At 38.7% G+C, this 106497-nt stretch overlaps 3 protein-coding genes across 6 annotated transcripts; 1 reads left to right on the top strand and 2 right to left on the bottom strand.

The window, feature by feature from the left end:
* Window positions 1–5223: 5223 nt before the first annotated feature.
* Window positions 5224–7164, bottom strand: LOC136700516 (natterin-3-like). The gene is made up of 2 exons (XM_066675902.1): window positions 6925–7164; window positions 5224–6550 (listed from the first exon to the last, which is right to left on the bottom strand). Exons 1-2 carry the CDS (start codon window positions 7019–7021, stop codon window positions 5328–5330), a joined length of 1320 nt encoding a protein of 439 aa, XP_066531999.1. The 5' UTR covers window positions 7022–7164; the 3' UTR covers window positions 5224–5327.
* A 4043-nt stretch (window positions 7165–11207) lies between these two features.
* dync1li1 (dynein, cytoplasmic 1, light intermediate chain 1) lies at window positions 11208–28937 on the bottom strand. Of its 3 annotated transcripts, XM_066674592.1 has the most exons (14): window positions 28540–28937; window positions 28283–28356; window positions 26368–26484; window positions 22455–22685; window positions 21838–21998; window positions 21435–21528; window positions 20660–20795; window positions 19908–20019; window positions 19752–19811; window positions 19100–19144; window positions 18817–18937; window positions 17148–17279; window positions 16105–16123; window positions 13256–13360 (listed from the first exon to the last, which is right to left on the bottom strand). In XM_066674592.1, exons 1-13 carry the CDS (start codon window positions 28641–28643, stop codon window positions 16116–16118), a joined length of 1395 nt encoding a protein of 464 aa, XP_066530689.1. In that variant the 5' UTR covers window positions 28644–28937; the 3' UTR covers window positions 13256–13360; window positions 16105–16115. The 3 variants fall into 3 exon arrangements, with proteins under 3 accessions (XP_066530688.1, XP_066530687.1, XP_066530689.1); XM_066674591.1 differs by lacking the exon at window positions 16105–16123 and having other exon boundaries at window positions 11208–13360; window positions 18847–18937; window positions 28540–28936; XM_066674590.1 differs by lacking the exon at window positions 16105–16123 and having other exon boundaries at window positions 11208–13360; window positions 28540–28935.
* Window positions 28938–31369: 2432 nt separating this feature from the next.
* On the top strand, window positions 31370–102344 carry cpne4b (copine IVb). Of its 2 annotated transcripts, none has more exons than XM_066673777.1 (16): window positions 31370–31611; window positions 35018–35205; window positions 47407–47586; window positions 49793–49864; window positions 49973–50047; window positions 50585–50668; window positions 50756–50845; window positions 68598–68696; window positions 78843–78929; window positions 79142–79201; window positions 80190–80323; window positions 82875–82929; window positions 86695–86746; window positions 87848–87981; window positions 89332–89568; window positions 100194–102344. In XM_066673777.1, exons 2-16 carry the CDS (start codon window positions 35035–35037, stop codon window positions 100323–100325), a joined length of 1662 nt encoding a protein of 553 aa, XP_066529874.1. In that variant the 5' UTR covers window positions 31370–31611; window positions 35018–35034; the 3' UTR covers window positions 100326–102344. The 2 variants fall into 2 exon arrangements, with proteins under 2 accessions (XP_066529874.1, XP_066529875.1); XM_066673778.1 differs by lacking the exon at window positions 31370–31611 and adding an exon at window positions 33039–33145.
* The last annotated feature ends 4153 nt before the right edge of the window (window positions 102345–106497 follow it).

Genomic DNA, 106497 nt, shown 5'->3' with positions numbered 1-106497 from the left:
TTCAGCTGACAGATTATTATTTAAGGAACAGCCCACTCTTCATATTAAGGAGGATCATCTGGTCACAACACCCTGCTGACTATCAACCCAACATTCCACAACTGAGTCACTGTAATACGCTTGATAAGGACAGGGGACATTAAATCCTTAAGGATAACGAAAGCCTTTAGGCTTAAGATCTTAGAAATTTTATAAAGAAAAAGAAAACAAAAATGTCTTGGATACAAATGAGAGTAGAATAATCAAGAACATTTAAAGTGTCCTTTGAGACCATTTTCAAAATATGAACAATGGTAAGATTGGTACTGCTGTAAAAATTACAATTTTATATATGAAGTGTTAATTTACAAATTAAAAAATTAATAATAATAATTTGCTACTTATGAAACAGAAATGGGCTCAACAGTGAGCCTTGAGGAATTCAATTATACCCAGATTAAACTGACATCTGTACCTCTTTTGAGCACAGCTTAGTGATGAAACAACACAAGTGCATCCTGTTGAATGTTTTAGGATCAATAAATATATAGAACAGTGCTTCCAAGTGTTACTGCCATTTACAGTTTCAGAAGTTATACTGCTATGGGTTAGCCACATTTCTGGAAATGATTGAAGCAGCGAAGCTGGGGGTTTTGTAAAGGCACAAAGACATAAGCTCTGGACCTGTGTATCTAACATTTAAGTTTTTTGGTGCATTTCCTCTAAAGTGAATGATGCACAATTTTCCTGTGAGACAGCATTTGTAGCTCTGTGACACAAGAAAAACTGCAAAGCCACCAAAAGTTTAACCTTTCTCATGAATTCTGATGCAGTTAAAGTGGAGTTTAGGAGAAATCCTTTGTTTGACAAGTCATTAAATGAGTGAAATCAAGGGTCTGAGAAAAGAAGCATGCTAACATACAGGTACAGCTTGTGTAAAATCCATAGCGAACCATGAAATGAAATGGGATGCCATTCAGTAGCCTTACATTAGCTTTACATTTTTACAGCCTTGACAGTATCGAAGTAAATGTAATTCGTTACCTACTGTGCTTAAGTACTTTTTTCGTGTATCTGTACTTAAGTGTTCCCATTCTGGGCAACATTTTACTTTAACTTCACTAGTTTTCAAAGTCAAATATTGTACTTTTTACGCCACTACATTGGTTTATGTGTGAACAAAACCGTAACGTGTCTGAACACATCTCAACATAGCTCTCCACATGATACAGAGTGGCTCCGTTGCTAGGAGATGAACGAATACAGTCGTTGGTAAAACACGTGAAAAAGTTTCCCCGCCTAAAACCAATAATACCAAAGGCAAGCTTTGTTGTGCAAATTTGATATTGTAAGTCGTCACTTTCAGTTCTTAGAACCGTTATGATTTTAGCAAAATGATTTGCACTGTCATCAGTAACTACTATTCATTAACGATTTACGTATCTGTAGATGTCACAAATCACTCACCGAGGGTGAGAGTCAGTTAGAGGTTTATTAAACACAACACCAGAAGCGAGGTCAAAACCAGAAGAAATATTCCAAAACCCAAAAAATCAGTACAGAGAGAGATAGTCCAAATGACAAAACCAAATATCAGACAAGAAGTCAGGAAAACAAAACCGCAGCCTATAAAAAAAACCCAAAAAAAAAAAACAGGTGTTTCAGAATTGCAGAAATCACTCAGATTATACTCTGCAACTATGTCGATAAAACAGGGAGCTTAAAGGAACACTGTGTAATATTTTTACCTTAAAATTATAGCTTCAAAATCATTGTGATGTGTCACATCATACATTAGAGAGAATAGAGCCTTTGTCATTGCTACTTGGTTCTCAGCACTGCAGAAACTGCACTATGTAACTTTTGGACCCTTTTGTAAATATGTAACCCTTTTCTTCTCCTCCCAATTTCAGTACAGTGCTGTAAAAGTAAACTGAACAAGGGAGAGCCCCAATAGCAGGAGGAAAACAACGGAAATCTTCTCTAGTGTTCCTAAATGAGTAAAAACTCAAGTGTTATTCTCAAGTGTCCTATACCATTGTGAAAGTTTACACTTGTGCATTTGCGTCTTCGGCCCTCGGCAGTTATACCGCCAAACCACTAGGGCTGAATTTCAAAAATCTTCAACCCTATGTAGTACACAATGTAGTGGTGTAGTGGTATTAGTTTTACACATCTTTAAAATGCACTATTTAGGGAGTGTATTGTAAAGGAATTAATATTCCTGGACTTTTTGATTTGAGCAACTTCAATTGTGTTCAACTGACTGCAGACCAATCACAGTCGTTGTGGTCTGTGTAGACGTGATGGTGCACATCAGACCCCACTGATTAAGGCATAGGTTCATCACAGAAGCATATATTGTGCTTAAAACTCTGGAGACAGCGACCTCTGTTGGTTTGGAGGGGCAGCACCTTGGGTGTATGTAATAGTAATGCGTCATGGTACTTTTAATTTCAATAATTAAAACTCACCTTTTATTTCAGTAAAAATATTGGGCAAAATTATGAAATATCAAAAATTAATGTAAGAATATTTTTATTGTCAGTTGTACATTTAATGGTCAAACGAGTGTTTTTTATTGTTTTGTTTTTTTACCTTGGAGAGTGGACTCTAGGTAGTTGTAGTGCGCCCTGCAGTGGGCATTTAATAGAACTACAATTCTTATCACTTCGCCTGTTGTGTATTTTGTTCATTTGTCTTTGTTAGTTTGCTTTGTTTTTATGCTTGTTTGTTTTAAGGACCCTTTTACTTTTACAGTATTGATTGTGGGTATATTGATTCAAGTAAAAACACATTATGAAACTGCATCATGTGAGTGATATGGAACTAAATAGATACAGTTAAAACAGTAGCCTACCTCAGGATTATCAGATCCCCAGACTTCACCACAAAAGAAAATTCCTCATGCAAACACAACGTATCTTGGTTGTACTCGCACACCATCGTCAGGCAACCAATCAGGATTCAGTGTGATCGACTGACATGCCAAAATACCAATCTTATATTAAGATTTTATTAAGTCGAGGAGAAGTAAACAATGCGATAGAAAAGAGAAACAAACCACACGGGCTTTCGTATTATGTTATGATATTATGTTTTAATGTGAAGGTTACAGTTAATGAAATTTTGACTTTAAATGTGCTTGGAGCAGTGGGGCGTCTGGGTTTGCCATGTGGAAAAGGTGGCAGCTGTGAAGTAATGGAATTGCATTGTCTGGATCAAAGCTGTGTGCTATCATTTCCTCAAAGCAATTTTCCAGCATCTAGATCAAAGTGTTTCTAGAAGAGCTGAAGCTTTTCCCGCAGAAAAGTGAGACTAACACACAATGAACGCTTTTGGATTTCAGAAGAACTGTTGGATGAGTATTTAATAAACTTAGCTCCATGGATTTTACTGGATTAATCCTCTAGTTTCAGACATGTTCCCCAGTATTTAAAGGAATAAAATGGATGGGGTGGGGGTGGTTGTTAGTCGAATGTTAGCAATGTTTGATTTCCATTTTTTCATTGAGAATCTGTTAAAACTGAGAGAAAGGACATTTTTAAAAATACTTATGTTTGGCAGTTTGAAATGGAATTTAAGGTTGAACTTTATTGGAATGAAGCTGTGTTTAAGGTAATACAACATGGGGCCTCCTGAGTGGTGCACGCCTCTAAGCCTTGACCTTATCGCCAGGAGCTTGCTGGTTCAGTTCTCAGTGATGCTTCAGCCATTTGAGGCTGGCGATCCTAAGAGAGCACAATTATATATCATATATATAGTTTTTATGAAAAGAATAACGTGGTTCTTCAAAGCCTACAATGGTCTGCTCCCTACTCAGCTCACTCTCAAGACTGAGACATTTTAAACTTTTTAAATGTTTTTTAAACTGCTGATCTTTCTGAAGCTGTATTTAAATATTTTCCACTCATTCCCTTTGGAATGTTTGTTTTTCATGCTCCTGGCGTGCCATAATATACTCCTCCTGCTCAACTGAGGGTAATATAATATACTCCATGGCCAAATATATGTGGACCTCTGAGCATAACACCTTTAAGAGCAAAACCATTGGAATTTATAAGGAATAGCCCGCCATTTTCCAACTATATTAGTTCCCTGTTTTTCTGTGAAGTCTTCCCACACGGTTTTGGAGTGTGTCTGTGGGAATTAGTACCCATTCATTCCAAAGAGCATTTGGGATTATAAAAGAAGGCCTGGCTTGTAGTCAAAATTAAACTGCATCCCAGAGCTGTTCAGTGGCTTGAGGTCAGGGCTCTGCGCAAGCCACTGGAGTTTCTCCACACCAAACTTGTCCAGAGAAATGCATGAAACTGAACAGGACGCTCTACAGCAGCTCCACATGAGACTAAAGTCACCATGTCCAATGCCATTAATCTACAGTAGACCTGGCTTTGTGTGCGGTGGGCACAAGCTCATGTCACAAAGTTAGATGCATATGAATGTCTACTCCACATTACGCTTCACAAGAATAGTGCAAACCCTAAAAAAAAAAAAAAAAAGTACCAGACCATTAGTCTTCCTCCACCAACTTTTATTGTTATTGCTCTGCCTTCCAGTATGAAGTTTTCCTGGCATCCACCAAACTCAGACCTTCCCATCAGAGCATGTTTACACTGCTCCAAAGTCTAGTGGCAGTGTGCTTTACAACACTCCATCCAGTGCTTGAGACTGTGCACACTGCATAGGCGTGTGTGCCGTTTCCTTGTCGTGGAAGGGAATGCTTCTGATGCACAGCCCTTGGGCTGATTTAGCTTCCAGAGGCAGTGAGAAACTCTATAGTGAGTAATGGAAAAGGGAAGATAGACACAGCAGCCCCACTATTGTTTCATGGCTGAACAATTAATGGTGCTTCTATTTCATAACAATAGCACTTACAATAGACCAGGGCAGATCTAACAAGCCATGCATTTCACTAACTGACTGTAAATCCTGTGATAGCGCCAAAGTGACTGAACAGTTCAGTATGACCTGTTTTATTGTTACTTTTTGGAAATTGCATGGCTATGTGCTTAGGCTTTTTGTATTCTTATTTACAGAGCAGAATAAACATCCTCTCATCCTCCCATCTCAATTGTTTACTGTTTTAATTATTAATGAAAAGCAAATAAATGTAAGTTCTATCTTCAATAATTCCATTACTTTTCTTGATGTTTTAGGTTTTTGCCACGGTATCGTATCAGTATCGGTATCACGATATTTAGACAGGTATTGTATCAGAGTCATCATTGTGGTATGTGGTAAGTTTAATTGTAAAAAAGACATTTTTATTTCTGTATAATGAACATATAATGAATATATATATATATATATTAAAAATAAACAACAACAAAAAAATGAGGGTACACTTAAGAGTTATGGCAGGGCTCTGGGTCATTAATGGGCTGACAGCGTTCAGCAATGGCATTTATTTCACCCACTTGTGCCCCTTGGTAGACGCCTGGGACCTTCAGCGTCTCTTCCTCACCATTTTCATAAACTCTGCGGACTGTGGCTGTGTAGGGAATATTGACCTTGTACCCTCTGCCCACCATATTCACACGGCAGGTGTGGTTAGGGGGTACTTCAACTTCTACAGTCAAAGCATGCATAATGGTCTGTGTGACAGATCTGCTCTCTTTGTTAGTAAATGTTCTTTCAAACGTGAAGGTCTCTTCTAATCCGAGATTTAAAGATGGTAGTATTGGAATTTTCACAGAAAGGCTGACCTTGGTCGCAGAGCCGAATAAGTCCGACTGTGTTGTCTCCCATGTGTTCTGTCGTTGGGTGCTTTCACTCAAACGCATGGTTTTCTTCACTGTGACGCAGTTGTTGTTGGTGACTAAGGTTAACCCAATGTTAACAGTAGGTTCGGTGTCTCTGACCATCCCATCAAAGTCGTATATGACATCGAAGATCCGCTCTGTGAATTCGCCCACGATCACAAGTACTTCATAACCAGTCACAAGGACCAACTCCTTACCTTTCCATGGAACATAAAACTGGGAGAAGGGCAGGTAAACCGTCCCAAGTCCATGCTGACTTCTGCCAATTGCGTTTGATTCCCAAACACGTACTGCATTCGGATGACTCCACGCACTGCTGCCTGCCCTCCACACCAAGCTCACTAAATTGTCCTTGTTGACCAACAAGTCAAACCTTGAGCTCTTTTGCTCTTCACCATGGCATGGACTGTAGCAGTAGGGTCCTCTTTCAGGATTGTAAAAACCCGAAGCCCAGTAGCATCCAGTTAAGGGAGCGCAGATGTAATCAGATCGATTTTCTCTAGTGTTCAACACTCTGACAGTGAACCTTGGCAACAACCCAGAAAACCTGAGCCACACAAGGCTGGGATAGTCTGGGTGGACTGGCCTCCTCCTAGAGGAACGACGCATGAGGCATGGCCCATTCTCCCTTTGTGGGATACTGTTGTTTTGGCTTAAATTGGTATTGACTGGGAGGGACTTTAGAGTGGTGTTTGCTACGTCTATCTTTTTGTTCGCAGGAGTCAGAGGGGATGTGGTTGGATCAGTGAGGTTAGATTCTGGTTCAGATGTGTTTTCAAAGAGAGATTTAAGAGAAATGGGAGAACCTGGAATTCAACAGACAAAGACAAACAAGTGCTGTGAACTTTTTCCAATCACACAAACATTATAACAAATGTAATACTTTATTTTACATTTCTTTAGGATATTGCGGTTAACCTCTTGAAACCTATGCCTTCAATCTGTGGTCTAGGCTTTGTAACACTTAATAAAACACATGAAGCTACTTAATTCCTAGTAGCGCCCCTTGTGGGAAATCTTTGTCCTGATAAATTTGTTTGAGTGAGTGAATTACAATCAATTATACATTCTATTATGTTTAATATTATTAATAAATGTAGCAGAAGCTACTCTGAAGCTTTAATTTTGCCCAAAATAGACCTTTGTGATATGCCCAGAAAAGAAGCAACATTCCACTCACCCTGTGTATCTTCATTCTGATTCTCATTTTGGGCCTCAGTGGGAGCTGCAATAACCCCAGAGATCAGGAGCAACACAGAAAGGCATAGAGAATCCATCAGGCCTATAAAGAATACATACAATGTACATTAAGACACAAAACACATTAAACAATGATATTAAATATCTATGTGTTCATGTGCATCTATAAAATGATCGTAACATGATGCCAATATTTTAAAGCTTTGAACGTATTTGTAGGAACCCGTAAAAATGGAAAACTTTGTGATGATTAATGCAGCTCCAAAACTCCAGTGAAAAAGCAAAGCGTCTTTTCTAATATTTTGACCATATGAACTGCATATTTCTGTCTGGAAGTGCGTAGGATACACTTCTAGAGAGGCTTTTTCAGTGTACTATATAATATTTATAAGAATAGTCTTTTTTGATGGATTACACATAATCATATCTTACATAAAGATAAAAAAAAAGTACTTACGCAAAAAGTTGACTTACTCAATGCAAATAAACAGATTGAAAATGACTTGATGTTATGCTGAGCTCCTTCAAATCTGCCAGATGTGATGCATCACTTTCCTTTAACCAGCAGTGTTCCTCTTTTATCCTCTCCAGAGGTTAATTATTGATGCTATCGTACTGAAACGAAACTAACTTTACTCACATTGATAAAAAAAAACACATTGTTTTCATTGGCCTTGTGAAATGCAAGTCACGTTTCTTTGTAGTTAATGTTTGTCAAAGATAAAAATGACTTGGGTCCTTCTTTATTCTATTAATTTACATCCAAAAATATCTTAATTCTTGTTTTCATAATATCACCAATATCACCAGAAACCCAGAGTCTGACAAACTCTGTGATTTAAAAAGAAAACAGATACAAATACAGAGACTGGGAGGTGCAGAGTTTAAAGGGAAATTTATCAGGGTCCACTTAGGACAGTGAGGAACCTCCAGGGCAGTCAAAGAAGGTCTGAAAAGAAAGTTTGATCTGTTCTCCATGTGTCTACATGAGCTTCCTCCAGGTGATTTTCCACAATCCAAATTTACCATTACCCAGTTTACTATATCCATATAACAGGTTATGACATAATGCAGCTTCATCAAGTGAGCCAGATCTTTTGAGCATCAAGTTCTACATAATCCAGATTTTATGTGGTGACTACACACAGGGAGCATATTATTATAACATTTCATGTTCATTTAAATCATTTTACAGTTTATGTAAATAGCAGCTAATATGCTAACTTCAGCAGACTAGCACAAATCAAAAGTTGTAAAGATAACAGTATATATATATATTGTTGTTGCTGCCCAATGAAAAATATGTATCTTTGTTTTTTTATCCAAATATTTAATTTACCACATTATTTGAAGACGGCAGTTGTCATTTACATTGTGTGAAAATTTCATGAAAGGACCAAGGAAACATGCTCCAAAATCTTTTTAAATTGACTTCCATTGAAAGTTGATAAGATTTTTTCCTTCTCCTGTAAAGTTGTTATTTTGGAGTTATATGTTGTTCATTCAGTGATGATATTCTATTAGGAAGCAATATTATGCAATATTTTCAATGAATCAAACCAAGCAACAAAACTGGTGAAGTTACAGAGAGGCATTATTTTCACCTGAGATTTCTCTCACTGCCGTTCTTCCATTAACCACTAAAGGGTCAGCACTAAAATACCCTGCAGCATTATTCAACCCACATAAAAATAATCTTTTTGTCACTTTGACTCCGTTAACCCTTGTATGGTATTTGGGTCAAATTGAACATTTCTAATTTTTACAAGAAGAAAACTGGTACAAGTAATTTTTATTTCTTCCTGAATCTCATTGGCCTTAGCTGGTTTTCTGTGATTAACTTTTACAAACAAAAAAAATAAATAATTGAGCACACATGCTACTATACCCAACACATTTACATCCTTCATATGGTCTATGGGTCAGTTTGGGACAAAAGTGATAAATACTAAATCACACTAAAGAATCCTTTGTTCAGTTGTTCATCAGCATTTCATTAGATAAAAGTGGCAGGGGCAGCCGTGGCCTAAAGGTCTGAGGACTTGGTACTGGAAGGTTGCAGGTTTGATCCCCAAGACCAGTAGGAACATCCATGGCTGAAGAGCCCTTGAGCAAACCCTGAGAATGGAGCTGAGAATACTGCCCCTAATCACTAGTGTGAGTGCCACAGATGGCTTAAATGCAGAGATCAAATTTCATTATACAGTTGTACAATGATCATATGAAGCTTTTCCACAATATGGAACCTACACGACTCAAATCGGCTTTTTTGCCTTTCCAATGGCCAAATCTTGTCCTGGTCCCTGGCACCAGGTACTTTTTCAGTCCCTGCTCGCTTAGTTCCAACCGAGCCGAGTAGGTACTAAACCGTGACGTGTAAACCCTGCAGAGCCCGGATTGTCCAGAGGCATAAATCAATCACCACGACATGTAGAGCTTGTAAACTTGCCACTTGTCAAATCTCTGAAGTTACAACAGCTTTCACATTTCTTTTTATCCGACTCACAACAGCAGCCCGTAACTTTACCTCAAGGTGTTTTGATGAGGTTTAAGTGCTCCTTGGGCTGATGAGTGACAAAAATTTCCAGCAAAAGCCGAACGTGTGACACCACCTGGACCCACCGCGACCCTGAAGTGGATAAGCGTTTACAGGCAATGAATGAATGAATGACACCCAAGTCTTGAGTATAGTGGATTTTTAACATAATTCATTCATTCATTATCTGTAACCGTTTATCCAGTTCAGGGTCGCGGTGGGTCCAAGGCGGGTGGGTCAATGGGTGCAAGGCGGGAATACACCCTGGAGGGGGCGCCAGCCCTACACAGCGCAACACACGCACTCGGACACTTTTGAGTTGCTAATCCATCTACCAATGTGTGTTTTTGGACTGTGGGAGGAAACCCACACAGACACAGGGAGAACACACCAAACTCCTCACAGACAGTCACCCGGAGCAGGAATCAAACCCACAACCTCCAGGTCCCTGGAGCTGTGTGACTGCGACACTACCTGCTGCACCACCGTGTCACCATTTTTAACATTAGTAATAACCTAATGACAATCATCGAAAATATATGTTATCTCTATTGTTTAAAATTGAGATAAAGAAAATATATGTTAATGGTTTGTGAAGTAATATCAGAATTTTCCCGGGTCAAAAAACCCAAGGGATACCAGAGCATCCCAAAAGTGAAGACAATACAAGGGTTAAAATATGCTTATGTGTTTGGCAAGTATAACATTTTCTGTCAGTGAACTCCACCTATAAGTGCTGCTGAATACTTCCTCATTTTCTGAATTGTTTATCATCACTTATTTTTTAATCACTTTTTGCTAGTGCACACTTACAATGATAACATTTACCAAGGCATCTGCATTAGTTTGTTCAGGGTGTGTGGTTGTGTATTTACATTGTGATAGCAATTTGTGTCCTGTTTTGCTCAGCAGTCAACAAATATGGTTTTGCTACATTAATTTCCTTGTATGTGTGTGAGAATGATACTGCAGTTAGTTTGAAATGGCATGAGGTAAAACGTTAAGGTAAGTCTATGACAAGAAATACAAATCTTAAACAATCAACTATAATTATAATTATAATTTTAAAAAATAAAGATTGATGGATGCCCAAGAAATTAGTGAATGAAAATATTTTTTCACCTAAGACTTTGTGACAATGCTCAGTTCCTGCACACACAAAATATACCATCAAAAGAATAATCAGGTTTAAAGAGTCTATTAACATTGTTTGCATAACGTTTATGTCATTTTTAAATATACATTATGCAATATAGTGCAGTTTTTACCTGAAAATTCAGTGTGATCCCCATATAGCATTTGTTTATTCAAGTTAATACGGAACTAAACGAACAATAAACTTATATTCTTGTTTTGGATTTGGTTGTATAACTGATCATGATGAGGTTGCTTTCCCTCAGTGACACTTTTGTTGCTCTCACTGGACTTTGTTATAACGTGATAAAATTGACTTTATCAGGGGCAATACCTACCTATTTATATTAACATTCCTCCCCCTTGTGTAATGTTTCTGATGTAATGCTTCTAACAATTATTACTGTTGCTGTTATAAACTCAGTAAATTTCCCTATTATGGGATTAATAATTGATTATCTCACACTGTTGGATCTATCACGCTTTATTGCCCAGGATACAATTAGTCAGTCAATCTAGACAAGGTATTTCCAAAGCTATTTGTTTTTGGTCCCAGGCGTAAATGTGACGAAATTCTTCTGTAGGCTCAACTTTGGCAGCATTCATTCCCTGTGAAGAACAATCAATTTGACACCATTGATTTTGTTATTTGATTAAATGAGTGTCGTCCTTTTTTCCCCATAAGAATAAACAATGGAGAAGAGTCAGCAGCCATTCCCAATAAATACAACTTTAATAGAATGCTTACAGACCTGATCCAGAGAAACATCACTACATCTTGTGAAATTACAGGACCTTGTTATTGTAATTTTTTTTCCCATTTTTCATTTTTTCCCCCTCCTTTAGCTCCCCCGCCCACCCAGAAGTTTAACATGAATGACTGTACATTCTCACAGGAGAGGGTGACCTTTGACCTCACGTGCCCTGCCACATCTACCTCCTTCTCCCCGCCCACTTCTGACTTCAGTAACTTTCTCAAGCCTATACACTCTACGGAAAATGCCATCAAACTCTAGACTACATACCTCCTCTTTCTTTACCCATCCAGCTCTCTCTCTCTCTCTCTCTCACACACACACACACACACACACGTTGGGCAGACAGCCACACTTCAGGGCTAGTGTACAGAGAGTAATACTGATCATGTTTGCATGATTTGTAGTGCATCTGTCAATAGGGCTGAAGCCTAACAAGAGACTGAAACACGCATTATGCACTTATCAAAGCTTAATAAAAAATATAAAACAGAAAAAGTCCTTTTGTACAAGAAACAAATTTGCCAGTCCTAAAATAATGTGCAATACAAGTCATCCATGGTTTGTAGAGTATCTTCATAAGGTAGGCACTCCCTCTGCCGTGCCACAGTGGAACTGCACCATATTAGTCTAGTATAGTCTAAAGTTTGCCTTGAATATAGTTAGCATTTGTAGTCACTCCAGGTGTACTGGCCAGAGGTCTAACACTCAATTGTAGTGCAAAATTACTCAAGAAATCAAAGGTATGCAATTTCAGGGGTAAATAAGTAGTGTGCTCAGTTGAGTTGAGCTGCAAATATTAGGAGGTATGTTCTGATCCACACATCTAGACATAGCATTAGATTCAAGAACCAATAGGCAATCACTTGTGGCAATGTGTTCAGATGATGTAACGGCTATGGTTACCATAGTACTGTAAACACCACAATCAAAACACTCAAACTGTCCAATGACTGGATCATAAATTTGCTCAGAGCCCTTGCGGCATTAAATGTAATCTTCCTGAAAAACTGAATACTCATGTAAACACAAGGCTAGCTTCAGTTAAAAAAAAACATTTTGGGTATAGCATATTCAAAGCGCCACATAAAGGCTTACCAACAGCTCCATGAAACTGTTCTGTTTTAACAACTTAAATAAAAGGAAGCTCAATAATGAGTTGTGTCTGCACAAACATGTAGTGTACTAGTGACAACAACAGAATATGGTGACCCCACCCAGTGCTTTGTGATGGCATAAAAGAATCAAGTTGGGCCACACCACTATCTGCTTCTCTGGCAAACACGATGCTTCCCTTTTTTTTGTCCTGATGAAATGGTTCAGTAAGAACTCTATTTTAAAAAATGTGCGTTCATATGATAAGGGTCAACAATCAACAAAAGACAGATTAACTCTGCCAGTCAAAATAAGACATTAATGTTCAAACAAGGATAGGGGGAGACAAAAAAAAAACAAAAAACAAAAAAACAAACCCTACCTCACATTCATGACAAGCACGCAAACCCTTCCCTTCTACAGTTCACACATCGCCAAGTCTATGTTTCTCCCTTTTAACCCAATAACTTCCATTGTTTTGCTTCATATTTGAGAAACTTCCCCCCCATTAAGCCAACAGCTCCACTCTTAATCTCTCTCTTCGTTACATGAGCATTGTGTGTGCACGCGTGTATACAAAAACAGACATAACAAGGCATTCCGCCCAACATGCAGCCTGGATTCACTGGCCTTAAGAGGGAATGTGTCATTTCCCTTTCAAGGAGTGGTGGTGAGATGGACAGGGGAGAGGTCAAGAAAAGAGGACAGTTGGAAGAAGGGAGGCAGATTAAGAAGGGGCGGAGAGTAGAGGGGCAGGGCATGACAGTGAGTAATCCTGCTTCTTGTTCAGGATTCGTCGTTTTCAGCAGGTGGTGTGGTTGCGGAGGAATCCAGGTCCGATTTGTTGGAAATTCGGTCCAGCTCCGCCTGGACATCAGTCAACCCCAACTTAGAGCCTACAAACAGAAAAACATTATTCTACTGTTAATGTGACTAAGATACAAATGCAGGCTTTAGGTCTCTTTATGCTTCTGCAAATTAAAACCTTTTTAAAAAGTTTTAAAATAAAAATAAGCAGCTGCTTTACCACAGGATATTCAAGTGTTAACATCACCAAATATCTAATTAAATATTACTCCATATACTTCAAGCAGGCTGTAAACATTCCTAATGTATCCTGACACACATTCTCATAGTAGTGACCCTTCTGGGTGCACCCACTGCTGAGATAGATGTTCAGTAATGCACAGCCTTTATGATCTTCATACCAAAGCACGGGCCAGCAGAATGGAACGTTCATGACCTTGACTCCATATAATAACCATGCTTTGACTAAGTCTAAGTAGGCAAAAAAATATTTCTTTGCTCAGCGGCTACAGTGTTAGTTCAATCAGGCAGGGCTGAAATAATCAAACAATACATACTTTCCGTCACTGGTAGAGTTTCAAAAATATGGCTTATGGACGCTAAAGGCTAGAAAAACCTTTCAGAAGGGGCTCATGATTTTGCAGTGGTCTAAGCTTTGACCCCATCATCTGGAGTGGGGGCTTGTTCCCCGTGCTGCTTCAGCATCACCCAGAGAAAACATGACTGACCTCACTCTCTAACAAGGGGAATTGGCAATGACAAAATTGGAGGAGAAAGCTGCTAAAGAGTAGAAACAAAACAAAAACTTCTAATTTGCAAGAAGCATAAAGGCTTTATCTGTCAAGGTCACACGTATGATTATAAATGTATTAGTACTAGTAAATCAGCAAAAGAACCTAGTGCCATTCAGATAACTTCCAAGTTAGGGAGCAGCATAAACCATCTGAAAGCTTTTAGGCTACTGCATCTACCTTGCTTTGTTAAGCAGCCATCTTACAAGTAAATTAGGAAAATGAATTCTGATAAAAGTGCTAAAGTAACAGAAACCAAAATAAAGCGATGGACAGTGGAGTAAAACATGAATAATGAAGTGACAATATATATTCAACATTATATAGTCTTCAAATAGAGATGTCTCTAGAACAAAAAGGACATGCGGACAATACAATCAATACATACACTAGCATACAATTAGCAGCCATTAATTCTAATCTAAGGATGGATACTGTGACATTGTGGATATTGTGGACATTGTGTTAGTTCAAGCATAAAAGGTTAAACTCATCAGCATGCAGCGTTCATGCACAACATAACCCAACTCAGCATACGAAATATTTTTAACAATAACATATATGAAAGGATCCAAAAATAAAGCTCTGATGGAGAAACTATAGAAAAAAATACAGAGAAAAATACACCATGCCAAATTCATACCACCAAAGCTGAAGCCATACACATAAAAGTGAGTGCGCAGGTCAGGGGGTGGTTACACTCACTGGCCACTTTATTAGGTACTAATAAAAGTTACTAATGTTTGATAAACTGTATTTTTTGTAGGGCATTTAGGGGTCAATTTTAAAATCTTAAGAACTACAAAAATCAGAGAGTCTATGATATACGAAAGAAATGTATTGGGTCTTCAACTTTCATTTTTTCCCCACAGAGCAATAAACTTAGACCCAGAAGTCCTAACATCTGCAATGGTTACAAAACTGCAGATGTCAGAGCACTGCAGGGGTCCAGACCATTGAACAAATTATGCAGAGAAACGGTGGAACAGACGGACTACAATGTCTAGTTGGCCTGCAAAATGGAAAATGAGAGTAGATACAAGAAACACTAATACAGTGGCCAATCAGTGTATGTGTGTGCACATACTTGTATATCTATACTTGTGGAAACCAAAAGGTGCTCACATTTCTAATTTCTTTCACTTTGTATTTTTGAAAGGAAAAAAAAATTTATTTGTGCTAGAACCAAATCATAGGCATAGAGATCAATTGCTTCTGATTATGGTTAGGGCTGTGGTAATAGGTAAAGATTAGATTATGTTTAGGTTAATGATGAGGCACAGGTGTTCAGATGCAACATTTCATCAGTAGTTTTCTGAAGTATAGTTCACAAGCGTGCAACTATTTTGTGTTTTGTTCGTGCTGAAAGTTTTAATTGTTAGTATAGGTATGGAAGGTTGTTTGAAGCTCCATATGCACAAAACTCCTATGAACACACACCTTAACGTGGCCAACATCCCCTGGCTAACACACATGATGAAAGACATTGTTAAACAGGTTAACAATATGAGTTAATGAGGAAAGAGTTAATGATTTACAAATGAACACACATTATTCACATTTAAATGGACGCTGACATATACATGGACACAAACAAATCATTAGGTAAGTAGGGGTCCAAAGGTAAATGGAGGGTACTGTGGGACACATGTACTTTACCTTTAGACAATTCCAATTAAAAATCAAGCTGCAGTTACAGGATTAAACATGAAGTGGCCAAGAAAAAAAACACATGAAATGGCATGTCTAAAATTGGCTAGTCCTGGCAAGTGAATGCTTGGTGTTAGTTGTAACATTGGTTAGTTAATCTGCACATGGTCTTGTGCAGCACATTATGCAGAATGGAAATTTGATTAATTTACTCCAAACACTTAGTATAATTGTCATTCAGTCCACATTACTAAACTGCAGAGTAAATAATCTTAAAAACACTGTAATTATAATCATAAACCAGTGTGGACACTGACGATTAGAACATGTGACTGGATGAAAGGATAAGTTAAACATGCAGTAAGGATATGTTTTTATTGTACTTCTTTTACCGTTGCTGATGTCAGAGATCTGGAACGGAAGGACCGATGAGGACAAAGGATGATGGAAAGAGGTGGGATAAGGAAAAGGAAGTGTAAAAATAAAAACATAAAAGGGAGAACAAAGGGCAAACTTCAATGATGTTGAACATGATAAAAAAAAACAAAACAAAAGAAATGCAAATAATGGAAGTGAAATTGAAAGGTCAATGAATATTCCAATATTTTTAAAAGTGTTTAAATCTATGCCCAATGTAAGTCCCAATACAGCCAACACCGTTCAGATAGCTACAATCCATAACATCAATGGTACAACAGTATAAAAACTGAGACGAAGAAATACAATAATAAAATGAGTATGTATAGAAGAAAAAAAAAGAGGCATGCTTTAAATAATGTGGCACAATGACGACATACTATCCTAAAGAATAGTTGATTGGTCCAGTATACAGGCCATACTGTGGAGTTTTTTTAATTTGAATTCCACAAATTCTCAGATTCTCCAGTGATTTTTGCTGCGTCACATTACAAGGTCACTTTGGGATAAAAGAAGCAGACTTCTGTAGACCTTTAAAGCTCCCGTTAATTCATCAATATTCAAAATATGTGACTGATGACTTTGACTTATTCAGTTTGTAGAGGTTGAGGGCTTACTTTATGCAGAGATCCTCTCAGCTTAAGGCACCCTTCCATCTTCCTCTCACAAAGTCACAAGGTGATTCAACTATTTTTGGCAAAAGAGTGGCTGCAGAATGTTTAATAAAGCCTTCCAAGCTTTTCCAAGTTTGGCTTAAGACAAATCTGATCTACAGTGTTTTTTGATTCAGATGATTGTTAATTAATTAATTAAATAATCAATTAATCAAGCAATCAAAAGATCTGGCACAAAAACACTTATTATGCAAAGAAAATAAGCAAATTAATGAAAGGGTATAAGCTCAAACTAAATAGCTAATCTACTTAAATACTTAATAATGTACTTACATCTTTAATCTGTGAGAAGCTACAGAGAAACTGGGTATATTTCATTACGGATGTGATGTTATGGCTCTTACCTGACTTGCGGACTGTTCCAGGAGTGTTGCTCCCTCCACCTGTGGGCTGGCCACCGGGGCCAGGAGAACCTGCTTTCTTGGTCAGGAGACTGTTGAAGAAGTTAGCCAGCACACCCTCGCTTGTCTGACCACCTGCCAACACGGAGAGACATACTAAATTAGCATCATGTATTTTACAATCTTTCTATTTACTAGCTTAAGTCTGCAATTTTGTACTTATTCTAGTCGTTATTCTCATCTCCTGACGCAACATTGTTTCACTTCATTATATACCTATATACACAGCTTAGATAACTCAAACTCTACTCTCTAATTGAGGACAACAGACAATTCTCTCATACAGAGATTCAAGAAAAGCCCCTCATATAAAGTATTCACTATGCTAAAAAACTGGAGTCAGATTGGAGTAAAATGACAGTTTCTACCTTCACGCAGGCAAGGTTAGGAAAATAAAAACAGGAAAAAGATTAAAAACAGATGAATACAATGTACACATGAATCAAAGGTACTTCAGAGAAGAAGACAGAGGAAAGGAATAATACTGTCTGCATTTTCCTAATCCCCCACCCCAAGAAGCAAATCCTGCCCTGTGGTCTAAATACTTGAGCCAAGCATTTCTTATAAAAAAATAAATAAAATCTGATGAAACCTCTGTACATTAAACCATTTCCAAGCCTGAAGGGCAATCATCAGCCATGACTGATGTGGTCTTCACTTTTGTCTGGCTGGGAATGAGAATGTGGAATGGGTGGGGTTTTCTAAGGACTAGTATGGGAACCAGTAGCTTTAAATATTAATTAATTAAAAAAAAAAATTGTATATTATATAGTCCATTACCGTGAGTAATAATGTTGACACATTGCTCTGTATTAAGAATATAAAGGCTGAAAACACATTTATAATACAAGCTGACAGGCTGAAAGGCACTTTGAGTTATGTGAATAATAAATTAAACAAGTGGCTTCCATCTTAAAAATTTAAAGTAAACAGGAGGTATTTGGAATTTTGTCTGTCTACATTATGCACAACTTTTAAGTGGATGTGTTTTAAGGAAACATTTTGGTTTCTAGGTTTTCCTGAATTACATGTCCAACCAAATAACAAATAAGAAACCTTCCTGGTTAAAATGTACACCTAAAGCAAATTAAAATATAATACATTTTACTCTCAGAATCCAGTGCAGGTGTTCTTATTAAATATTACAAAGCTAGAAGAGAAACAACTTACACAGCTTTTACAAATACATTTCAATGAAGAATAGGGTTTGTTATAATTATGTTTTGAATAAACAGGTTCCCTGTTCTTATTCTGAATATAGAGAAGTGCATCAAAATTATTACACGTGATAATCAAAAAACTTGATACCAATGCAGCAAAATTGTAAGTGTAGTTTTCCTTTCATTCTATCTACAGTTTCAAACGAGAATGAGCGAAAACTCTGGAGAAGGCAATAGAAGAGTTAGAAGCTTGAGAGAGAGCAGCTAGAAAGCGGTTAAGTTAGAGTTCTAGTTTAAAGGAAGGCATGATCCCAGGAGCATTGGTCCAGACATTCGGTGCAGAACAGATGGAGCCAAGGGAGCGGAAAAGGACAGAGAGGAAATAAAGGAGAGAGCGGCAGCAAGATAGCAGTAGAGAGCATGCATCCTGAATGGACGGCTCTCATACACACCTTTCATGTTGGGATCAATCTTCTTGGTACCTGATTGCATGGGCATAACGTTGGCCACATTAGCAGCTGCTGAGCGGTTAGTTGTCCTTGGAGAGCCGGTGGGAGCCCGGTTTGAGGTGTCCTAATAAACAAACACGCAAAAACACACACAAAAAAAGTTAGAACAGAACATAAAACGTATAATTACTAATAGAACAAATTTGTAAAGCCAAATGCTTCATGCAACTATGAGAACATTAGAAAAAATTTTTGAAGGGAGAAAAAAAAAACAAAAAAAACTTACCACTGGCCTTCCTGCTGTGACTGGAGGCTGTTTGGATAACAGAGCCTGCAACACAAATTAGGACAGAAAAGAGATATTCAATATTTTCTTGATACTGTATATTCCCAGAGTTACACAGATGCAGCCCAGGAGAGATCCTATACCAGCAGCCTGTGAGCATGTTGAGGTTTAAAACCTACACACTAAAAATGTTTACACTGAACATGGTTGTCTAGTTTTAATATTTTAAAAGCAGTAGTACTCATTAAAAATCTCAAGACTTCTTGTTTCTGTATTAATATAACCTGCATAATTTAAGGAATTAATATTAATATGTGATTGAATATGGCTCACAAGCCTATGCTGACATGACATACTAGCCCGAGCTATATTGACTGAAATTCTCAGACTTACTAAACAATCAAGTTATTTATGTCACACAAGTAATGTGTGACTTTCAATGTAATGCAGTTTAGATGCAGAGAAAGGGAAGGTCTGTATATGTTTGTTTGAAACTACTGTTATATCCCCAGGAACTTATTTGCAGCAATTCAAGCAATCTGAATGAGAAGTCATGAAGCTTTAAGGACATTTAAAATGACACAGCAAAATGACAGCAATCCAGTTGTGTTGAAAAAGGCTTTGACAATGGCAGGCTTCGAAAACCCATTACCTGCAACTTCACAAGAAACACTTGGTCATCCTCTGCTTGAATTTCCTTCTCATGGACAAACTGGAATGAGGAAATAAACAATATTTAAATACAGAGCCGGGACAAAAAAAAAATGTCCAACCAGTAAGTGTGTGGGAAAACCCCCATGTGCCTCACCTTTCTAACGGGTGGCTTCACTATTACATCTTCAAAGTTATCATCTGCTTTTACTGTCTGGAAATTTTCATGTAAGATAGCGATCTTTTTTTCGTTATCCCATCCCGACGGACTAAAAAGAAACCATCAAAAGGTCACTTAAGGCCATAAACACCACTCTGCAGTCAAACCGCCCCCAGAAACCTTACTGACATACAGGAGCATAAAATGTGTTTGTTAGTAGCAGCTTATATTTCAGATAACATTTTTTCAGGAGAACATGCAAAACATTCATTAGTGACCTGAATTCATTAAATTAAATGAAAACATAATTAAACCAAACATCTATTCAATAATACTATTACTGTGCAAATGTAAACACACAATTGATTTATAACTGATTAACTAAATAAAACAGTTTAGAAAATTCTAAAATGTCATCAAAACTTGACAGTTCTAGTGTCTGAAATGTTTTTAGGAAATTTAAAAAACAATAGAGTGTCAAGTGTCAAGGCAAAGAAAACTTTCAGATAGAACTATTCATTCCCGAGTCGCAAGACCAAAGCAAACCCCCAATATAAAAGAAAAGGACTTGTGGAATATTTACAAGACACAGGATTAGACAAGGAGTAGAATTGCAAAGAAAACCTTGCCAGACAGCTCTGTTACACTTATACAAATTATACTGACCAACCAATCTGTGCATAAACGTACATTTACTAATCAAATACAGTCTGAATAATTATTCCTAATTTATAAAAGAATGCACTTACATAAAAACGGAGTCCTTCTCCACCACCTGGGCGGGGAAGTTGAATGGAAAGCCGTATAACCTATGCACGAGGTATTTATATAACAAGTCTAAATTTTTATTCTCCTTCATTGATGTGTAGAGTAGTGCTGCCCCATCTTTCGGTGATGTGTCAAGGAGCAGAACAAACCATAATTAGAAGAGACATTTATGACAGTTTAACTTTTATCACAAGGCTAGCAGTAATTTCAGTAATTTACTGGCCGTTGCCATCCTGTCTCATTGCATTATGTTACCACCTGGAACACTACACCAACGCTTAAGGAAAGAATTTAATAGTCAAAATTTGTCTGTTGCACTGAGACTACAACATGAGCCAGAGAACACATCTGGCAATCACTGTCTGTTCCTAAGAATAAAGCAATTGTAACACAGGATGTAATGATCAATGTTCCAATGAATATAAGTTCACTTTTACCATTTAATGTATCCTGTGGTTATATTAGGCTGAGGCGACAGATCATTTTAAAATAACTTTCTCACATGGCAACTTTGGGTAGAAATGAGTATTTGAGAAAGGAGGTGAAATCCCAACTGAAAATCCCCACTGTAAATACCAGCAACACTGTAGCACAACTTGCTTTGAAAGCAGGCCAGTAGGAGCATGCAATGATTTGACCTATAAAACTCCAACTGCTCTACATAAGCCTACAAGTAAGCATCGTGGTTACAGGATCCATGTCCTAGTTGCCACTGTAGCTCTAAAGTGTTGAGGAGTGTGCAGATGTGAAGGATACACTGCAGACAGAAGCCCCTGATGTGTGACTGAATGAAGTCTAAGTGCTCATCTTTATAATCGTGTTCCTTCTCCAGAGTGCTGATAGCATCACACTAGTGCAGAGAAAGAGAGAGAGGGTTTAATTTAATTACATCTGCACCATTATTACGATATTGCATTAACAGCTAAAGATCTGTTCTCTCTATACATGATACATCATGTTTCACAGCAAAACACTGGACTAACCGCCCAAACCACTGCCATGTAGCGAGTAAATAGAAAAAATAAAACTACAATCCCTATACAAAAAAACTGACACTTAAGCCATCTTTTTAAAAAACTGCATTACAATTTTACACAGGTTCATTTGACAACAGACAGCACTAATTCAGAAACTGACCTGTTGAAAAGCCATGACATACCTTAGTGCAGACCACCACTATAGGAATGCCCAAGTTGTGTGTGAGTGTGTTTTCTCCAAGGGGCAGAACGATACTCTCCTCCTCCGACTCAGGATTTCTCCTCTGGGGCACAGCTTCCAGATCACTGCCTGGTTCCACGTACTCTTGGAACTGCTTTACCACTAAACAACCACACAAACCCGTGAAATAAATGATAGTACATTACATACAAAAGGTAGCTAGAAATACTGATGGACAATACCACAGTATGTAAAAGATGTCACTCACATTCTGCTATTTATTATGACACAACACAATGTCCAACTACAAAATTTTCCAAATCTATTTTATATTCTGGCCAATGAATGATCCTCAGGTGGCCTGCTGGTCAGAGAACATTCAACTTCAAACTAAAATGGTGAAATAATGGCAATAATCATTTTTAAAAGAGTTGGCTATTTCACGATAATATATTTATCTATAAGGTTTATGTGAATGTAAAATATCAGCACGTGTTGCACACATTTATGAATCTGTAAAGTAGATTTTTTGAAGATAATCAAATGTAAAGTTTTTTTTTTAATTAATTATACCATACACATGCTCTGTATAATAAGCATACAACTAAACACACTTACATCTGTGCTCCAGCTCTCTCATAGTCTCAGGAGGCACTCGCAGTTTGTCCAAGTAATCCCTCACTACGCTGGCCCATTTCTGCAGAGAGTCCAGGGCCAGCCAGGGCCGAGAGAGATCCACCACAAACAAGGCCAAAGAGTCAGCCAGGTTATCCACAGAAAGAGCAAACTTCTGCAGACCTTTATGATACAGATCTCCATCTAGCACCCATGCATTACACCGTGCATTGTCTGTAAAATAAACATTAATTGTCAAAATTATGAATAGAATGTATAGAACACTTTCTTCTGTATAGAATATTTCTAACACAATATAACATCAGACATTATCATGGAGTGCATTTGGGGAGATTAAACTGATGTCAACAAAAGTAACAGAAGATGTGTGCATGTGAAATGTTACATTATTAATAAAGTACCTTTACGACACTGACAGAAATAGTTGGCAGAAAACCTAAATGTTTAAAATATTAACAAATTCGAGGAGTTGTGCTAAGGACATGTCATTATTTAAAAACAGTTAATGCACAATTTGGGTGAAGAAAATGTGGATAAACAGATCAAAATTCAAAACCATTTCCGGACCACGATTTACACACAAAAAAGAATAAATAATAAATATTTCTGTCTGTCAAAATTTAGTGCAGATGTAAAACTGCGGCTATTCTTAATAATTTGAAACCTGTTTATGCACTGTAGCATCTCCTTATACTTATGAGTTATATATATATATAAATCACAAGTACATGAAATGTAAAGACAAAGATTCACAAAAATGTAGTTGTTCCACTGCAGATGATTCTTACTGCATGTCTGAATGAGTTTACAAGATGTGGGTCATAATGTATACGCTACACTATAGAACTACCATCAGACAAGGCCAAAGTGATGTAATTACGGACAAATCGGCCACGCATAGAGGTTGCAGTCAATGGAGCATACTACTTGAAAAAATGAAATGCGCTCATTGTCCCTAGTGCACCAGTAAGAGTGTGTGTATGTTTATGTTCAATTCTGGGAAGAAAGAGAAAAAGAAAACATGAGAGAAGTGAGAAAAAGAAGAGAGAGTGAGTTAGGAGGAGAGGTGAATGGTCACGATGGAGAAAGAAGGAGCTAAGTGGTAGAAAATAATGAGGGAAAGAGAAAAAGAAAACATGTAGATAAGTGAGAGAGATTTTAAAAAATATATTAGAGGGAGGGAGAGAGATCAGTGTTAACACTGGGGTCTGTTTCCTTTGTTCCTCGCATCTTCGGTTAAAAGTATGCAGTCGCCACTGACACTGGCGCAAGAAGTATGCTGTGTCTGCAGTAGGTATGAACTAGCTTCAACTGCACTAGTGAATGAGAATGGAGAACACTGCACCTGTCCAGCAGATTTCGTGTTTCTTTCTCTTATAAACTCTGCAGTAGTCTCTCCATCTATATATTAGGAAGTAACATTCACGCATGAAGAAAACATGTCACATAATGCCCTAATATTTACCCAGTTTTATGCATAGCAAAGGCAAACTACAGGTCTAGGGCATGCTTGTCTTATTTAATTTTAATTCAACTTTAATTTGTCTAAAGCCTTCTACAACAAAACAAATGACCTGATTAAGGCTGTTAATTTGTATTTGTTATTTTTATGATACAGTTAAGTTTATAATGGCTTTCATTCACTTTATAAAGTTTTAAAAGATACTTCTGCAGTCAAGAGAAGTGTTGCAGTAATAAAATGGGAAATGGTGCAGTATTGATTGTGAGTGCCCCAGTCTCTCCCTGCAGCTGAGCCATCCTTAAAACCTACCCACTACAGAAGGGGTAACATCATAGCTTGCTAAAATAATGGTTTAAAAAATTCAGAAGATGAATTGAAAATGTCCATTTAGTTTGCAACAGGGGTGGGCAATATGATAATGTGTTATCATTACCAGGATAAAAGACTTAATGATATGCTTCTCTGAGAATTATATTCTTTTTATATTTATTCATAATAAAACTATGATATATCTATAAAAGACATAACTGGACTTACATAATGAAGAAATAACAGCTGATCATAAACACCAAACCTATATTAAAATTCTATCCGATCTGTATACTACATCCTAAATGGTATTTTGCAAAGTCAATGACTAAATATAGAACACTGAATGCATAAATGTTTCTTTTCATAGGTAAATAGTTCTTATCTTTGATGAAAAATCTATTGAATAGAGTTGGTTGTAAAAAAAAAAAAAAACACTGCAAAATACTTAAAATAGATATAGTCAAAAATACAAACTGGCAATTCATCCTGTGTTCTTTGGATAGTATTTATCTGTTGAAGAGAGTAATGTCTCCCCAACAGAAAAATCTGGATAGCGTTAGGTTTAAAATCACATGCTGTGACATCAACTTGTCCAAGGGACACAACTAAAAAAAACCTGCCTTTGGCTTGCAGTCATTAAATATATCCATAACTGCCCCATCTGCAGTCATTTAATGTATATGTGACTGCCCTGTCTGTGATTACTTTACAGCAACAGGTGGAAATTAACCCACGGCAAAGGAAGGAGTGGAGCTAAAAGCTGTGGTTATTGTTTTTTTTTAAGTTTTCTATCCAACATTTTAAACATTAGTATAGCAGAAAACAACTAATTCCTATATAGTGCTGCAAAAGTGCCCTGAGCAGAGAATTAAGTCACATAGCATAGAACATTAAGGGGGATGAGGCTTTCCAAATATTCCACCACTGAAAAAAATAATAATGTTCTTCAGCTAAAAAGGCCTCTTACAAACATGAATCAATATTGGACTAGCTTTTCTAAAATGGAGAACACTAAGAGCATGTTCACACGGGAAAATCTGGACCAGGTCCGAAACAAATAAGTTTGCGGTTTTGTTACATTGTATATGTTGTTAAACATTTATTTTACCAGCTTCTTATTCGCATTTTCAATTCCACCATAAATGTTGCACACTGTACCGTAATGCTGTGTCCTAAATCACATCGAGCTGCACTGGACAATATTTTCACACCCTATGTAGTTCAGGAGTGTGTGAGGTTTAGCTGAAGTAAGGCAGGGAAAAACACAATTGTTAAAACCTATTTATGTTTACTACAGTAACACCCAATATAAAAACCAAGAGGTGTTGCATGTAATTCTCCCTCATGGTTACAACTGTGAAAAACTGTGTAAAAAACAAAGAACACTGAAAAAAGTTTATATCAAATGATGTTTGCTGTTCATGGACAATGCACTGTTTTCACTTAAGGCAGCATGGAATGGCATGGTTATGGCAATGTATTTACAGTTGAATTAAAAGGTTTTTTTTCAATGTCCCTTTTTTTTGGAGTGAAGGCAGTAGATAAATCACCTGGTCATGTACAACTCTGTCTTTTATATAACAATTTCAGTAATTGATCAGAACATCCCAACCATCCAAGAAAATATTCTAACACCGCACACAAACCAAACCAAACAGTGACAACCTCTTTTGGTCTGACCCAATTTTAAAGTGAGAAAGTTTGAAAGCACTCTAAGACCTGGCGATCCTTCTCCAATATAGTAACATGATGGCTAAATAAAATTCCATGCCTCTTTTCATGAGTGACTGGCTGGAGTAAGCATGACTTGATGAGAATATTATGAGCTCAGCTGTTCCTGTCTGTTCAATGTGGGGGTGACGTGGCTGGAGGAAAGTACGTGTTTTGGTTTGAGATGATGCTGCTCTAGTGCAACATCTACTGGCAGAAAGTCCATTGTAGAACCTTTAAAAATACTCCTGTGGAATATCATAAAATTCTTCCGGTACTGTTACAAGCCAAATTACATTTCTGTGTTTCTGAGTTTAGGCTCCAACTAATATCAGCCACCAAAAACTTACACTGTGTACTTGAGTACAAGACAGTGTCGTTTACCATTTGAAAATTCTATGGGGCTCTTACCATCTACGTCCTCGTCGTGTACGTTGAAGTACAGATACTCCAAACCCCGACCCTTCATGTATTCTTCCACACCTTGCAGTTTGGCCAACATGGTTGTTTTACCAGATCCCACTTCACCTGTATGCACATTTACACATAATGCGTTTAAGGACAAAGACAGCTGTATGCAGATATAAAAACAGTCCTGATAAAATTACAGATTTTCTTGAAGTGGAGATAATTTAACATAACCATGACAGGGATCAGACTTAAAGAATGCAGTTTTCTCTTATCCTGAATCCTCCATGTCGATTTATTCAATAATACTTATTAATAAATTAATAATATAGAACACTGGGGGAGGCATAAAAACCTTTTGCACAGGACATATATTCTGGTGCTTTGTTTTTAAGTATTTAAGTCAATGTTACAATTTTCAGCAATAAAGAGAAATGGGGGTTAAATGTGGGTTGTTCCCTATAGAGACTGTGCGGTTAAATGTTCTCTTAAGCCGATTTCACATATGAACTCAGGTCTGGAAATTTTCCAGAGTAGCCTTTCCAGACATGTAGAATACAGGCTGAGATTATCTGTGTCAGACACATTTTCAATACAGGAAATCCATGTGGCTTAGGCCTGTGTTATGCATGCAGTAGGCATGGAGTTAATTCGCTGTGAATTCTCTAGAAAATTACCAGCTACATTCACACATGGGCTCATTTAGGCATTACCTAGATATTAAAAAAGGGGGATGGAAGTATAAAGTCCAGTTAATGTCTGGTACAAATTATTCCACTTAATATCTGTCATTACAGTTCTCTATAAGTCTAAACGACTTGGGTAAAAATCTTGAGCTCTCTTACAAACATTCTCTAAAAATCAAGATCTGGCTTTAAAGGATGAATGTGAAGCGAAGGACTGTGATTTAGCTGTTGTCATTTAACCAGCACAGTACAGTGTTGGGCTGCCTCTGGTTGACCTAAGTTATATGTCCTCATTTAAAACTTAGGACATTGGTTTTGATGATGTACATGGAAATTGAGGCTTTCACATTGCAACTTGGATTTAAAACCACACATCTTTCAGTACTGTTTCTAATTATCCATTTTTGTGAAAAACACAGCGCTTGACACATACATGCTACAATCTCATAACACAATAAAAACATCAATAACAATAACTGCAATATAAACACTAAAAGTATTGCAATGATAACGATGACCATTATTTTCATTGACAATATCATCAATGTCATTATCATCATCATTATTACTACCACGGTTATTACTGTTGTTGTTATCATTATTATTATTATATTTATTGTTTTTATTATTATCATCATGTTAACACTTCAGAAAATATTAACCTGGGAAAGCAAAAACTGCAGAAACGTAAATGCTGCTGTGTCCAGTTTGCTCTTGTGGAGAGTGTTATGAGGAACTGGGCCGCTACCAGCGCCCTGAGAAGAGGCTAATGGTCAAGTCTTCTGGTGCGGATTATCTGTCTGGCTGCAAGGGGCCAGAAACTGAAGGCAGTAATCCTGGGCCAGTTATTTAATAATCATCTGTAATTGAGAGCCTGCTCTGAAGACGCTCTGGTCTTTCCTCTCTCTTGGACTCGGGGCAGAAGCGCTGTTGTCAATGGAGACGCAGATCCGTTCAGACAATGATGTGCACACTAGCATAGCGGCTAACGAGCAGCAATAACACTGCACTGTTAGCGGAGTGGCTACACCTTCAGTGAAACGTGAAAAGACAACAGTTTCACTGACCATCGCCTCGGTTAGACATGGATCAATCTAAAGCAATGCATGTGGTACATTACTTCTGAACTGTCAGCGATCACAATAAGGGGGCACCGGGAGCGTTAGCCCCTGTAGACATGAAACACAGCAAAAAGAATAACAACGGAGGAGAAAGAAAAGACAGATACCCACCCATGACCACCACATTTTTCCCCAAGGGCAGTTTGGACCGTGAACGCGTTGAGACTTCACTCAGTATCGAAGACCTGAGTAGAGAAAGCGAAACGGGCGTTGGCAAAAAAAAATCTGTCTTTAAACAAAACACACTGAGGCTGGATGAATCTGATCGAGTGGGGGCACCTGTCTGTCTCACTGTCTGTATGCATCTCTGTCGGTGTTGGACCGACTAACCACCTCACTGCAACCGTTAACACCTCGGTTACACTTACCACAAATTCTGTCCATCGTCCTCCTCCAGGTTTTGGCTTTCAGCTGCGCTGCTATTTCCACTTAAGCTAGCGGATAGTAGTGTAGCCCTCCCTGCAGTCGCCATCTTCGCAGGCTTGTGACACCCCGTATAGAGCCCGGATGTAACGGCTCGACTGGGCGTCGACCTGCAATCACAGTCCGAGAGAAAAATCTCCCCTCTCTCCTCTCAGGACATTACCTCAGCTAAACTATTCTCTACGCGCAGACAGTGTGCCCACACTACAGAATTCGGGTTTTAACCACGATATATAAAACAAACACCTAAATGAGCAGGAAAAAGAAGCTCCTTCCCACACAGATTTTGTAGGTCACGTCATCTGACCACAAACTTCTGCCGGACCACTGCCCACTGACAGAAAGTAGCTCAAAATAAATAAATAAACAAGTACTGTGACTTTGGTGAAACATTGATGCAAAACAAGAATTAAAACAGTGCATAACTTATAATTTGAAGGAAAAAATATATTCCAAGTAATTGTAGAGCACTACCAGTCCATTAATCAGAAAAGTTTCTTATAAATTGCAAACCCAATTTTCAGACAAGTTGGGCATTCTGTAATATGTAATAATGTTGTCTTTGTTTTTGACTGGTAAAAAATTAAAAGGATTTGTTTTCAATAACCAGCATGATAGTATTTTGTAAATAAAAACATATAAGATTGGAGCAAAATAGGATTGAAATGTTTACACTAGCTGTTTACACTAGCTGAAACATTCCTCTAAAACGTGAATATGAAAAAAGAACACTCGTCCAATGCTCTATATATATGATCTGGAAAGGCTTGAAACCACTTGAATATACATGATTTTAAGCCCAAATATACAACATAACAAAGTATGCCACTGCAGAAAGAAACAAACTGAAACCTTTTTATGCAAGGAGCAACCCAAACATCAATTTTAAGCTGAAGCACTGCCAAGATTTCTGAACTCAGAGTGAAAATGAGTGTGAAGAAATTAGCCTTAATTCACACAGAACAACAGAGGTAAAATGAGAACACAGTAAAAGAACAGTGAAGTATTAGAACACAGTGAAAATGGTGAAAATGAGAGTAAGAATAAGAGAACTGAGCCAAAATGTATGAGTGAATATGTAAGTGTTTGTTTTCCTGTGATGGAATGGCACCCTGGGTGTGTTCCTGCCTCACACCTAATGACTCCATGTAGGCTCAGGACCCACTGTGACCCTAAACATGATAAAGAGGTTGCAGAAAATCAATTAATAAATTGTATTATTCACTGTCAAGCTGACTCTGATTCCTGGCAACTATATGAAGAAAAGTTTTACAGAATATACTCTCTATTTTTGTTTCTTCCTCTTATTATTCCCGTCCATGTTTTTGCTCACTGTGTTCATCTTTGTTAATTGTTCCAAATGCTGTTGTATTTTTCAGTAAATTTCTTCTCCTTGGTCTAGTATAAGAGGGCTTCATTTTCAGTGCTACTAGTGACAAATGTGACTTGAACTGGTCATTTATTTATTTATTTATTTATTTTCTTTATTCACCAACACATGCTTCACCAACACCGGCTCAAATGTATCAGTATTTATCCTGTTCTAAGGTTTAGCGTTGAGCTTTCACGACTGCAAAGAGAATAGAACAACCTGGACTGTCCTGATCAGTCTTTGTACATACACACCATTACATTTGGTGGTTATTTTGAATAAGTAGTCCATACAACCTACACATATCAATTCTGTGTTTGTCATACTATGTACCTATGAAATATGAAGTGATTTTACTTTATAGTTTTTAAAATCTCTTCATATTTTATAGGTGCATAGTATGGCAAACACAGAACTGATATCTGTTGGTTGTATGGACTACTTATTCAAAATAACCATTTTTTAAAGCAGTACTTTCCAGTCATTTACTCAAAGACTATAGAGTAAAATCACTTCATGTTTTATAGGTACATAGTATGGCAAACACAGAACTGATATCTGTTGGTTGTGTGGACAATTAGAAATAACAATTTTATGGAGCATGGAACTTGAATAACCATTAAAAATATTTTAATATACGGAGATTTTGGATGCAATTTACCCAAAAACTATGCAGTAAAATCACTTCATATTTTATAGATATATAGTATGGCAAACACAGAACTGATATCTGTTGGTTGTATGGACTACTTTTTCAAAATAACCATTTTATAAAGCAGTAAACTTGAGTCATCATTAAAAACTATGAACAATTATTGGGAAATTCAGTGTCATTTACTAAAACACTATACAGTAAAATCGCTTTATATTTCAAAGGTGTATAGTATGGTAAAAACTGAACTGATATCTGTTGGTTGTATGGACTACTTATTAAAAAATTACTATTTTATAAAGCAGCAAACTCAAAAAAATTGAAAAATATTGGGGTTGGAGTTTGAATGCTATTAACTCAAAAACTATACAGTAAAATCACTTCATATTTTATAGGTACATAGTATGGAAAACACTGAACTTTTATCTGTTGGTTGTATGAAGTACTTATTACAAATGACCAATTTATAAACCGCTTAATTGGGGTTACTTTCAGGTCTTCACGCGCATTGAGTACCGCTCAGTCACTAGTATAAGCGCACTAGGATCTGACGTGCGGCCAGTTTAGCCGTTTTTTCTCAAACGGCAGCAGTACGGCTGTCTTAACCGCAGTGTCTCGGAAGGTTTTTAATTTAGGGCTTTGCTGGTGTTCAGTCAGGTTTAACCAAGTCTTCTTCTCCACCAGGGTGCAGTATTGCGCTGTGGTCGCTGGCTGTGGGACAGGTTTCCATGAGCAGACGATAAAAAGTCAAGTTAAGTGGTGTTTTTTTTTCAGCCTGTGCTGAGAGGCAAGGCAGCAGTCAGGAGCAGGAGACTGAGTCTCATGGAGCAGTTTCCTCCGCCGCTGTAGCCTCAGTCAGTGTCGGGCTCTAGGGGAATGGACGGACTGCTCTCCGCGGAACATGAACCCAATGCGCAAATCGCTCTCAGCACCATTTCACCACTGAAGAAGTTTTCTGCCGTCGTTTGGGAATATTTGCACAGGCTGACAGCGGTGAGTTTTGCTTCTGCGTTCTTTGAACGCCAACAAAAATTAGAGAAAATAACTGGATAATTATTTTGAATAAAAAGATGGACTGTTTTTGGTCTTGCAGGATGCTGAGGGTCCTTACCCATCTTGTGTCTGTGCATCTGTAGTCATGAGACGCTTGTGTTTTCTCAGGGTATAAATATAGGTCGTATAAACGAGGACATATTGATCTGACCCTGCTGAGAATAATTGGGGTTACCATTAGAGATCATTATCTTTACTTTAGGGCACAGACTTTCAAATAAGAAGTAATTAAATGCAAAGAGACACAGTCACAGGTCACTTGTTAAGCCATTACAATAATGTAAATAGCGATATAAAGCCACGAAAAAAACTATAGGCTACTACCAAAAGAAACACAAAATATCCAGCTCTGGCTATTGAATGTCTTCAGGAACCAACAGAAAAAAAGTTTTAAGTGTTTCACTGATGTTTTATTTTGACCTGAACAGAAACGGTGAGCTTTATACCATTGTGGATTTATCGATGTCAGAAACTAATGGCCTTCAAGTCATTTCCAGTGTTAACATTTTGTGTTAGAAGCACAGCCAAGTTCAAGATGAATTAACCCCTACAGTGAATATACCAAGGTGTGAACACGGTGTTTTACACTCGTCTGTGTTTTACTTTCATAACTGAGTTCATTACTGAAGAATGTCAAGAGCGCCACTCGGTCTCTGAAGTGAAAAGTGATGTAGTCTTTAGCTTCCATTACCACACTCTGTCTCTGAGTGCATCCCTCACTCTCAACACCTGGCTGGGGCTTCGTGTTCACGCGCTTCATTTTTTCCCGCCTGTTTTCCGATAATCCCCGCCTCCTGTGCTGCTATTGGCTACTAGTCCGTTTTCGCCGTTGGATAAGGAGCGTCAAACAATCACAGCGCAGGGTTAAAGTAACACTAGCCACAGGGAACTCGAGGGGGGCAGGACTTGTCGAAAAACGGGTAGGAAAAAAATAACGTGCGTGACACCTTCGATTAGTATTGAGTGGGGGAGAGCGCGAGCGAGTGAGCGCTAGATACGTGAAATGAACGCAAACGAGGCGAGGACCTCTACTCCCTAAATGAGGAGGGCTCGATAGTGGCTATGTGGCAAAACCGAGAGGGGCACTTCATCTAACATCTAAAAATAACCAAAAAAGTTCAGCCTTCCCTCTCAAGAGCGTGGGGAAGGCATGAATAATTGAGCGGCGCGTAGAGATACACATTCGCTGCTGGTGTATTCGGGTCAGGTCTTGGAGCTATGTTCCCGGGAAACGGGCTCCACCGGGACCGCTCTGCGCTCATTCCACATGCCGCCTCCACAGTCTGGAGACCGGCTGTGTACAGAGGGGGAGCTCACTACATTGACGTGGATTTGCCATTTAAACGTGAACACCAGTCTAATAGTATTACACTTTCAGTGGACATGCAGTCTGTAAGTTTTCGTTTTAGTCAGACCACCAGGCTCCGGTGTTTCCAAAGCACTGACACTAAGCTAGGGACGTGGAGGGTTCGAGGTAAACGCACAACACGTTAGATCTTAATGTTCTCTTATCAATACTTATGAAGTATTCTGGTATCTTTTGTTCTCATAAACTGACCCAAAGCCTGTTATTCGTGGAATTATTTTTGAGAAAGACTCTTCTACCCTACACTGATACCAAACTAAAAGACTGGCTGACTTAGTGTGACTAATTAAACTACAAATTTCCTTTGGGAGTGTAACACGTGATAAATAATCTGCTGAATACAAAACTAAAATAAGAGGTAAACGTTTATTAATTCATTGACATTTGGTGTAGCCCATTTCAAGAGTTGACTCCTGTAAAAAGTGAGAAAATGATGTGCTGAATTTGAATCAGAAAATATGCACATTAATTTGTCATTAAAAAAATAATTAATTCACAGTCGTGTTATTTGTCTGTATGTCTCGCTGTTTGTTCTTAGTACTACCCAGCAGTGTGGGGTGGCTGGTCAAAATTCAATACTGATATATTTTGGTGGTGGTCCCAGTAATTATTTTAGCATATAACATATAAAATACAGCACTGTGCAAAGAATACAACTCATTCATTGTATTTCATTTCCAGTATAAAAAAAAACAGGCAGTTATATTCAAGCTAGTAATGTTTCAGCGCCAGGAAAAACCATAAGACAAGGTCCACAGATAATGAATCATAAGCCTAAAAAACATCTGACCTAATCTGACTTTGCCTTGATTACAGATGCTTTTCTTTTGAGATAACTCTCAGTGTTTCAGGTTTATTGGTGTACAAGGTCTTCCAAGGCTGTTAAGTGTAAAATTATCTTTTAATTCAGCTTTGGGCATTCCATTTGATTGTCTTAGGCAGTTGGCTTATTTTATATATAACCTCCACAAAAATATGTTGAGTATGAATAAGGTGGGGCGGCTTTGTGCGCAGCAGGTAGTGTCACAGTCACACAGCTCCAGGGACCTGGAGTTTGTGGGTTCGATTCCCGCTCCGGGTGACTGTCTGTGAGGAGGTGTGTTCTCCCTGTGTCTGCGTGGGTTTCCTCCGGGTGCTCCGGTTTCCTCCCACAGTCCAAAAACACACGTTGGTAGGTGGATTGGCGACTCAAAAGTGTCCGTAGGTGTGAGTGTGTGAGTGAATGTGTGTGTGTGTGTGTCTGTGTTGCCCTGTGAAGGATTGGCGCCTACTCCAGGGTGTATTCCCGCCTTGCGCCCAATGATTCCAGGTAGCCTCTGGACCCACCGCGACCCTGAACTGTATAAGCGGTTACAGATAATGAATGAATGAATGAATGAATAAAGTGTCTGGCATGATGCTGCAGGTAGTGTTGCTGCCACAGCTTCTGGATCTCAGGGTCCTGTGTTCAATCCCTGCTTCTGGTCACTCTCTGGGAGCAGTTTGGTCTGTTCTACCTGTGTCTGTGTGGGTTTCCTCCGGGAGCTCCTACACAGTAGGTAGAATGGCTAATGAAAAGTGGCCATTTGTGTGAGCGAGTGTGTGATGACCTGTTATGGACTGGTGCCCTGTCCAGGATGTGTCCCTGTATTGTACCAAAAGCAGTATAAAGCATTGACAGTATGTGACTAAATAACTTCTCCTGGACAGGGAAATTAATCGAATATAGTCTGCTCTCAGACTTTTGTACTGTAATATTTATGGCTAAAAATGACTCACAGTGTCACGGATGCAAACAATTAACAGCATCCCTGAATTGCCTTGTAATAAAGGTCAGTACATTAGAGAGTGAGTGAGTTAAAAGCCAGTTTTATGTGATACTCATCTAAAGAGAGGATAACTAAATCTGAGAGAAATCTGAATGGATGGCATTGCTCAGGTTGTAAGCCCTTGTTTGACTCATACAGCCTTGTTCCTAATGTTTTGCTCTCCATTTCCCAGGTTGAGCACAGCTAAAAATGAGTAACATCTACGAGTCAGCGGCCACCACGTTGGGCCTATTCAACAGCCCCTGTCTGACTAAAGTGGAGCTGCGTGTGGCCTGCAAAGGAATCTCTGACAGGGATGCGCTGTCCAAACCAGACCCCTGTGTGGTCCTCAAGATGCAGTCCCATGGACAATGGTTTGAGGTAGGTTTTACTACTTTCTGACTATTCAGGTTATATGACCTATGTGTCATTCCTCTGGACTCATACATTTTCTCTCCTTCAGCCCCCCACTCCCTTTCCATTCCATCTCTCCATTTCTCTTGCTCTCACATTAAGTGCTAATACTGGCTGAGGACCTCTCCAACACATTTTCACATATATCCCTCCCCATCACAAGACCACACAAGCTGCTATCTTGTTACATTGAATGATAAAGCTGGTCTGCTATAGCTAAGGTATTTTGAAACCTGGTCCGGATATGTTTTAGTGTCAAATAATACAGAAATCAATAGACGTCTATTCAGTCTGTATGCTAAGTATGAGTTACAGGAGTCAAAAACAGAGGTCAAATGCATGAACATCGTTTGGGTTGAGCAGGACAAAAAGATGCAAATGTAGAATTTGTTGAAAAATTATATCTGCACCAATTATTGAATTTTTTTAATTGTATTCAATCTCTAGTGATATATCAGCTACCCATTATTTGGAATTAAAAGGAGAACAAATAGCCTCAATTTTCCTGTGGGGTAGGGTGCCTCTCAATCTCACCCTTCACCTAATATGACACTAGTCAATGCAAATGCATATTAGATAACATAAAACACCTGGGGATTTTGTAGTTGTGGAACTGTTCACTGATATCATGCTTGCAGTGTTTTGAAAAGAAACAGTGGCTTCAGAGTATGTTCTGTGGGACCCCCTGCAACTTGGTGGAACCTTGTGATTAGGAGAATCCTACCTAATGGACGGAATGGTGAATGACTAAAGCTCTGGGAGAAAAAGCAAAATCACACACTGTTTCACAAGACTAAACTTAATCTGTATCCAATCTGTATTGTCCCCCAAGACCTGGATTACCCAGAGTGCTAGCATAACGTGTGGGGATACGTGATTGGTCAGTACCTACATGGCAAAACTTATTTCAAGCTACACCAGAGCTCAAAGCTGATTTGAGTAATAATTAATAAATTACGCTAGACACCAGATATTAATTCAAGATGTTTCATTTTGGCTCACCCAAAAAAAATATTAAATTATGAATAATACAGGTAAGGTAATGTGAGTCATTCTAGATGTTATTTTTAAACTTCACCTGTAATATTTTACAGATTTCTCAACATTAAAAAGTGATCCAAAGCTACGAGTTCCATTTCTTAACAGCTTCCTACCAATTAGTTTAAACATATGCACCTGCAGAATTGTTCATTCATTCATTCATTATCTGTAACCACTTATCCAATTCAGGGTCGCGGTGGGTCCAGAGCCTAACTGGAATCATTGGGTGCAAGGCGGGAACACACCCTGGAGGGGGCGCCAGTCCTTCACAGGGCAACACAGACACACACACACACATTCACTCACACCTACGGACACTTTTGAGTCGCCAGTCCACCTACCAACGTGTGTTTTTGGACCGTGGGAGGAAACCGGAGCACCCGGAGGAAACCCACACGGACACGGGGAGAACACACCAACTCCTCACAGACAGTCACCCGGAGCGGGAATCGAACCCACAACCTCCAGTTCCCTGGAGCTGCGTGACTGTGACACTACCTGCACCACCGTGCCACCCCCTGCAGAATTGTAACGTCATAAAATAATTATTTAATTAAAAAGTATAATATTTTATTCAAAACCATGATTCCAAATTTTGAACACCAGTGTATTTTAATGCAGCATTATTTGTCAACAAATGAATGCAGAGTGAACCTTAAAATCTTGTTTGATCTGAAAAATTGTTTCAAGGCATGTCCTCTCATGAGACAGTTTAAATAATGAATGGTTTAAAGGTGCTTTCTTTTTCTCTTAAATTCAGCTGCTTTATGGTAAACCCACTGCTGATACAGGTGTTCAATCTCAATAGAAGGGCATTGCTAATAGAAAGGCTAACTAGAGCACCTACACGTGAATTTAAAGTCTCCAAACTCAATGACAAGGATAAGCTAGAGGTTTATAAACACCCAGTTTAGGTTGTGATATAGTGGAACTTCATTTGCTGAAGTGATAGAGGTCCATCCAATGCTTTTGGGAAGAGATGAAGTGGCGTTCCAGAACTAATCATTCAAGACCATTCTTATATCCCTGATGTTTATGTGAGAGAATACAATCCAAAATACAGCAATTGTTGCCATATAGATAGATAGATAAATAGTTATTAATTTCAGGGTACAGGTGTTAGGCAGCAAAATATAAAATCTGCTAAAAATGCACAATGTGGAATAGTGCAAAGATAAATAAATGTCATTCACTGACAATGTTTGAGAAGATAAATACCAGGTATGAATACAAATCACTTGCAAACATACAAGAAATCCTCCAGGAATCTCGTCTCAGACTGTGAATGACTGACAGCTCAGTCATCCGTATCTCATAAAAACAAAGTTAATTTGTGACGCATATCCTGTTTGATTCTTACTGAACACCATCAGCAGAGCCAAGCACAATGGATAGTGAATACAAACTAGATCAGAAGAAAAGTACCTTCTGACCAGGTATCTTCAGTACACATGTGCATCACTGGAAGACCTCTCAGTACGGTACAGGTCATAAAAATACTCCAGGTAGACCAGCTGTTTATTTGAACTTAAAATGACCTCAACCCTCCAAGTACCAAACCCAGTTATATTTTCCTGACACTGAAGTAAATAAATAATTTCTGAGTTTGACCTAAGCCAAGAACCTAGAAAACTGAATGTCTGAAAAAGTGGATTGAAAATCAGTGAAAATCAAGCAGCCTGTTCATGTGCGAATATACATGGGCTTTTTATAAATTAATTTATATTGAAGCAATCTTAGAAGAAGCTTTAGAACGGACTGGTGCTTTTGTGAGCTATAAAGTTCAAGTTTCCCTGTCGGATGAGTGTCTAATTGCTGTCTGTATTTTTTGTTTTATTATCTGTGATGTACACTATGTAGGGAGTATGACACTACGTTGGAAGGTGGCCCGATCTCCTCTACTGGCTGACATGTTGTGCATTATAAAGAGTATCAATTGACTGTAGTCCATCAGTCATAAGCCTATATTACACATATATTATTAATTCAGGACAACCTAGGTTTCTATAAAGACAATCACTGTTTGGCACAAATTTCTTTATTAATTTCACTATGGAAAGAGCTATGACAACTATGGTTTGGTTGCACAAACCTTTATAAGTGTTCAGATAGGTGTAGGTCAGTTGTCTTGAAAGGATCATGTAGGTGTCATGTAGCTTTATGAATAATTGACCTACATTAAAGTGATATCAAAATAGTAATGTTTACATCCCTGTAGTTTTTTGGGAACCACAACTTTCTTTATTTGTATTCTCAATTAAAGTGTATCCATACACACGTAATCACATAAGAACAGATGAGTGACCTTGTTGTCAGTCAAACTAACAGCTTCAGATCCAGGCTGCTACAGCCCTGCTGCAGTATGCTACAGGAGTTTTTCTCCACCTGCTCCACTATCAGACTGTATATCTCCACACAGTGCAGGAGGAGGAATTAGTGCAGTTTCTAATCTTGCATTAGTACAAATGTAGTGCTCTACTCAGGGAGTGAAATACTGCAATTGATTTGTTTACTTGCACTGCACTTCATGTTGCAGCACACTTTATTTAAAGAGGTATAAAGTGCTTGTGCTGGGTAATAGACATTTTATTGGATGCTATGCTTGTCAGGGTGTTCTATCTTTTCACTCATGCAGTGTAAAATGTAGAAAGTGCAATAAACCACACAGCAGTATGAGTTTCTCAGCATTAAAATTTCTCTGAAGTGTTTTTCATATGCAACATGCGTGAGTTTTATTTCCCTGGGGCAGTGGCCAACATTTCTTCAGAAATGCAATTAATTCATTCTCATTCTCAGCACTGCAGTGACACTGACATAGTGTGTGTTGTGCTGGTACAAGTGGATCATACACGAGAAGTGCGACTGCAGTTTTGACCCCACCGTGTTTAGGGGTCCTGATGACATCCAATAAAAATGGTGCAGCAAAAAATCAGCTACTGTCTTTGGCTTTACATATACAAGTGGACCAATAAAGTAGGTGTTTAAAATAGAGTGGTCACAGTGTTTAAAAACTCCAGCAGCACTGCTGTGTCTGATCCACTCATACCTGAACAACACACACTAACACACCACCACCACTTCAGAATGAAAATGAATACCTTTCATTTCTGAATACGGGTAGAATGCCAGGCCAAGTGTCTGAATGCCATGTGACCTGTATGTGACAGTAAATATCATATGTCTTCTCGTGCAGTGGATCCCAACCCTGGTCATGGAGTACCTTATGAATTGCATATTTTCGGGGTTCTCCCTGCTCACAACTTACCTCACCCAGCTAAGCAGCTCATAAACAAGCCCTTAGCTAACCTAAAGTAGGCATACTCAAGCTAATAAATAAGATAGAAAACGTCATTGCACACACTTGCATAGCCTCAGGTCAGAACACTGATGCCAGGGGTAAACTGTAAGAAGTTGTTGGCTAAGAACCATGAAGAATAAAAAACTTGTGCAGGGTCCCAAATTGCAGATACTGTTTGAAAATATGACACCAGTCTTACTAGTAGCACTGTTTTTATGCTTCCTTACCTCTGGCTTCAAAGAAACGCTGAGGTACCAGATGTAGACACCAGAGAGAATGCACCTGCAGGCCTAAGGAGGTGGAGGGGCACTGAATCCACTATACACTGTGATAAAACAAGCAGAGATAAGAATTTGCTCAGGGCAAAAGCACAGCGCCTGAAGCGATGCATCAAGGAATATTTCAGAAAGCTGACCTTGCATATAAAATTTAGAACAAAAGAGTCAGCGTGACTAGCAGTGAGCAGAGAAGTCCACTCTGAGCTTTAAGCTTAATACAGGGCCATAGGTCTTCACTACATTCTTCATTCCTACATTGTGCTCTAAGGTAGCTCAGGTCAGTACAATCCCTGGGGAAACCTCAATGAAAGCATTTAAGAGTTTGCAGAGAGCTTGCTTTCCAGGACGTTACAAGGTCCTGTCAAAGTCACTAGCACTCTAGCCACTTCATCTGGTCATAGCACAACCAACAGACCACTGGTAGGAAAACACGTTTAAGACAAAGGTTAAAAAGAGAAAGACATGCCCTGTTCAGACGGGATTAGTTTTATCTGAGGAACTTGGGTAAAGTAATTATTACCAGATTATCTCCGTTTTAATTCTGTCAAAACAGAGCATTTTAGTCATTTTTGTTCGTCCTTAAGTAGTGTAAATGTAACAGCAAATGTTTTACCAATGGAACAGGAATAGAGTAACATCTTCATTTCTTATTATGCTTTTCATTGTTCTAAGGTCTCCAACATCCAAACGCATACAGATGCCTTTTCTCAGCCATGGCTGAGCTGGCAATGAAGGGAGAGAATGCCTGAGCCAGTTCTGACTGAGACATTTCATTTGTTTCCCTTTTACTGAGCCAGGGCTGTCTACAAGCACCAGGCATTTTTCCAGTGTGCAAATGTACCAGAGGGCTAACAATTGGCAAGGAAATCTTCTTTGCATTTTATAGAAAAATGTGTATTGGATTAAAATCAGTTAGTTATCAATTCATCAAAACCTCAGGTGCTGAATTATGCTCAAAGACTCAAATCTATAGTATGAATTAAAGCAGTGGGTCTCAGACTGTCTAGGCCAGGTGCCATCCATTAACAATCCAAAACCAAGCACGACCTATAAGTTATATTACAGAAACACACATGCAATATAAAAAAGAGTTTTGCATACAGATGAATTTACCTCTTACCATTTTAGTTACAGAGTCTAGTCATGCAGTGGAAGAAATTAGACGAGTGAACTTTCAACAGAGATCTGGTTCAACATCCATTTTGTTATGGTACTTGGTCTTGGTCATATCTTTGTCAGATAGTAAACAAAGTTCTTCTCCAATTTTGTACAGCATGTATGTGTAAAACATACAATACTCACGTCAGTGTCACTGCAGTGCTGAAAACTGTGACAGCAATGCATGAATTGAGTATCCTCTCCTATCTTAAGATTTCTCATCCAGTGCAAATCCGTCATAAATTTAACTGACGTCCTGTGGTAAAATGGCATTACCCCAGATCCCCATGTAAAGCTAATCCTGTCAGAAAAGGGCTAAAGTGTGTTACATATTTCCCACCACACTCATTTATCCACAACAAGTAGCAGAAAGGGAATGTTAAAGAGCATCCCCTGGGTGTTTGAAGCCTTGCACAAACGAATGCTACTAAAAGTACCTGACTTATTGCTCCACGAGCCCTAGCGGAGATAGCATCGTCTGCCTGTGTGAAGCCACACGACAAATGCCAGAGGTTCCAGAAGTACTTAAGAAGACAGGTAGTCCAGAAGATTCTGCAATAGACAGGCCATATTGTCAGTCATATTGAAGATGTTTGAAGCACTCACACTGTGACTGCACTGATTTTTACTAGTAGGTATGTAGTTCAGGGTGTGTCCACAGCCTACCCGAAATCATTGGGCGCAAGGCGGGAACACACCCTGGAGGGGTTTGCCAGTCTTTCAGAGGGTGACACACACACATATTGTTCAATACAGTAAAATTGTGATATTTATATGATAAATATAAAAGCCAGAACAAACAAACAACATGACATCTCCTTCAATGTTTTATGTTGACCTATACTGAATTATTGTCCAACCCTAGCTACACATGAGGTTAAAGTCACAATAATAATGTTTATTTTGTTACTAATGACGTTTAAAACTATTCATGCGATATCAGTACCTGACCTCATGGCTGAATGCCATCAAATCCTCACAGAAATGTTTCAACATTCTCTGAAGACCAGGAGCTGTTACTGCAGTAAAGGGGGATATACTACTGCATAATACCTTCATTTCAGAAGAAATGCAGGATGTGCAGGTGACCAACATTTGGCCATATATGTTGTATTTGTCTTGGGAAACAAACAATGGCAGCTGAGGCTAGTTCCCATCCTGTGAGCTGGTGAGCAGGGCATTTGTATTATTGGCTGCATCATGCTTCATGCCACAGCATATAGATAGGATCTCACTCCGTGAGGAGTAGCCAGTGTGCTTCACATCAGCGCCTGCAGTCAGTGGGAACAAAATAGAACTGAGAGTGCTTTTTTGGAGCGATGGTGATTTCTGACGATAACCACTTATTGGCATTAGATTCTCATACATTTCCAACCACAAAGTGAAAAAGCAACGTCTGCTCTGTGCTCTTGTTCTGACTATGTTCGGTCAAAAAACATTGTGTATGCAGTAGTCAGTTTTATTACTCCAGCAAGGAAACCACAGTGGAAATATATTTAGTGAGTATGGGTTCCACCATCATGAAAATTGATGGGTTCCTGGCTTCCTGAGTGGATCACTAATTCACTGATTACCACTGTGGTCCCTGTGAGTGCTGAAGGGCTATTAGTGCTCACAGTTCCCAGCTGGAAGTGTTTGAAGTTGGGACAGTATGTGAAATCTAATCAGTGCTTTATCAATCAACGTGGACCTGTATTTAAGTAAAAACACTACAAAGGCAAGGTATTTCATGTTGTAACTTATCAAATTAATTTTGATTAATTTTGGTTATTTAAAAAAAAAACACCTGGCTTAAACGGGTGCTCCAATCATCTTTATATACGTACTAACTACTTGGAAAAATATGCATCATTGTACAATCCAAAAGGTTTTTAGCTTCTATTGTGCATACTGACATCAAAAGACTCAGAGAACCTGCATTAAAAGCCTGCACACGTCTGCAATAAATATCACAACATGATAATGGACACAGTGTTCTCCATGACAGAAAGCAGAAGCATCCGGGTTGTTTCTAGCTTTAAAATCCAGGGTTTATCATGATATCAGGATGTGTACTGTGCACGTACAGGAAGGCACCACAAACACCAGAGCATACACATTTTGGAGCACATAAGTTGCCTTCTAGATCAGTGGTTCTCAACTGTCTTTGAGACCCACATTTTCTGATATTAGTATAGAAACCAAGCAAATTTATTTTTCAAAAAGTCTGTCACCTTTCAATCAAAAGTTCTGGTTGCTGGCAGTGACAAGCATACTGCACTGATTTTACACACCTACGTCAAACATTCATTCATTCATTATCTGTAAGCGCTTATCCAACTCAGGGTCGCGGTGGGTCCAGAGCCTACCTGGAATCATTGGGCCCAAGGCAGGAATACACCCTGGAGGGGGCACCAATAGTGATTCTTTAGCACGCATAGTGCAACGATTTTCAAATACCGTCCCATAAACCAGGTGCTGTATTAGAAGCCACCCAGTTTTGTACAACAGAAAAATGCTTTTTTAGAAGCGAGCTGGTTTTCCATGTGGTTTTCTTAGAGACTTACTAGAATTCACTAAATAAAAACAAACTTTAATGCCGTTTTTCACATATGAATCACAGAGGAAGAAACATGTTTCAAGATAAGCTCCGTCTCTTGTTTATTTTAATGGGTTATTCTTTGAACCAATTACATTCGCTCTGCTTCAGAGGAAGAGCTTTCAGAACCGTTTTGAGTAGTGATTTTGCACATAAGCTGAAAGCGAAGGCTTGGAATGGTTGCACAGCTGAAGATTTATAGCATGTAACGAAGAAGTCGTGAAAAAATTCTGCTTTCAGAAATGGATCAACTGATAACTTCATCCCCATATTAATAGCATGCATTCATTCATTATCTTTCTTTCTTTCTTTCTTTCTTTCTTTCTTTCTTTCATTGACCTTCTGTAACTGCTTCATCCTGAATAGGGTCACAGTGGGTCTGAATCCTACCCAATATAATAGGACACGAGACATTACCACACCCTGGACAGGGCACCAGTCTGTCACAGGGCATTGACACAGCCACCTACCCACTCACATCTGTAGACAATTTCACACTTCAATTCACCCACCACCATGTGTTTCTGGATTGTGAGAGGTAGCCAGAACATGCTCAAATGTTCCTAAGGAATATTAAGTGTTGTTAAAATAAAAGGTGATGTAACACAGTGGTAAACATGCAGTGGTTCCAACATTTCTGGAATGTGTTGTAGGCATCAAATTTGCAATGAAGTAAAAGTGCAAAGTATAAAAACAGACAAATATTCTCAACTTTGGTTTATATCAATATATAAATATATATTTATATATATTTTTTGTGTCATTTGCTGTTATTATGTGTCAGTCATATTTTGCTATAGACTCTATATTGTAAAAACAATTCCTACTGAAACACCAAGCTGCAGCGCAAATGCCTGTGGCCTCAAACTTTGTGTGTGGATATTGGAGCAAGCAGCCAATCTGTGTGTGTGTGTGTGTGTGTGTCTGCTGAGTCCAGATTACTGCACTGAGGCTGAACTCTTTTGTGGAATGAAACCAGCATACAGGCAGCTTTCTCAGATTGTAGAAAAGCTTTTTATTTCACTGGAGCTATCGTGTGCCTTTCTGATAAAACTAAAACCCTTGAGTTGCATATGGGCTAAATAGGGACTCCCAGGGATTAAGAGGCAGAAAGGACTCTTTCTGTGGGATATGTAGTTTTGGAGCAAATTTTTTGGTGCAGGACAAGCCTTTGTTCTGCTCTTGCATGTTTGCAGTGTGATGTGAATGAGACTTTGCTGCTCATGAAAGGCTCAGCTTTCCATTTTGCAATTCTACTTTATCTGCAATTTGATCTCTGACTTCCATTCTTGGCTCAGATGTTGGGTTTGGCAATATGAAAATACGTTATTGTCACAAAATGTTATATCAAGGCAAACTTTTCTAAGCTTCTGATATGGGTATGGGCATGATCTGGATAAATGGTGTTTCTGTATATAAGCTTTTAGATGATGCTCATAAGTCACATAGCTCTGCTTTAGTTTGGCTTTTTGTCAGGAAAATGTGAGTTAAATTCTGAAAACACAACAGCACACAGTCTTTATGCAAACGTTGGGGTCAAATGATTAGCTTTGGTTGATATACTAAGTAAAAGTAAGTGCACTGTCAGGATTCCACTGTACTCCTCCTGTCTCTGTTCTGTTTCTGGTTGTTTCTCTTGCTTTGACTGTTCCTAGTTCCCTTCTCCTCTCTGTCTCAAGTCTGTGTCCTTAGCCATAGTCCCTTCCTCTCAGGTGATTCACTCTCCTGTCCCTGTCTTAGACACACGCCTTTCCTCATGCGACATTCACAGGTGTTCCTCATTCTGTTTAGATTTATTAAGATTTATTAAGTCCTTGCCTTAGTCTTTGGTGGCTATTTGTGTTGTTTTGTATGCCTCTAGTGTCCTTTAGCTCTTCCTTGGTTAGTTACTCTTGTGTGTTGTTGTTTTATATTATCTGGTGTTCTCAATCTTTGTTGGTTTTTTTATTCTTCTTTCTGGTCCCTTGTCTGTCCCTCTGTCCTGAAATTTGGTCTTTGTTTTCCAGTCTCTTTGTGCATTTATCTCAATACTGGTGTTTATGCTCTTAGCTTCAGTTATTTTGGCATTCTTTTTTTGTTGTTTGGTTTGGTTTATTTGAGTTTTGGATTCTGTGTCCTTCTCCACTTTGTTTAAATCTGTCTAGCCTTTGTTAGCTTATGTCATGGTCCCCTTTTAGGTTCTTGAGTTTTTGGCTTGGTTATATTGTGTCTTGTTATATTTACATTTTCCTGTGTACCTTGCATCTTGTAGTTCATTACTCCTTTGTGTTTCTTAGTTTTGTATGTTTCTGTTAATTAAAGAGCATTTTGCATTTACTTTAGTCTCCAAGCTTGTCCCTGAATCCCTATAATATGCACATTGCAGATGATAGACCTCTGCACATTTTATTGCAATCTTATTGTTTGCTGAAAATTTGGAAAAACATCAACACATTTAATGCATCATTAATACATAAAATACATCAACACATTTAATGCCTAACCACAGATGGGCAATAAAGTTATAATATACAAATCCCATTTCCAAGGATGTTGAAATTGAAACAGAAAGCAGTGATGTGCAAATCATGTAAACCCAGCTTTTCTGGAAATGGGGTTTGTATGAAATATTTTTTGAATGTTAAATTCATCACTGTATAGTAGTAGCACAACTAAGTGTTAGTCCAATCTCCTATGATGCCTAAGCCTTCTGTGACAAAGACCACTCAGTTGGCCTCCGTTTCCCTGAGTAGGAAAGAAGCCCTCCATCTGTCTTCCCATCACCCAGTGCTATGCTAACTAATGCAAGCATCTATTAGCTAACATAATTGAATCAGGTTGTTAGTTGTTCTCTTCCAAATATTTTGAGTTGACAAATGGTGTACAGGCAGCAGTTTGAAAGCTCCCACTCCCACCGAGTGAGTGGAGGAGTCCTTGCTAATGGGTAGATTCAGCAATTTCCAAATTCTGTACATTGAGAGAGGGATGTGTGTATGTGTACCTACACGCTAGATGCTGACAGAGCGCCAGGAATGCATTCCAAAAATATATTTCAGTTAGGACCCTACGTTGGCACTGACGGACTGTAAACATGCCTGAATGCAGTTAATGACGCTCCATCAAGTGTAAAAAAAATTAAAACAATTTTTGCTACAATGGACTCTGACGTGGGGGGCATGTCAAACAATAGAAATGAGGATGGGCAGCACAGACAGACGACGCAGGACAATCCAAAATGGAGGAAAAGCTAATCAGTGCAGTGTACTCTTTCACAGTTCTGTATGATGTCAGATTAATAGAATATAAAGATTCACTTTGTCGTGCGGCAGCCTTGCATCATGTGTCTATGTATTCTGGTTTGTCTGGTTTTCAACAGTCCATATTTCCTTCCAGTTGTAAAATGTCTCATTTCCCACTGGATTTCAAACTATACAAACTCCTAGCCTGCTTCAGCTAAGAACACGCCTTCTAGATGGACAAGTGCTGCATGCGTGTACATCTACTGCATCATCTAGTCATATAGCACAAAGTCCTCTCACATTGCTATGATATCAGAAAGATCAGTAGTGTTGATCACAACAGTGAACACTGTGGTTTCCAGAAAAGACAAAGAGAACCTCAGAGGAAAGCAAGCAGCATATAGATATTCTAATTAAATTTTTTTACACAGCTTTGAATATTATATTTATCACACATTTACATATGTACTCCAGTATTAATGTTTGCCAGATTTCCCACTTGTAAAGAGATAAAACTGAAGGAAAATCTAATTAGCTCTTTCCGTGCTTCTTCAGATGTTTGCAGTGCATTGATTGCATGTGTCCTTCGCTTTTCAGGTTGACCGGACAGAGGTGATTCGCAGCAGTATAAGCCCTGTCTTCTCTAAAGTCTTCACAGTGGACTACTACTTTGAGGAGGTGCAGCGTCTCCGCTTTGAGCTGCATGATATAAGTAGCAACCACAATGGGCTAAAAGAGGCGGACTTCCTGGGAGCCATGGAGTGCACACTTGGACAGGTGAGTGCATATGATGAAATGACAAAACATGCAACAGAAGGCATGAAAGGGAAGAGGAGTTCATGTTAGAGCTGGAGAGTAAACAAGGAAATCAGTAATGACATGGGAGATATGTAAAGGACTAGAGAGAGCAGGAGGCTGCATGCAATTAAAGAAGAGAGCATAAAACATGAAAAAACTGTGTACGTTTCCTAAGAAGTATGTAACTACAAGTTGGGTGAAATAAGCTTGTTACAAATCCACTTCCAAAACCATTGACAGTAATATGGAGTTGGCCCTTTCTTTGCAGCTATAACAACTCAGACACTTCTGGGAAGGGACAAGATATTGGTATGAGTCTCTGGGAATCAGTGTTCTTTCAATCAAAAAGAGCATTAGTGAGTTCATGCACTGATGTTGGACAAGAAGGCCTAGCTCCCAACTGATCTCTAGTTCATTAAAAAGTTCTCTGTTTGAGACCAGGGCTGTGTGGGCCACTGAAGATCCTCCACAACAAACTTGTCAAACCATGTCTTTACGGGCCACAGTTTGTGCACAGAGGCATAGTCTTGCCACAACAAAAAGAGCATTCCATGAACTGTTACCACAACACATACAATTTGGGAGCATACAACTGTCTAAAATCTCTTGGTATGCTGTAGCATTAACCACACAGTTCAATGAATGGCCTAGTTTAAAGACCATTATGTTCCTTCCACCATACTTTACATTCTCCATATGGGTAGGTAGTGTTCTTCTGGCATCAGCCAAACCCTGATTCATTCATCAGCTAGCCATATGTTGAAGCATGATTCACCAATCCAGAGAATATTGAACATCCAGAGTCCAGTGGTGCACCCATAGAAAATCCCTAATGCCCAGTTTTTGTGTTTTTGCTTACAGAGACAGTTAGGAACTCTTAAGCATTCACTCGCTCAATTCTCTATGTTTGTGTTGTCTACTGCTTTGTGCTTGAGCAGTTTTTTTCTCCTAGATGCATACATTACACAATAATAGCACTTACAGTTGAAAAGCACATCTCTAGCAAGAGACCTAGCTAAAAGCTTTGAATGTGCTGCAACTAAATTGGAAGAAGAACTGTATTTAAAACATTTGAGTAAGTCCTATCATAATTGTAAAAAGCAAGAAATGGGCAGGTAGTAAAACATTGGCTTTCAGTGTGAGCGAATTGCCATAGAGACTGCAGTGGACATATACACTACTAAAAAGGGTAATTAAAGTTTTCTTTATGTTTGGAACTGAGGGATCTATGTAGACACATTTGGATGGTGAAATTGTTCTTCAAATAGATGTCTATGTATTAAGTTCGGTCCTTCAGAATGGTCTATATATAAACCACATTTCCAAAAACGTTACGACTTCAAAATGATGTGTAAATAATTTAAACTCTAAATTTGCAGAAATATTACAAAGACCACTTTTTAAATGTTAAAATCTGTAAACGTTTGGGAACTGAGGATACCAATTGCTCCAGATTTGGAAGTGAAATATTTTCCCATTATTTACTGTTCAACAGCTCAGGGTCTCCATTTTAGTGTTTTTCTTTTCATTCCAGTTGTTTTTACTGGATGACAGGTCTGATCTAGTTTAGTAGCCAGACTTACTAAGGAGCAATTCTGCTGTAATATATACACAGTGTAGATTGGCCTTGTCTTACTGAAATAAGCAAGGCCTTCCAGAAAAAGACATGGTCTATATGGCAGCATATTGCTCCAAACATGTATGTGTTACTGAGAGCGTTAAATTATTACACTAGCAGTGTTAATTTAACACTAATAGTGTTGATTTAACACTAGTGAATTTAATGTGTGGCTTTTGAACTGTGTGCTTATAACAAGCCAGATATTCCCTCTCCCCTTTTAGCCAAGAGGATGTGGCATCCATGATTTCCAATAAGTATTTCATTTTGACTTGTGAAACCATAGGACATGTTTTCAATTTGCCACATTCCATCTTAAAAGAGCTCTCAACCAGAGAAGGTGGCCTGAAAATCAGAGCCAGCCAATATTGGTTTTGGGCCTTGAGCCTTGCATTTAGAGACTCCTCTGGATTGTTTAATGATATAATTTACTGTAGATGATAAAATCCCCACTGTATTTAGTGATTTAAGTTCAGAAAGGTTATTCATGGAATGTTGCACTGTTTGCCCACACAGTATTTCAGAGTGGTGAACCCCTCCCTACTTTTATCTCTTTTCTCTGGACAGATTGTATCTCAGAGAAAACTGTCGAAATCCTTATTGAAACAAGGCAACACATCCGGCAAATCTTCTATAACGGTAAGAGCCAAGCAAACAAAGACACACACACACACACACACACTATTTGTAACTATCTAATAACTAACTCCTCATCCAATCTGCTGCCTCCCTTTGATGGCATCACAGGTCACTGCAGAGGAATTGTCTGGGAATCATGACTATGTGGAGCTTGCGTTCAGCGCCAAGAAGCTGGATGACAAGGTATGGCAGCTTAAGAATTTCATAACACATACAATATGCATGGAGAAGGAATGAATTCTCAGTATCAGCAGAACAAGCTAAAGTGGTCTTTCGTGTCTTTTTTGTTTTCTTAGTTTGAATTCAAGTCTTCCACCCCCTACCCACACAAACACACATACCATGTCATAGTCTAATTTTACTATTAATTAGTTTAGTTTTGCATTCAAAGTTTCACATTCATACCTTCCACAACCTGAAGCCCACAAAACTTTCTGAAAAACAACAGCTCTATGTATAAAAATATAAGGACGTTTTTGTTTATCTTCTGATTTTATAAATTATTTAGGAAAAAACTACTTGTACATAATAAATAAATTAAAACAATTATTTAGTTTTTATGATGTACTGATAATATCCAAGTTATTTTATTACTCAACTGATAGTGCCCACCTTCAGCTTCAATTCAGTTCTGATATATTTGTTTTAAGCATGGTTTTAACATTAGCATATGTAATACCTTTCATACGGTTTGTAATGTTAGATTTCTGTCATTTTCAGGATTTTTTTAGCAAGTCAGACCCATTTCTTGAGATCTTCAGAGTGAATGATGATGGCACTGCATCCCTAGTGCACAGAACTGAGGTCTGTTTAACACACACACACACACAAACACACACATACATACACAACCAACACAAGCTTATTTTTCCCCTATCCTATTGTTTACAGACTATCATGAACAACCTTAATCCTGTGTGGAAATCGTTCAAAGTTTCATTAAACACACTCTGCAGTGGAGATCAGGAGCGTGAACTAAAGGTAAGACTGCTGAACTTCTCTGTGTATTTTTGAGCTGCAGTATGCAAATAAACCTCCCATCCAATCACAATAGATTTTTTGTGTGCTGTGCGAATCTGATGACAGTTTTGATGCATGTGTTTTGACCTTTTTAGACCCTGTGAATACATAATGAGTAAAATCTTTATAGAAAAAGGTTTGCAATACTCACCAGAGCAGTCACATGTGAGCCTGAGTTTGCTAGGCCAAGTGTCAAATGTAGGCTAGAGGGGTATTATAAATCCCCAGCAGTATTCTGAAGTAGTGGAACAGCTTTGTCAGGGGTGATAGAGCTTCAACCAATACCTTTTAGATGAGTTGGAAGAACTTTTGCAGGGACTTTTTACTCAGAAGTGTAGAGGTCATTATTCTCTATTAACAGCCCTATTACATAAGTGTAGCCAAGTAGTGTAACTGATTTCAACTTTCTCATCATTTTACACTAATCTATAGGTTGGCTCCTCATTCATGACACATCTAAAATGTAATTTTAAGGCTCTATTGCTTTTTATTTGCAACCTGTAAAATTGTATTGCCATTCTGTTGGATTGCTCTTTCAATTTCTCTTTTGACAATCTGAATTAAATATTATCATTATTTTCAAAATAACATATTTTGCACTCTGTTGTTGTTGTGCATTAGTGTAAGACAGTGGCGTAGATTTGCTCTTGACATCGGTGGGGACCTATGAATCTACGACCCCCACTGCTCTGTGACAAAACAAAAAGAGAACTGACAATTGGCAGTTTGTTGTGCAGTTAATTTCCAAACCATGTTATTTATAGCTGCAGACAATTTTAGCCTTCTGATATTATGATAGACTCATTTCTTTAGCGAACTTTACTTTACGTGACTTAAACGTTTCTTTGAAAATAGTTCCTTATGTCCACCTTCTTCTTTTTTGCTGCCATCCTCGCTTTTGACACCCATATGTCACCCACAATGCACCTGAATTTTGCACAGATGCTGCTCTCAACCAAACTACAGAGCCACAACTGACAGCAGGGAAAGGCACAGCCAATCACACTGGCCATATGTGTTACGGGGAGGTTGGCCTCGAGTAGAGAACGAGATTTAACCCTTTCTTCACCTCTAGGTTAATGAGACATTGACAGATCGTTTATTTATTTATTTATTTATTTAGGAGGAGGATCAAATTATTGCTGGGGACAATTCAGTAAATGCTGGATACCGGTGGGAACACATCACCTCTGTCCATGCTAATTTTGTGCCCTTAGAATAGGATGCAATAATGATAAGTTAGTGTTACCCTAAGGGAGCTTCCCCGAGTGGTATAGGGGTTAGCTTTTGAAATATTCATTCTTTTTATTACCTGTGTTGTTTTCAGAGTAGTGCAGCGTCCACAGGCAAATTCTCATGAAAGTCCCTCTTTTGTTAAAAGGTTTTAAGGTGATTAAAAGTATGGCTCACACTAGGGATGGGCAGTATTAGGGATGGGGGGGGGGCAATGTTGGGCAGCGTGAGCCTCATATCTGTGAGCACAAAGTAGAGTGAAGGGTTTTTGCACTGTTCATTTCAGCTCAGCACAGCCAAACAGTCCACACCGACACCAATTGTGAATCATAAATATCAGATATGTTCAATATTTACAAATTAGTAGTATGGGGTGGGAACATATACAGGCACGCACATATACAGGGGTTGGACAATTAAACTGTAGGGCCTCCTTTTGCAGCCAATACAGCATCAATTCGTCTTGGGAATGACATAAACAAGTCCTGCACAGTGGTCAGAGGAATTTTAAGCCATTCTTCTTGCAGGATAGTGGCCAGGTCACTACGTGACGCTGGTGGAGGAAAACGTTTCCTGACTCGCTCCTCAAAACACCCCAAAGTGGCTCAATAATATTTAGATCTGGTGACTGTGCAGGCCATGGGAGATGTTCAACTTCACTTTCATGTTCATCAAACCAATCTTTCACCAGTCTTGCTGTGTGTATTGGTGCATTGTCATCCTGATACACGGCACCGCCTTCAGGATACAATGTTTGAACCATTGGATGCACATGGTCCTCCAGAATGGTTCGGTAGTCCTTGGCAGTGACGCGCCTATCTAGCACAAGTATTGGGCCATCACTGATCCACCCCCATACTTCACTCTGGGCATGCAACAGTCTGGATGGTGCGCTTCTTTTGGGCTTCTCCACACCGTAACTCTCCCGGATGTGGGAAAAACAGTAAAGGTGGACTCATCAGAGAACAATACATGTTTCACATTGTCCACAGCCCAAGATTTGTGCTCCTTGCACCATTGAAACCGACGTTTGGCATTGGCATGAGTGACCAAAGGTTTGGCTATAGCAGCCCGGCCGTGTATATTGACCCTGTGGAGCTCCCGACTGACAGTTCTGGTGGAAACAGGAGAGTTGAGGTGCACATTTAATTCTGCCGTGATTTGGGCAGCCGTGGTTTTATGTTTTTTGGATACAATCCGGGTTAACACCCGAACATCCCTTTCAGACAGCTTCCTCTTGCGTCCACAGTTAATCCTGTTGGATGTGTTTCGTCCTTCTTGGTGGTATGCTGACATTACCCTGGATACATCACAAAGACTTGCTGTCTTGGTCACAGATGCGCCAGCAAGACGTGCACCAACAATTTGTCCTCTTTTGAACTCTGGTATGTCACCCATAATGTTGTGTGCATTGCAATAATTTGAGCAAAACTGTGCTCTTACCCTCTGCTAATTGAACCTTCACACTCTGCTTTTACTGGTGCAATGTGGAATTAATGAAGATTGGCCACCAGGCTGCTCCAATTTAGCCATGAAACCTCCCACACTAAAATGGCAGGTGTTTCAGTTTCATTGTCCAACCCCTGTATTTTCACCGCAAGCTTGGGTTGCACTACGTAGAAAAACTCTTGGACCCTTCTTTTCAGCTATGGTTTAATGCAGATTTTTGTCTTGCATGTGGATTTTTCTGTGCAGGATGCACATTCAACCAGCTGTATTTGTTTAGACCTAAAATCACAAGAAAACCTGCAAAGTCACTGTGGTGGTACCCTAAAGGGTACATATACAGTACCTTTAATTAGGGAACATAATTGTCTTATTCTGTTTGAATTGATAAATCTATAAATAGATTTATAAACTGTGTTAATTTCATACGCCCCATTTCATTTCCAGGGCGTATTATGTTGTTTTCCACAGTTATGTAATGAAAGATTACAAATATTCACCTCTCCTTCTGGAGAAGATATTGTAATGTACTTTAGGGAACACAACTGGACTTTAACACCACTGTTTGTGCCTTTAGTGACAGAAATGTGACAGAAATGTGCCTCTACTGTACTTTTTTCTGAGAGGGTTGAGACAGTGGTCAAGGACTAAAACACTTGTGACAATGAATGAATGAATCCGTCATTTTAAACATGGGTTTGGATTTTTCAACATGTTGTAATGTGTGCCAAGTATTTATTGGATTTGGCACATCATAGAGTAATGGGCATACTGTGGCATTAATACACCCATAAAGCTGTGCGGGAGCGTGAGGAGCTCTGTTTTTAGTGTTGTAGCTGGTGGGTTATCGGGATTTGGTTAACAAGTTAATGTTGTGTTATGTTCTTACGTTTTTGGGATGTGTTCGTTTTTGGGATGTGTTCCTGGGGTCAGGCTGTTGTTTTGGGGGGATTTTATGCACTCACAGTAGGGCTGGAGGAGGAGCTAGTGAGGAAAAGAGATTCTGAGAGGGAGGAATCCTTTTTTTTTTTTTTTTTTTTTTTTTTCTTAGAGAAGGGGTAGCAGGATCTTCCCTGTAAACACTGTTGGTCCCAAGTGGTTAATAAAAGTTTATGAGCAAAACCTGACGTTTTAGGTGCTTTTCTTCACATGTGCATATATATAAATTTAAATATTGTATAGTAATTAGAAATACACCTATTAACATTTAGTGTATTTCAATATTGTGTCAAATAATAAGTATTAAATAAAAATAAATGTTAATATTGTGATAAATATCAAGATCAGTCAGTATGGAAAAATGTATCATGATAACATTTTTGGCCATATCGTCCAGCTCTGTATTATTTGAAATGTATTTATACCAATACTGAACTACAAGTGAAAAATAAACTGGTTTATGTGTCATATTTCTTCTTGTACATTGAAGAGAATAAAGTCATATTCAGAATGTAAATGTGAATGAACAAAAAAGTTTGGGAACATTTTTGTACTATAGTTTTCCATAGCAGCTGTTTTTCAAATATTATTTTGCTCACAGATTAATCTGATATTAAAAGTTATTTATGTGGACATAGTGCTGTCTATGGCTACGTTCACACACCAGAAAAATGGGCCAAATCAGATTTTTTTTTCTGCTGTTCACACAGTCTGTATAATGTGGCCTATATCTGACATCAGTCTGAACAGATCACGATTCTGAATTGACCCGCATGCGCAAAGGACGATACATCAGGCGCTGACCAGAGGAAAATGTCCGTCAGTTTCATTCAAAGCACTTTCTTTTTTAAAATGAAGGAATGGGACCGGACTGTGCAGCGCTGTATCATAAAACCTCCCTTTTCTTTGTGAGCTCTATGTTAAAGACATACTATTAATTAAAGACTGCAAACAATGTTAAAACGTGAATGGATGTTTCTTGCAATCTAAGCGCAAATTTCCTGGGTCTCTCACAAACACGTCGTCTCCAAAGAGAACAAGACAAGCGCCGACATGAGTTTAATATTTCCATGATCCATATATAGACAGCTTCATACTGGCATGAACAATATAAAACGGATATAGAACTACTAAAAAAGAAGCTTTTCTCTTGTTTGTTTTATAAAAAATCCTTTATACACATTTCCTTGTGTTTTATCTTCTCATAAATGAGAGACAGGAAAAGTTGCACACGTTTTTCATTTCCCAGTATTTTTTACAAAACGAAAATACTTTGACCAGTGTTTCCACATCCTAAACACCTCAGATTAAGACGAAAGTGCTTCGGACCGTAGTTCGGAGATCATTCTCAGCGGCCAGAGTGACAAAGTCACATAAAATCCGATCTGTCCATTCAGACAGAGTCGCATTGCCACAAATCCGATATGGCTTGTATCTCAATACCACATATAAAAGTGGCCCAAATTTGAAATAGTGCTGTGTGAACGTAGCCTAAGATGTAAACAAGAAGGGAAACAAATAATTTAGAGATATACGGTTTGATTAGCTGAATAATTTAATAATAAAAAGCATGAAAGAATAATATATATTATTGTAAGATTACATCTCAAATATTTATCTCCGTCATCAGGATGGTATCTTTCAGAAAGACGTACTAGACGAAATTCCATGGTGCCTTTAGCCTGGCTGCAGTATGACAACAGGGTCACATCAAAGCAAAATGGCTTTGGCAGATCCCCCGTGATGCCAGTCAGTTCCCGTTCCGCTGCAGGACATGAGCCGACGTGTCTTGGAGCGCGTTAATTACCTAGCATCACTATTGCGGCGGCTAGCTGACAGTTAGCTGAGAGGAACCGACACTGCGTAACAGAGGAGAAGCTGATGTTACAACACCTCCGTCCCTTCAACTGGTCAGGGCCCCACAGTTGAAACCCTCTGCCTTAGGACATTTTTTTTTTAAAACAGATAAAGAAATGTTCTAATGCCTCTGTGGAAAACATCATGCTATTATCGCCAAGGAGAAGGGGAAAAAGTGAAAGTGTATTGACCTATACATTTTGATCTAGTCGTGCTGGAGCTAGCAAGGGCAAAACCAGCCCACTAATTTGATTCTGCATGAGTCACAGCGGGCATCCTTTAAACCGAGTTTACATTGACTTTTGTGTTTCACTTTAGTGTAGGACATCTTTCATGAAGCTTTATCACACCTACATAAGCTTTTCCTGACAACTTGCATGAAGCTACACTTTTGCAATTTCAGCAGGTTCATCTTTCAAGCCAGACTGGCACTGAATTTAGGTAATACAAGAAAAAGGAAAGAGTATGTCATTTTGCATAAGGCTATATAACACCATAGCATCATGACAACGAAAACATAGATAACCATTAATAAAGATTAATATCTATTTGAATAATAACACTTTCTGTGGTGAAACTGGCTAAAGCAACCTTTATTTAAACTGGCATTTCTTGGAATAAGCTTTGTTGCTTTTGTATGTATGTCCCTTGTCATGAGAGACTTCTGTACAGTTGCAATCAGATTATTCAACCCCCATTGCTAATCAGGTTTATTAGAAAAGTTTTGAAATTTTCAGCTGTTTGCAATAAACCAATCAAGCAAGAACAATTTAAATAGTTTAACACAAGTAATTTAACAAAGGTTTTCTCCAGATTCAACACAAATTTCCATTTTTAATGACTACTGCAGTTTCTGAATTATTAAACCCAGCTGAATAGAATCCCTCATGAGAGAACACATTTGCAAATCAGGTGTTGTCTCAAGCACAAGGGCTTCATTAGTGGCTGCAATTCTGCTTGAGGTATAAACATCAGATACCTGGACTGGCTTTTTGACTGTAATTTTGATTTCATTTTAGTCGCAAGACAGCCGTCCATAAAGTAAAGAGAGGAGATCTCTGCCATACACAAACATGTAAAAGGATATAGAAAGTTAGTAAAATCTCTGAATGTTTCTAGAGATACAGTTGCAAACATAGTTCACAAGTTCAGAATTTAAGGAACAGTGGCTACACTACTTGGACATGGCACAGGAGGCCATCACTGACTGCTACAAGATTTCTCTGGAGGCAGGAGGTCACAAACACTTGAATGATTACACAAGACATACAACAAGGTTTGGAGACAGAAAGCACTGAGATTTTTGGTTGCACACTGATGCACATTCTAAACACTGAATGACAAAAATCTATAAATATCTATGGCACCCTTCATTGAGCTTAATTAAATTTTAATTGACCTGAATTTGTTGTCTGACCCGTAAAGCATAAAAAAATGTTCCCCATGACCTGTTATCGCTGCAATATAATGTGGAGGCAAAAGTAATCAGCAAAATAGCTCTAGTATGTGTGTTTTGGCTCACATATTTTTGTTTGCACACTAATGCACATCCAAGATGTACACCTCTACTCATCCAAAATCACAAGAAATGTAATCTGCAGTATACTCAAACCAAATAAATAAACCACACAAATTTTAGGAATCTGGATTTTTTTAGGCCTATGAATCAGCAGTATGTCTGGAGGAGTAAAAAAGCATGTACTGAAAAAAACACCCTGCCTACAGTGAGGCATGTTTATGTTCCAGGGCTGCTTTGCATCCTCAGGCACTGGAAACCTACAGCATGTAAAGCAAGATGGATTTAATCAAATGTCAGGAATATTAGTGAACTGGAGGTCATTGCTCATGAGGACTGGGCTAAGATTCTTAGGAATGCAGTCATTCTTTGGAATGCAGTTTGTAGCAGGTCTTGGGTTCAATTCCCGCTCCGGGTGACTGCCTGTGAGGAGTTGGTGTGTTCTCCCCATGTCCGCGTGGGTTTCTTCCTCCAGGTGCTCCAGTTCCCTCCCACAGTCCAAAAACACACGTTGATAGATGGATCGGTGACTCAAAAAGTGTGTGTGTGTTGCCCTGTGAAGGACTGGCGCCCCCTCCAGGGTGTATTCCCGCCTTGCGCCCAATGATTCCAGGTAGGCTCTGGACCCACCGCGACCCTAAATTGGATAAGCGGTTACAGATAATGAATGAATATCATAACCAAACATGTGTCCACAAAACATAAAGTTCAAGAACTCACAGTTATTACTGGTCACAGTTATTACTAGTCTAAACGTTTTTGGCCATACATTGTATGCCAGTTTACAGGTTTATTAGTTCAGCAATAAACAAGATAAACTTTAGTTCCTTGTCAAGGATATGGATGGTCCTCAATGCATATCTTGATTGAGTTTATTGGTGGAAATGGGGATGTTGAAATACTGTGTTGTACGTGTTTATTTGCTGTGAGAGGGAGGATTTTCTCTGTATTTCTCTCATTCTCTCTATGTGTATTTTCTCAGTGGTGCAGTTGCAATATATTCATTGGTATTCCATTTGCATCTCTCTCTCATTTTCTCTTTGGTCAAGAAACCAATATGAATCAGCTAAGATTTTAATAATTTTAATACTTTCTGCATACTGCAGGGTCATAAAACATTTGTCTCTCTGATATGGTCACTTAATTTAAAAGGAACAAACTTTAATAACAGTAATTTATGAAAGAGATCTCCCGTTTAGCCCAAAAGGCTAGAAGGTACCTTATTCATATTTTAAGTCTAAAAAAGAAAATAAATATGCAAAAAAAATATGAACTATTTAAAATATTAACATTTACCGCTCTCACTTTTATACTTTTGGGAACCCTTCCACACACTAGCTTGCAAATTATTTTCTGATCTGCATCTAAAATGGCTAAATGAGATATGCAGAGATATTCATTCATTGCCTGTACCGCTTATTCAGTTCAGGGTCGCAGTGGGTCCGGAGCCTACCGGAATCACTGGGCACAAGGTGGGAACACACACTGGAGGGGATGTCCATTCACACCTATGGACACTTTTCAGTTGCCAGTCCACCTGCCAACGTGTATTTTTGGCCCATGGGAGGAAACCGGAGCACCCGGAGGAAACCCATGTGGACACGGGGAGAACACATCAAACTCCTCACAGACAGTCACACAGGGGACCCCAGGAACCCTATGAACCACAGGAACCTGGAGCTGTGTGACAGCAACACTCCCTGTTGTGCCACCCATGCTGCCTGTAGAAATATAATGGTTTATTATTTCAGAGTTAAAAATTTGCACAAACCAAGGAATCATATTAAAGAAGGTAATGTGATGTTTCAGATATCAGAATCCTGATTTACGAGATGTTTTCTATAAATTCAACTTCATGAGCATCTTCAATTCTGAGCTTCAATATGTATCTCTTATTGCTGTACCCTCAGCCTATCTTAGAAAGCCCCCCTAGCCACTTTTGCTCTGGGCTTGAATGTTGGGTCTGGGCAAGATTTTTCATAAAACTGTTTGCTGACCGTGCATTAATGCATATAAAAACATTATACCAATAAAACTGAGCTTTATTAAATTTTAATTGGTCTGAACTGGTTGAATTGGTTAAAGCATAAAAAATATGGCTCCCATGACCTGGTATCGCTGCAATATAATGTGGAGGCAAAAAATAATCAGCAAAATAGCCCTAGTATGTGTGTTGGCTCACCTAACATCTTGCTTTATTTTACTCTAGGAAGAGCTGACTTACACAAAGAACAGTGCTAACTCATCTATTTTTTAAAGTCAGCAGCCACTTAATACTAATTAACAGCATCCATTCAATCTCTGGGAAGAAGCAAATAACGATTTCTTTCATAGTAAGCTTTTGGCAGGAGAAAGGTGGATTTTCACAGTAAAAAGAGAGGAAGACCAAAAAGGGGGTTGTCACCTATTGACTTGTTGACTCCGGCTGTTTAAGTGAATTTGTCTCTGGTGATAGTGCAGCTATAAGGTGCGACTGTCAGGCAAGATATGCAAAGTTATTTTAAGCGACTCTGTCATGAATAAAGATGAGTGTGTCCCTTTAATATTCATGGGCTTCTTACACTGAGTGTTGTGAAGGCTGAGAGGTCGCTCCAGCGATGACACTGATTTCAGACCAGCATGTGATGTCATTCTATAATATGAAGAAGCATTGCATCTACATGTTAATTAAAGCATTGGGAGATGCAGCAGATTTGATTTGTGTGGACAGAATGTTATCAAATGTAAGGTAAAATCCCAGTCTCTTTTAACTCTCAAAGAGGCCCAGTCTGTTTAATTTTTTTTAATTCTCACTGTGTTTATCAGGCTGAAAGTGAATTAGGGTACAGAAATCACATATAGCTTACATACCTCTATGTTGCTATTGACCATATCACAGCTTTCAATACAGTTGATCATAGTATCTGGATGAAAAGGCTTAACCTCTACTTAAGGGACTACTTTGAATTGTTTGTTGGTTCAGTAGTGTCTATTGGAGATAATATCTATTGCTACTCATTCCTGTGGGATGCCTCAGGGTACCATTCCTACCCCTGTGTTATTTTTTTCTTTTCTGCAATATTTTTTTCCCTTAATCCAGAGATTCAAAATTCCTTTGTTCTATTATGGAAACTGCCCCCCCCAGTTTATTCATGTTCATGTTTTCCATGTCATTATAATAAATGCAATACATTGAGATAATTTTCCAGCTGCACCTAGGTTAACACTCATTAAAGGATATAAATGGAAATTTCTTAACTAATTTAAGTCTTTTTTATTACTGATCACAGCTAATCACAGCTTTTAGTACTATTTCATACGGTAGTTTGTTTTATGACAGCTTTCATTGCTGTTGTTAGTATCCCTATATATATCCCTATATATATAGTATTGCCTAGTATCATGATAAACAGACTCAGTCAGTGGATGAGTACATCAGGAAATACTCTGAATACATTTTTGTCCAACAGAAAATTGTAAGTCTCTATTGGTGATAAGACCTGCTGTTGCTAATTCCTGGGGGGTGCCCCAGGGCTCCATTCCTGGCTCTCTCTTATTTTGTAATTTTGTTTTTTATGCTTCCTTAATGTTTTTTTAAATAAGAATATATTCCTTTTCATTGTATGCAGATGGCATTTATTCATGTTTTTGACATTAGTTCATGTTAACTGTCATGTTTATTGAAGGCTACATAATAATTCTGCAGCTGCAATCATTTTAATAGAATATTACACACAATATAACAGACATATATTTAGATATTGCCTGGTTTGCTTTTTTTTTGAGTGTGTGATTTGTCTAAAAGTCTTTTTGTCTGTTGGTGATCAGATGTAATGGTGCTTACTTTTGCAGGGTACCCCAGGGGTCCAATCTTTCATTACTTTTATTTTTTGCTTTTTAATGTGTCCCCTGTGTTTTTCTTTCATCTCTTTATTTTATCTTCTTTTATGCAAATGTCTCTCTTTTTTTTTTGCAGTTAGTTCAAGTTCATGAAAATAGTCATGTTTATTAAATACAATGCAGATTGCATTTGCAGCTGTGCTCACATTCAAATAAGGTCCATATTTGGATCTGTTTTATTTTCACTTTGGATGTTTCTCTTGGGATTTTTAAATCAGCTTTGCCTTTCTTTTCATTCAGTCATTCTTTCTCTTTTTATTTCTTTTCATTTTATGCAGATGACACTCTGCATAACTCTCAAGTCACTACAGTTACCATACTTGAGCAATGCCTGTTAAGAAAAATTCTTAAAATACCTGATCTTTGCCTTTAGGACACAGGTCGTTATACATGCTTTTGTGTGTTGTAATGCATTGTTTACCTGCTTTAGTCAAGGCAGTGTTGGTGCTGAACTTCTTACAATGGCTTTGCTTGATAGTAACACATAGTTAATGTTAGCTATGTGCTAAGGCTAACTTCCTTCTTTTCGCTACCACTGTGGTTTGCTTATTGTCTGATTAATGTATTTTTGAGTACAATGTGTAACCTGTTTATGAAAGTGTTAAGAAAGATATAAATATTTGTTATTTCTTGTTAACTTTGCAGCTAATGTCAGCTGAGTGAAGAATCCAGTTTGTGTTCGTATAGTATTTGTATGGATATATATGTTAAAAGGGGATGTTGTAATTAATTTTTAGATATAAAGCTCCTTATGGAACTGGCTAACACATTCAGTCACATAAACTCATATGGCACTTTTCCACTGCACAGAAGCTATATGAATACACTGGATTCGACTCGGCTGTTTTTACTTTTCCACTGGCCAAATCTAGTACCTGGAGCCGGGTATTTTGTTATCCCTGCTGGCTTACCGTTTCAACCAAACCAAGTAGGTACTATATCATAACGTGTAAACCCTGCAGAGAGCTGATTGGCCAAAGAGATCTGCCAGTCAACATAAAATGCAGAGCTCCAGCACAAAGTAGCCACTTGTAAAATCTCTGAAGTTACAGCAGCCTTCACATTTGTTTTTATCCGACTCACAACAGCAGTTCCTAACATTACCCTGAGGCGTTCTGAAGACGTTCCAATGCTCCATAGTCTAAAAAAGAAATCAACCCACGAATACAGAACAAGTAAACAGCGCCTAACTTTACCACCGACGTTGTTGTGGTCTTCAAAGCCTGCGGTTCTCGTTAAAGATAGAGATTTGCAGCGTCCCTGGCTTCATTTTCCGGGGTAGCTGTTCAAATGGAAAAACAACCAGCTTAAAGTGAGCTGAGTCGAGTTGACTCAAGCCGATCCCATGCAGTGGAAAAGCACCACTGCTCCGGGTGACTGTCTGTGAGGAGTTTGGTGTGTTCTCCCTGTGTCTGTGTGGGTTTACTCCGGGTGCTTCGGTTTCCCCCCACAGTTCAAAAACACACGTTGGTAGGTGGATTAGAGACTCAAAAGTGTCTTTAGGTGTGAGGGAATGTGTTGCCCTTTGAAGGACTGGTGTATTCCCGCCTTGCGCCCAATGATTCCAGGATGGATAATAATGTTCATTCATTCATTCATTATCTGTAACCGCTTATCCAATTCAGGGTCGCGGTGGGTCCAGATCCTACCTGGAATCATTCAACTTTATCTACTTGTGCTCATTCATTCAAAAGAGGAGAATTGATTTTGTTCATGATATGGATGCTTTAAAATGTTTGAATTGGTCATGGGTCACTGTTAATGAGTTTGTTGTTGATATGCGTATGTGCATAAAACTGTCATTCTTTACTGAATCGTTTAATTATCAAATAATTATTGCATATGGCAGTCTGGTTTATTTACCTGTTTTTGTTTTTTGTTTGTGGTGGACACACAAGAGTGATAATGCAGCTCAAGATTAGGTGGGAAAGATGGCTTTTACTCTCACCAGTTGAAAAAGTCAACCACAGCATCTTTGTATTAATATTTTAAATGGCCTTCAAATTTTGATTACCCCCTACTAATGTCTCTGCATCAATGATTCATCAACAGCTAGGCTACAGTGTTCTGTCTTCCTACACACACACTCACACACACACACAGTAAGGCTAAAGTGTGCAATTAATTCTTAAACCAATCTTAGATTCTCCTTAAGGAGTATTGGTGCTTAAGACTTCACTCAGTTTATTTTCATATTAAGGATTTGAATGTGTGTAGGCGCACATACATTCATGTGTATGAGTGCCAACATATTGACCTTTCATTAGCTGTTACGCAAGCTTACTCAGCACACACTCTCCCTGAAGCTTGCAATGTTCATATCCTCATTAATAGAGCACATATTCATTATTTACTTCATAAAGACAGTGTTTCTCCTCCTCTGAAGGGACTCTGAATGGAGACTATGACTAGGCTTGTCCATCCATCCATCCATTATCTGTAACCGCTTATCCAATTTAGGGTCGCGGGGGGTCCAGAGCCTACCTGGAATCTGACTAGGCTTGTCTCATAACATAAATGTCTGTAGATCTTATACCATACATGGTGGTTAATGTAGGTTAGTGGGTAATACCACAGCTCTCTGTGATGGGCTCAATTCCCTGCACTGGGAGGAGCACCACACTAGATAAAGAAAAGTTCTTAGGTGTGACTCCTAACACTTTATTAGACTCTTTATGTAGTGGGTTGAAAAACTGTAAGTTACTGTGAATCAGGCTGTCTGCCAAATACTTAAATTCAGTCCTGAATCTTGGTGCCTGTGTTTGTTTGCTCTCTTTGCACATGGCTCTGTTTGTATTTGTTCGTGTCTCCGCCCTCGTCCTCATCAGTCTTGTTGGTGATCTGTCCTCCTCGTTATCTGTTCCAGGTGTGTCTTGTCTGTGTCATGTATTTAAGTCTCCTTGTGTCATTTCCTGGTTATAGGTCATTAGCATTGCATTGTTTAGTTCTTTAGTCTGTTTTTGATGTTTCTCGTTTGTTTTCCCGTGTCATGTTTTCCAAGTCTAGTCTGTCGTTTCAACTATTGTCATGGTTCCCTTTCCACCGTCATTGTAGCAAGTCTGTCTGTTTCTGTTTGGTTATAATTCGCTTTAATAAACGTCTGTGTTATTAGCACACGTCTGTGTGTGTGTCCGACATCCGTGAATCGTGACAGAATGACCGATATACAAATATGGACATAGCGAGGAACCCATGGACCAGGTGTGCTATTAAGCAGACTCCTTTTAGCACTGATCCTGGCAAGCCAGTCGGGTATGTGCTGGAGACACAACCGCCCTCCTTATCCCAATGGCGTGGGAGTCGGCGGAAGCAGCGTGCTGGAGTTTTCCCCTCGCCGGAGGACTGCCCCTTCAGGTCCAGGGAGGATTTTGGGGGGGGGGGTGTTGAGGGTTGGTGCTGTTAGCCTCGAACCTCAGGACAGAAGAGGTGAGGCTAACAGGGGTGTATTTTATGAGGATCCTTGGTCAAGGGACTTCATGAATTTCCTCATGAATGCGCCCATTGAACCTCTTGAACCCTCAACAGCTCCAGCGCCTGCCCCTCGAGCAGCATGTGCCTTACCAGCAGCACAAGCCCCTACGTCTGTGGACGTCTCCGCTCCTGTTCCTGAGATGGCGGCTTCCACGGCCGCTCCTGTCCCCGAGAAGGCAGCTTCCACAGCCGCTCCTGTCCCCGAGAAGGCAGCTTCTATGGCTGCTCCTGTCCCTGAGAAGGCGGCTTCCATGGCCGCTCCTGTCCCCGTGAAGGCGGCGAACCCAGCCGCTCCTGTCCCCATGAAGGCAGCTTCCTGAGCTGCTCCTGTTCCAGAGAAGGTGGCGTCTGCCGCTCCTGCTCCAGAGAAGGCAGCGTCCCCCGCCGCTCCTACTCCAGAGAAGGCGGCGTCCCCCGCCGCTCCTGCTCCAGAGAAGGTGGCGTCCCCCACCGCTCCTGCTCCAGAGAAGGCGGCGTCCCCCGCCGCTCTTGCTCCAGAGAAGACGGCAGCCACCGTACATGCTCCTGCAAAGGGGGCGTCCCCCAAGCCGTTTCTGTTCCCGCGAAGGCGGCATCCGCCGCTTCTGCTCCTGCGCCGTCGGTGTCTCCCACTGCTTCTGTTCCTGCGCCGTCGGTGTCTCCCGCCGCTTCTGTTCCTGCGCCGTCGGTGTTCTCCGCCACTTCTGTTCCTGCGCCGGTGGTGTCCCTCAACACTTCTGTTCCTGTGACCGTTGTATTTCCTGCCGCCTCTGTTCCAGTGCTAGCGGCCAACCAGGCCGCTTCTGCCCCTGTAACTGCTTCTGTTCCTGTGAGGACGGTGACCTCGGCCGCTTCTGCTCCAGTGACTGTGGCTTTGGCCGCTTCTGCCACAGTGACTGTGGCTTCGGCCGCTTCTGCTCCAGTGACTGTGGCTTCCGCCGCTTCTGCCCCTGTGACAGTGGCTTCGGCCGCTTCTGCCCCTGTGACTGTGGCTTCGGCCGCTTCAGTTTGTGTCCCTAAATCAGCCCAAAGGACTTCCAGGCCGATTCCCAGAACTGTGCCCAGGCTGGTCCCACGGACTTTTGCCAGTCCTGGGCACCCCCCAGTTGTCTTGGCTCCCTGTCTGTCCCTGTCCTGGTTTCTGTTTCTGTCCTAGTCCCTAGTACCTGTGTCTGCAGTGGTCTCTGTCCCAGTCCCTGTCACCGTGTTTGTGTTAGTCCCCGTAAACGTCCTGGTCCCTGTTCCCCTGCCAAGTCCTATCCAGTCCCTGTTTCAGTCTAGTGTCTTGTCACCTGTCTCTTCTCCTGTCTTGTCTCCAGTCCAGTCCCTGTTTCAACCCTCTGTCCAGTCTCCAGTCCAGTCCCTGTTTCAACCCTCTGTCCAGTGTCCAGTCCAGTCCCTGTTTCAACCCTCTGTCCAGTCTCCAGTCCAGTCCCCGTTTCAACCCCCTGTCCTGTCTGAAGTTCAGTCACCCGTCCTGTCTCAAGCCTCAGTCCTGTCACCTGTCCTGTCTCCCGTCCAGTCATCGTTCCCATCCAGTGTCCTGTCCAATGTCAAGCACCTTGTCCAGTCTCCTATATCAGGTCCTGTCATGTCCCCTGCTCCCGTGTCTGTTCCTGTCTTGTCCTGAGTCCTGTCTCCAGTTGGTTTCTTGTCTTGCTTTCCTTGCTCCTCTCCTGCGCCAGCTCCAGGGGGTTCTAGGTTTACACGCCCTGGGAGTTGCGCATTTTGGAGGGGGCATCTGTCACGTCCTGTGTTTGTTTTCCCCTGCCATGTGCTCTCTTTGCATATGGCTCTGTTTCTTTTTGTTCGTGTCTGCGCCCTCGTCCTTGTCAGTCTCATTGGTGATCCGTCCTCCTCGTTATCTGTTCCAGGTGTGTCTTGTCTGTGTCATGTATTTAAGTCTCCTTGTGTCATTTCCTGGTTATAGGTCATTAGCATTGCATTGTTTAGTTCTTTAGTCTGTTTTTGCTGTTTCTCGTTTGTTTTCCCGTGTCATGTTTTCCAAGTCTAGTCTGTCGTTTCAACTAATGTCATCGTTTCCTTTCCACCGTCATTGTAGCAAGTCTTTCTGTTTCTGTTTGGTTATAATTCGCTTTAATAAACGTCTGTGTTATTATCTTGTGCGCCCGACATCCGTGAATCGTGACACTTGGTTTGTGGCACTAGCACAGTTTGAATTTTGGAATTGATTATAAATATTTTTTATGTATTTTTGCACTTTTTCAATGCAAACCTGGTATACCAACCCTATACCCTTTAAGCACAGGGAGGGATGAGTGTCTAGAAACTTGGGAAACTGGGACATATGGTGTATGTAAGGATTATATCATTATATTTTAACCGTTTCTATTGTTTAATTTGTATGAAATCCAACCAAATTACTCTTTATAAATTCTTTGTGAGATTTAATCGGACAAAGACAATTATGAATTGTCCAGAGGCAAGCCAGAACATTAATATTTGATGCACCATTATTTGTTCTTCAACAAAAAGATCAAATTAAGCCCTGATGCGCAAAGATAGAAAATGAGAAAAGCAATATAAAGTCTTTGGTCTTTCCCAAAGCCTCTGAAAACATTCACAGTGCTTAATGACCTTTAAACAGCCGTAGCATACAACCTGGAAAGGCTGAGAATTTTCCTGTTATGCCATAACTTATATAGCCTGCTATAGCCTGCATTCTGTTTAGTAATTTCTGTGCCAGTAGAGCTGGGAGTTCTCAAATGAGCTCTGCTGATTCACTGATCTTCAGAAATATAGGCTTACTTTAAATAGCCTCTTAGGCTTGCACACAAATCAATGTCAGATCAATCTAAAATCAGATTCGTGGCTATAGATCAGGCCTAAAGCAGCAGTGCATCATAATGTGAATCCTGCTTAAAGTACATAAAGTGTGCAAGCATTTTTCTCACTTGATTAATGAAGTATATATTTTGTTTCCAGTTTGCAGGAATTAAATTTGCTAGATCATCAATATGATGTTAAATGGGAGAAATGATTATTGACCCTTAAATTAAACATTACTGCTAACAGTGTAACAAAGAACTAGCCACAAAAAGTACTACGGGTAAAACTTAGGAATGGTCAATCTCAAATGGTGCAGTTGGCTTTATCATTTGATTCCTTAGCCATCTGAGGCCAGGAGTCCATATTGACCCTAGGATGTGATTACCCACATTCTCCCTCTCTCACACAAGCATGGCACTAGCCAGATGTGATGTATCTTGGCAAATTGGGTTCTCCTCCATCACATTGAATTTTTCAGTGGTGTTACATTAGCAGCAGTTCAAAAAGAGGTGGTGGGTGAATTTATGTTTAAGGAGAAGAAGGTGCTTGTCTTCTCCCTCCCAGGTTCTCTTCTCTAATTTTCGTTTTCTGTCTCTGTTTTAGTGTACAGTGTGGGACTGGGATTCAAATGGAAAGCATGATTTCATTGGAGAATTCCAGACAACCTTCAAAGACATGAAAGCAGCTATGGATGGAAAACTGGTACACACACACACACACACACACACACACACACACACACACACACACACCCACACACACATATATTCACAGCCAAGATCTGTTAAGTTTCCAGTTGATTCTTTAGCCTACGGTTTACTGTAACCTGTAGTAGTACAGTATGCTATTTTTTAAAGTGCAGCCTTGGTCAGCAATTTCAGAAAAGAGTGTTGTCCCAAATTTTGCTTCCCTAAAAGACATGAAGATATCAAGTGATTCTTCTTGTTTTGACAATCCCCCAAAAAGTTAGAAGAATGTGGAAGTGAATAGTTATTTCTGTTTGACCTGCATAATATTGGTCTGGATTGTAGGCAAGCCAGTCCAGCCCCACACTGTCTAATCATACAGCCATGCTGTTGGTAAAACATGAAGGAGGATAATAGGTGTTTTATGCTGAAATCTACATGGACATAGATGAAAAAGACATTATTTAGAAAGCAGTGTTTCCACTACAGCAGATCCTAGCTTTGAAATCTAGAGTACAATGTTTATCTTTGGAAAGACGATTCTGAATTAACAGATTGTATTAAAAGAAACAAACATAGTTTCTTCAAAAAAAATTGCAAACATAGTCTATGGGACCCATGTGCCCACATAATGTGAGTGCATGTGTGGGTTCCAAATTCATGCCTTGTTGTGAATATTCCACAATGTCAAGGTCAAATTTGAACAAGTTCTGCAACGATGTATTAAACTATTTGGTTTACTATTGACATCTATTATGGTTTATTATTGTGGAATGGTTTAGCAAAGTTAGTTTAAAGATCCATAACTGAACTATACAAGCACCTTAGGACAGTAAACATATTTTGGATGATTAACTATAAGTAACTGGAAAACTGTGTAATATTGATTTGAGCCATTGTGTTTCCTACAGATTTTTAGAACTTGATATATGTCTATTTACTTAAAATTCTTAAAATTGAAGTGTTTTTCAGAGGATAAAATCTTTGGTCTGCGATGCCATTGCTCTGAAGAACTCTTTTTGGTGCCTTGTATAAAGTGTCAGATCTAAAGATTTGTTCTCCACACTCTCCTTGGCTTGAAAATCCATTCTGAAATTCCTTTGGAGCATTGTGAAACAACATCTATAATGTGAAACTTCTCATACACATCTTTGTTTACTCCCTATACTGACTGTGTTTACCTCCTCTGCAACACAAAGATGCTGATTCCTATCTGTTTCCTATAGTGGCCAGTGAAGCAGCTTGCCTCTGCATTGCTCTATTGCTGATGTCCTCTCATGTGGTGGTGGTGAGAGATTCCCTACATGGGCCAAAAAAAAAAAAAAAAAACTGCAGAAATAGCCATTTCATACTGAGGACACAGCAACTCTGCTTTGTGTATAGACATAGCATTAACCCTATAGGATCAGCAGTTGAACCAAATTGTTTGTTTTAAAGAATCCCTGCCAATAAGTTAGTAATTAGTAGTTCAGTAGTAAAACAACAATTTATCTCGATGGGCCATTTTTAACAGCCTTAAGCTGCTAATCTTTTAATGTAAAGACTGTAGACCAATTAATGTTTATTTTTCCTAAGACAGTGGTTCTCAGACTTTTTAGACCAAGTACTACTCATTATCAAACCAACACCTCCAAGTACCACCTATGATTTTTACCACAGAAACATGTGCAACCTCTGGTTCTTTCTCTGTTCCGGGGGCATAAGGCAAAATCTTGTTTGAATTTTTGCATGTTTTTGTTGCTTTTTGTTTATGAAATGTGCATGCTTAACTCAAAATTATATACAATAATTGCAAAACATTATAGAGAGAATACAAATAACCAGGCCTAAACTGAATATCTTAAACACAGTTATACATTTATGAGAAAATATAAAATTTATGGGCAATAAGCATTTTGAGTAGTTATGTGCTTTAATAGGCTACAGGTGACAACAGCACGGCGGGGGCTTGGGGTAGGTGCTTACAGAGGCTCTGCACTTGTAGCAGTAGGTGAAACCCCAGTGATTTCTTCTACTTTGTTTGTCATGTACTTAATTTTTCTTTATTTTTGGCTCTTGATTTAGTCCTTCTGGGCTCCGGAGTATTTCCCGGGCTTGGTCTCGGCTTGTTTTTCTAGTTTTTGCTTTGCCCTTTTTATAATAATTTCCAAATTGCTCATGTGTCTAGCCTTTGCTTACATCAAGTCAGCAACTGAAACTGGGCTTTCCTTACACAGATTTCTAAAAAACTGGGGGATTGCGTTCCCTTCCTGGAAAAAAGCAGAGAAACGTTCCCTTACAGACGTAATCAATTACAGAGTATGTGTAGCATGTTGTATTCATTTGTAACACAAATTTCATAGGGGCATAATTATGAAAACTGTGAAACATTATGTAATTTACACATAAAAACTTTAGATTTTCAGTTACGAGTAAAGTCCTTAACTAAGTAGTAAATATTTCAAGGTCATTTGGCATACCCCCCTTGCTGCTTCACGTACTAGTAGTTAAGTACCACTGTTTCAGAGCCACTGTCCTAAGACACATAAAAACTAAGGATCGTTAAAGAACATGTATTACAGTTTTTGAACAAATTATATTAGAACATCTGTTTAATACACTTTTATACTATTTATGCTGTTATACAGTGGGTTTAAAAAGTCTACACAACCCTTTTAAAATGCCAGTAATTTGTGATGCTAAAAAAATTATCAAGATAAAATCTATCCTACAGCCCATGCAGATAATTGAGAAAAAGCTGAAATCATACAAGTGTGTAAACCTGCTTATAATTAGGGGTGTGGCTGTGTTCAGAACTAACCAATCATATCCAGACTCGGTCAGTACCTGCCTGCCATCAATTATTTTCCTGACATTTAATTAGTTACTTTTTACAACAAAAGCCATGGTCCACAAGAGTTTACAAAGCATCAAGGGATCAAAAAATGTCATAGTGCTATAAAAACACAAGAAGGAAACTGGTCTGAGATGCTGCCAAGAGGCCTACAGTTACATAGAAGGAGCTGCAGGAATTTCTGGCAAGTACTTGTCATGTACTACATGTGACAACTGTCGCCCATGTTTTTAATACATCTGGGCTTTGGGGTATGGTGTCAAGACTGAAGCCGTTTCTTGCAAAGAAAAGCATTGAAATTCTGCTACGGTTGGCAAAAACTACATCATGTTTATAGCTTGTGGGGAAAATGTGTCCTGGTCTGATGAAACCAAGGTTGAACATTTTGACTCCAAATCCAAAAGGTATGTTTGACACAATTCCCGCCTTGCGCCCGATGATTCCAGGTAGGCTCTGGACCCCCCGCGACCCTAAATTGGATAAGCGGTTACAGATAATGGATGGATGGATGGATGGATGGATGTTTGACACAAAAACAATGCTGCACATCATCAAGAGAACACCATGCCCATAGTGAAGCATTCTGCTTTGGGGCTTTTTTTTCAGCTGGAACTCGGGCTTTAGTCAAGGTGAAGGGATTTATAAACAGTTCAGTTAATAAATCAGTTAATTTTGGCACAAAACCTACTGTCCTCTGCTAAAATCTCAAGAAGAATTTCAACTTTCATCACAACAACAAGAACAAGCATTCTTCCGCATCACCAAAAGAATGGGTTGATCAGATGAAGATGAATGTTTTGGAATGGCCCGGTCAGAGCCCGGACGTGAATCCAATTCTGTGAAAGTCTGTGAGGTGACTAAAGAGTGCTGTGCACAGAAGATACCCTTGCAGTCTGACAGATTGGGAACACTTTTACAAGAAAGAGTGGGCAAAGATTGCCACGTCAGGATGTGCCATGCTGATAGACCCCTACCCACAAATACTTAATTCTGTCATAAAATAAAAATGTGCTTCAAGAAAGTATTAGTTTAAGGGTGTGTATATTTATTTAACTTATTTTAAGCTATTCAGTTAAATGCACAGATTATGTGTCACATTAAAATTGGAAAAGTTCTGAAATGGTTCTTATTTCTTTATATCACAAAAACAGGGCTGTAGGGTTTTTTTATGCTTACTCTGTGTATGAGGGTATTAATTGATGTCTCACTGATTGCTGTAACTCGTTACCTGAAGTTGTGCTAAATCTGGAGTTATCTGTAATATTTAGTTTTTCTCAACTTTAGCAGACTCCCTCCCCTTCCATCTCTTTATTTGTGAGTGTGAGTGTGAGTGTGTGTGTGTGTGTGTGTGTGTGAGAGAGAGAGAGGTTTTTTCTGTCCCCTCATCATCTAGTGTCATGTTTTCTATGCCTTGGCTACTCTTTGCTATCATCTGTCACTTTTCCCTCTATCTGCTTCCCTCTAGCTCTGTTTTGACTGTCTTACTCCATTTCTTTCGGTGCTTGATATCACACTGAGCCCATTTTGGTTCTGATGCACAGAATGTGAGTGAGTGAGTGAGTGAGTGAGTGAGTGAAAGAAATAGTGTGCGAGAGAGACAGATATAGCGAAATGGAAGTTAAAGAAAAAAGCTAAAGAGAAATAGAGTGTGAGGGAGAGACAGAGAGATAGTGAAATGCAGAGTGAAAGAAAAAAGAGATTCAGATGAATAAAAGGGAGAGAGAGAGAGAGAGAGAGAGAGAGAGAGAGAGAGAGAGAGAGAGATGCAAAGATGCACTACAGGGTCTGATGGATGATTCCAGGGGCATATTTTGACAGTTTGAAGTGTGGGAGCAACAAAGAAACCTTTAGATCAGAGCTCCAAACTGAACACACACACCCTTTCCCTACAATATGTACTCTCATTCACTCTCTCACACACACACACACACACCTCACCATTATCATTCTATATGCATTTAGCCTGGCTTCACAGAGATGAGTACAGTTTTAGCCCATCACTGTCACTGGCATCTGAAAGGCTCTTTGGAGGAAATTAGCAGTCCACTCTCAGCCTTGTTAGGATTTCTTTTTCATTTAACTTCATTTCCATCGTCACCCTCTCAAGCTCACTCAGAAGCACAATAAACAAGTCTCATCTGACACTCCTGTCTCATTTCTTAATCAGCAAATCCCCGTGTACGCTGCATATTGATTTCATGCCAGTGGTTCTAGCATAGCCCCCTAGACCCGTTTATCTTCATCTGAATCCCTGATTCAATTACTTTTTGTAGTTTATACACACTCCCTTTAAGCTGTCCAACTGTAAAAGAAATCCTGTAACCAGTAACCTACAACTGTATTTGTACAGTAATACTACTGTTTTTATATATTCAAATAGTAAAGCTGCAGTCAGACAACATTTAAGTAATGTTTGCTTGTGGATATTGGCAATAGAAAACAACATGTGTAGAGATTGTATAGTGTAGATATTGTATATTATTTCTGAATAATAACTAAATGCAGAACTGCTTCGCTTGCACCTTAATGTTGCTTGTCACTCAATTATTTTAACCAGTTATCAAGAGCCATTCATGCCTTTACCTGTCTGATTTTAGCTCCATCAAATAAAATGACAACAACAAAAAAAACAGACTGGTGTGATCATGGATAAATATTTTGAAAAAACGCTGCACTCGGTAATCTTCTGGATGTAAAAGAAATAATCATGCTATACTTTACTATAGTTAAAGTGTGCAATTAGGCACAACATGGAATGGAGTAGTTATGGTATATTCATAATAATTAATAATTCATTAAATGAATGGCTTTTATGAAACAACAAAAAACTACACCATTAATAAATACGTACAAATTATTACAAATTTTTCAATCCAGCCATCAGTTTAACACCTAAAATTCCATCAAAATGTTATTTAAAGTACCACGTTTAACATTTATTTCCAAAAAATAAAATTTCCTAATGTCTTGTTGCTAATGTCTGTTGAATTAGATGTAACTTTATAAATTCATCTTCATTCAGTATGCACCAATCTATGAATAATTAATTAGTCCCCAACTTTATCTGTTCGTCTGCTCCCATCCACATGACTGCAGCTTGGAAGTCCAACCCTGTGGGTTGATGAGATGAGGCTCATTGAGTTTATGATGTACGAAACCCAGGCAGTTTGAATCCACCCGTTTTTTGAAGCAGTGCCTTTTCAAAGTGGAAACGCTCAGCCATGATGTTGAATGATAATTTTACTCATGATTTTAGTATTTTAGCATAAAATACATCACACGGACAGGTTAACAAGGTCAAAGGAGGTCTTTAATAGTTTCCAAGCAAGTTTATGAGTATTCCATGAACAGCACTGTAGGCTTCAACATCATGTGCATAAAATAGAATTTCATTCAATTTCCCATTCATTGCTGTAAAAATAAGTAGTCATGAAGTGTGGCTCGACATGACCCACTGGCTGAGGTTTAATAACAATAGTAGCAATAGGAGCCTTGGGTTACAGCCTTGGCCTAATGGTTAGTGGACCGGGCTTAGTACCGTAAGTTCGCCAGTTTGATCCCCAGGACTGGCGGGAACATCCATGGCTGAAGTGCCCTTGAGCAAGGCACTGAACCCCTAAAAGTTCCCTGGGCGCCGGGGATGGCTGCCCACCTTTCTGGGTGTGTGTTCACAGCCCCTAGTGCACTAGTGTGTGTGTGTTCACTCCCACAGATGGGTTAAATGCAGAAGACTCATTTCACTGTACGTCGTACAGTGACAAGAAATTGCACATTATCTACAACACAAATTAACACATATATTTGCTATTTAATATATTACATGCTTTCCAATATATGGAACCTATATGTGTCTTCTGAGATTTTATATTTAATAAAGATAAAGGTACATAATTGTAAAACTAAAACCTAACCCTGTATGTACCTCTTGGCATCAAAAGGAGGAAAAAAAAATTTTAGGCGAGAAACCTTATCTCAAAACTGTCATAATGCGGTGCCTCTGACACCAGGCAGTGTATTTATAACCATTTCATTTAATAACTTTTTGTAAGCCAGCTTTTAGGGGCATTAAACTCTTCAGACATCTCATTCCTGTCACCATCACTGTGAACAGTTGTCTTTGTGATGACTCAGTCAGACAGGTTTATGGAATTTATATCTGTTTAGAACCAGAACCAGTCTATTTATCAGTGTGAATTAGCAGTGTGTTTGTGTATTTCCTGACAGAACACTGATATATTTCACATTTATGGCATTAGGCTGGTGCTTTTATCCATTATGTGCTTGCATACATGGTTACAGTGGTTTTGCTTGAAGGGTGGCTGGAAGCCGAGTGGTAAAAACTAAGCAGGAAACTAGAATATTTACGTTCAGGTCTTGGGAAAGGCACATATCTTTTTACTTCCACAAGCGACATGGTGCTGCTCTCTGAATGGGCATTTATTATTTGTACAACACAGCGTATAACACAGCTCTCTACCTTCCAGAAGACTAGATTTCCTATCCCCATTCAGGCAAGCACACTGTTAGACCAGACAGGCAAATTCCTGTTGGAGTGAAGTTGTCTACCAGTGTAACATGATTGAACTGTATGATAGTTTAACTGTATGTTGAACTGTATTATATACTTTTATACATTAGCTGGGAAATAACATATTGCATTAATAACATATCAAATATCACTGTAGTTAAAATGGCAGAAGACTCACCATTAGTTTAACTACAGTGTATTGTAACATCATGAGCTAAATATTGAGCTAATATTTTATGAAAAACCACTCAGTCCTACAATCAGGAATTTGTCAACTCAAACGCCAACCATTTGTAAATCTCCATATGCATTTGGATGCTGAGTATTCCTTCCAAATCAAAGCAAATTTTTTTTAAATATTTAATTTGTTATATAAATCACTGTAATATGTTGATAAATTTAGCCGCTTCCACTAACCCTGAAGTGGGATGTGTACCTTTTTACAGACAAATCCAACTCTGTTCCTTATTACTAATTGTTATGTGAATGGTTTAATGGACATTCTAGTGTATTAATCACTTCCCAGCTCAGTATCTCATTAAACAAATGCACAAAGAACATTGTATTTAATGGAGCATGCAAAGATAATGGGTCTCTTTGGGATCAAGATAAATATCCTCGTACTTTACCATTCTTACCACCACAGAATGTATCAAAAACACTATTAAACTAATGGCATATATCAGCATTGAGCATTGTGCCTGTAAGTATTGCAGCTATTTCTTTCATGCTGAACTATAGTTGTCACATGTCAAATACGTGTTTCTTTAGTTGTGTGTGTCAGTTCTGGTGTAAAATGTTTTTCCTTTAGTTGAATTATACCACTTCTCTTAACATTTAACAAAGTTTGCAGGGTCACACACTCAGTTGACTCATAACCAGACCTCATCTGATAATTTTTTTCTGTTGGATAAACATGGTTGACTTTACACTTTAGTGCCCCAGGACCTCAGAAGATGCTTTTAGCTTGCACATCTTATATTTTACAACTGTTCAGTCTGTTGCAGATCCTGTCCCTGATCAGGTAGATAATGGTTATCCCATGTATATGGCCGTAAAATTTGGTATTTAGGTGTGTGTCTCAGTTTTCAATCCTGTCTTCCATTCTGGAACTTACACTAAACTACCATTACATCCAGACTGATCTCCTCTCTGCATTTTGACACTAGAAGAAGAAATTACAACAGATCACACATCCATGGCTACACAGCACAATGTTGTACCAATTCATCACCTGTAGTTTTTAAACTTCTTACTGCTTTTCAACTGGACACTTCAGTGTTTGATTTCCTTTTTTCAAATAATGTAAAAAAAAAAAGCTGCTGCCATGCTAATAGCTCCTACTTGTGGAGAATCTGAATTATTGTGGAGAAAAATATTTATCTTTATACAGTGAATGTTAAAATGTTACAGTTTTAAACTTTTAAATGTATTTACTTTTTTAGGATACATTAGGATGGCCACTTTTTTAGTACTACAGTATTAATTTATGCTTGTCACGCCCTGGCCCTGTCTTGTCTGTTGTTTCCACCATGTGCTCATGTAGTACATGGCTCTTTGTTGTTGTCTCCATCCTAGTCCCGCCTTACTTCCTCTTCCTTGTCAGTGTCCCTGTCAGTGTTTCATTTGTAATCCTGCCACCTCGTTATCAGTTTCAGGTATCCTTGTGTGAATATAAGTCCCTTTATATCCGTGTATGGTTGTTAGACATTCCATGTTTGCTTGTCTGTCTCATGTTTTCCTCTCTTCGTTTTGCACAAGTCATTCTGTGTCGTCTGTTCCTCGCTGCACATTCATTTTTGATGAATATAGACATTCAAGTTTATATGTCTCTTCTGTTCCTCGATTCGTTTTGCCCACAAGTCAGTCTGTCTCTGTTTTGTTATTTACTTTTTAATAAAAGCTGTTTTCTGGCATGTGCATCCACCTCTGTCCGTTCGCCTCAGTCCTGACAATGCTACAACTTGCAGCTTATCTAGCACCAGTTCTACAAGCTCAACATACACAGATCATCCATGACATTATGACCAACTTGTTTTTATACTCAATGTACATTCTCTCGGCTCCACTAACCATTCTGGAGCACTTTGCTGCTCTACAATTACAAACTAAAGTCCATCTATTCCTCTGTATACTTTGTTTACAGGTGTGAATTCGGTGGTGGATCATTCTCAGTGCTGCAGTGACACTGATGTGGTGTTAATGTTTGTGTCCATTTTGTACCTAGACAGTAACTTATCTGTTGCTGTAGTTTGTGTTGGTTGTCCTCTAGTCCTTCATCAGTGGACACAGAACGCTGTTGGCTGGATGCTTTTGATTAGTGAACTATTCTCAGTCCAGCAGTGAACACTGAGGGATTAAAAAACTCCAGCAGCACTGCCGTGTCTGATCGACGCTTACCAGCACAACACATAGATTAACACACAGCAACCACTTCTATCTCTGTGGCACTGAGAGTGATCAGCCATTAATAAAAATAATACCTACTCTTATATGGTCTTCTTGGGGTCCTGACCATTTAAGAACAGGGTGAAAAGTGTAGACAAATTATGCAGAGCAACAGGTGGACTAATTGTATAACTACACAGTCCTCCTGTGTGGTGAGAGAATGGACAGTGAGTGTAGAAACATAGAGGTGGTCATAACATTGATCCGAGTGCATACATACAACATTAACATTCTTGCCTTGTAGCTACAATTCAAAGCTAAAAAGTACTTTTGGGAAATTTGTACATTTGATTGTCCTACAGACACTGGGTTTAAGAACACATGCTTTTTATTTTTTCTGCCTCTGAAACCAGATTCAGTGGGAATGCATCAATCCTAAGTATCAAGTGAAGAAGAAGAACTACAGAAACTCTGGTGTGGTGATGCTGACCCAGTGTAAGGTGAAGAAGCTACCTTTATGTCTTTGTTGATATCTCTCCTCACATCTCTGTGTGCTTGCTTGAAATAGAGTGGATTTGTTGAACAGAGCTATACAGCAAAGCACTCTAGTAGATAATATCGCGGTGGTCTGTAGATCCTCTGGTTTTGTTTGACATCTCTTTGTTTGATCAGTGATTCCTTGCACTTTTTCACCGCCTCCTTCCTCTTTCAGATCATAAAGATGCACTCGTTTCTGGATTATATAATGGGAGGTTGTCAGATCCAGTTCACAGTAAGTGATTCTGAAGGGGATCCCCCATCTTTGACGGCTCAAATCCACCACAGCACTCCATTATTAATGAGTAAACACTGCAGCTGCACAGTCTCCAGAGAGAGTGTCTGTAAGATCTGCTCTGAGATCAGCATCTGCAGTCCATTTCCTGGCATCAGCACTCAGATAATATCACTGAAAACTGGTCTTAAATCAGCAGCTGTTGTCAAGCACAGCTACATACACGAATTTTAAACAGAGCAAGATTAAAGGCTCCAGTTGCTCCAATTTGGAAGATTTGAAAGTGTCAAATTTGTGGATTTTATATAGCTTGACACCAGCAGGTCATTAAAATAATGGTAAGGGGTAGGCCACAGATATTTGTTTGATGTAAATCGGGTTAAAATGTAAAAGGTGACTCAGAATTCCTTGCTGTGGGGATAACATGAATCAGGAGTTCCAGGGTTTTTAAATTCCGTGACAAATACGTTCTGTGAATTAGCCTTTTGGATGTCTGGTTCCTATCCTCACTGTTGTAACCAATCCTGACTTGATAAGTGTCTTTAGAATGAACCATTTTGCATTCCACTTTTGTATTATATAGTGAGTTACATAATGATTTATATTTATATTCAACTCACAATCTCTATTCACGTTTAGACTCTCTACCATTTGTATTGATTTCAAAAAAGTATTTTTCATTTCTCATCTCATAATAAAATGGTCAGTCCTTTACCTTGTGGACAGAAATTAAGTATTAATGTTAAGAAGCACCCTTCTGACCGAATTTCTCTGCTTACATAATTGTGCAATGAGTACATGCTATTGCTGACATGAAATTGCACCATGCTTATGTCATTGCCAATGATAACTGTGACTTAAACATATAGAAAGACGCTCTCCTAAGTTCTGATGGGCTGTTACTGAGGCAAGGTCTGAGAGTTGTTGGTGGTGTGGGAGTTTTAATTAGAGGTAATTACTGTCAGTAACGATGGTGGCGTGTCTGCAGGTGGCGATTGATTTCACCGCCTCGAACGGTGACCCTCGAAACAGCTGCTCTCTGCATTACATCCACCCATACCAGCCAAATGAGTACCTTAAAGCACTAGTGGCCGTGGGCGAGATCTGCCAAGACTATGACAGGTAAATGACCATATACTGACCACATGACTCAGCCATATAGCTGAGGTGTCAATCAAGCTATTCAAGCTTTTCAATGGATAAATAATGAAAGAATGTTGTTTGTGGGAATATGGGGCCACTGTTGAAATTTAAAGCTTTTTTGCTCAGAAATTTCTCAAGACCAAAGACACACTTATAAGCTGTCACATGTAAACAGTCAGGCAAAAAAACAAAAAAAAATTCTTCACTCATTATCAATTTTATCAGCTTCACTTACCATACAGGAGCACTTTGTAGTTCTGCAATTATAGACTGTAGTCAATCCGTTGTTGTGCATACTTGGTTGGTCTCCTTTACTGGTACATCTTCTTTAAATTCAACTCTAAATTAAGTACATATTTGAAGATAAAATGTGTGAAAAGTGGTTGTTTTTATTGTAAGTAAATGACATGTACCCAGACTGGATTACTACCTGAATGCAAGTACATGTCAAAAGGTGAACGCACAAGGATATTTGCATAAATACATTTTGCATGCACTCAAATAAAAGTGCATATAGTGTTAAATGAAAATCACTAAAATTATGCATGCAGTGTTTTGAGTTTTAACCTTCACTTTGCACCATGAACTTTGAGCCACTAACAACCATGACCCCCTATTCCTCTAGCACACATATTTTCTCGAATAAGCAACAAACAAGTCTATAAATTACCATGTATTGTTATTTTGTTGTTGTAAATGAAATGTCAGTCTCACATCAGTGTGTTCAGGAGGCATCTGAGGCATTTGACAAAATGATCTGCTTTTTATCTGTGCCCTAATCATTGGTTTACTCCTAAAATGTGAGCGTTAGAATGAATTAATATACAATAAAAAATTAAAGAGTGCATTCTGGTGGGATGTTAGAATATGCGCTAGTTTTATTGATTGCAAAAAGGCTCTCAAGAAAGCAGTCTCTACTTAGTTACCCTCATCTGCCTTTAGCTGATCTTTAATTTAAGGAAACATCTTCTGAAAAAAAAAAAAAGATTTGTTCAGTGTATTAGCACATTAATTTGTTAATCTGGAGGTCCTTCCAACCCCAAAACTGTGAAATTAAGCAGCTCAGTCTGTCTTTATGGTGTGAAAACATGGGATAAACAAGACATTGTGATTTTGTGTTGCATCTTACAAAGATAGTAGGCACATCAGAATTGTCCCACATTTTTGTCAGAGTATCTCCAATCACAGCACTGGAACCACATTTAAGTGAGAGGGCAAAGACAAGGTTAAACAGAGCAAAATAAACAAAACAAGCATGGAAAATGAGTACTGATTAAATATGGAAAAAGTGAGCACAGAGAAGAAATCCATCCAAAAACTGTAGAACATCGAGAAGTCAGGTACAACACCTGCAATTCTAGTGGTGTTATTCCAAAAATAAATTAATTAAAATAATTTTGGCAAACAACAATCTTTACTGTATTATTTATTTATTCTGGATGATTGTTTATTTTATGTCTTGAATTTTTAATGGTAAGATCATCTATGTCAGAACAAAGGCATGTATTGATGTTTTGTTTTTTTTATTTAAATCTCATAATTAGAAAATACAAGCTGCCATGGGCTTTGAGAAAAAAATAGAGCTTGTATTTAAATACATTTACATTAAAGTACTCTGGAATTTAAGCACATTTTCTTTATTCCCAGAAATGTACTATTTTGGAGATACATGAGATTTGTTTGACAATAAAGATATTTATTGCCAAGATAAACACTTGACAACAAATGATCAACCCAAAAACGGAGGTTACATGTTCCAAGACACCTTTAAAACAGATTTAAACTGATCAATCAAACTTCAGGAAGTTGCCTGAGACACATTTGAGCCAGCTGTTATGTAAGTGTAAAATCATGTCTTTCAGAGACACATTAAACAATGAAAATACAACCCAATTCAAACTAAAACTCACACAATACAACCTGAACCCCAACCAATACCATTCAATACAACCCCATAACCCTAATGTAAACCCATTGTAACAGTAACCAAATACAAGCAAAACTCCTCCTTCCCCAGAATGTCACAGCACACATTATTCAATATGATCCAGCATATTTCATTTTTTCAGATTTAAAATTTGAGTTAACTAGAGGTGCATCCACAGTGTAGTCAAGTTACATGACCAGTAGTAAAGAGCATCTTATAGTTTGGCTTAGTTGAACGGTTGCCAAAGCATTGTACATGAGAATGTAAACTCAGTAAACTCTGTTAAATCCATTGGGATAAGTGCAGTATTGTGGTTGTTATCAATAGATATTGTCAAAATATTTTTGTCTACTAAGGGTCATGCAGCAAATTATAGTCTTTAAGTGTGTGTTGATGAAATGCTCATCACAGTGACAACAGGTGTATTGTACATATAAACTCAATCACATCAGCGCTCGAAAGGGTGCAGCATTCAAGCACAAGCACTGGCCCAATTATATTTGACCCTTTCCAAAGTCATACCTCTCTGCAGCTCATTTCTCAGACTGTATCTGATTCATCTCTCTATCATTAATCATCTGGACCCTCTCACTCTGATTTCAGTGATAAAATGTTTCCAGCATTTGGCTTCGGAGCGCAGATCCCACCCGACTTCAAAGTAAGTCAGTTTCTCATACACCTACCACCCACACCAGTGTCACCAGCATTCAGGTATTACTGCTTCAAACAGCTGGTAAATAAATGTGGTTTAGTTAATGTAGCAGTTTTGGTGTTATTAGCTGTAACTGCTGCTTGAATAAAATCCCTCGATGCTCGTTGATTACACCCTTAAATCACCATCTCTGTTCATCAAAAATACATTTTCAGAAGTTATTTACAAAAAGATAATCCCTAATGCCTAAAAAAGAGGCTTAGATGTGCACCTTTGCTTCAATCAGTAAGCGTGAATCTATGAATATGCAATTAGTCCATGCCTCTGTCTCTAAAGGATGCTGAACTTGTTGATGATCTTGTTTTGTGAATTTGGAATTTGGTGGTGGGATGTGTGTGTGCATGTGGGGGTAATAATGGGTTATAAGGAATGATATTTTTCCACATAAAAACGCAGAGCTGCTGGACCCATTTATGTATGTTCTAGTAGGTATATGCTACAAATATGAGAGATACTTGGTCTTGCTTCTAACATATAAACAAAAAACACCATGCAGACGGTTAAACTTGTTGTCATTGTCGTGGGGGTGGTGTGTTAGTGTGTTTTGCTGGTAGGAGTGGATCAGACACAGCAGTGCTGCTGGAGTTTTTAAACACTGTGTCCACTCACTGTCCACTGTATTAGACATACCTACCTTGTTTGTCCACCTTGAAGATGTAAAGGCAGAAAGAGTAGCTCATCTTTTCCTACACAGTTGTATTAGTCATTTTCTAGTCCTTTATCGGTGGTCATAGGACTTTGTTGCCTGAATTTTTTGTTTTTGTTTGATGGACTATTCTCAGTCCTGCATTACACTGATGGGTTTTATGAGCACAAGACATTACTGTTCAATAGCAGCCTGTGTACAGAAGCAGCATCTTTTTACATAGAAAGTGTTCTTGGAATACAGAAGTATGTACATGTATTTATACCACGCACATAGTGTACATATGGTGTAAAGATATAGTTTCACATAAGACACAAATGTTTATATGGCTATTTTTAGAATCATTTAATCAAACATTTGTGCCTGCAATCTGTGCAAATGTTCAAAAGTCTCTAGCTGCTTCCCTAGGACTAAAATGCATGCCACTGTGCAAGTGTAATGTTCTAGAAGCCGTGATGTGTGTGGGAGGTGGGTGTCCGAAACCTCTCTCAGTCACTGTCCAGATGCTTGTGATCCAGCATCATTGTTTTATTAAAAAAGGGGGAAAAAATAACAATAATCAGAAAAAAATGTTCTAAAAAATAATCTCTCACATGTAAAGTTTAGGTTATAAGATAAGAACACAGAGCTGCATTTTTTAAAATGGCCTATATATACACTATATAAATATATGTAAAATTAATGTTTTGGAAGTTCTGTTTTAGTGTCAAGGTTCAGTTTTCACTCAGTAGTCCACACATATGATATTGGTAATCTTGTATTTCATTCTGTTTTACAACATGGGATGTAAAAGATTGCTGAAATTTCTTGATTGCTGAGCTGTAACTGCCCACTTAACAGGAGGATGCCAGTCTTTGTTCTCTGAACTACATAGTTTTTTCCAGGCACAGCTATTAAACAAGAGTATATGTTGGAGTATACAACTTGAATCTGAATTTGTTGTGTACATTTTGCCCACGGAAATTCTACAAGCAAACAATTCTGAAGTTATTCTGTTTTTTCTCTGGAACCTTTGTGAATTATGCTGAACAGAATAGCATAACAAAAATGTTTACCATTGAAAGTCTTTTCCTTTGGTCCTTGAACAGCAATTTTGATTATTTTTACATCAGTAAAAAAAAACCATAACAATTTAAAACAAATGTAATTAAAAAAGGTTCTATGTGTATGGCAATAAAATCAAGGATGCTTTAAAAATTGTAGTAAGTGGATGTAGAAAGGCATGACCAGAATTTATGTAATAACGAGGCAGAAGCTCCTTGTTCATAACAGTCACAGGTAGAACTGATGTTAGGGAAGATTTGTGTATGCTTAGAATTTGATAGACATATGCAACATACCAACTAATATTGGAGCTGTCTATGTCTAGTCCGGTTTGAAGATAAGTGTGTCTAAAAGAGCATACTATACCACAGTTCCTCCAATAATTCTATATTCAAATAATCTTCCCCAACACATTTAATGATAGAAAGACTGGAGGTATTCATTTTATATTATTTGGAATAAAGACTAAGATTAATGTCTAAGACAGTATCTAGGGCTGAGCATGATGGTGTTGGAAATTGAAACATGTAACTGTAATAAATTTAAGCGTACAGTACAGGACATTGGTTGAAGGTCCCTGAAGAATTCATTTTAACATGAATTTGCTTTGTCTTGTTTGAGCAACATAAAAATATCATTTTTATAAACTGCACAAATTGTGAAAAGAATAATCTCCTCATGCAGCCAGAAACATTTTGTATGTATTTACCATTTCATGAAAAATGGTCCAAGAGTTTCTTGGGAAAACTTTCTGTCTTTAAAAATTAGCAACGTTTGTTGTCCCTACAGTAAAATTACCATTTTGGTGATAAAAATCTTTATTCTGGCTGGCACGGTAGTTTTGCTGTCACATGGCTCCAGAGTCATGTGGGTCTGAGCCGCACTCCGGGTGACTTTCTGTGAGGAGTTTGCTGTGTCATCCCCCTGCTCTGGTTTCCTCTCACGGTCCAAAAACACACGTTGGTAGGTGGGTTTGGCTACACAAGAGTCCATAGGTGTGAGTGAGTGAATGTGTGAGGGTGTGTCATTCTGCGAAGACTGGCTCCCCCTCCAGGGTGTGTTCCCACCTTGCGCCCAGTGATTCCAGGTAGGCTCCGGACTCACCACGACCCTGAACTGGATAAGCGGTTACAGAAAATGAATGAATGAATGAAATCTTTGTTCTGGTAGTGCTGATTAGTGATTACAATAAAATGAGTACTTTATTTAGGAACAGTGTATCCATGCAGATTGTTTGTATGACTGCATCCAAAAGATCATCACAGGCTATAAAGTGAGAATGTAAAAGTCTTGAAGAGGTTGGTAGCCTTGCTCTTAATCCCAGCCTGATTGGATCTTGTAACTTGACGGAGCGAGAAGACCACAGTAAGGCCTTAAACTAACAGAGTAAATTGCCATGGAAACCTGAGAGCTTGGAATATCACAGCTACCTGAAAGCTATCCGAATTATTCATTACCCTCTAAGGCCATTTCACTGTAATCACCATCTCATTTCACTAATCCACTTTCTGTGATCTCGAGACACCTGACTGGTTGAAATGTGCCAATCAGATAGCTTATCTTCCCATGGTCAAGTGTGACTGGACGTGACTCAGTGACTGTATTTGAGTTGAGTGAAAGGAATGGGGTGGGGTGGCGGTTTATGCCATGTTTTATGCATAGTCCGGTCTCATTCGTTGCATTTGCCCTGAATTTAAATAAACCTTAAAAATGTCTGAATTCGTCCAATATATTATGCAGAAAGATCTCACTAACAGCATACCAAACCGAGACTACAGTGGACTTTTTCAGAACTCTTGAGTTCAGCAGTTTTGCATATAAACCATGTTCTGGGTTCTTACTCCTATTTCTACATTCATATTTGTTCATGGTTTAATAATTCAGAGTTGGAAACAAGAGATTCAAAGATACATAAAGAACAATACCATAGTCATATAGTTGAGAACAGATGTTTCATTACTGATGATTCTGCTCACTGCTCTATAGCAATGAATGAGTTAAAACGGTTATATCTTTTTCAGGTCTCCCATGATTTTGCTGTGAACTTTGATGAGGACAACCCAGAATGTGCAGGTGAGTGTGTGTGTGTGTGTGTGCACATATGTTCTCCAGAGTCTGGTGGTGTTATATTTTTAGGTTCCAGGCAGCAACATGCACAACAAAATTGCACAATACTAGGACACCACACTAATCTTTATGTGTGAAGTGAACTTACCTCCGACTCACAATGCCAGGGAACGTGGATACTGCACACTGTGTGTTTTGGAGGTTTTGTTTTTCTTGTAGGGGAGCCCTAAGGTTATGTCCCTTCATACAATAAAAGTGCCTCACTCATTATTTAAGGGCCTTGTTACAGCCCTTCGTGACATGTTCTTTGCAGACTCTGTCAAAGGTCAGAATGGACTTTCGCTGTACTCACAGAAGTGAGTCCTAAATTAAATGTAGTTGCTCCACTAAGCCAGTAGTTTCTATCTTGGATGACTGAAAAAATATATATATATCTGGATTTTTGAAGTTTTCTATGCAATTTCCTACACATCTGGTTCCTAACTCATACATCTTACTTAAATCAAACATTTCAAGTTCTGCATCTCAGTTAGGCAGACTTTCCTCAAAAGCTGTAACTCTTTGATGTAATCCCACCAGCAGTTTGTCCCGTTTTCCCAGTGGTGGCCAGCTGTGTTATTGCTGAAATTTAAACTTAAAATACCCCGAAGGTGTGGTGAATTCTGATATACTTGTACAGTATTTTAATATGCATTCAAATATTTTAAATGTAAAACATCAGAATAAACAAACAAATAAATCACAGCACTAGTTGGTGTGTTATTGTGGTTGTGGTTATTGAAATGTGTCAAAATGAGCATGTCAGAGTGTGGTTCAGGAAAAATGTGCAGAAGCTTGCTGGAGTGTGTTTAAGAACAAATGTGGAGAAGGTTGCTGAAGTGTGTTTCAGTGGAGAAATGTGGAAATAGTTGGTGGGGTGTGATTTATCATCTGATTCATGGGTGTCACAAACTCCCACATTGGTGTATGGCCTCAGAAAGTTGAGAAACACTGAGCTAATTAGTCAACAGAATTAGTTAGTCAACAGAATACATAATGCATCTTCCTCTCTATTATGTGTGTGCGTGTTTTTTTTAACTTCTTTTTTTTTTTTACTTATTTTGCCAGGCATCCAGGGAGTGGTAGAAGCCTATCAGAATTGTCTACCTAAGATCCAGCTTTACGGCCCTACCAACATTGCCCCAATCATCCAGAAAGTTGCTAACTCTGCCTCTGAAGAAATGCACACTAAGGAGGCCATGGTATGTATTTATCCATCCCAGGGGTACTGAATGTGCTCTCATTGTTTTTTCCTGTAATATAGCCCCAATAAAACAAGTGAAATACTGTCAGTAGTTTCCCAGTGTAGTAGTGATATACAGTTATTGCTGCTATTGACCTACAATCAGATTTCAGCAGTTCCTGCATATAGCCATCTAAATAAGCAAGTTGGGGGGGGGGGGGGGGTGTCATACTTTTTCACAAAAAATGGGGTCATACTGTAAAAAGTCCATGATCAATGCCTACATTATGTGGAAACCTGTATTTAGACGTTTTCAATAGTTTTAGCTAAACCAGCACATTGAATTTGAAATTAAACCAAGCAAAACATTTTACCAAACTGTAAGTAATTGGAGGTGAAGAGGAGAGTTCACAAATGAGGACCGAACACTGTAGAACATGTTTGAAAAAATTAGCCCTGTTTTTGCTTCCCCTTCCTCATGAAGAATTACAACTGAAAAATGTTGCTGTTTCCATAACAAAGGGCAATATGCAGGGTTGTTAATGCCTGTAAATGTTATAACATTCACATATTTTTTTATCTTTGAATAATAGTGGTCACTTAATATGCAGAAGAGGTAAATATAATTTGCTACTCGCTTTAACAAAGACATAAAAGTAATTGAATTTTCTTCATTAATTATTAATTTGCATTTACTTAACAGAGGCCAGAATGGTACTACTAATCAATCACAAAGTTTCTTTATTAAACAGAAGCTTAAAAACTCAAACATGTGTAGTGTCTTTATTCTGTGTCCAGCTGCTGCCAGTGCTGAGCCCGAAAGATGTAAATTGACCACACCCCTACCATGTCCCCTCTAATGAGACCCATGGTCATTTTCCTGCAAATCAGCAACCAGAATAATGGAACCCATGATACCAAGACTGGATTAAGGAGTTATTTGTTTGCCAGGGAGCAGATGGAATGATTTAAAATGAAGAAAATAACTCTTCTTCTAAAACAGAGAATTTTAGTGTAATTCAGTGTGCAGTTTGTTCTGGACTTATTAGACAGTATGTTAGTAAATTAATATACAATGAAACTACAAATGACCTAATGTGAATCCTGATGAATTTTGAGTATGGATGAATAAAAATCAATGCTATTTCAATTCTTGGCAGGTGGATGAAAGTGAGTTGAGGAGAAGGGGGAAGGGGAGGGCATCAACACAGGGAGTGGATGAGGGGATAAATCTGGGCCACTGTAAGTGGGTTAACAGGAGGAAAACTTTGCCCAGTGCCTGCATCTGGGGACTGAAAAGTAGAATGCAAGCCACCATTGAACTTGTTCATATGTAATGACCCCTACTCTCTCTTTTTTTATCTCTTAGGAGTATTTCATTCTGTTGATCCTGACAGACGGAGTGATTACAGACATGGCGGACACACGAGAGGCCATCGTCCATGCCTCTCACTTGCCCATGTCAGTCATCATTGTGGGCATAGGCAATGCTGACTTCAGCGACATGCAGATGCTGGATGGAGATGACGGAATTCTGCGTTCACCCAAAGGAGAACCCGTCCTACGAGACATTGTCCAGTTCGTTCCCTTCCGCAACTTCAAACACGTGAGTTTTTGCTCATAAAAAAAAAAAAAAAACACATAAAAGGTCTGTGATCACAGTGAAGTTTTGACCATAGGAGGCCAGTGTTTCTGTCATATATGAAAATTAATTTTGAATACAAGACGTTTTGATAGATTGCATCTTTTAAAGAAGATATAATTAATTCATCTATTCACATCTAAATTGATTTTTCAAAGCTTAACAGAAACATCCTGTAGAATCTTATGAAATATGTTTCAGAAACCATATTTTATACTATATTGCTAATATGCGGATTTATGATTCCCATGGCAAATTGGAAAATGTATTAAAACAATGGAACCTGATTTAACAATTCAACAGAAACAGTACCTCATCTGTTGCTGCACTGTTTGTGCTGGTTGTCCTCTAGTCCTTCATCAGTGGACACTGGGTGCTGTTGGCTGGATATTTTTTGTTGGTGGAATATTCTCAGTCCAGCAGTGACACTGAGGGTAATAAAAAAAATCCAGCAGCACTGCTGTGTCAGATCCACTCTTATCAGCACAACACAGACATCACCATCACCTCTGTGTCACTGCAGTGCTGAGAATGATCCACCACCCACATCATACCAACTATCTGGTGGACCTGACTATTAAAGAGCAGGGTGAAATGAACATAAGAAAGTATGCAGAGAAACAGGTGGACTACAGTCTGTAATTGTAGAACTACAAAATGCTTCTGTGTGGACAATGTGTGTAGATAGGGGCTCCTCATTCAGAGTAATTATCTGCTTAGGAAAATCCTTTTTGGACTACGTCTTCACAATCATTTAAATATCTGTAGCTTTCTTGCAAAATGTTCTGTACACTACACACACAACCTAAACAAAGACTAAATGTAACATGTTCACTAAAACCATCATTAACTTGAGTAAAGCAACATAAATATGTGCTGGCTTTGCTCCCTCTTGGCCCACCTCTCAGTTTTATTTTTTAGTGTCCAACTCTTCCTTCTATACCTTGTTGCTTATTGTTAAGCGACACATTTGGCAGTCATAAATGCTTTCTGGGTATAATGCATGTAGAACCAGCTGTATATGCATTTTGTGCCAGTTTCTCTTGTAAATAGAATGTTTTGTTCTGAATGCTATGTACAAAACTGGTTTACAAGCCTAAATATACAATTTGTGCACTATGTAAATGGAAAAACTGAAAATACATTTCTCTCCCTCATGTATATGTCTGGGGGAGGATAGCATACAGCATAGCATATGTTACAACAGGAGTGTTTGCTTCTGATAGGTCTAACCCCTCTACATATTGATTCAGATGTATTGAATAGTCAGTCCACAAGCTGTGTGCTGTTAGGGTCACATCTGAACTTGTGAGGCTAAAAGAATAGTTTAAGTACACAAGATTTATACCATCAGTATGTAATTGATGGATATATGTGCCCATCTACATTTTGTGGGACATGGCATTAGTAAATGTTTTCACATAATAGATGAACATTTTGCTAAAATTGGACATCAACTTTTCAGCTTTAGGGTCAAAGGATCCATTTTACAGTTCTGTAGGTCAATTAAAAAAACATTGTTTATGGTGCATTTTGTTAAGTGTGAGTGAGTGACTGACTGACTGCTCGATGAACTATGATAGCTGTGAGTACAATTAAGTATTAAAGTAGAAAAACTGGCATACGTAACATACGTTAAAATAATTTAAAACGTATGAGGCATTATCATTTATATAATGGACTACTGTGCCCATTCAGCCACTTGTTACTAGGCAGTATATTCAGGTCCATCAGGTGGTACTAGGTTATTGTTCGGGGTTTTAGTCCTGACATTACTTAAGAAGAAGAAGGGGAAATATTTATTTATTTATTTAATAGGTGGGTGATATGGTCCTAAAATTATATCCAACATTTCAGGGTATTTTGGCAATAAAATATTTTTGGTGATATGAAAAAACACTGATTTTTTTTTATTAATTTCAAGAACATATTTTCAAAAATAAATAAATGTTATAGTAATATTAATTATTCATTCATTCATTCATTATCTGTAACCGCTTATCCAGTTCAGGGTCGCGGTGGGCATCTGAACTTGTGAGGCTAAAAGAATAGTTTAAGTACACAAGATTTATACCATCAGTATGTAATTGATGGATATATGTGCCCATCTACATTTTGTGGGACATGGCATTAGTAAATGTTTTCACATAATAGATGAACATTTTGCTAAAATTGGACATCAACTTTTCAGCTTTAGGGTCAAAGGATCCATTTTACAGTTCTGTAGGTCAATTAGGGCCTCATTAGAGAAAAAGCTTATGAGAACCAGTGGGGCTCTAAAGTGCATTTAAAAGGCATGCATGCATAATCACTACTCAGAATGGTTCTGGAGGCAGCACTGCCTTCGAAGCAGAAGGAACATAATTGGTTACCAGCCAACAGGTGGAGATGAATGTGATTGGTTAAAACAGATTGAGCTGAGATTTTCAAATACTGACTTTGTAATGACTTTGAAATGACAGTGGAAGAAAGAATGTGCAATTTACTGTACACGTAGTGGTGAAGGGTAAGGTAGGACTGCAAAGCTGGCTTGGAGGGGTTGGGTCTGTGATGCCAGACTTCACTTTTGAGCCTTCTGGAGGTGTTGTGGGCTTAATTCAGCGAAGCACCAACGAGAGGAGGTGCCTACCTGATAACCCCTGTGAAGAGCTAGTGATGCAGTTGGTGGTTTGGGTGCTCACAGCAACCTTAGTTTTGAGGTGTAGGATTCAACAGGAATTTTGTGACTGATATTTTATATCTTATCTTGTGTATGATTATAATTAGTTCTATTTCATAATTTTCAAAAGCATTGCAAAAATTTCAGTATTTTATTTTGCTTGAATGAAGGATAATGTAACTGCCTCTGAGGAAGATGCAGAATGTTAGAATGCTATGCTGTCTCTGAGGCAGATTTTGAAGAAGTACTCTCCTGCACACTTGATTTATGATTGCTGAAGACTCCTTCAGAGGCAGCAGTACTGTTAACTTATTGGTTTTAAGTATTTTAACTAAACATTGAATATTGTCTAAACTTATTGTGTAAGAGTTCTTCTAAACTAATCATAACTTCATTCATTCACTCATTCTTTGTCTGTAACATGTCCTGTGCTGGTTTTACGTCTGTGACTTTAGACGCCATGACACATCATACACAATGTATCTTTTTTTTACTTAAAACCACAAACAGGACTCAGGAGCAGATCTGAGCCATGTAGGTACAGTAGGTAAATTGCAAACAATAACAGAAGGCATTGATTTATACAGGTGCTTAACTGAAACCAGTAATACACCCTATTTCCAAATATGATGCTGGCAAGGCTTTTCACAAAGGTTTCCACTGGTAACAGATGAATAAGCAGGTGCGAGACTGCAGTTTCCTGCAGTTATTTCTATATACTGCTTTCTTTTGAATATGGGTCAAAAAAAGATTTGCTAATCATTGTTTTTATTTACATTTGTCCTACTCTCCCAGACGTATTAGAACTGGGTTTCTGTTCCATTTGTTTTGTAATCACTATTTATTATACTGATTCATATTTATTAAATACTACTAAAAGCTGTTTCTTTTCCACTCTCTATGACCTAATTTATTGATAATACAATACATTGGAATTTATTGTTCTGTCCATTCTGTGCAAGATAATTGGCAGGAATTAATTTTAAAATGAAGGACTATCAGTTGAAAATTATATCGGACAGGTATTTAATTTTGAATGAAGTGAAAGATTTTTGTTCATTTATGGACAATGTTTCTTGGTTCATTATTAATATTAATAGCTCTCAAGACAAGTCCAAACTATCTGTAAACAAATGGATAGTGTAAACACGTTATTTATTTATTTTGTTTAACCTTTTTTTTGCTTAAAGATAATTTTTCTTCAAGATAAGAATGCTGAATCTGAGCTTGTTTGGATCAAGGACATGTTTGTTCATTTTCATCACAATATATAGTAGTTTAGATTTGACATGAAAATCTTAACCAACATCAAACTTTAGGAGCATCTGTATTTTTTGATGTGCAGCTTGTTATTGTCCAGTTTTCACATCCATCAAGAACCACAAATGATACCATAGCCTGGATGAGGGCCGGGCAATAATTATATGGTGATGTTATGTTTTTTGTTGGTTCTTGTTTTTTTATTATTATCATTTAATTTTATACTGTTCATATCGATATCGGAATTATATCGTACCAAACCAAAATTTAAAAATATATTGTGATATACATTTTGGCCATATGGTGCAGCCCTAGCCTGGACAGTTCTGTTCTATGATTTTAGAGACACATCATTGCATCAGAAGATTTCTTTAAACTTCTTTTTCTGCCAAGCACCAATATGTGTCATATTTTTGACTGCTGGATTCTTTGTTGTTAATAATGGAAAGAATTGCACAAAAGCTGCCTACCACTTCTGCAGCTTTGCCATCAATGTTAGAGTTAGATGTGTAAATATTTTAAGCTGTGTCATAACCTGTTTTTGTTCATAACAAAATATTTGTTTAAATCAGAAGCCTTACCGATTTTTCATTGTAAACAATATATTCTAATCCTATATGTTCAGGAGAAAAAAGTATGGTGATAGTGTGCAGCCTTGTTAAAGCTTTTAGCAACATGGAACAAGTCTGTTGGTTTATTGTGGTGAAACAATGCATTCTTTACCATAACTGCACAAACTGCTTTTCTGTGTTAAACAATTTTAATCCAGTTTTCTCCTCAATATTATTCATTGACAATTCAACCCATTTATTGGGTTTCCTCCAGTCACATCAACCTTGGAGTCAAGCAATATGGTTTTACCATACCATGCCAAGCCAGCCACAACTTATTTTGACTGTTGCAAACTCAATGTCATTGCACAGTTCAACACACTTGGTGGAGAATACTAACTGCCTATTTTTGTTAGCTAAAACATAGACTAGCATTGTGCTTAGCGATGGAGACACAGAGAGTGATTCCTTTACCAGTACAGAGCAAAGAAAATTCTGCCTTAGCATCACTAGAGTTCAAACTCTTCATTTCCCACACTTAGAGTTGCAACCCTTAAGAGCACCCTTAATAACACATTTGACATGCTAATAATGGGGATTCTGTGTAGTGCAGATGGACATTATGTTTAAATCAATTAAAGTCAGAGAAGTTAGTTATTGGACAAGTTGCTTTGCTAAGTGCTGCTATGCACTGGGAAAGATTATTTTGGTAAAATTAGCATATCAAAAAGTGCAGGGGGTAGGCATGTCTCTCCTGTCTCCCATTGAGTTTATCCAGTGCCTGTAGGGTGTCGTTTATAGCACAGACCATGGTGAGGTTTGTGGCATAAGCAAATTTGAAGCTTTGTTAATTGTGCAGAAACTTCTGGCCCAAGGGGAGCCCCCTGCAGCTGTAGCTGATGTGAAGGAAAACTCAGGGAGAAGCCTCAACCGTTCAACTGAGAAGTCCATTCCCTTACGGGGAGTAAAGACAAAAGATTCAGAGAATAGGAAAAGGCTGCATGTGTCCACAGGAGAATTACTCTATCTGGGTTTCTTTTGAGGAAAGGAAAGGTGAGAGAGAGGCTGCTTCTAAGGCTGTCCTTCTTTTTCTTTTTTTTTTTTTTACTTTTTTTTCTTTTTTTTCTTTTTTTCTCCCAGTCAGTGTATTTCTTTCACAGCTCTCCTCTTGCACAGGGCCAATAAGAGGCACCTCAGTCCTGAACTGGAGAGCTGAGAACATCAAAGCTTCCAGGCTTTAGTGTCCCCACATTTCCTTTAATTAAGGAGTGTGAAAGCACTCGTGTAGAACATGCCTGCCGCTTCATCTTCATTAGGGAAGGGTTTGTTTGTGCTCAGCTAGGCATGCTCTTTACCTCCACTTCAGTGCTGTAGCAGTGAATGTCATGCAAGACATTTACAAGGAAGTTCATTCACAGCTCACAACTTTCATTAACACACATTGAAGGAGATTTTATCATAAAACACACAGATATTGATATGTACCATAAATATCTTGGCTTGAGAATTTGGAACAGACAAAATCAGTAAAAGTGTAGTGTTTTGGTTTAAATCTAATTTGATTAGCATCGTATAACATTGTTTATGGTGCATTTTGTTAAGTGTGAGTGAGTGACTGACTGACTGCTCGATGAACTATGATAGCTGTGAGTACAATTAAGTATTAAAGTAGAAAAACTGGCATACGTAACATACGTTAAAATAATTTAAAACGTATGAGGCATTATCATTTATATAATGGACTACTGTGCCCATTCAGCCACTTGTTACTAGGCAGTATATTCAGGTCCATCAGGTGGTACTAGGTTATTGTTCGGGGTTTTAGTCCTGACATTACTTAAGAAGAAGAAGGGGAAATATTTATTTATTTATTTAATAGGTGGGTGATATGGTCCTAAAATTATATCCAACATTTCAGGGTATTTTGGCAATAAAATATTTTTGGTGATATGAAAAAACACTGATTTTTTTTTATTAATTTCAAGAACATATTTTCAAAAATAAATAAATGTTATAGTAATATTAATTATTCATTCATTCATTCATTATCTGTAACCGCTTATCCAGTTCAGGGTCGCGGTGGGTCCAGAGACTACCTGGAATCATTGGGCGCAAGGCAGGAATACACCCTGGAGGGGGCGCCAGTCCTTCACAGGGCAACACATACACATTCACACCTAAGGACACTTTTGAGTCGCCAATCCACCTGCAACTTGTGTTTTTGGACTGTGGGAGGAAACCGGAGCACCCGGAGGAAACCCACATGGACAACACACCAACTCCTAACAGACAGTCACCCGGAGTGGGAATCGAACCCACAACCTCCAGGTCCCTGGAGCTGTGTGACTGCGACACTACCTGCTGCGTCACCGTGCCGCCCCAATATTAATTATTTAAATTATATTTATAACATAAGATAACATTTTATATTAATGCAAATCTAACAACTTCAAACATTCAGAAACAACAGCAAATAAATGTGTAAACATTTGCTTATTTTGTAAACAACAATAACTTACCAAGATTCAGATATTGTATAAAAAAACATATAGAATATTTATATTTTATATCCAAACAACCTCCACATGACTGAACTCACTCTTTTGGAACTAATTCTTTGAATGCAGAGCAAATTTCCACAGGACCTGCCACTGTACCTAAATGACTCAAGCTACATGTAACTGCACAATGTAACATTTACATTAGGTAAACAAGTCAGAATATCACGATATAGATTTTTTTTATTGCTTAATTTTTTTTATTTTGCAATATTATTGCACATGATATGATATGACACAGGCTAATATGGACAATGAAACTGAAACACCTGGTTTTAGACCACAATAATTTATTAGTATGGTGTAGGGCCTTGGGAATGACACATACAAGTCCTACACAGTGGTCAGAGGGATTTTAAGCCATTCTTCTTGCAGGATAGTTGCCAGGTCACTACGTGATGCTGGTGGAGGAAAACGTTTCCTGACTTGCTCCTCCAAAACACCCCAAAGTGGCTCAATAATATTTAGATCTGGTGACTGTGCAGGTCATGGGAGATATTCAACTTCACTTTCATGTTCATCAAACCAATCTTTCACCAGTCTTGCTGTGTGTATTGGTGCGTTGTCATCCTGATACACGGCACCGCCTTCTGGATATAATGTTTGAACCATTGGATGCACATTTTCCTCCAGAATGGTTCGGTAGTCCTTGGCAGTGACGCGCCCATCTAGCACAAGTATTGGGCCAAGGGAATGCCATGATATGGCAGCCCAAACCATCACTGATCCACCCCCATGCTTCACTCTGAGCATGTGACAGTCTGGGTAGTGCGCTTCTTTGGGGCTTCTCCACACCATAACTCTCCCGGATGTGGGGAAAACAGTAAAGATGGACTCATCAGAGAACAATACATGTTTCACATTGTCCACAGCCCAAGATTTGCGCTCCTTGCACCATTGAAACCAACGTTTGGCATTATATATATTGTAAATACTGAACTAACTGCCTTTGCTTTTGCTGTATAACATGTATAAAGTTTGAAAAAAGCTGGAGCTGAAGAGCTTTTAAAACATTGCAGAAGGTCTGTGGGAATTAAAACCTGAGATGAAAAGGAATAAAACAGCATCATACAGAGTTGCAGTAGCACGAAGCTTCACTGCTTCAAAGCTGCCATAACATTGTGACCACCTCATTTCTACACACAGTGTCTATTCACTTAAGTCTACTAATCATACAGGAGCACTTTGTTGTTCTTCAGTTACAAACTGAAGTCCATTTGTTTCTCTACATACTTTGTTTGAGCCTTTCACCCTGTTCCACAATGGAGTAGGTATGGTTTTGTTGGTGGATCATTCTCAGTGCTGCAGTGACACTGACGTGGTGGTGGTGGTTAATGTGTATTGTGCTGGTATGAGTGCATCAGACACTTGGCACTGAATGTGGGGACGTCATGTCTAATTCCCAGAACATTCCATTCTGTGGAGATATGGGTGTATCCACTAATTCGAAGAATTAATATTTATATAGCACCTTTCTAATACCTGAAGTCGCTTTACAAAAGAAAGCAAAGACAGAGGGAGCAAGAGAGAGAGAAAGATGACACTTAGGACAGCAAAGGAGTGGAGAAGTACAGAGAGAAAGGTAGGTTTTTATCTGAGATTTAAAAGAAAAATAAATGAAGAGCAGAAACGATAGCGCTGAATGATCTACCTATTATCCTGAACTTAGTTACTGAGAAAGGACCACTATCAGAGGAACTCAGTGATCTTGCAGGACAGTAGGAGTATAAAGGCTCAGAAAGGTAAGCTGGTGTCAGACCATGGAGAGATTTGTAAGTCAGCAGGAGAACTTTAAAATGAATACAGAGCTGGGCAGGTAGCCGATGTAGCTGATGAAGAACTGGGGTTATATGTGCTTACTTTTTAGAAGAAGAGAGAGCTATTTTTGGAGATACATGCTATTAATTGGACAGTGATGATTATAGTGTAATTACTCTGACGGTGCATTGGCAATCCACATCACATTCATGTGTTTTATTTGTTTTTGGTCTGGATGTGTGTAAGTGCTCTGTGAGTATCATAGTGCATGAAGTATTTAAACCATGCATTTAAACTGAGTGCTGTTTATTGCTGTTGTGGATTCTGGTCATGGTTTACTATGCCCTTGTTGTAATTAATTACATGAGCCGTCATCCTCAGGAAGTGGCGTATAGTGGGAAGCTTGGTTGAGTTGCTGCTCTCTCCCATCAGCAGAGGTTCTGTATATCGGAGAAAGCTGTGGTGTGTGTAATTGAATTCGGCGTGTCGTTAGAACCAGATCAACCAAACAGTGGCAGTTTCTGAGCACAAAACAACATTTAGACAGCATCGGAAAGCCACTGTTGATTTTAACTGTTTTGCGCTGAATTCACCTCTATCGATAATTCTTTAGAGTCATTTTTATTCGTTCTTTATTGTTTTCTGTTTTGTTCTGTTTCAGCTTTTGAAGTTGTCCCTGACTTTGAGCGGTTCTATTAGCCCTCATGGTCACTGGAATATGGGAACTGTGGGCTTTTGGCATTTTATTATAGATGAAGCTGAGTGCAACTGTGAAATGAAACTGGCTACTTCAGGTCAACTAGTGCAGGATCACACAATGGAGAAATATCACACAACTCGTGACTCATGACTCCTTAATATGAATCCTAGGGCAAGAGTTTGTGTGTGTGTGTATTTTTAGCAGCGTCCTGCTGAGTCTCGCGTCTCGCTCGAGCCGTTCTGTGGACGGAGTGAGATGAGAGTGACACCTACACCATTTCACCTCCACAACCACACTGAGTGTTAGATTTCATTTCTCCTTTTGCTACGACACACTCTTTCCACCTCACTCTCACCCTCTTCCTGCCTTCCCCTCTGTGTCTCTCTCTCTCTCTCTCTCAGGCACTATTTCATTCTACTTTTATTTTGCTTTATTTGTCTTTATTATATCTGCTTCTCACCCCATCTCTGCTTCTTTCTCTTTCTTTTTTCTTTTTTATCCCTCTTTTTGTTCTCATGTTTTATCTCTTTCTCTTACTGTTATGTTTGTATTTTGTATTTCTGTGTGCTCTGCCTCACTTTCTCATTGTCTGTCAATTCAATTTAGATCAATTCAGTTCAGTTCATTAAGTATAAGTGGCATGGCAGAATTAAGATAGTAATCATGTAGGTGCAGCAGGTAGTGTCGCAGTGACACAGCTCCAGGGACCTGGAGGTTGTGGGTTCCATTCCCACTCCGGGTGACTGTCTGTGAGGAGTTGGTGTGTTCTCCCTGTGTCTATGTGGGTTTCCTCCGGGTGCTCCGGTTTCCTCCCACGGTCCAAAAACACACATTGGTAGGTGGATTAGAGACTCAAAAGTGTCCGTAGGTGTGAATGTATTTGTCCCCCTGTGAAGGACTGGCGCCCCCTCCAGGGTGTGTTCCCGCCTTGCGCCCAGTGATTCAGAGTAGGCTCCGAACCCACCATGACCCTGAACTGGATAAGCGATTACAAAGAATGAATGAATATGTATCTATGAGCATGAATGGTTCATTGTATAGTAGCATAACTGCTCTGGCTATTAACAATGAACATTATTTTTTTCTCTCTCTCTCTCTCTCAGGCATCTCCTGCAGCGCTGGCAAAGAGTGTTTTGGCTGAAGTGCCCAATCAGGTGGTGGATTACTACAACAGTAAAGGCATCAAGCCCAAATGTCTGTCGGACTTTGAGTCTTCCAGAGCTTTCAGTCCCTGATTCAATGCACAACTGAGAGGCTGGAGAGGAGGAATCCTGAGAAAAATAAAATACAACAGTGGCTTTCAAAGCTTCATATAGAATGTTTGCAGAATATTTTAGAACTGGAAATGGCAATTTTTTTTTATATTATTAGTATTATTATGCTTTTTATCTACAGCCCAGAGTACACTGACCCAAGGTTCTCCAAAGCTCTGTTAGGGTGTGATATTTACATGCAGCCTAAAAAGTCTTTAATAATCTCACTGACAGACTGGAAGCAAAATTATTTTAATATTATTTGTCTCAGCCAATCAGATTTCAGAACTAAGCCATCCTGCTCCATACAGTAATGAGCGCAGGGAGGCAGAACGACAGGTTGTGGTATTAAATAGTTAACCCAAATGGAGAATAACCCTTGGGGGGATGGTATTTTACTTTGTGCAATACATTGCATCACATATGACACAGATTAGTTGTGTGAACCTATAGTTTGGGCTAGAGCTAACTTAGCCATAAATTATATTTTTCTTTTGAAATATTGGTCAGCTTCTTATTATTTAGTTATTGTTAACAGTAAGTACAGTGAAATCGATGCAAAAAACTAAACTTTATGTTGATTTCTTCTTTGGAAAGTGTCATGTACATAACACTAGCTACACTGAATAAAATGTCATTACATCATTAAGATATTTGATGCTTAAAAGTATAGAAACAGCAAACTCTTCAGGTGTCAGATGCAAGCGTTTGCTACAATGGAAGATGGGTTCTGACAATTTGTTGAGCAAAGGATAAAGAAATGGACACTATATCAAAATAGCACTAGCTGCAGAACTACATGCTTTTCTGACGGACATATTTAGACAAATGTTAAACACATGCGATGACTGACTGAAAACATGCTGAATCTAACAAACCTGGTTATTTGTTCCTAAGTGGTTACAGTTAGTATTGTGGTGCTTTCCCTGTGGGATGATATGATAATACTTAACAGACATTTGTATCTATACGTAGTTTGCATGTCATTTGGAATCAAATTGAATTCCCAGATAGCAGATACATTTGGGCTAGTTCTGTCTCACTGTTGGCACTTATGGCTCAGTTCAGCACTGTCAAATATCATAAAACTGACTTAACTTAGGTTATGGCATGAGATGTATTAGCCCGACTTTTATTCCACAACACTTGTGAAATGTGGCCCATTTAAGGTGGACATGTGGCTGAGTTAAGGAAACCAGACTCATCCTGAGTCAACACTGTCATTCAAGGCCAAGTGTTTGCCGCAAAGGAACTACAAATGTGCCACATTTAGGCCAATCATTCATTGCCATCCAGGTGTGTTCCTACATTGCATCCAGTGATTCCAGGTGGGATCCGGACACACTACAACCTTGAACTGGATGAAGCAGTTAGAGAAAATGAATGAGTGAATGATTTTCTGCAAACATGCATAAATACATATTTATTTATTTATTTGTTTATTTATTTAACACCCCCCCCCCCCCCCCTTACATTTAGTTAGACATTTTACCCACTATCTAGCACTCCCCCACACTTCCACCAACCTAGGAGGGTGAGGGCAAGCATGTGATGCCAACTACCACTTCTTTTCAAACTCAGCTGGCTATCTCCCATTGATAAGTGCTGTTTGGACTATTCTGTTACAGTGATGGGTTTTGTGGGGAAAGATTTGGTCAGTGTGCTGGGCTTTTTTTATTATTTGTTAGGCTTATTTAAATATATTTATTGGTTTACTTAAAATATGCTGAAGCAGATCAGTCTTTGCTGTACAGTAGCTATGGAACAATGATACAAGCTTACATTCACAGTGAACAATGCAGTTTTAGTGTAGACAGTTTTGTTTAGAGATTCAGATTCAGCTGTTGAAGGGCTATGTAGTCCAGAGGAGCATGATATTCCATTACCTGCTGGTGACCAACGTGTTCTTCTTATGAGCAGGCGGTCAGCACCATTGTTGTTCCCTGTTTTAAAGTGCTACCATTTGATTATCTGTTTCTTTATTTCTGCATGTGTGACTTATAAAGCCTGATATATATATATATATATATATATATATATATATATATATATATATATATATATATATATGAAGTAATTGTACAGTATGTAGAAATAAATACAAGGTTCAACTAATATTTACCGCATGGTGAATGGACAATACTCTGTTGATAGACATTCTAGAATTTTGGGTTCTTTTTCTACAGGTTTGTTGAATTTTTGCTAAATTTCTTAAAACTTCTTAATCCCCAGTTTTCTTCCCTCTCTTTTCTCCTCTCCTCTTTTCTAATCTTTACTCTTTCTGGTTGCTCTCTTCTTCGAGTCTCTTCTATACTCTTTTCATCTTTTCTCTAATCTTCTCTTCTCAAATCTTTCCTATTGCACACTTCTTTTTCCTCCTCAACTGTACTCTTCTTAATTGTTATCTTTTTGATTTCTGTCCTCTTCTTAAATCCTTTTTTCAATTAATCTCTTATTTCATTTCTACTGTGCTGTTCTTTTTTATGCTCTTTCTTTAATCTTATCCCTTAACTCTTTCCTTCTATTTTTGCCAGACTGCCTGCCGAGCCGGCCTAGAAGAGGCATTAGCACTGACTAACTGACTTACTGACTGACACCTTATCTGGAAACGCACGTGCATGAGTAGGAACTGTTAATTCAGCTGTATTTCACAGAGAGAACTTAAAGTGGCGCCACTACACGTCTGTTGTTAGTTCAGCCATATTTCACATTCCAGTTTGTGATCTAAATTTGGAACCGTTCGGCGGTGACCAAACGAGTACTCTATTTGGGACCTAAAAAGTGCATCCTAAATTAAAAATGCAAATAAATCTGCAAAAAGCTTGCTGTCTGCAGGCTTTCCCCCATCCCATTTCTAGCCATAACCCCTAAATCCGTTATTAAAATTTTCACTTTTATGACGTTGTTGAAAGGTGAGCAGAAGGCACAAGGGTTGAAGTGTTCAAGAGTTGAGAGCTGAATTGGGACATGGTCGCACCGCTTCAGTGCTGTAGGTCCACCATTCACCATGGTGCAGCTCAGTGTTTTACTGGAGCCTCAAACAGAAATGTGTTGAACAGTGTTGAGGTAATATTTATCATAGTCTCTTCTTTATTTTTGGAGAATGTTTCTGTGACCCAGCCTTTTGTTTTCTACTATACAGGGTGGGCCATTTATATGGATACAGCTTAATAAAATGGGAATGGTTGATGATATTAACTTCCTGTTTGTGGCACATTTGTATATGGGAGGGGGGAAAATTTCAAGATGGGTGGTGACCATGGTGGCCATTTTGAAGTCGGCCATTTTTGATCCAACATTTGTTTTTTTCAATGGGAAGAGGGTCATGTGACACATCAAACTTATAACTCACAAGAAAAACAATGGTGTGCTTGGTTTTAACATAACTTTATTCTTTCATGAGTTATTTACAATATCACCAACCATTCCCATTTTATTAAGGTGTATCCATATAAATGGCTCACCATGTATATACACACACAGTCATCTTGTCTGTCCCTATAACGACACAAATATATGGACACATCTCACCGTTACTGACTTTCTGATGAGTAAATTACATCTGCACAGCTTTTAGTTTAACTTTAAATGAAAAATGACAAATTCTCGAGATTCCTCAAAATAAAGGAGGCTGTGAATTTGTTACAGCACCGTTTTATCAGTCAGACCTTTATAGAAATGTAAATCAGTAATAAATATCTAGTTCCCAGTGATGCTCTGTTCCTTTACCAAGTGTAGATTACTTGGTTGATAAAATGTTAAGGTGCATGGTTTTAGAAATGTTCAAAAACTTAAATGTTATCTTGTTGCTTTCAGGTAAACGAGTTGCTTTAATGTCATCTCAACACAGTGCTTCAATTTTGTAACTTTGTATGAACAGAAAATAACAGGCTTTCCATGATCATACACACACTGTCAGCAGCTGACAAGATAAACTATTTTTAATAGTTTGTTATTATTGTAAACAAAGACATTGATATGAAGCACCAAAACTTCTCCAGACCTTCCAATGACAAGGGGATGTATTTTTGGCTTTCCTGTTTCTGAAATGCCAGACAAACATCTGTGATAATGGCTATATAGTTAATGGCGGTCTGGCAAAACTAGACTTGCCTAGTTTCTCTTTGCTCTTGTCATTCTCAATGTTTTTTTTTCACTCTCGGACATCACTTCTTATTTTCTCCATTCCATTCTGCTCATCTCCTCTTTTGTTTACTCTTTTCATTTCTTCTCTTTGTTCATACAGAAGTATTCTTCTCCTTTCTCCTGTTTTCCATTGCCCTCCTGTTTTTTTCCCTTTACTTTTCACCCTTTTGCCTTTATTCTTTAATTTTTCATCTACTCTGTTTTATCTCTGTCCATTTCTTCTATTTTCTTCTTTACTACCAATTCTTTTCTTCTGCAACTTCTTTGCTTTCTTAACGCTTCTCTGCTCCTTTCTTCTTCCCTTCCCCTCCTCTCTTCTTTTATTTACTCTTATGCTTTAGTACTCTTCCCATATATGTATATGTACATGATTGTATGTATGTGTGTGTGAAGGTGTGTGTATGAGTGTTTTTGCGTGAGTGTGTGTGTGTATGTGCTCACTGCAGATATCAGACTGTATGTTGCATGTTGACAATAAAGAATAAGAATAAAGCATACGTTTTTTCTTCTTGTGTCTGATATAGTGTTCGCTCTGAACGTGTGATGTTGTCATACGTGGAGATTGTTTTTCAGTGTTTCATGAGGTAGCTTTAGCTGAATGCCCTTCAACAGGACTGCTTAGTCTGCAGACTGCTCTCTCCCTGCCTATTCTTCTCTTTCTCTTTCTCATTTTCTCCCTACTCTCTCAATATATCTCCCCTACTTTCTCCCTATTTTTTGCAAACCCTCTCTTTCCTCCCACTCATTTCAATTCAATTCACACTCTTTCTCTCTATCACTTACTCTTTCTTCTCTCTCTCCCTCTCTCTCTCTCTCTTGCCTGCGTTATTATTATATAAGAAAATATATTCATAAACACTACATTCATCTATTTTGCTGACATGCTGTAATTTTGTCTTGGCAAATGAAATCTTATATCTAGTCCATTATGGGACTCTTTAATCTGCCTCATTCCATTTTAAGTCATCTTCTGAAAGGGTCTGATTCCTTTTTGTTGCATTAGCACTGGCAGAAAATGACCTTGTTTTTTGCAAACCTAATGCTTGAAACAAGCAATCTTATCTTCCTTTATACTGAGATATTTACACTAGATAAATCACTTGAAACAGTCTAGAAATTGGCTGAATAATCTCACCATGTACTAATCGCTAGGGCTGCCCCAAATACTGTACTATTTTTTGGGCTTCAGTCAGAATATTCGGCAAATATTCGAATATTCTGGGAGTAGGATGGTGTAAATTTTTGTCATTAACAATATCTGCTTCTGACCCCTGCTTTAATATCCCTCTCTCCATGCTGCACCGTGGCTCAAAGCGCAGCTTCACTTACTATGCTCTCTAACCTGCTAACTAGCTTGCTAACTAATGGCACAGAGTATACACAATTTAACCAGTTTGAGTGGAGGTGCTCTAATTTCAGGCACAAAGCTCACAAACAACTGTAGCATCACCTCGCTTCATTGTAAAGTGTGTTGTTTTAGGATGTTAGGCTGTTTTACATGATTGAGTTTTAGACTTAATTTGCACAAAGACTTATGTTGATGAGCCTGAATACGGGTGAAGTGGGGAGAGCACTGTTTTTACTTCTGGAGCGTTGCCTTTATCGATAATCACTTTTATCCCAAAATATCAGAATCTCAAAATTAGAAACCGAATACATACCCAATGAACAAATATCTGAATACCTGAATATATTGTAATTTATAATAGCCCTATTGTTCAGAAAATCAGCTCTCAGCGCCTGCTGTAAAATTAAAGCTGCACTTTGGCTCCCAGCATGGCTCCCGCTTGCTGAGTCGTTCGCTAACCCATGTGCTACACGGTGCCACTAAGGGCACAGAGTGTACACAAATAAACCAGAGCTTCTTTGAGGTTTAAAGCTGACAAAATGAACTGAAGCTTTGCCATGCTTTGTTGTAAGTAGGGTGCTGTAGCATGTTAGGCTGTTATAAGCTTCGTTCAAACTTTTATGTTGACAAGCCTGAATACATGTGGAGTGGAAGGTTGCA

Source organism: Hoplias malabaricus, chromosome 6 (genome assembly GCF_029633855.1).
Source record: "Hoplias malabaricus isolate fHopMal1 chromosome 6, fHopMal1.hap1, whole genome shotgun sequence".
NCBI lineage: Eukaryota > Metazoa > Chordata > Actinopteri > Characiformes > Erythrinidae > Hoplias > Hoplias malabaricus.
The sequence above is the reverse complement of the archived record's forward strand: the minus strand, read 5'-3'. Positions and strand labels throughout refer to the sequence as shown.

Bases quoted from the DNA above. Each gene is read 5' to 3' on its own strand.
- LOC136700516 (XM_066675902.1), bottom strand. From the start codon at position 7,021: ATGGATTCTCTATGCCTTTCTGTGTTGCTCCTGATCTCTGGGGTTATT. The intron at 6,551-6,924 runs GTGAGTGGAATG...GTTGAATTCCAG, and splicing joins TCAGAATGAAGATACACAGG to GTTCTCCCATTTCTCTTAAA.
- dync1li1 (XM_066674590.1), bottom strand. From the start codon at position 28,643: ATGGCGACTGCAGGGAGGGCTACACTACTATCCGCTAGCTTAAGTGGA. The intron at 21,529-21,837 runs GTATGTCATGGC...TCTCTGCACTAG, and splicing joins TAGTGGTGGTCTGCACTAAG to TGTGATGCTATCAGCACTCT. The intron at 19,812-19,907 runs GTGAGGCACATG...TCCTCATTCCAG, and splicing joins TGAAGCCACCCGTTAGAAAG to TTTGTCCATGAGAAGGAAAT.
- cpne4b (XM_066673777.1), top strand. From the start codon at position 35,035: ATGAGTAACATCTACGAGTCAGCGGCCACCACGTTGGGCCTATTCAAC. The intron at 50,048-50,584 runs GTATGGCAGCTT...TGTCATTTTCAG, and splicing joins CCAAGAAGCTGGATGACAAG to GATTTTTTTAGCAAGTCAGA. The intron at 80,324-82,874 runs GTAAATGACCAT...CTCTGATTTCAG, and splicing joins ATCTGCCAAGACTATGACAG to TGATAAAATGTTTCCAGCAT.